Source organism: Pseudophryne corroboree, chromosome 2 (genome assembly GCF_028390025.1).
Source record: "Pseudophryne corroboree isolate aPseCor3 chromosome 2, aPseCor3.hap2, whole genome shotgun sequence".
In the NCBI taxonomy this organism is placed as follows: domain Eukaryota; kingdom Metazoa; phylum Chordata; class Amphibia; order Anura; family Myobatrachidae; genus Pseudophryne; species Pseudophryne corroboree.
The window spans coordinates 237333561-237477739 of record NC_086445.1 but is presented as its reverse complement, the minus strand read 5'-3'; the positions used below and the strand labels follow the sequence as shown (position 1 = coordinate 237477739).

Sequence of the window (144179 nt, the reverse complement as noted above, 5' to 3'; positions counted from 1 at the left end):
AGAAATAGCAAAAGACGGAATAGTTTGAAAGATGATGTCGGAAACTTCCAAGCTTCACACCAACCTATGTAGGCACGCCAAATGCTGTGATAATGAGCTGCTGTAACCGGCTTCCTAGCACGTAACATGGTTGGTATAACAGATTCTGGAATGCCCTCTCGTCTTAAGAGGGCGGTTTGAACATCCACCCCGTCGCCGCGCTAAACCGGGGTAAAGGAACAGACTCTGTTGTAGCAGGTCCGGACGGCCAAGAATCGTCTGCAAGTAGCCCGCGGAGATCCGAGAACAACGCTCTCCGAGGCCAATGAGGCGCCACTAGTATGACTGTCGTGGACTCTCTTTTGAACCGCTTTAGTAACCGAGGAAGCAGCGGAAACGGTGGAAACAGATACACAAGGCTGTACGGCCACGCGATCGTGAGAGCATACACTGCCACTGCCTTTAGATCTCTTGTTCTGGACATATACTAGGATGTTTGATGATTTTGGCGAGATGCCATTAGATCCACCTGTGGGTAATCCCACCGCTGGACCAACATCTGGAACTTAATGTCCATTCTCCTGGATGAAAATCCTGACGCCTGAGATAATCTGCCTCCCAGTTGTCCACTCCTGGAATGAACACTGCCGACAATATCACCTGGTGATGCTCGGCCCAATTGAGGATTTGTGCAACTTCCCGCATGGCCATGCGACTACGAGTTCCTCTTTCTTTCTTGATGTATGCGACTGGTGTTGCATTGTCTGACTGAACCTGGACAGTCTGAGACCGGAGCATGTGCACTGCTTGTCGCAGCGCGTTGTAAATTACCCTGAGTTCCAGGCCATTTATTGACAGTAATCTTTCTTTGTCTGACTAGAGACTCTGAAGCTGACCATTTTTGACCACTGCTCCCCAACCTCTGAGACTCGTGTCCGTCGTTAGAATTATCCAATTCCAGACGCCGAACCTTTCCCCTGTTGTGAGATTGTGTACTTGGAGCCACCAGAGTAGTGATACTCTGGTCCTTGGAGACAACCGCACTACCTGATGAATTTGTAGATGCGAGACTAACTACTGTGCGAGAACATCCCATTGAAAAGGACGTGAGCGAAATCTTCCGAACTGGATTGCTTCGAAAGATGCCACCATCTTTCCAAACAGTCGAATGCATAAATGCATCGAGACTGTCCGTGGATTGCACCCTAACTGTACCCGATGACGAATACTTTGTGTGTTGTGTTCTGGCAGCTAAATCCGTTTATCCACGGAATCATTCCTAGGACTTGAAGCCTTTGCGATGGAATCAGGCTTGATTTGTTGAGGTTGACAATCCAACCGTGCTGAACTAGTACATTGTACGTTAGTAAGGCATGTTGCAGGAATATGTGTTGAGACGGAGCTTTGATGAGCAGATCGTCTAAGTACGGAACTATTATCACTCCCAGGGATCTGAGATGAGCTATCATGACAGACATCACTTTGTGAATACCCGAGGCGCTGACAAGAAGCCAAACGGTAGCGCTTGAAATTGATAATGGTTTAGTTGTACTGCAAATCATAAGTAGGCCTGATGCGTATAAGTACGCATTCTTGAGATCCATCGAAATTCTGAATTACTGTGGATCTAAACCTGCAGTCACTGACTGCAGGGATTCCATCTTGAATCTGTAGTAAGCGACGTACTGATTGAGCTCCTTTAGGGTCAATATCGGACTGACAGAGTCATCCGGCTTTGGAACAACAACAAAAAAACTGGAATAATAACCGTGACCCTGTTGGTGACTGGAACCGGAATCAAACTGCTGAATCTACTAGAGACTGTATTGCGGTCTGCAGAACCGCCGTCGCAGAACGACCTGTCTTGCAAAATCGCAATGGTGGAAGACAATCAAACTCTATTTTGTAAACTTTGAACACAAAATTGCGGATCCACCCATCTGTGGATGCCAACAACTGATGATCCGAGATGGGCTGGAAGCCCATTATGCCACTGGCTTGTCGGTGGTCTTAGCATCCTGACGATAGTTAGTGGTTCGTTGAAACCACGTCCTCTACCACGTCTACTGTGGTTGTTCCTGTAGCACGGCCTCAAAAGGACTGAGGTCTAAAGGATATGAATGCTGTCCTGTTTATTTCCGTTTAAGAATTTGTGTAGGCAATGGTAGGAAACCAGATTTTCTCCCCCGTGGCCTGCGAAATGCATTTGTTCAATTGAGGATCAAACCTCCAGACAGCGTAAGGTAACGCTTCTATTCCTCGTTTAGACTCTGACTCCGCCTGTTAAGAACGTAGCCAAAGTGCACGTCGTGCCGTAACTAGTGAAGCTGAAAGGCGAGACCTAACCTGGCCGACGTCCACAGAAGCCGTACCTAGATATTGAGCAGATTCACAAATGTGTTCAGCGAAAAGTACAAGGTGGTCTTCTTGTAGGCCAAACTTGAACTGTATTGCCCATGCAACTACAGCCTTGTTAACCCAAACCCCCATGAAAGCAGGTCTGAGCAACACCCCTACTGCTGTATACACTGACTTTAGCATAGCTTCTAAGGTACGCTCCGACGGGTATTTAAACGTCATAGCAGCTGGAGTCTTGACATGTATCAGGTGCTTTTTAAGAGATGCTGAATAAGGAAAACACACCAGAGTTCCCTGTTTAGCAACAATACTTCATCATTGGACAAATGTTCTTCAGTTCCCGTAAACTTTAGAACCTGACGGACTGCCCTGATGAGATTATCAATGGCCGGGCTATCAGTAACCTCACTATCTGACTCCTGGCCCAATGCCCTCTCCTCATGTTCCTCTTGCAATACGAGGTCTGGCATTGAATCGGCAGAAAGCAACATAGCTGAAACTGTCAAGTTATAAGACAAATAATAACGATTTTCCGGAATTGAGCTAGACCTGGACCTTACTTCTGTCTTCGGAGGAATTCTAGCCTCAGATCTAGCTGCCTGACGCTCTACAGTGGCCAATTCCGATTTTAAATCAGTAATTACATGCGCCAGCCTCCCTCAAAGAGGATCAGGGTAAGGGTCCGTATTTGTAGTCTTATTTGCAAGACATACCGTGCATGTGGTAGTCTGACAGACATTGCAGCAAAGCTGCTTGTTTGATTTCGTAAGTAAAATGTGTATAAATCTGCAGTGCAGTGCACGTGGGATAAACTACAATAGTGAAACCTATGCTGTACCAAAATTCCTAAAAACACCCCTGCTCCTCCAGTGGCCGAGTGTTGTAGGGCAGCAAACTTCCTGGACAAAGAACCAGGAAGTAAGGTTAAAATGGCGTCCAGCCATGTGCTTGCTATTGCAAGATAAGACTTTACCACTTTAGCTGATACATGAATATATATTATATACAGATATACATACATTCATATATCTTACACATATATTGTATATATGTATATATATATATACACACATACATACATACTGTAACATAGGCTTAAGAGCCTTATAGTGCCCAGCAGTCATTAAAATAACTTGGCCCCCCTTCCACAGGCTTAATAGCCTGAGCTGCTTGCTGCATTAAAATGCAGCTTAGTTATGGGGCCTCCCTGCAGGCATTCCTCCCCCCACTCCCCGCGATCTCCCTGCTCTCAGTGTTAGACCGTGGCAGCCCTGCAAGACATATATGAGAGCTGTCCGCGGTCAGCCTCCCACCTCTCCCCTTTCTGAAGACAGAGCCGTTCGTGTAGCAGTTAGCAGAAGCTAACCGCAGGAGGGAGGGGGAGAGCAGCGGCGGCAGGGAGCCGGAAAGCGGTGCAGAGTACCCAGCGGTGGCTGCTAGGTGGGCTGCAGGCTGGCAGGGGTTAGGCAGTATAGAGCCAGAGACTGGGGAGCGCGGCTAGGGAGCGGCGGTGGCTTGATGACCAGCGGCGGCTGCTGTGCAGTCCGCGGCTGGGAAAGGCAGCGGGGAAACACATCATTAAACATACAGTCCCCACATAGCAGGCTGACTGCCCCTCACCCCAGCAATACAAAGCAAGGGAGCAGCGGCAGTGTGATCTGCCTCACCACTCATTACCTGTTCCCAGTGGAGACTATGACGGGGCTTCTCTCCTAAGCTCTGTCCAGCTCCTTTATGCAGCTTTAGGCTGCAATCAGCTCTGCTGATTGTGGTCTATGGCGGGGCCCATCTCATGAGCACTGACAAGACATCTGCTGCACCAACAATACTGGACCCACGCTTCTTTATAAGCTGGAAAGGGATTGAGGAGAAAAAATAAAAAATAAAATCTATAGAAGAATCTGTGGAACCTCGTCCACTTGTACCTTCCCGACTGAGGCACAGAAAAATACTGGAGTCTCTATGGGAGCATGGAGGGGTTGGAGAGTTACTAATTTAAATATTTAAATGTGCCTATCCATATCCCAAGAGTACTCCAGTGACCCCTAGTGGATGAAAAAGAATTAAGAACTATGACCTAGGGATCCTGGCATGATGTTGTCCAGATGTGATTGAAATTCTTTAGTCGGGCTCCCACCTGCCAGTCTTCCATTTAGTACGCTAATATCGCTACCCCCCTGCTATGACGCCCTGGTACCGCTGAGATAATCTGGAGTCACACCAGAGGAGCTGCGCGTCCCTGTCAGTCTGCGTCTGTGTCCACTACAGAGGGAAAATGGCGCTTGTGAGCTGCTGGATCCTCTCATAGTGAAGCCCCACCCCTTCAATGGCACACGGTCTTCCCGCTTTTTTGATACTGGCTGAGGAAATTTTTGTGCTTAAAATGGAGCAGAACCGTTTTTAAGGCTGTGTTTGCCAGTTTGGGTACTGTATCTAGAGACGCAATCCGCCCCAGTTAAAAGCCGTGCGTCTCTGTAAGCTTGTGCCGCCATAATGGCTGGCAACCCGCTAGCCGGGACATCGGCTTAGTACTCACCACTCGTCTGGCTGTTAGGGGTGGCGGAGTGCTGCAGGAATGTACACTCACCATGGTGGGGCTTGCGAATAGTTCCCTCAGGAGCTAGTGTCCTGTCAGCGGGGAACGGGACTATTAACCCTTTGAGAGGTTGGGCTGCCTGGGCTGCCCCCCCCCACCCCCTCTTCCTAAGTTCCACAAAGCATGCAGGCTGGTGCCAACTAGTCCTGCCTGAAAATAACAAACAGAAAATAGGATTTTAATTGCCTACCGGTAAATCCTTTTCTTGTAGTGCGTAGAGGATGCTGGGGTCCACATTAGTACCATGGGGTATAGACGGGTCCACCAGGAGCCATTGGCACTTTAAGAGTTTGAGAGTGTGGGCTGGCTCCTCCCTCTATGCCCCTCCTATCAGACTCAGTCTAGAAACTGTGCCCAAGCAGACGGACATCTTCGAGAGGATTATACACAGATAGTGGTGAGATTTACACCAGCTCACACATACAAGGCAAACCAAGCTAACTAGCTTGAAACATCAGCAACGGCTGAACAAGATCACTTACCAAGTAACAAAACAGTACTTAACCTAGAACTAAGCAGTACTGAACTAGGTAACCACTGCAGGATCACGAAGCACTGGGCGGGCGCCCATCATCCTCTACGGACTACGAGAAAAGGATTTACCAGTAGGTAATAAAAGTCCTATTTTCTCTTACGTCCTAGAGGATACTGGGGTCCACATTAGTACCATGGGGATGTACCAAAGCTCCCAGAACGGGAGGGAGAGCGCGGAGGCTCCTGCAGAACCAATTGACCAAACTTAAGGACCTCAGAGGCCAAAGTATCGAACTTAGAGTACTTTGCGAACGTGTTCGACCCCGACCAAGTAGCTGCTCGGCAGAGTTGTAATGCCGAGACACCCCGGGCAGCCGCCCAGGAAGAACCCACCTTACGAGTAGAGTGGGCCTTAACAGACGTAGGACATGGCAAACCTGCCATAGAATACGCATGCTGGATAGTGAACCTGATCCAGTGACAGATCATCTGCTTAGAAGCAGGACACCCCATTTTCTTTGGATCATACAGGACAAACAGAGTCCAATTTCCTGTGACGAGCAGTCGTCCTCACGTAGATCTTTAGATCCCTTACAACATCCAAGGACTTTGATGAAATTGAGGAGTCAGTCGCAACTGGCACCACAATAGGTTGGTTGATATGAAATGCCGACACAACCTTCGGAAGAAACTGCTGTGTCCAAAGCTCAGCTCTATCTTCATGGAAGATCAAGTATGGGCTTTTACATGACAAAGCCCCCAACTCCGACACACATCTAGCAGAAGCTAAGGCCAACAAAGTGACAGCCTTCCACGTAAAAAACTTGACCTCAACCTCCTGTAGAGGTTCAAACCAGTCCGACTGGAGAAACTGCAACACCACATTAAAATCCCAAGGCGCCGTCGGCGGTACAAAAGGGAGGTTGGATGTGCAGAACTCCCTTCAAAAAAGTCTGAACCTCAGGGAGGGCAGCCAACCGTTTCTGGAAGAAAATGGATAGGGCCGATATTTGGACCTTTATGGATCCTAACCTCAGGCCCATATCCACACCTGCTTGCAGGAAGAAGAGAAAACGTCCCAGTTGAAACTCCACTGCAGGAAACTCCTTGGACTCACACCAAGATACATATTTTTTCCAAATACGATGGTAATGTTTTGACGTTACTCCTTTCCTAGCCTGTATCAGGGTAGGGATAACCTTGTTCGGAATGCCCTTCCGAGCTAGTATCTGGCGTTCAACCACCATGCCGTCAAACGTAACCGTGGTAAGTCTTGATAGGCGAACGGCCACTGCTGCAGCAGGTCCTCCCGTAGAGGAAGAGGCCTCGGCTCTTCTAGCAGTAGATCCAGAAGATCCACGTACAAAGCCATTCTTGGGCAGTCCGGAGCAATGAGGATCGCCTGAACTCTTATGAGTTTGAAAACTCTTGGAATGAGTGGAAGTGGAGGAAACACGTACACTGACTGGAACACCCACGGAGTCACTAGGGCATCCACCGCCACTGCTTACAGGTCCCTCAACCTGGAACAATATCACCGAAGCTTCTTGTTGAGACGAGAGGCCACCATGTCGATCTGGGGTATGTCCCAACAATCTGTTACCTCCTTGAACACCTCCGGATGGAGATTGCTGACAGCGCCAACGCGTGTTTTTCTGCCCAGAGGATGATTCTTGTTACCTCTGACATTACAGCTCTGCTCTTCGTTCCGCCTTGTCAGTTTATGTAAGCCACTGTTGTTACATTGTCCGACTGTACCTGAATGGCCTGATTTCTCAGAAGATGGGCAGCTTGGAGAAGACCGTTGTAGACAGCTCTAAGTTCCAGAATGTTTATCGGCAGGCCGGCTTCCAGGCTTGACCACCTTCCTTGGAAGGTTTCCCCTTGAGTGACTGCACCCCAGCCCCGGAGACTTGCATTCCTGGTTAGAAGTTTCCAGTCCTGAATCCCGAACCTGCGGCCCTCCAGCAGGTGAGGTAATTGCAGCCACCAGAGGAGTGAAATCCTGGCCTTTGGCGACAGAAACATTCTCTGGTGCATGTGGAGATGAGATCCTTACCACTTGTCCAGGAGATCCAGTTGGAAGGACCGAGCGTGAAACCACCCGTACTGCAGAGCCTCGTAAGAGGCCACCATATTCCCCAGAAGGCGAATGCACTGATGAACCGACACCCGGGTTGGCTTCAGGACATCCCAGACCATTGTTTGTATCACCAACGCTTTTTCATCTGGAAGAAGCACCCTCTGCACTTCCGTGTCAAGGATCATTCCCAAAAAGGACAACCTCCTGGTTGGTTCCAAATGTGATTTTGGAAGATTCAGGATCCAACCATGTTCCCTGAGAGCTATGGAACGCAACAGCTTCTCTTTGGACGATGCCTTTATCAGCAGATCGTCCAGATATGGAATTATGTTCACCCCCTGTCTGCGGAGAACCATGATTTCCGCCATCACCTTGGTGAATACCCTCGGTGCTGTGGAGAGGCCGAATGGCAGGGCCTGGAACTGAAAATGACAGTCCAACAGTGTGAATCGGGACATAAGCTTGATGCGGCAGCCAAATCGGAATGTAGAAGTATGCATCCTTGATATCCAGGGATACCAGGAATTCCCCCTCCTCCAGACCTGATATCACCGCCCTTAGAGACTCCATTTTGAACTTTAACTCCCTCAGAAAGGGGTTTAGTGATTTTAAGTTCAGAATGGGCCTGACTGAACCATCCGGTTTCGGTACCATGAAAAGGTTCAAATAGTAACCTTTGTTTTGCATCTGGGGAGGAACTAGTACGATAACCTGTGCCTCCACCAGCTTCTGGATGGCTCCCTGTAGGGTAGCCCTGTCTGCTGGCAAGCCTGATTTGAAGAACCGGTGAGGAGGGAGATCTTGAAATTCCAGCTGGTACCCCTGGGACACAATATCTAGTACCCAGGGATCCAGGCCGGACGACACCCAGATGTGACTGAAATGTCTGAGTCTCGCCCCCACCGGCTCTACCTCCAGGCCGCGCTGTCCACCATCATGCTGAGGACTTTGGTGTACCAGAAGCAGGTTTCTGTTCCTGGGAACCTGCAGCAGCAGGTTTTTTGGATTTTGGCCGACCTCCTCTAAAGAAGGTGTTGGACGGTTTGGCCTTTCTTCACTTAGTAACACGAAAGGACTGTGATGTCGCTGATGGAAAAGGTTTCTTCACAGCAGGTGCAGCTGAGGGAAGAAAAGGTGACTTACCTGCTGTAGCCGTGGAGATCTACGCATCCAACACTTGCCCAAAGAGAGCCTGACCGGTGTAGGGTAGGGTCTCTACACCTCCCCTGGATTCCGCGTCAGCAGACCACTGGCGCAGCCACAGTCCTCGACGAGCTGAGACAGACATAGAAGAAATTCCTGCAGCCATTGAACCCAGGTCTTTCATGGATTCCACCATAAATCCTGCAGAATCCTGAATGTTACGTAAAAACAATTCTACGTCACTTTTATCCATAGTATCCAAATCCTCAAGTAACGTGCCTGACCACTTTACTATAGCTTTGGAAATCCATGCACAGGCAATAGTAGGCCGTAGTATCGACCCTGAAGCCGTGTATATGGATTTGAGCGTAGTATCAATTTTGCGATCAGCCGGCTCCTTTAAGTCGGTAGATCCTGGAACAGGTAAAACCACCTTTTTTGAGAGTCTGGATACAGACACGTCCATTATGGGTGGTTTTTCCCATTTTTTCCTATCCTCAGGGAAGGGAAAAGCAACCAGAACTTTTCTAGGGATCTGAAATTTTTTCTTCGGGTTTTCCCATGATTTCTCAAATATATCATTTAATTCTTTGGACGCAGGGAAGGTTAGCGAGGCTTTCTTACTGTCAGTGAAGTAAGCCTCCTCAACCTGCTCAGGTGTTGTATCTGCAAAATTCAACACATCCCTTATAGCCTCTATCTTCCACTGCACCCCTTTAGCAGGAGATGCGGCCCCCCTGAGCACATCCCCATCACCGTCTGCAGCGTCCGAGTTGGTATTTGTGTCATCCTGCATAATCTGTGCAAGAACACGTTTATGGGAACCTCCAGAGGGGGGCCCTGAGGTAACAGAACCGTACTAAACTGCCATAGAGTTCTGTAAAACCTGAGTTGCAAATTCATTCTGTGCAACCCTAGTAGAAATCTGAGAAATCATAGATTTTATAGAGGATAACCATTCAGGCTCCCTTGCTAGTATCTGTGCTAAAACAGTGCAATCCTGATTACATGGAATGGGATCATCCTGAGAGGACATATCCTCTGCAGCATATGACAACGTCCCTGGACATAGCTTAATGGGGACCACAGACACTCCACACACACACACACACACACACACACACACACACACACACACACACACACACACACACGGGAGGACAGAGTTTCACTCCCAAGAATGGCGAGAGATTGGAGCCAAACCACGCACAGCGCTTTCCAGATATAGGGTACCCTAAACCAGCGCTGACTGTGTACCTTAATAGGTTACACAGTCTTTACACAGCCTCCCCCCCCCTTCCACAACCCCCTGGTACCATGAGAGATAGCTGGAGTTGCTCTGGAGGGACTGCACATCACTGACAGCGTTTCTGCCGGCAGGGAAATGGCGCTGAACGCTGCTGGGTCCGCGCTGAGAAGCTCCGCCCCCTTAATGGCGCTCTTCATAGGATTATACTGGCCTGAGGATTTATGCTGGCAGAGATCCCGGGACCCTGACAGGCTTGAGAGGTCAGTGTAGGGTGTAGGCGCTTGCTCAGGGCGCCCCTCACTGCGCCGCACTATGTACCGCTGAGCCCCGGAGTGCAGTTAGTACTGCGCTCCATACCCTGTTGCCACCATCTTCACACTGGCTCCCCACTTGCTAGGGGGGCCGGTGACTAACTCGCCACCGATCTTCTGGCTCTGTAAGAGGGTGGCAGCATGCTGCCGGGGTGAGTGATCCTCTGTGGCAGGGAACGTTCGATCCCCTCAGGAACTCAGTGTCTTGTCAGCGGAGATAGTGGCTCAGACCCCGCAGGGTGGACACTACTCCCCCCTTAGTTCCACGAAGCAGGAAGGCTGTTGCTTGCAGCCTCCCTGTAAAGTAAAAAAAAAATCTAAAAATAGGATTTTAGTACCTATCCGTAGAGGATGCTGGGGACTCCAAAAGGACCATGGGATATAGACGGATCCGCAGGAGCTTGGGCACACTATAAAGACTTAAACTGGGTGTGAACTGGCTCCTCCCTCTATGCCCCTCCTCCAGACCTCAGTTAGAAACTGTGCCCAGGAGAGATGGACATTTCGAGAAAAGAATTTATAATGTAAACACAGTGGGCAATATTTACTAATATTCGTGTTTGAGTCGGTTTGTGTAGTGTTTAAACTCGTTTTGTATCGGGTGCATTTTCATGCAACTTTTTGAATCCATATACGCAAAGTTACGAAGCAGTCGACTTTATGGTTGTCGTGTTTTCCGATGTCGATGCCATTCGTTTTTTTGTGTGGCACATTTACGGCCGTCATTGTTGTTTGCGTACGTGTTTTTGTTGTATTTTCTGTTTTTTTTCCTAAGTTAAACGCGGCAGGGTTTATTTTTTCCTGCGGCCGCATTTTCACTTTCAGTTTCGATTTTCATCCCCGTTCGTGATTGGTTGTGTTTCAGATGGTAGGAGTGTCTGTGCGCAACCATATAAATACGCCCCAAACCGTCCGCACCTCGTGGGTTTAGTTAGTGGTGAGGAGGAGGGAGGTTGTGCTGTGGAGGTAGGTGAATTTGTGGTTTGGTGAGGAGTGTTGGTAGCGATTTCTGAGTGTGGTATTGTGTTTGAAAGTCGTCTTGTCATTCTTGTTGTCTTGCATTTTGTGGTTTTGTCTCATTTTTAGTCCTAGTTATTTTTCTTTATAGTCCCTTGTCAGTGTTTGTGTGTGTGTGTGTGTGTGTGTGTGTGTGTGTGTGTGTGTGTGTGTGTGTGTGTGAGTTGTGTAGTGGTAGTGGAGGAGTGTGTTGTTGTTGGTTTTTTTTTCTGTGTTACCTGTTTAGACACACAATTATGTGTGACTCAGAGGTGGGTGAGGTGGAGGGTGTGAGTGAGGGGGAGGAGGTTGGTCAGGTGGAGGAGGTGAGTGTTAGTGAGGTGGAGGAGGTGGGTGAGGTTGCTGCAGCAGCCTCAAGTGATAGTGACAGTCAGACAGCTCCGCAGCCACACACCACTACTAAGACTGGGCGGAATCTAAAGTTTAGTTTTGATGAAAATGTGGCATTGGTGCGTGAGCTGATGAAGTATCAGAGGCAGCTATTTGGCCCTGAGTCCGCCAAGGTGCCAACACGGAGGAAGACGGTGTTGTGGGCGAAAGTTGTTGCTGCTGTCAATAGTGAGGGGGTGGTCAAGCGGACGGAGGACACGTGCCGCAAACGGTACTATGACATAAAGCGACGTGTCAAGTCCAAAATGGCCAAGGAGGCCAAGTCGGCTCGGAAAACCGGTGGTGGGCAGCCCTATATTGCAAGATATCTGGAGCATGAGGAGCCCATGCGGAGTGTAATACCTCCTGAAGTTGTCTCTGCAATCCATGTCCGGGATTCAGATCGGCCCAGGAAGAATGGTGAGCATGTGTATTTGCATTTACATTCTATGTTTTTTTTTTTTTTTAAATGTGTGTCATGTGACGTTGCATATTACTCCCATCTTCAAGTGTGTGTCAGCCAATACATTGTTTTGGTATTTGTTTTATACAAAAGCCAATGTAACATCTTACTTTATTGTATGTCATGTGTTTTTCTGAAATATATTTTGCATATGTAGTTTGGACTTGGTGTGTCTCTGAATTGTCCTGCAATAATGTTTTCCTTTGGCCGTTTTTTATTTTAAAATTGTGACTATGTTTTATATTTAAGTGATCCATGTGCAATGTTTAAAAAACAGTGGTTGTCATGTTAGAGGCTGGAGTAGTGGAAAGTGGTTTGGAAACCACTTACATATGTAATGTCATTATTAGATAATGTAAAATTTTTAATCAAAATAACACTATTTTTTTATAATTTTTTACTTGTATTTGTAGCGTGACACCACACTGCAGTGTAATTTTTAAAAATAAGAATTTACTTACCGATAATTCTATTTCTCGTAGTCCGTAGTGGATGCTGGGAACTCCGTAAGGACCATGGGGAACAGCGGCTCCGCAGGAGACTGGGCACAAAAGTAAAGCTTTAGGACTACCTGGTGTGCACTGGCTCCTCCCCCTATGACCCTCCTCCAAGCCTCAGTTAGGATACTGTGCCCGGAAGAGCTGACACAATAAGGAAGGATTTTGAATCCCGGGTAAGACTCATACCAGCCACACCAATCACACCGTACAACCTGTGATCTGAACCCAGTTAACAGCATGATAACAGAGGAGCCTCTGAAAAGATGGCTCACAACAATAATAACCCGATTTTTGTAACAATAACTATGTACAAGTATTGCAGACAATCCGCACTTGGGATGGGCGCCCAGCATCCACTACGGACTACGAGAAATAGAATTATCGGTAAGTAAATTCTTATTTTCTCTGACTTCCTAGTGGATTTGGGAACTCCGTAAGGACCATGGGGATTATACCAAAGCTCCCAAACGGGCGGGAGAGTGCGGATGACTCTGCAGCACCGAATGAGAGAACTCCAGGTCCTCCTCAGCCAGGGTATCAAATTTGTAGAATTTAGCAAACGTGTTTGCCCCTGACCAAGTAGCTGCTCGGCAAAGTTGGAAAGCCGAGACCCCTCGGGCAGCCGCCCAAGATGAGCCCACCTTCCTTGTGGAATGGGCTTTTACAGATTTTGGCTGTGGCAGGCCTGCCACAGAATGTGCAAGCTGAATTGTACTACAAATCCAACGAGCAATAGTCTGCTTAGAAGCAGGAGCACCCAGCTTGTTGGGTGCATACAGGATAAACAGCGAGTCAGATTTTCTGACTCCAGCCGTCCTGGAAACATATATTTTCAGGGCCCTGACTACGTCCAGCAACTTGGAGTCCTCCAAGTCCCTAGTAGCCGCAGGTACCACAATAGGCTGGTTCAAGTGAAACGCTGAAACCACCTTAGGGAGAAATTGAGGACGAGTCCTCAATTCTGCCCTGTCCGTATGAAAAATTAGGTAAGGGCTTTTATAGGATAAAGCCGCCAATTCTGAGACACGCCTGGCTGAAGCCAGGGCCAACAGCATTACCACTTTCCATGTGAGATATTTTAAGTCCACAGTGGTGAGTGGTTCAAACCAATGTGATTTTAGGAACCCCAAAACTACATTGAGATCCCAAGGTGCCACTGGAGGCACAAAAGGAGGCTGTATATGCAGTACCCCCTTGACAAACGTCTGAACTTCAGGAACTGAAGCCAGTTCTTTCTGGAAGAAAATCGACAGGGCCGAAATTTGAACCTTAATGGACCCTAATTTTAGGCCCATAGACAGTCCTGTTTGCAGGAAATGCAGGAAACGACCCAGTTGAAATTCCTCTGTAGGGGCCTTCCTGGCCTCGCACCACGCAACATATTTACGCCAAATACGGTGATAATGCTGTACGGTTACATCCTTCCTGGCTTTGATCAGGGTAGGGATGACTTCATCCGGAATGCCTTTTTCCTTCAGGATCCGGCGTTCAACCGCCATGCCGTCAAACGCAGCCGCGGTAAGTCTTGGAACAGACAGGGTCCCTGCTGGAGCAGGTCCCTTCTTAGAGGTAGAGGCCACGGGTCCTCTGTGAGCATCTCTTGAAGTTCCGGGTACCAAGTCCTTCTTGGCCAATCCGGAGCCACGAGTATAGTCCTTACTCCTCTCCTTCTTATGATTCTCAGTACCTTGGGTATGAGAGGCAGAGGAGGGAACACATACACTGACTGGTACACCCACGGTGTTACCAGAGCGTCCACAGCTATTGCCTGAGGGTCCCTTGACCTGGCGCAATACTTGTCAAGTTTTTTGTTGAGGCGGGACGCCATCATGTCCACCTTTGGTTTTTCCCAACGGTTCACAATCATGTGGAAGACTTCTGGGTGAAGTCCCCACTCTCCCGGGTGGAGGTCGTGTCTGCTGAGGAAGTCTGCTTCCCAGTTGTCCACTCCCGGAATGAACACTGCTGACAGTGCTATCACATGATTTTCCGCCCAGCGAAGAATTCTTGCAACTTCTGCCATTGCCCTCCTGCTTCTTGTGCCGCCCTGTCTGTTTACGTGGGCGACTGCCGTGATGTTGTCTGACTGGATCAGCACCGGCTGACCTTGAAGCAGAGGTCTTGCTAGGCTTAGAGCATTGTAGATGGCCCTTAGCTCCAGGATATTTATGTGAAGTGATGTCTCCAGGCTTGACCACAAGCCCTGGAAATTTCTTCCCTGTGTGACTGCTCCCCAGCCTCTCAGGCTGGCATCCGTGGTCACCAGGACCCAGTCCTGAATGCCGAATCTGCGGCCCTCTAGAAGATGAGCACTCTGCAACCACCACAGGAGAGACACCCTTGTCCTTGGTGACAAGATTATCCGCTGATGCATCTGAAGATGCGACCCGGACCATTTGTCTAGCAGATCCCACTGGAAGGTTCTTGCGTGGAATCTGCCGAATGGGATTGCTTCGTAAGAAGCCACCATCTTTCCCAGGACCCTTGTGCATTGATGCACTGAGACTTGGCCTGGTTTTAAGAGATTTCTGACTAGTTCGGATAACTCCCTGGCTTTCTCCTCCGGGAGAAACACCTTTTTCTGGACTGTGTCCAGGATCATCCCTAGGAATAGAAGTCGTGTCGTCGGGATCAGCTGCGATTTTGGAATATTGAGAATCCAACCGTGCTGGCGCAGCACTATCTGAGATAGTGCTACTCCGACTTCCAACTGTTCCCTGGATCTTGCCCTTATCAGGAGATCGTCCAAGTAAGGGATAACTAAAACTCCCTTCCTTCGAAGGAGTATCATCATTTCGGCCATTACCTTGGTAAAGACCCGGGGTGCCGTGGACAATCCAAACGGCAGCGTCTGAAACTGATAGTGACAGTTCTGTACCACAAACCTGAGGTACCCTTGGTGAGAAGGGTAAATTGGGACATGTAGGTAAGCATCTTTGATGTCCAGAGACACCATATAGTCCCCTTCTTCCAGGTTTGCAATCACTGCTCTGAGTGACTCCATCTTGAATTTGAACCTTTGTATGTAAGTGTTCAAGGATTTTAGGTTTAAAATTGGTCTCACCGAGCCGTCCGGCTTCGGTACCACAAATAGTGTGGAATAGTACCCCTTTCCCTGTTGTAGGAGGGGTACCTTGATTATCACCTGCTGGGAATATAGCTTGTGAATGGCTTCCAATACTGCCTCCCTGTCTGAGGGAGACGTCGGTAAAGCAGACTTTAGAAAACGGCGAGGGGGAGACGTCTCGAATTCCAATTTGTACCCCTGAAATACCACCTGAAGGATCCAGGGGTCCACTTGCGAGTGGGCCCACTGCGCACTGAACTTCTTGAGACGGGCCCCCACCGTGCCTGAGTCCGCTTGTAAAGCCCCAGCGTCATGCTGAGGACTTTGCGGAGGCGGGAGAGGGCTTTTGTTCCTGGGAACTGGCTGTTTGTTGCAGCCTTTTTCCTCTCCCTCTGCCACGGGGCAGAAATGAGGCGCCTTTTGCCCGCTTGCCCTTATGGGGCCGAAAGGACTGCGCCTGATAATACGGCGTCTTCTTAGGTTGAGAAGCTACCTGGGGTAAAAATGTGGATTTTCCAGCAGTTGCCGTGGCTACCAGGTCTGATAGACCTACCCCAAATAACTCCTCCCCCTTATAAGGCAATACTTCCATGTGCCTTTTAGAATCCGCATCACCTGACCACTGCCGCGTCCATAAACCTCTTCTTGCAGAAATGGACAGCGCGCTAACTCTTGATGCCAGTCGGCAAATATCCCTCTGTGCATCACGCATATATAGAAATGCATCCTTCAAATGCTCTATAGTCAGTAATATACTGTCCCTATCTAGGGTATCAATATTTTCAGTCAGGGAATCCGACCACGCCAGGCCCGCACTGCACATCCAGGCTGAGGCGATTGCTGGTCGCAGTATAACACCCGTGTGAGTGTATATACATTTTAGGATATTCTCCAGCTTTCTATCGGCAGGTTCCTTTAGGGCGGCCGTATCAGGAGAGGGTAGTGCTACCTGTTTAGACAAGCGTGTGAGCGCTTTATCCACCCTAGGGGGTGTTTCCCAACGTGCCCTATCCTCTGGCGGGAAAGGGTACGATGCCAATAACCTTTTAGGAATTATCAGTTTTTTATCGGGGGAAACCCACGCCTCATCACACACTTCATTTAATTCCTCGGATACAGGAAAAACTACAGGCAGTTTTTTCTCACCAAACATAATACCCTTTTTAGTGGTACTTGTATTATCAGAGATATGCAATACATTTTTCATTGCTTCAATCATGTAACGTGTGGCCCTAGTGGAAGTCACGTTTGTCTCCTCATCATCAACACTGGAGTCAGTATCCGTGTCTGTGTCTGCCATTTGAGGTAACGGGCGTTTTAAAGCCCCTGATGGCGTTTGAGACCCCTGGACAGGCACAAGCTGAGTAGCCGGCTGTCTCATGTCGTCAACTGTCTGTCGTAAAGAGCTGACACTGTCACGCAATTCCTTCCATAAGCTCATCCACTCAGGTGTCGACTCCCTAGGGGGTGACAACTCTATAATAGGCAATTGCTCCGCCTCCATCTCATTTTCCTCCTCAAACATGTCGACACAATCGTACCGACACACCGCAAACACACAGGGAATGCTCTGATAGAGGACAGGACCCCACTAGCCCTTTGGGGAGACAGAGGGAGAGTATGCCAGCACACACCAGAGCGCTATATATAGACAGGAATACCACTATAAAATGTGCTTTTCCCTTTATAGCTGCTGTTAGTATCAAAACTGCGCCAAATTAGTGCCCCCCTCTCTTTTTTACCCTTTTCTGTAGTGCAGGACTGCAGGGGAGAGTCAGGGAGACGTCCTTCCAGCGGAGCTGTGATGGAAAATGGCGCCCGTGTGCTGAGGAGATAGGCTCCGCCCCCTTCTCGGCGGCCTTTTCTCCCGCTTTTTGGTGAGTTCTGGCAGGGGTTAAAATACATCCATATAGCCCTGGGGGTTATATGTGGTGTATTTATGCCAGCCAAGGTGTTTACATTGCTGCTCAGGGCGCCCCCCCCTAGCGCCCTGCACCCTCAGTGACCGAAGTGTGCCTGAGTAACAATGGCGCACAGCTGCAGTGCTGTGCGCTACCTTGTTGAAGACTGATGTCTTCTGCCGCCGATTTTTCCGGACCTCTTCTTGCTTCTGGCTCTGTAAGGGGGCCGGCGGCGCGGCTCTGGGACCGAGCTCCGAGGCTGGGCCTGTGTTCGGTCCCTCTGGAGCTAATGGTGTCCAGTAGCCTAAGAAGCCCAAGCTGGCTGCAAGCAGGCAGGTTCGCTTCTTCTCCCCTTAGTCCCTCGATGCAGTGAGCCTGTTGCCAGCAGGTCTCACTGAAAATAAAAAACCTAAAACTAAACTTTCACTAAGAAGCTCAGGAGAGCCCCTAGTGTGCACCCTTCTTGGCCGGGCACAAAAATCTAACTGAGGCTTGGAGGAGGGTCATGGGGGGAGGAGCCAGTGCACACCAGGTAGTCCTAAAGCTTTACTTTTGTGCCCAGTCTCCTGCGGAGCCGCTGTTCCCCATGGTCCTTACGGAGTTCCCAGCATCCACTAGGACGTCAGAGAAATATTGCTACATTTTGTTTTGGCTCATATAGTGGTAATGTGTGTTTGGAGTGCCACATCACAGAGCAATTTATATATTGCATCTGTAATATTTATCCTTTCAATACAAAATGAAGATGTGTGTTGTTGTTTTTTTTTTACTTGTGGCCTATGTCAGTGTCCTGTACATGTTTTCCTGTGTTGATTTTGCCATAGAGCATATGTCTATTGGACAATGTTTATTGTTTTATGTTTTTTAATTTTGATTTTCCGGTCCTTATGTTTTTTTATAAAAAAAAACAAGCATTTCTAAAAGAATAAATGTTTATAAGCATAATGGGTGGATGTATACACAATAGCATGAAAAATTTTATATTTTTTATTTTATACAGTGTTAGAAAAAAGCAGTACTACTCGTCGGCCAGTAACTCCTATCACATCTGATGATGATGACGCTGCGGAAGCAGGTAAAGTGTCCATTGTATGTAGTATAGGGTATGCTTGTAAAGGAATGGCCATAACAAAATTGCCCTTTCATTAAAAGGTCCATCAAAAGAAGTATGGAGCAGCAGAAGTGGCACTTCTGTAAGACATCACCACAAAAAACCTGTGGCCGTAAAGAAAGCAAGGTCGTATGTCCCCGCCACGAAGATTATCGTCCGTATGTTCTGTCCCCCCACTCCAAATTTTGGACACACCTCCAAGACGTCATCCACACTCCCCTCCTCTTGATTGTGAGTATCAAACTGAAATAAATGTGAAAAATTTCAGAACGTAATCAAAATATTTCATAACCGCATTAAGTCAAAACACATAAAAAACTTAAATACTTATCGCAGTAAGTAAAAGCTGAAATGGAATCCAAGCTAAATGGCCTTGTCCACATCCAGTAAAGATATGTATGTCCACTTGAGCCATACAGTATGACATTGTGTGTAAGATGCTGCAACAAAAAAACATGTTTTTTTTATTGCAAAAAGTAAGGTGGTTTTTCTAAATTTCACATGTGTGTTTGAGGTAACATTGCAAAATACATATAAAAACATTACTATGTTTGTTTGATCAAAGCTATAAGGTAACACATTATGTATTCCAATGTGTTTTTATGGTGGAGTATGTGTGAGCTACAATAAAACTAAAGTGTTTGCTTTCACAATTAAGTAACCAGACACATTTGCCACAAACAGGCATATGTATGTATTTAAGCTATGAGTGATGATGTAGCTAGGCAGAATAGTTGAAAGCAACAGTGAATGACATGTGTTCCATGTGTAGTGATTTGTTTACATTTCTCAAACATATGGATAGCTAACGGATATTTTTGTAACATTTCAGCTTTTAGTCCTGGGAACAGCATCCCTCCGCAACAACAGCAACACAGTGACATGGAGGAGACAAACATCTTAGAAATGCAGCCATTAAGGCACGGAATGAGCCCCCCAGCCCCCCAACACCACCACAGCAAAGCACACCACCACCACAACACAGCCCAACAACACCAGGAACACAAGGCCCTGATCAGGTGTTTTGGTCCATTTGGGCTAGACAGCAGGCCACTAATGAAGATTGCCTGCGTAGGCAGACACAAATGTTTGCAAGCCTACCATCTCAACTCAGAAGAATATCAAGAAATCTGAGTAGACAAAATGAACAAACAACCAGAATAGGCAATACCATGGAACTCATGCGTACAGACATTACACAGGTCATGGGCAACTTACAGCACATAATGGAAGAACAGCACAGACCAATGGAAGAACAGCACAGACAACAGCAAAGTTATATGAACATTTTTCAAAACAATCAAAAGATTAATGAAACTTTATTCCGAATAGTAGACAATCAAAATGCTGCTACACATGAACTCAATGCCACCCTCACTAACCTGAATGAAACACTCAGATGCATGCACCAACAGCAAACAAGCAGCAGTTCTGGTACGACTACTCCAAATATCACGCCAGTCTCATCACCACCAAGACGCTCCACCAGAGCACGACAACATGACAGTGCTAAAGGCAAAGGGCAGGACAAGCAGCCACCAAAAAAAACGTTAAAAAAAATACAAGTTAGACATTTGTGATAAGTAACTCAAAATAGTTAGTAAGTGTATGTTTGGCAAAAAAAATATAACACTTAGCTCCTTGACAATTTTTACAACATCATTAATTATAAGTGGTACAAACAACATAAAATTTGTAGGCACATTTATTCTTTAACAATTTTTTTTGGTATTGGAGGAGGGAAATGTTGATGGAGCCGCACATACATGTTAGCAGGAAGTAAACTGACCACTTGATTTTTTTCTAATCATTACTCTTTCTAGATTCCAAACATTCTCTTTTCCTGCAGACACAATAATTGGCAGCCAGGCAGAATGTCTTTAGCAGGAAGTAAACTGACCACTTGATTTTTTTCTAATCATTACTCTTTCTAGATTCCAATCATTCACTTTTCCTGCAGACAATCCAAATTACAATGTTATTGATACATATTTTACCTTTCTTCTCTATATAACATTACAAGAAGAACACAATTGAGTTGCGTAAAAAGCTTTTAATATGTTGGCTTTGAAATTTTTTATAAAACATTGACAAAATTAATGTCAGTATTGTTGGGACATGTTTGTGTGTGTTAAAAATTATTAAGAATGTTATTACACATGATGCTGAAACAAACAAATATGTACTTTTTAAACAAAAAACAAAGAATGTGTATAATAATGTATATATGTGGCAAACTTTGTATTTACTTACACATCATCAAGTTTACTGCATCAAACATTAGGAAATAAATTATTCCTGATTACAGTAAGTTTGTGTGTCTTAAATATGATGGTGCATCACACATAGGGACACATGTATTCCTCAAGGCTAACATATTATATGTTGAGGAGTGTATTTTGGGAACACAGGTTCTCAGCCCTCAGGAACCCACACAGTGCATGTTTTGCAGGTCTCCTCACAGAATCACAAGTGACATAATTAGCTCCACCTGTGAACCTTTTAACATATGTGTGTAATTCATACACCTGTGCTTCTACTGGGTTACGTGAAAAACATGCACTGTGTGTGGTCCTGAGGGCCGAGTTTGTGAACCTGTGCATTAGGACGTTACACACAATGATAAAGTGAAATACTACATGGATTATGTGGGCTTGTAAGAAATTAGCACTGCAAGTTTACGATCACTTATCCAGACTTAATGCATGCCACTCATAATCTGTTGTTTTGAGTTCAAAAATACACACAATACACATGCGACATTTGTTTTTCATAAAGCGAGGGTATGTTTGTATGTGTCAAGGAGACAGACACATTCTGAGTAATGGTTTTGGCAATAAAAATGGCAAAACATCTATTTATGATTACACAACGAATTAAATAAGCAAACCAAACTTACCTTAGAAATATCGAGTGATGATCTCTTGCCTAACCTGCCTCCCTACATCTGTACTCCAAGTATCACTAGATGTCTCTAATTCCTCTGCTTGCTGGCTGCTTTCTTCCTCCTCCTCCTCCTCCTCAACATGTGGCAGATGTTGTTGCAAACACATGTTATGAAGAAAGCAGCAGCAGAACACAATTTGAGTCACCTTGGAGGGACTATACAACAAAAGGCCACCAGACTTATCCAGACACCGAAACCTAGATTTCAGCACACCAAAACATCTTTCTATCACATTCCGCGTGGACTTATGTGCATGATTGTAATTGTGTTCAGCAGGGGTATCAGGTCGGGACAATGGAGTTAGAAGCCAAGAGAAACAGCCATATCCTCCATCACCTAAAAGACAGATATAGTAACGTGATTCATGTTAAGATACAGCAACACATAAGTAACACACTGTGGGGCAGACGTATTAACCTGTAGAAGGCATAAGGAAGTGAAAAACCAGTGATATGTGCAAGGTAATAAAGGCAGCAGACAATCTGTTCCTAAATGTTCATTTACATATTGGAGCTGATTGGCTGGTGCCTTTATCGCCTTGCACAGATCACTGGTTTCTCACTTCCTTATGCCTTCTACAGGTTAATACATCTGCCCCTGTATTTGGACAAAGTATACGCAGGCCTACACATATCAAATTACATACCCAGCAGCCATCCATCTGGCATTTGTCCGTCCTCAAACTTATCAAAGAGGGATGACTGACTGAGGATGATGGAGTCATGGCAGCCCCCAGGGTAACCAGCAACAACACTCATTATTTTGAGATTTGCATCACAAACCACCTGCACATTTATGGAGTGTTCGAAATGGCGATTCATATATATGTGCTGCCTGCCCCTAGGTGGTCTCAGCTGAATGTGTGTGCAATCTATGGCTCCAAGCACATTGGGCATGCCAGCCAGCTCATAGAAATCTACCCTGACGGCATGCCACTGAGACTCCTGGGTAGGGAAGCAGATTGAGGCCTCGATGTGGGGCTGCAAAACAGCCAACACCTGTGTGTATATTTTAAAGAACAATAAACATGAGATTTTAGGACAGAACTGGCCACCGAGAAATTAAAACAAACACAAAACAGAAGAGGTAGTTAGGTATACATCACCTGTGTTAAGATTCTGGAAAATGAGGGCTGTGAGATTCCTATGACATCCCCAGACACAGCCTGAAAGCTGCCAGTAGCCAGAAAGTGCAACACAGCCAGGAGTTTGTGCAGGCCTGAGACAGAGCGAGAGCGTGCTGTCTCAGGGTCTAGGACCAGTTTGACAAGGTCATACAGACGGAAAATGTTGTTACGATTTAGACGGAACATCTGTATGACCTTATCATCGTACAATGCGTTCAAGTTTAAACGCCCCCTAAAAAAACGAGGCCTGCGCAGCCTCCGCGGAACCTGTACAACCTGCTGACCATGTTCCGTTTCTTGGCCCTGGGTACTTACAGGCTGATGTCTGAGTCTGAGGAATCCCACAGCACACAAAAGATCACTGGCCCACAGTCCTGCTGCCATTTCTGAGTGTAGGTGTATTGAAATGGGCCTAACATCCTTTTATAGGCATCCTAATTCAGGTGTGATTGATTTTTGAGTTGCAACACATGTAAACACGATTGAAAAAGCAGGTCTATTTTTTTGCAGCTTTTTTTACCGATTCGCAAAAAAATACGACCGCAATTGAACACTCAGAAACTAACACCCAAATACGAATGAATAGTGAATTCCCGTATTGTATGAAATAACAGCCGCGTTTGACCGATGGTCTATTCATTCGTATTTCGGAACTTTGCAAATCAAACCATTACGAATAGTCCAAACACTGCCGAGATTGGTGCTTAGTGGATTCCCGGATTGGGACTTAGAAAAAAAAACACAAAAAACGGACAAACTCGAATTCTTAGTAAATATTGGCCAGTGAGTGTTATACCAGCTCACACCACAAACATACCGCAAGACATGGCCTTCAACAGAATACCAGCCCACGGTATGAAAAATATACAGCCATATGCTGAGAGAATATGCAACACAACCTGTGTGTCAACACAACCAATAATAAGAAACCACATGCAACGGCATGAACAACGTCAGCGACAACCTGACAGAAAGGAAACACCACAAAGTGCAACCATAACCAATAACTGCAGACACAGTACGCACTGGGACGGGCGCCCAGCATCCTCTACGGACTAGGAGAAAAGGATTTACCGGTAGGTACTAAAATCCTATTTTCTCTTACGTCCTAGAGGATGCTGGGGACTCCAAAAGGACCATGGGGTTTATACCAAAGCTCCAGACCGGGCGGGAGAGTGCGGACGACTCTGCAGCACCGATTGAGCAAACATGAGGTCCTCATCAGCCAGGGTATCAAACTTGTAGAACTTAGCAAAGTGTTTGAACCCGACCAAGTAGCTGCTCGGCAAAGTTGAACCGCCAAGACTCCTCGGGCATCTGCCCAAAAAGAGTCCACCTTCCTGGTAGAATGGGCCTTCACCGACTTCGGTAACGGCAATTCAGCCGTAGAATGAACATGCCGAATCCTATCACAGATCTAGCTTGTAACAGTCTGCTTAGAAGCAGGGGCCCCAATTTTGTTGGGAGCATACAGGATAAACAGAGCCTCTGTTTCCCCAATCCGAGCCATTCTGGCAACACAAATATTCAAAGCTCTGACTAAATCGAGAGACTTCGAGTCAGCCAAGGCTTAAGTAGCCCCAGGCACCACAATAGGCTGGTTCCTGTGAAACGCAGAAACCACTTTTGGCAGAAATTGTTGCCGAGTTCTCAATTCCGCTCTATCCACATGGAAGATCAAATAGGGGCTCCTGTGAGACAAAGCCGCCAATTCCTACACCCGCCTTGCGGACGCCAAGGCCAATAGCATGACCACTTTCCAAGTGAGAAATTTTAACTCAACCTCTCGTAAAGGTTCCAACCAGTGTGACATAAGAAACTGCAACACCACGTTAGGGTCCCATGGTGCCACTGGGGCACAAATGGAGGTTGGATGTGCAGCACTCCTTTCACGAAACTCTGAACTTCTGGAAAGGTGGCCAAATCTTTTTGAAAGAAAATTGATAAGTGAAATTCTTCCGTAGGAGCCTTCTTGGATTTACACCAAGACACATACTTCCTCCAAATATGGTGGTAAAGCTTCACCGTTACTCCTTTCCTAGCCTGAAGCAATGTGGGAATGACGTCACCGGAAATACCCTTACGGGCTAGGATATGGCGTTCAACCATCATGCCGTCAAACGCAGCCGCGGTAAGTCTTGATACACGCCCGGTCCTTGCTGTAACAGGTCCCCTCGTAGATGAAGAGGCCAGGGATCTTCTATGAGTAAGTCTTGAAGATCTGGATACCAAGCCCTCCTTGGCTAGACCGGAACAATGAGGATCGCCTGAACCTTTGTTCTTCTTATGTTTATCACCTTTGGAAAGAGTGAAAGTGGAGGGATCACATAGTCCGACTGAAATACCCAAGGTGTCACGAGGGCGTCCACTACTATAGCTTGAGTGTTCCTTGACCTGGAACAATATCCCTGAAGTTTCTTGTTGAGGCAAGGTGCCATCATGTCTTATTGAGGAATTCCCCAAAGACTTGTCACTTCTGTGAAAACTTCGTGATGTAGACCCCACTCTCCTGGATGGAGATCGTGTCTGCTGAGGAAGTCTATTTCTCCGTTGTCTACACCCGGAATGAAGACCGCTAATAGAGCGTTTACATGCCTTTCCACCAAGCGGAAAACTTTTGCGGCTTCTGCCATTGTCGCTTTGCTCCTTGTTCCGCCCTAGCGTCTTACTTACGCCACTGCTGTTAAGTCGTCCTACAGAATTAAGACGGGCAGATCACGAAGAAGATGTTCGTTGTAAATAGCCCTTAATTCAAGAATGCTTATTGCAGACAAGCTTCCCGGCTTGACCTTTTCCCCTAGAAATTCTTCCCTTGGAAAGACTGCTCCCCAGCCTCGGAGACCTGCGTCCATGGACACCAGGATCTAATCCTGGATCCCGAACCTTCGTCCCTCTAGGAGGTGAGAACTATGCAGCCACCCCAGGAGAGATATCCTGGTCCTGGACAATAGGATTATTTTCCAGTGCATGTGCAGGTGAGACCTGGACCACATGTCCAACTGGTCCCACCAAAACCACTCTGACATTTGACCTGCTCACCGAATGGCCTCGTAGGCCGCAACCATCTTCTTCATTAACGGAACGTATTGATGGGTTTACACTGTTGCAAATCTGATCCGACTCTGGATCCTCAGATCTCTTTCCACAGGAAAAAACACGGAACCTCAACCGGTCAGCATCCACTCTGACACCCACCTCCGAACTCTGCATCGTTGGGAACAACAGTCATTCCCACTGTTGAATGAACAGTCAGAGAGAAACAACGATTTGCACCACTTGTTTCTTGATCTCGCCTTAATCTGGAGAGCGTCCCAGAACAGAATAAGAATGGCTCTTACTGTTGAAAGAGAACCATCATACCGCCATTACTCCTATGAAATGGCAAAGACAATCCTGGATATCCACCCAGGTAATCCAAATGCGGAGAACCCCGCATTGAAACCTCTTAGTCTTTTTTTTTTTTTGGAACAGCAGAACAATTCCCTGAACTTGACGCACATCTGTACGGCGTCACGTACTACCTCCCCTTCCAGAAGGGAAACGGCAAGATTTAATAGAAAACAGTGAGGGGTAACATTTGTAACTCAGAATGTCCCCCCTCGGATTATATAATCAAGTCACAGGTCCTAGTCAATTCTCGGACTAACGGAAAATTAGTAGACGAGTCCCCACCAGAGTGGGATCCAGCCAGATAGACTCAGCGACCTGTGGCGGACGTGTTAAAAAACAGAAACCGAGATCCGCTTCTGCGGACCAAACAGGGCTGCAGAACTCTTACCTTTTCAGCTTCCACTGTCTGTACAGAAAAGGAAAAAAGAACGGTATCGAATGATTAAAACAACTGCATCCCACCAAAGAATGCGTCCCCAACCGTTGCGAAGGAGTCTAACTCACAAGCTAGACTTACCAGTGGTATCCGCCGAGATTGACTGAACTGAGGCATCCCAGTATCTCTCGGAAACAACCTCAGCAGTTTTCCCCGGCCACACCTCCTGCCGTCACGCGGCAACCTGCTGCAATGTTATAGAATATAATCAACATAAGCAACCTTACCCACACTCTGTAGGGTAATTCTATCGGATGCCTGTCCGAACAGAACACTCCCCCATGTACATGCAGTGCAAATAAGTATAGAAATAAAAATAGGATTTTGGTACTTACCAGGTAAATCCTTTTCTTTGAATCCATAGGGGGCACTGGAGTACTCTTGGGATATGGACGGTGTTAGCATGGACAGGCACTGAATATTTAAATTCAGTAACTCTCCTCCCCTCCATACTCCCAGAATACCTCAGTGTTTTTTCCTGAGGCGAACAGGAGCGATAGAGAGGATGAACAATGGAGAATTACATATAACATTATAACATAACGGACAACAATAAAGTTGACGCATAACGTAACTGACAACTAAACAGTTGACACCATAACCGATAGAACTTGTAAATTTGAACCAGTCGGTGAGAATGTGTTACCATAAGATCCTCTGAACTTACCACAAACCAAGTGGGGTGGGCGTCCAGTGCCCCCTATGGATTCAAAGAAAAGGATTTACCTGGTAAGTACCAAAATCCTATTTTCTTTTTCATCCACTAGGGGTCACTGGAGTACTCTTGGGACGTACCAAAGCTTCCCCTGTGGGTGGGAGAGCTGTTTGGCACCTGTAACACTAGGCGGCCAAAGCTAGATGCTGATGCCGCAAACGTATCAAAATTGTAAAAGCGCACAAACGTGTGCACTGATGACCAAGTAGCCGGACGGCAAAGCTGCGTCGTAGAAGCCCCACGACCAGCTGCCCATGACGTTCCCACAGAACGTGTGGAATGAGCTGTTACTGATGTAGGCGGCTGTAACCTAGCATGAAGGTAAGCCTGACGTATGGTCAGTTTTATCCATCTGGATAAGGTCTGCTTAGAAGCTGGCCAACCCATCTTGGCAGCATCATAGCGAACAAACAACGTATCCGTCTTACGAACTGGATACATAAACGCGTAGTGCGCGTACCACATCCAAAGTTCCAGAATCGTCTGTTAACACAGGAACTACTATTGGTTGATTGATGTGAAAAGAGGACACTACCTTTAGTAAGAAAGCGGGATTCGTCCGAAGTTCCGCTCTGTCATCATGAAACACCAAATACGGTGGTTTGCATGACAAGGCACCCAAATCTGAAACACGCCTTGCCGAAGCTAAGGCTAGAAGAAAAATTGTTTTCCAAGTGAAAAACTTAATATCCACTTGTTGTAAGGGTTCAAAATATGAAGACTGTAAGAAATCTAAAACCAGATTCAAGTCCCATGGCGCTGTAGGTGGAATGAATGGAGGCTGTTCTCTGAGGACACCTTGCAGAAAGGTGTGTACAGACGGCAACAGTGGCAATCGTCTTTGAAAGTAAATTGACAAAGCAGAGACCTGCACCTTTAGTGTGGATAAACGCAGTCCTCCATCTAACCCCGTCTGTAGAAATAACAAAAGACGAGATAACTTGAAAGATGACATTGGAAACATCCGAGCTTCACACCAACCTATATAGGCACGCCAAATCCTGTAATAATGAGCTGCCGTAACTGGCTTACTAGCACATAACATGGTTGATATAACTGATTCTGGAATGCCCTCTCTTCTTAAGAGAGCGGTCTCAACTGCCACCCTGTCAAACGCAGCTGCGCTAAATCGGGGTAAAGGAACGGACCCTGTTGTAACAGGTACGGACGTAGCGGGAGCGGCCAAGGATTGTCTGCGAGTAGCCCGTGAAGACCAACCAAGCTCTCCGAGGCCAATGAGGCGCCACTAGTATGACTGTGGCAGACTCTCGTTTGATCTGTTTTAGCAACAGAGGGAGCAGCGGAAACAGTGGAAACAGATACACGAGGTGGTGAGAGCATCCACCGCCACTGCCTTTGGATCTCGCGTTCTGGACACATACTGGGGCATTTGGTGATTGTGGTGAGATGCCATCAGGTCCACTTGAAGGTAACCCCACCTCTGGACCAACATGTGAAACACTTCTGGATTTAATGCCAATTCTCCTGGATGAAAATCCGGACGGCTGAGATAATCCGCCTCCCAGTTGTCCACTCCCGGAATGAACACTGCCGACAATATCACTTGGTGATGCACGGCCCAATTGAGGATTCAAGCTACTTCCCGCATGGCCATGCGGCTTCTCGTTCCTGCTTGTTTGTTGATGTACGCGACCGCCGTCGCGTTGTCTGACTGCACTTGGACAGTCTGAGACCGAAGCATGTGCACTGCTTGCCATAGCGCATTGTAAATTGCCCGGAGTTCTAGGACACTTATAGACAGCAATCTTTCGTGATCCGCCCAGAGACCCTGGAGCTGACAATTTTGAACTACAGCTCCCCAACCTCTGAGACTTGCGTCCGTCTTTAGAATTATCCAATTCCAGACGCCAAACCGTCTCCCTGCTGTTAGATTGTGTACTTTGAGCCACCAGAGTAGAGAGACTCTGGCTCGTGGAGACAACCTCACCCTCTGGTGAATCTGCAGATGCGAGCCCGACCACTGTGCGAGCACCTCTAGTTGAAAAGGACGCGAGTGAAATCTTCCGAACTGAAGCTCTTCGAAAGCCGCACCCTTGTGCCGAACAGGCGAATGCACAAATGTACCGTGACTGTGCGTGACTTGAGCACTAATTGCACCAGATGACGAATACTCTGTACTTTCTGTTCTGGTAGGTAAATTCTTTGATTTATCGTATCGAGAATCATCCCTAGGAATTGAAGTCGTTGAGACGGAATCAGATGTGATTTCTTGAAGTTAACAATCCAACCGTGCCGAACTAGTACATTGTACATTAGCAACGCATGTTGGAGGAGCATCTGTTGAGACGGAGCTTTGATGAGCAGAACGTCCAAGTACGGATCTATTATCACTCCCAGGGATCTGAGATGAGCTATCATCAGAGACATCCCTTTGGTGAATACCCGAGGCGCTGACGAGAGGCCAAACGGTAGAACCTGAAACTGATAAGGGCTCTGCCGTATCGCAAAACGCAAGAACCTCTGATGAGGTGGCCAAATGTAAATACGCATCCTTGAGATCCAGCGCAATCATGAATTCCTGTGGCTCTAAACCTGCAATTCCTGACCGCAGAGATTCCATCTTGAATCTGTAGTAAGTGACGTACTGATTGAGGCCCTTTAAGTTCAATATTGGCCTGACCGAGCCATCCGGCTTTGGTACCACAAACAGACTGGAATAATAACCCTAACCTTGTTGTTGTACAGGGACCTGAATCGAAACTGCTGGATCCAGCAGAGACTGAATGGCAATTTGCAGAACCGCCCTCTTGTCGTCTGACACAGGCAGTCCTGTCTTGAAAAACCGCAGAGGCGGGAGACAGTAGAACTCTATACTGTAACCTTTTAACACTAAATTGCGTATCCAGCCATCTGTGGATGTATGGAACCACGCCAAATGGAACATCTGAAGGCGTGCTCCCACAACTGGAGATCCGAGATGGGCTGGGACCCCATCATGCCACTGGCTTGTCGGTGACCTTAGCGTCCTGACGACTGGTGTTGGTTTGTTGACAACCACGTCCTCGACCTCGTCTACCAGGCGTTCCTCTACTACGGCCTCGAAAGGGCTGAGGTCTAAAGCATTTGAACGCCGGGCCAGAGTATTTCCGTCTTGGTACCGTTGGAGGCAATGGTAGGAAAACAGACTTTCCTCCCGTGGCCTCTCCATTTGTCCAATTCAGGACCAAACAACTTCTCGCCACCGTAAGGTAACGCCTCTATACATCTCTTAACCTCTGCCTCCGCTTGCCAAGACCGCAGCCAGAGTGCTCGTCGTGCCGTAACTAGCGACGATGAAATGCGAGAATTGAGCTGACAGACGTCAGTAGAAGCTGTACATAGATACTCAGCAGCGTCACAGATTTGATCTGCGAGAAGTACAAGGTTATCGTCACGTAGACCAGACTTGAGTTCTGTTATCCATACCATGAGCGCCTTAGTTACCCAAATGCCAATCAAAACAGGTCTAAGCAGCACTCCTGCTGCTATATCCATGGACTTTAGCATAGCTTCTAGTTTACGCTCTGAAGGGTCTTTAAGCGTAGTAGCAGTTGGTACTGGAATGGTTAATTTTTTAGTAAGTTTTGACACAGACGAATCCACCATTGGTGGATTCTCCCATGTAGATGTCACAGACTCTGGAAATGGGTAACTAGACTTAAATCTGCGAGGTATAGAAAACCGTTTATCTGGATTTTTTCGTGTTTCTACTAACATCTTATTAAGAGATTCCGAAACAGGAAAACACACCGGAGCTCTGTTTCGTGTAGTAAATACTACCCCATCAGTCGTTAGAGTTTCTTCAGTCTCTGTAAACTTCAGAGACTGACGCACCGCCCTGGTGAAATTAACACTGCCCGTTGTTAATATCCTCACTATCTTGCGCAGTGAGGTCTGGCATAGATTCGTCAAGATTGCAACCTAGCGGACCAAATGATAACTATGTGTATATGGCTGAAGAGCAGTGCAAGTGGCCAGACGTATAGAAACGTGAGTGAAAATTCCTACTAACACCCCTGAGCCATCTGGTGGAGCAGTGTTGTAGGACAGGAAAGTTCTAGAAAAGAAACAGGAAGCATTGGTTAAAAATGGCCATGTGCGTATAGTCAAAGTTACATAGAGCATACTACATATAGCATTTCCATGTTATAAAACGTGCCCTTATGCATATATAACACAATACAGCCTTCTTTAGCAAAAGCTGTCTATTGCTGCTGCTGTGGGCACAAACTCTCCCCCCCCCCCTGCAGCTGCACTGCATGGAATAGGGGCAGTGAAACTCCTGTCTGCCCAGCATGAGCCCAGTAACTACGAGAGGACTGTTTATAGGGACAGACCGCGGCAGCAGTGAGCGCTGTCCGCGGTCTGAGTGAGCAGAGCCGCCGGCAACTTCCCCCCCAGCGTGAGTGACTGAGCTGGCGCCGTTACAGGCACATACCGCGGCAGCAGTGAACGCTGTCCGCGGTCTGTGCAGAGCAGGACAGGCAGGGAGCGCTGACAACGGCGCTTGGAGCGGCCATCCAGCGCGTCCCTCTGAGCGGCGGACGGAAGTATCGGCGGCGGGGAGCGGATATCAGCGGTGGCGGGGAGCGGACATCAGCGGTGGCAGGGAGCGAAGAGCGGTAGTTTTGGTGGGTTGGCGACGTGTCTAACAGTCCCCCACACGGCGGGGCGGCAGCGTGACTGACCGCCCCGTTCATAAATACCTTTTTCTTGCTTCTCCAGCAAGATCCTGCAGCACTGCTGAAGTTAGCTGACCTGTGCTCTTGGGCTCTGACGGGGCTTCTCCAGCAAGCTCCGTCCAGTCCTTTCTGCAGCCTCAGCTGTTGTTAGCTGAGCTGCTTGTGGCTGTGAGGGGGCTCCTATTGTGAGGCCCGACACGCCAAGAGCTGCACGCAGCAGCTTCTGTAATCCCGGACCCATAGCTTTTGTGTAAGCTGGGAAGGGATTGTAAGTAGAAAAAAGTATAAAAAATAAAATATGTCAATGAGAGCACCGAAAAAACACTGGGGTATTCTGGGAGTATGGAGGGGAGGAGAGTTACTGAATTTAAATATTCAGTGCCTGTCCATGCTAACACTGTCCATATCCCAAGAGTACTCCAGTGACCCCTAGTGGATGAAAAAGAAATATCACTTAGCTTCCTGTGTATGATCCTTTGCGACCGGCTCTGCGTCGACCAGGAGTTGACTGCCACAATGTTCTCTCCGTGTCGGAAAGAAAATAATATTCGGACTCCTTGAGAGGATCGAAAACCAACTCATCACGGCCAATCTAGAGCTTAATCAACAGAGCGACCAGCACATGAGAAGAATACCATTATTTCAGTATTCATGGATATACATAATGTAATACACAATAAAACACACATATCCCAACCATGCATATATAAACATATATATATACATATATATATATAACCTATACGCAAGTGGATTGTCCAGACCTGTCAGGTCCCTAGTGACAGTAATGTGTTCTGCATGTGTATGACCATGTACTGACATGCCCCAGAAGTGGATCTACCAGGAACGTTATGGTCGACAGAAACTTAGTATATGTCAACAGCAGGGAATAGTAAACGGGCAAAAAATAACAATCTTGGAACCCCGAGGGGTCTGAGGGAAGCATACATATACAATTTCCATAAGACTCCCCTCACATATATCTATATATATATATATATCTATATATATATATATAGGTACAAGGCAATAACAGCCTGTTAATTTTTTTACCCAGTAAATACCGTTGATGCCGACAGGGCACCTACAAACAACTGTGTCTCCCCTAGCGTGTTTACTTTTTTAAGCACACACACACCAACCTGCTAATAATTAATCTTCCGAATCAAGTAGTCAGGCGCCGGCGAAGCCGACAGCTATCCCCACAGCAGCTTGTGACAAAGCCCTCACATATGTCGACTAACAGTGGGTAAACAAACAGGGAAACACTGAATTTACGTATGACTCCATATAGCATTAAAACACTGTGCCCCCCCTCCTTCTTACTATACAGCAAGCCTTGGCGGGGACCTGAGGAAAATGGCGCTGACTCCGCTGTGAGGGCTAAGCACCGCCCCTTCTCGGCGTGCTTAAGCCCGCTCAAAAAACATATATAAAACTACATATATTGAGCTGGGGGAACCTATATACAGGGTATAACCCCCTGTATATACACATAAATAGAATCGCTGTCCAGGGCGCCCCCCCTGCACCCTGCACCCTCGAAAGCCGGTGGTGTGTGGGAGCAAAGGCGCGCAGCGCGATCGCTGCAGCACCCTGACGGGGTGACATACCCGGTGTCCGGCCAACGAAATATGTCCCCCTGCCAGCGATTTAAGTCAGTATATGCCGCCCAGGGCGCTCCTCCCCAGCGCCCTGCAAGAGCCGATGGTGTGCAGGAGCAGGGAGCGCAGCGCTACCGCTGCTGCTCCCTCCGTTTCACGGCACACTGGCGGGGTGAACATACCCGGTGTCCGGACACCTAAATATGTCCCCCCGCCAGAGATACAAACCTCAGCAACATGCCGCCCAGGGCGCTCCCCCCCAGCACCCTGCACGAGACGTTGGTGTGTGGGAGCATGGAGCGCAGCGTTACCGCTGCTGTTACCTCCGTTACTGAAGTCTTCTGCCGTCACTGAAGTCTTCTGTTCTTCACATACTCACCCGGCTTCTTTCTTCTGTGAGGGGGATGACGGCGCGGCTCCGCGCACCAAGTGATCGAATCCTCTGGAGCTAATGGTGTCCAGTAGCCGAGAAGCAGAGCCCTTAAACTAAGAAGTAGGTCCTGCTTCTCTCCCCTCGCTCCCACGCTGCAGGGAGCCTGTAGCCAGCTGGTCTGCCTGAAAATAAAAAACCTAAACATAAAGTCTTTTAGAGAAACTCAGGAGAGCTCCCCTAGTGTGTGTCCCATCACTCCTGGGCACAAAGTGTAACTGAGGTCTGGAGGAGGGGCATAGAGGGAGGAGCCAGTTCACACCCAGTTTAAGTCTTTATAGTGTGCCCAAGCTCCTGCGGATCCGTCTATACCCCATGGTCCTTTTGGAGTCCCCAGCATCCTCTAGGACGTAAGAGAAAAAACTTTTACTAAAGAAGCTCTGTAGAGCTCCCCTAGCTGTGACCGGCTGCTCCGGGCATTTTCTGAGTCTGGTAGGAGGGGCATAGAGGGAGGAGCCAGCCCACACGCTCAAACTCTTAAAGTGCCAATGGCTCTTGGTGGAGCCGTCTATACCCCATGGTACTAATGTGGACCCCAGCAACCTCTAGGACGTAAGAGAAAAATAAATGCAGAAAACTCTTCTGGAGCTTCCATAAGCGTGACCAGCTCCTCCAGGCACATTTGCCTGGTAGGAGGGGCATAGAGGGAGGAGCCAGCCCGCACTATCATATTCCTAAAGTGCCCATGGCTCCTAATGGACCCGTCTAGATCCCATGGTACTAAATGGATTCCCAGTATCCTCTAAGACATAAGAGAAATAGGATTATCGTGCATAGCTGTGTTGTATTTCATAGGTGCATTGAACTATCATTACCACCATCGGATGCAAATGAAATAGGATTATTTTGCATAGCTGTGTTGTATTGCATAGGTACATCGAAAGAGTTTTTTCTTTTCTTTGTAAAGATTCAGTTGTCTGCCTTGTTGGTATGTAATGGTTGTTTGTCTAAGCTAATTTATTGCCTTAGCTATGGGATTGTACTGGGAGGAGTTTGCAATCATTGCATTCACATGGCAAATTTTACTATTTAAGGTTCAGTATAAGGCTGGTAGTTTTCGGCTGGTAGTGCTTCCATAGAAGTGCTGACATAAAAGTGTTATTATAATATTAGCGTTATACCTGCATTAAACCGAAGGTTAACAGAAGGAAAACATTAACACACAAAAATATGACATATGGACTGCCTTACGGCTTCAAAAGTATGTAATCCATCTTATGCATATTATCTGTCTTTTTAACCTAAGACATCCCCATTCTGTTCACTACAGTTCTCTCTTATGCAAACTCGCGTATGTTTTTTGGTGTAATGATTTGCTTGTACTTGCCATTGCATGTGTGGTGAAGTTGCTCAGTGAAACAGTTTATTATTGCATGCTGTCTGACATTTACCTCTTTTGATCATTTGGCCATTGTGGTCAGGTGTACTATATCTTTACATTTAGTGAGGTGTAGTCGTGGTGTAAAGGACAGTGTGATATTCCTGATTAGTAAAAAAACAAACAAAAAACAAATACCTAACACTGAGCAACATCACCAAACAGGTAAATTAAACTTGTCATTTATTTTGTACTGTCTGGACATGGCTACTAATAACAGATACACAAACAAAATTCTTAAAGCTATGTGTACAAATGCTAGGAGCTTAGGAGACAAAATTCCAGAGCTAATTGCAATAATGATAAGGGATAACCTGGATATTGTGCCAATTACAGAGTAATGGTGCAATGAAATCATGACTGGGACATAGCTATACCAGGATACAATTTATTTAGGAAGGATAGAATGGGAAGAATAGGAGGGGTAGCAATGTATGTGGAAAAAAAGCATAAATGCTACTTTAATACAAAATATTGAAGACAAAACTGAGGCCCTTTGGATCACCACAGAAACCGGGGAGAAGGACCTTATTCGCATTGGGGTGTTCTGTAGACCACCAGGACAGGGGCAGGATTTGGACAGGAACCTATTGATGGACATCACTAAAATGGCTTTAAAGGGAGAAGTCATAATCATGGGAGACTTTAATTTATCCGATGTAAATTGGAAGGGGTCTTCTGCAAATTCTGCTACAAGTGGCAAATTTCTAAATTTCCTTACAGGGAGCATCTCTCAAGCAATTGATGAGGGAGCCCACTCGCAAAGACTCAATATTAGATTGAATTCTTACAAGTGGTGACAGGATATCAGACATATGTGGGTGAGCACTTGGGATTCAGTGATCATCAAGCAGTATGGTTTAGTATAAAGACAGGATCCAACTCCTGTCACACAAAAACAAAGGTGTTGTATTTTAGATATGCCGACTTTGCAAAAATGGGGAGATGTTTAAGTGATTCATTGGTGGACTGGAGGAACTTGGAAGGAGTGCAGGAGAGGTGGGAAAAACTAAAAAGTGCAATACTACGGGCAACATACCTTTGTATCAAATGGGTTAGGAAAAGCACCAGGAAAAGGAAGCCAGTGTGGTTCACAAAAGTATCAACTAGTGTTAAAGCAAAAAAGGCGGCTTTTAGGAAATACAGACTCAAAATAATAACGACAAGGAGGTGTATCTTGACAGACGGAAGGGTGCTAAGAAAGTGATCAGACGTGCAAAGGCAGAAGCTGAGGAGAAAACGTCAGTCAGTAGAAAAAGGGGGCAAAACCTATTTTAAGTATACAAATGAAAGGAGAAAATCAAATGGAGGAATAGTAAGATTTAAGACAGAGTGAGAATTTGGTGGAGGGGGACAAAGCAATAGCAGATCACCTAAATAATTATTTCTGGTCAGTATTTACTACAGAAGGGAAGGGGCCACTGCTAAGTTGCAAGGACATTCATAAAAATAAGGTAGATGAAAGTACATTTACAGAGAAGATCCTAACAGAACTTTCAAAACTAAAAGTGGATAAATCAATTGGGCCAGATGGGATACACCCAAGAATACTAAAAGATGTGCTGGTGGCACCATTAACAGAATTATTTAACTTGTACAAAAGTAGAAGCAAGGAAGAAGCAAGTAACTACAGACCAGTAAGCCTTACATCAGTAGTAGGGAAAGTAATGGAAAAACTATTAAAATAAAGAGTTGTGAAATATCTTAAATCAAACTATTTACAGGTTCCAAAACAGCATGGATTTACTGGCGGGGGAGATCATGTCAAACAAATCTTATGGACTTTTTTGACTCTGATGAAAATAATAGATCAAGGGGGTGCTGTAGATGTAGCATATCTAGACTTTAGTAAGGCATTTGACACTGTCCCACATCGCAGACTGCTAAATAAACTTGAAAGCGTGGGGGTGGATTATAAAACTGTTAAATGGATAAGAACCTGGTTTGCAGGATACGAAACAATTGTAGTAAACGGAGTGCAATCTATGGAGGGAAATGTTACCAGTGGAGTACCCCAGGGATCTGTACTTGGACCAATTCTCTTTAATATCTTTGTGGGTGACATTGCAAATGGTATTGAAAGGAAAGTATGCCTTTTTGCAGATTATACAAAGATATGCAACAGGGTAGACACACCGAGAGGGGTAAAACAAATGATTGATGACCTAGCTAGGCTTGAGAAATTGTCAAGAACGTGCCAACTACAGTTTAAATGCTAAAAAATGCAAAATCATGCACTTGGGTCTCAAAAACCCAAAGGCTTAATATAGTATTCAAGGGTACTATAATGGAAACTACTGACGAGGAAAGGGATTTAGGAGTCACTATTTCAAGTGACCTAAAGGCAGGGAAGCAATGAGAAAGGCAAGTCAGATGCTTGGTTGCAAAGGGAGAGGAATCAGTAGCTGAAAAAAAGAATTAATAATGCCACTGTAAAGGTCATTGGCACGGCCTCATTTGGAATACTGTGTCCCGTTCTGGAGACCATATCTCCAGAAGGATATAAATACATTAGAGTGTACAAAGAAGGGCAACTAAAATGGTGCATGGCCTACATCACAAAACTTACCCAGAAAGGCTAAAAGATCTTAACATGTATAGTTTGGAGGAGAGAAAGGAAAGGGGGAGGGACATGATAGAAAGGAAGAGAAGTATTAGAACTTGAGGGCATACACTGAAACTGGAGGGAGGCAGGTTCGGGGGAAATTTAATGGGAAAAAAACAGGATTTTGATACCTACCGGTAAATCCTTTTCTCCTAGTCCGTAGAGGATGCTGGGGTCCACTTCATGACCATGGGGTATAGACGGTTCCGCAGGAGCCATGGGCACTCTTAAGACTTTTCATTGGGTGTGAACTGGCTCCTCCCTCTATGCCCCACCTCCAGACCTCAGTTATAGGAACTGTGCCCAGGGAGACGGATATTTCGAGGAAAGGATTTACTTTAACTAGTGGTGAGACACATACCTCAACCATGCCGCACAACATGGCATTCAACAGAACACACGCCCACAGGCATGAACCAATTACAGCAACATGCTGAAACTAATATAACACAACTTGTGTAACTCTAATAACAAAACTGCAGGTAAAGTACGCACTGGGACGGGCGCCCAGCATCCTCTACGGACTAGGAGAAAAGGGGATGCTGGGGTCCACTTCATGACCATGGGGTTTATACCAAAGCTCCAGTACGGGCGGGAGAGTGCGGATGACCCTGCAGCACTGATTGACCGAACTTGAGGTCTTCATCGGCCAAGGTGTCAAACTTGTAGAATTTAGCAAATGTGTTTGACCCCGACCAAGTAGCTGCTCGGCAAAGTTGCAATGCCGAGACCCCCCGGGCAGCCGCCCAGGATGAGCCCACCTTCCTAGTGGAATGGGCCTTCACCGACGTCGGTAACGGCAATCCAGCCGTAGTATGAGCGTGCTGAATCATACTTCTGATCCAACGCGCAATAGTCTGCTTGGAAGCAGGATACCCAATCTTGTTGAGAGCATACAGGGCAAACAAAGACTCTGTTTTCCGTATTCGAGCTGTTCTAGCGACACAAATCTTCAAAGCCCTAACCACATCTAGAGACTTTGACTCAGTAAACGTGTCAGTAACTACTGGCACCAGAATAGGTTGGTTTATGTGGAAAGATGAAACCACCTTCGGAAGAAAATGTTGATGAGTCCTCAACTCTGCCCTATCTTCATGGAAGATCAGGTAAGGGCTCTTGGGAGGCAAGGCCCCCAATTCAGACACCCGCCGCGCGGATGCCAATGCCAAAAGCATCACCACTTTCCAAGTGAGAAACTTCAACTCTATCTCTTGTAGAGGCTCAAACCAATCTGATTGAAGGAACTGCAACACCATGTTAAGGTCCCATAGTGCCACTGGAGGCACAAATGGAGGCTGGATGTGCAGAACCCCTTTCACGAAGGTTTGAACCTCTGGAAGAGAGGCCAATTGTTTTTGGAAGAACACTGATAAGGCCGAAATCTGGACCTTGATTGATCCCAATCGTAGGCCCGCCTCCACACCAGCCTGCAGAAAATGGAGAAAACGTGCCAACTCAAACTCTTCCGTAGGAGCCTTCTTGGATTCACACCAAGACACATATTTTCTCCAAATACGGTGGTAATGGTTCGACGTTACTCCTTTCCTGGCCTGAATAAGGGTGGGGAAAACTTCCTTGGGAACACCCTTTTGGGCTAGGATCCGGCGCTCAACAGCCATGCCGTCAAACATAGCCTCGGTAAGTCTTGATACACGCACGGTCCCTGCTGCAGCAGGTCCTCGCGAAGAGGAAGAGGCCGAGGATCTTCTATGAGCAACTCCTGAAGATCTGGGTACCAAGCCCTCCTTGGCCAGTCTGGGGCAATGAAGATTGCTCGAACTCTTGTTCTTCTTATGATCCTGAGCACTTTTGGGATCAGCGGAAGTGGAGGGAAGACATACACCGTCCGGAACTCCCATTGGGCCACCAGCGCATCCACTGCTATTGCTTGAGGGTCTCTCGACCTGGAACAATATTTCTGAAGCTTCTTGTTGAGACGAGATGCCATCATGTCTACTTGAGGAACTCCCCAAAGACTTGTCACCCCTCTGAAGACTTCTTGTTGTAGGCCCCACTCTCCTGGATGGAGATCGTGTCTGCTGAGGAAGTCTGCTTCCCAGTTGTCTACTCCCGGAATGAAAATTGCCGACAGAGCCTTTACATGTCTTTCTGCCAAGAGGAGGATCTTCGTCACCTCTGCCATTGCCGCTCTGCTTTTCGTTCCCCCCTGCCTGTTTATGTACGCGACTGCTGTTACATTGTCCGACTGGATCTGCACGGGATGATCTTGAAGATGTACCGCTTGTTGAAGGCCGTTGTAAATGGCTCTCAATTCCAGCACGTTTATGTGAAGGCAGGCTTCCTGACTTGACCATTTTCCCTGGAAGCTTTCTCCCTGAGTGACAGCTCCCCAGCCTCGGAGACTTGCATCCGTGGTTACCAGGAGCCAGTCCAGAATCCCGAACCTGCGTCCCTCTAGTAGGTGAGAACTGTGTAGCCACCACAGGAGCGAAATCCTGGCTTTTGATGACAGGATTATCTTCCGGTGTATGTGTAGGTGGGATCCCGACCACTTGTCCAACAGGTCCCACTGGAATACCCTGGCATGGAACCTGCCAAACTGTATGGCCTCGTAGGCCGCCACCATCTTCCCCAACAACCGAATGCACGGATGGATCGAAACACTCAATGGTTTCAATATCTGTTTTACCATTTTCTGGATTTCCAGAGACTTTTCCACCGGAAGAAATACTCTCTGAACTTCTGTGTCCAGAATCATCCAGAGAAAAGACAATCTTGTCATCGGTTCCAACTGTGACTTTGGATAATTTATGATCCAACCGTGTTGTTGGAGTATTGACAGGGAGAGTATGAGGTTTTGTGACAACTGCTCCCTGGATCTCGCCTTTATCAGGAGATCGTCTAGATAAGGAATTATATTGACTCCTTTTTGACGCAGGAGAACCATCATCTCCGCCACAACCTTGGTGAATACCCTCGGCGCCGTGGAGAGACCGAAAAGTAATGTCTGGAATTGGTAATGGCAATCCTGAACCGCGAATCTCAGATAAGCCTGGTGAGGAGGATAAATGGGAACATGCAGGTAAGCATCTTTTATGTCTACAGACACCATGTAGTCCCCCTCCTCCAGACTGGAAATCACTGCCCTCAGTGATTCCATTTTGAACTTGAATCGTTTCAAGTAGAGATTCAGATTTTTCAGGTTTAGGATCGATCTGACCGAGCCGTCTGGCTTTGGAACTACAAAAAGGCTTGAATAAAACCCCTCCCCTTGTTGTGACAAAGGTACCAGGACTACGACCTGATCCTGACATCATTTTTGGATTGTCGCTGTTACTGCTTCCCTTTCTGGAAGAGAAACTGGCAAGGTCGATTTGAAAAATTGGCATGGGGAACGTCTTAAAACTCCAGCCTGTATCCCTGGGACACTATTTGCAACACCCAGGGATCCAGGCCAGACAGAATCCAACCTTGGCTGAACAGTTTGAGACGTGCCCCCACCCGAGTGGCCTCCCGCAAAGGAGCCCCAGTGTCATGCTGAAGATTTGGCAGAAGTAGGGGTAGACCTGCTCCTGGGAACCTGATGCTGCTGTCGACTTCTTTCCCTTTCCCCTACCTGCAAAGAAGGGGGAACCTCTCGCTTTTTTGTATTTATTGAGCCGAAAGGACTGCATGTGCGGGTGATATGTCTTTTTTGCTGGTGTAAGCGCAGAGGGGAAAAAATGTTGACTTACCTGCGGTAGCCGCCGAGACAAAACGCATCCAGTCCATCGCCAAATAAGGCTTTATCTTTATGTGGGAGATCCTCCATATTTCTTTTGGAATCCAAAACGCCCGCCGAGCCGATACTGCCATGGTAGCGGCTTGTGGACTCAAGAGTCCAATATCTTTCAACGCTTCTAGCATGTATGCGGCAGCGTCTTTGATATTCCCTAACTTAAGGAGTATCTCATCTTTATCAATCGTGTCAATTTCTGATGACACGCTTTCTGACCATTTTTCAATAGCGCGACTCACCCACGCGCAAGCAATTGTGGGCCTGAGCAGCGTACCATTGGCAACATAAATGGATTTCAATGTAGTTTCCATCTTTCGGTCTGCCGGCTCTTTTAGTGAAGCCGTGCCAGGTGCAGGGAGGGGTGTAGTACGGTATGCCGGCGGCCGGCTACCAGCACACCGGCGCCGGGAGCCCGACCGCCGGCATACCGACAGCGTGGCGAACGCAAATGAGCCCCTTGCGGGTTCACCACGCTGCGGGCACGGTGGCGCGCTACGTGCGCCACGCTATTTATTCTCCCTCCAGGGGGGTCGTGGACCCCCAGGAGGGAGAATGTGTCGGTATGCCGGGTGTCGGGATCCCGACATTCGGCATACTGAAGACCACCCGCAGGCAGAATTATCTTCTTTGTCAACCTGGACAGTGCACTGTCTAACACAGGGGGTAACTCCCATTTTTTCCTGTCCTCCACCGGGAAAGGATAAGCTATCTGAATTCTCTTGGGAATACGAAATTTCTTTTCGGGATTCACCCACATCCCTTCAAAGAGTGTATTAAGCTCGTGGGAAGGAGGGAAAGTGACCTTAGATTTCTTTTCTTTATAGAAATAAGCCTTCTCCTGAGGTACAGGAGTGGCTTCCGTGACTTCCAGAACTTCCCTTATAGCCACAATCATATATTGTATAGTTTTTGCCAATTTATGTTCTATTTCTTTGGAGTCACTATCGTCGACACAAGAATTAGTGTCCGTATCAGTATTCACAATATTCGCAAATTGTCTCTTATGTGCCCCAGAGGGGTCGCCTGCGGATGGAACAGAGCCCTGAAAAATCACATCCTCCACAGATATTCTCCAGCACTCAGCATGAGATTCAGACTTCACTAATCTCCTATTGATATGATGCAAACTATTACGTATTTCTTTCACCCATGCAGGCTCTTGGTGTGCCGGCAGCGCCACCACATTACACTTCGGTGTCCCTAAAATGGTTTCCTCCGGGTAGGAACTCCCTGCCTCTGACATGTCTTACACACGTGTACAACACACACACAGACACACTGGGACTTATAGGGGACAGACTCACAGTAAAATCTGTCAGAGGGACAGTTTAGGAGCAGCCAGTTCACAACCCCAGCGCCACTATCTAATGCCTGTGAACACAGAATGCCCACTGACATGAAGCGCTTTTTACACAGTAAAAAAAACACTTGTAAAGCACCAAATTCGCTTGTGCGCCCTGATACTTGTAGTCAGAAGTGGAGGACCAGCGATGTCTCTGCAGCCTGAGAGAGAACATGGCACTGAGCAGTGTGCTGGCTGCCTGAGGAAGAAGCTCCACCCTTTTTACTTCAGAAACTTTTCATAATATTTATACTGGCGGGGGTAGGGCTGTGCCTGGGCATCTTATGCCCCCTGTTTGCCAGTTTATAGAGGTGTTTTTGCTGCCCAGGGTGCCCCCCCCACAGTGCCTGTGTGTGTGGGCAGCAATGGCGCGCTGCGCTCCCGCCAGCCACGCTGTACCTCAGCAGTCACTTTTCTTGATAGAAGATCGGCCTTCTGGCTCTGTGAGGGGGGGGGGGGGGGGGGGGGGTGACAGCGTGCTGTGGGAGTGAGCATCTAGGCACGTCTAGCGTTCAGTTCACTTCAGGAGCTAATGGTATCCTGTCAGCCAGAAGCAGAGCCATGAAACTCTTCAGGAAGTTGGTTCCTACTTCTGCCGCCTCAGTCCCATGAAGCAGGTAATCTGTTGCCAGTTCTCCCTGAAAATAAAAACCCAAGTCTTTTCAGAGAAACTCAGTAGAGCTCCTCAGAGTGCATCCAGTCTGCCTGGGCACATTTCTAAAACTGAGGTCTGGAGGAGGGGTATAGACGGAGGAGCCAGTTCACACCCAATAAAAAGTCTTAAGAGTGCCCATAGCTCCTGCGGAACCGTCTATACCCCATGGTCATGAAGTGGACCCCAGCATCCTCTAGGACGTATGAAAAATTACTTCACAGAAAGGTTAGTGGATAAGTGGAATAGCCATATAAATATCCTTACAAAGAATTAAGGTTAAAAAAGGGCTGAGATTACCTTATGGATAAAAAAAAAAAAAAAAAAAGGGGCAGAGTAGATGGGCAAAAATAAGAATTTACTCACCGGTAATTCTATTTCTCGTAGTCCGTAGTGGATGCTGGGTACTCCGTAAGGACCATGGGGAATAGACGGGATCCGCAGGAGACTGGGCACTCTTTAAAGAAAGATTAGGTACTATACCTGGTGTGCACTGGCTCATCCATCTATGCCCCTCCTCCAGACCTCAGTTAGGGAAACTGTGCCCGGAAGAGCTGACACTACAAGGAAAGGATTTTGGAATCCAGGGTAAGACTCATACCAGCCACACCAATCACACTGTACAACTCGTGATAACTCTACCCAGTTAACAGTATGAACAACAAATGAGCCTCATTAACAGATGGCTCATAACAAAGCCCTTAGTTAAGCAATAACTATATACACGTATTGCAGAGAGTCCGCACTTGGGACGGGCTCCCAGCATCCACTACGGACTACGAGAAATAGAATTACCGGTGAGTAAATTCTTATTTTCTCTGACGTCCTAGTGGATGCTGGGTACTCCGTAAGGACCATGGGGATTATACCAAAGCTCCCAAACGGGCGGGAGAGTGCGGATGACTCTGCAGCACCGCATGAGCAAACTCAAGGTCCTCCTCAGCCAGGGTATCAAATGTGTAGAATTTTGCAAACGTGTTTGACCCCGACCAGGTAGCAGCTCGGCAAAGTAGTAATGCCGAGACCCCTTGGGCAGCCGCCCAAGAAGAGCCCCCTTCCTCGTGGAATGGGCTTTTACGGATTTAGGATGCGGCAGTCCAGCCGCAGAATGTGCAAGTTGAATCGTGCTACAGATCCAGCAAGCAATAGTCTGCTTAGAAGCAGGAGCACCCAGCTTGTTGGGTGCATGCAGGATAACAGCGAGTCAGTATTGTTGACTCTAGCCGTCCTGGAAACATAGATTTTCAGGGCCCGGACTACATCCAGCAACTTGGAGGCCTCCAAGTCCCGAGTAGCCGCAGGCACCACAAAAGGTTGGTTCAAATGAAACGCTGATACCACCTTAGGGAGAAATTGGGGACGAATCCTCAATTCTGCCCTGTCCCTATGGAAGATCAGATAAGGGCTTTCACATGACAAAGCCGCCAATTCTGACACACGCCTAGCCGAAGCCAAATATATATGACCACTTTCCACGTGAGATACTTCAACTCCACGTTCTGAAGTGGCTCAAAACAATGTGATTTTAGGAAACCAACACTACGTTGAGATCCCAAAGGTGCCACTGGAGGCACAAAAGGGGGCTGAATATGCAGCACTCCCTTAACAACGTCTGAACTTCAGGCAGCGTCTTTCCAAGCCTTTAACAGCGTAGGAATCACTTCATCTGGAACGCCCTTTTCCGTTAGGATCCGGCGTTCAACCGCCAAGCCTTCAAACGCAGCCGCGGTAAGTCTTGGAACAGACAGGGCTCCTGCAGTAACAGGTCCTGTCTGAGAGACAGAGGCCATGGGTCCTCCGAGATCATTTCTTGTAGTTCTGGGTACCAAGTTCTTCTTGGCCAATCCGGAACTACGAGCATAGTTCTTACTCCTCTCTTACTTACTATCCTCAGTACCTTGGGTATGAGAGGAAGAGGAGGGAACACAAACCTACTGGTACACCCACGGTGTCACTAGTGCGTCCACAGCTATCGCCTGAGGGTCTCTTGACCTGGCGCAATACTTCTTTAGCTTTTTGTTGAGGCGGGACGCCATCATGTCCACCTGTGGCCGTTCCCAATCTGCGTGAAGACTTCTGGAAGAAGTCCCCACTCTCCCGGGTGGAGGTCGTGCCTGCTGAGGAAGTCTGCTTCCTAGTTTTCCACACCCGGAATGAACACTGCTGACAGTGTTAGCACGTGATACTCCGCCCATCGGAGAATCCTTGTGGCTTCTGCCAACGCCATAATGCTTCTTGTGTCGCCTTGTCGGTTTACATGGGCGACAGCCGTGGTGTTGTCCGACTGAATCAGCACCGGCTGGTTTTGAAGCAGGGGTTCTGCTTGCCTTAGGGCATTGTAAATGGCCCTTAGGTCCAGAATATTTATGTGTAGGGAAGTCTCCTGACTCGACCATCGTCCTTGGAAATTTCTTCCCTGAGTGACTGCACCCCAACCTCGGAGGCTTGCATCCGCGGTCACCAGGACCCAGTCCTGAATGCCGAATCTGCGGCCCTCGAGAAGATGAGCACTCTGCAGCCACCACAGCAGAGACACCCTGGCCCTCGGGGACAGGGTGATCATCTGAAGATGCGATCCGGACCACTTGTCTAACAGATCCCACTGAAAGATCCTTGCATGGAACCTGCCGAATGGAATTGCTTCGTAAGAAGCTACCATCTTTTCCAGGACTCGCGTGCAATGATGCACCGACACCTGTTTTGGTTTCAGGAGGTCTCTGACCAGAGATGACAACTCCTTGGCCTTCTCCTCCGGGAGAAATACCTTCTTCTGTTCTGTGTCCAGAAACATGCCCAATATCAGCAGGCGCATCCTAGGAATTAGCTGCGACTTTGGGATATTCAGAATCCAGCCGTGCTGTTGTAGCACTTACTGAGATAGTGCTACTCCGATCAACGACTGCTCCTTGGACCTCGCCTTTATAAGGCGATCGTCCAAGTACGGGATAATTATAACTCCCTTCTTTCGAAGGAGTATCATCATTTTGGCCATTACCTTGGAACACCCCCTCGGTGCCGTGGACAGACCAAACTGCAACGTCTGGAATTGGTAATGGCAGTTCTGTACCACACAATAACCGCCCTGAGCGATTCCATTTTGAACTCGAACTTCCTTATATAAGTGTTCAAGGATTTCAAATTTAGAATGGGTCTCACCGAACCGTCTGGTTTCGGTACCACAAACATTGTGGAATAGTAACCCCGTCCCTGTTGAAGGAGGGGAACTTTTATTATCACCTGCTGGAGGTACAGCTTGTGAATTGCCGCCAGTACTACCTCCCTGTCCTGGGGAGTAGTTGGCAAGGCTGATTTGAGGTAACGGCGAGGGGGAGACGCCTCGAATTCCAGCTTGTATCCCTGAGATACCACTTGTAGAACCCAGAGATCCACCTGTGAGCAAACCCACTGGTCGCTGAAGTTCCGGAGACGCGCCCCCACCGCACCTGGTTCCGTCTGTGGAGCCCCAGCGTCATGCGGTGGACTCAGTAGAAGCAGGGGAGGATTTTTGGTCCTGGGAACTGGCTGTCTGGTGCAGCTTTTTCCCTCTCCCCCTACCTCTGGGCAGAAAGGAAGCACCTTTGATCCGCTTGCCTTTCTGAGGCCGAAAGGACTGTACCTGATAGTACGGTGCTTTCTTAGGTTGTGAGGGAGCCTGAGGTAAAAATGTCGATTTCCCAGCTGTTGCTGTGGATACGAGGTCCGAGAGAGCCAGCCGGCAAATATCCCTCTGTGCATCCCTCATATATAAGACAACGTCTTTAATATGCTCTATGGTTAGCAAAATAGTATCCCTGTCGAGGGTATCAATATTATCTGACAGGGTATCAGACCACGCTGCAGCAGCACTACACATCCATGCTGAAGCAATTGCAGGTCTCAGTATAGTACCCGAGTGTGTATATACAGACTTCAGGATAGCCTCCTGCTTTCTATCAGCAGGCTCCTTCAAGGCGGCCGTCCCTGAGACGGCAGTGCCACCTTTTTTGACAAGCATGTGAGCGCCTTATCGACCCTAGGAGATATCTCCCAACGTGACCTATCCTCTGGCGGGAAAGGGTACGCCATCAGTATTTTTTTTTAGAAATTACCAGTTTCTTATCGGGGGAACCCCACGCTTCTTCACACACTTCATTCAACTCATCTGATGGGGGGAAAAACACTGGCTGCTTTTTCTCCCCAAACATAATACCCTTTTTAGTAGTACCTGGGTTAATGTCAGAAATGTGTAACACATTTTTCATTACCGTAATCATGCAACGGATGCCCCTTGTGGATTGTGTATGTCTCATCCTCGTCGACACTGGAGTCAGACTCCGTGTCGACATCTGTGTCTGCCATCTGAGGTAGCGGGCGTTTGTGAGCCACTGATGGTCTTTGAGACGCCTGGGCAGGCACGGGCTGAGAAGCCGGCTGTCCCACGGCTGTTACGTCATCCAGCCTTTTATGTAAGGAGTTGACACTGTCTGTTAATACCTTCCACATATCCATCCACTCTGGTGTCGACCCCGCAGGGGGTGACATCACATTTATCGGCACCTGCTCCGCCTCCACATAAGCCTCATCAAACATGTCGACACAGCCGTACCGACACACCGCACACACACAGGGAATGCTCTGACTCAGGACAGGACCCCACTAAGTCCTTTGGGGAGACAGAGAGAGAGTATGCCAGCACACACCACAGCGCTATATAATCAGGGATTTACACTAACACAAAGTGATTTTTCCCTATAGCTGCTTTACAATACAGTTTTGCGCCTAAATTTAGTGCCCCCCCTCTCTTTTTACCCTTTGAGCCTGGAAACTGCAGGGGAGAGCCTGGGGAGCTGTCTTCCAGCGGAGCTGTGAAGAGGAAATGGCGCCAATGTGCTGAGGGAGATAGCCACGTCCCCTTCTCAGCGGACTTCTCCCGCTCTTATATTTCTATTATGGCGGGGGATTTTTGCACATATATAGTTTATTAGACTATATTATGTGCTGTTCGCCAAGTAAGGTACTCTAATTGCTGCCCAGGGCGCCCCCCCAGCACCCATCAGTGACCGGAGTATGTGGTGTGCATAGGGAGCAATGGCGCACAGCTGCAGTGCTGTGCGCTACCTTAATGAAGACCGGAGTCTTCAGCCACCGATTTCCAGGATGTTCTTCTTGCTTCTGGCTCTGCAAGGGGGACGGCGGCGCGGCTCCGGACGACCGAGGCTGGGCCTGTGTTCGATCCCTCTGGAGCTAATGGTGTCCAGTAGCCTAGAAGCCCAAGCTAGCTGCAAGCAGGTAGGTTTGCTTCTCTCCCCTAAGTCCCTCGTAGCAGTGAGTCTGTTGCCAGATCTCACTGAAAATAAAAAACCTAACAAATACTTTCTTTACTAGAAGCTCAGGAGAGCCCCTAGTGTGCAACCAGCTCGAGCCGGGCACAGATTCTAACTGAGGTCTGGAGGAGGGGCATAGAGGGAGGAGCCAGTACACACCAGATATAGTACCTAATCTTTCTTTAAAGAGTGCACAGTCTCCTGCGGAGCCCATCTATTCCCCATTGTTCTTACGGAGTACCCAGCATCCACTAGGACGTCAGAGAAATGGTTCTTATCTGCCGTCAAATTCTATGCTGTAAGCTCTAACAGAGTGACCATCGGGTTCTTGGTCACCTCCTTAACTAGGGTCCTTCTCTCCCGATTAGTATAGACGGCCAGCCAGCTCCAGGAAGAGTCCTGGTGGTTCCGAACTTCTTCCATTTACAGATGGAGGCCACTGTGCTCATTGGGACCTTCAAAGCAGCAGATATTTTTCTGTACCCTTCCCCAGATTTGTTCCTCGAGACAATCCTGTCTCGGAGGTCTACATACAATTCCTTTGACTTCATGCTTTGTTTACGCTCAGACATGCACTGTCAAGAGTGGGACCTTATACAGACAGGTGTGTGCCTTTCCAAATCATGTCCAATCAACTGAATTTACCACATGTGGACACCAATTAAGCTGTAGGAACATCTCAAGAATGAACAGTGGAAATAGGATGCACCCACGCTCAATTTTGAGTTTCATGGCAAAGGCTGTGAATACTTATGTACATGTGATTTCATAGTTTATTTTTAATACATTTGCAAAAATCTCAAAAGAACTTTTTTCACGTCGTGATTACAGGGAATTGTGTGTAGAATTCTAAGGGAAAAAATAAGATTTTACTTACCGGTAAATCTATTTCTCGTAGTCCGTAGTGGATGCTGGGGACTCCGTAAAGACCATGGGGAATAGACGGGCTCCGCAGGAGACAGGGCACTCTAAGAAAGAATTAGGACTACTGGTGTGCACTGGCTCCTCCCTCTATGTCCCTCCTCCAGACCTCAGTTAAGGAAACTGTGCCTGGAAGAGCTGACAGTACAAGGAAAGGATTTTGGAATCCAGGGTAAGACTCATACCAGCCACACCGTATAACTTGTGATAACTTACCCAGTTAACAGTATGAACAACAACAGAGCATCAGACAACCTGACGCAAACATAACATAACCCTTAGTTAAGCAATAACTATATAGAAGTATTGCAGAAGAAGTCCGCACTTGGGACGGGCGCCCAGCATCCACTACGGACTACGAGAAATAGATTTACCGGTAAGTAAAATCTTATTTTCTCTAACGTCCTAGTGGATGCTGGGGACTCCGTAAGGACCATGGGGATTATACCAAAGCTCCCAAACGGGCGGGAGAGTGCGGATGACTCTGCAGCACCGAATGAGCAAACACAAGGTCCTCCTCAGCCAGGGTATCAAACTTGTAGAGTTTTGCAAACGTGTTTGCACCCGACCAAGTAGCTGCTCGGCAAAGCTGTAATGCCGAGAACCCTCGGGCAGCCGCCCAAGAAGAGCCTACCTTCCTTGTGGAATGGGCTTTTACAGATTTTGGATGCGGCAATCCAGCCGCAGAATGAGCCTGCTGAATCGTGTTACAGATCCAGCGAGCAATAGTTTGCTTTGAAGCAGGAGCACCCAGCTTGTTGGATGCATACAGGATAAACAGCAAGTCAGTTTTCCTGACTCCAGCCGTTCTGGCTACATAAATCTTCAAAGCCCTGACTACATCTAGTAACTTGGAATCCTCCAAGTCACGAGTAGCCGCAGGCACCACAATAATTTGGTTCAAATGAAAGTATGACACCACCTTCGGCAGAAATTGCGGACGAGTCCGTAACTCTGCCCTGTCCATATGGAAAACCAGATAGGGGCTTTTACATGACAAAGCCGCCAATTCTGACACACGCCTAGCCGAAGCTAAGGCCAATAGCATGATCACTTTCCACGTGAGATACTTTAACTCCACGGTCTTAAGTGGCTCAAACCAGTGAGACTTCAGGAAACTCAACACCACGTTAAGATCCCAAGGTGCCACTGGTGGCACAAAAGGGGGCTGAATATGCAGCACTCCCTTTACAAACGTCTGAACCTCAGGAAGAGAAGCCAGTTCCTTTTGAAAAAAAATGGATAGGGCCGAAATCTGGACCTTTATGGACCCTAATTTTAAGCCCATGGTCACTCCCGACTGTAGGAAGTGAAGGAACCTGCCCAGCTGGAATTCCTCTGTAGGGGCCTTCCTGGCCTCACACAAAGCAACATATTTTCGACATATACGGTGATAATGTTTTGCCGTCACGTCCTTCCTAGCCTTTATCAGCGTAGGAATAACTTCCTCCGGAATGCCTTTTCCCGCTAGGATCCGGCGTTCAACCGCCATGCCGTCAAACGCAGCCGCGGTAAGTCTTGGAACAGACAGGGCCCCTGTTGCAACAGATCCTGTCTGAGAGGCAGAGGCCATGGGTCCTCTGTGAGCATTTCTTGCAGTTCCGGGTACCAAGTCCTTCTTGGCCAATCCGGAACAATGAGTATTGTTCTCACTCCTCTCTTTCTTACGATTCTCAGCACCTTGGGTATGAGAGGAAGAGGAGGAGGAGGAGGAGGAAACACATAGACCGACTGGAACACCCACGGTGTTACTAGTGCGTCCACAGCTATCGCCTGAGGGTCTCTTGACCTTGTGCAATAATTTAGTAGCTTTTTGTTGAGGCGGGATGCCATCATGTCCACCTGTGGCAGTTCCCATCGATTTGCAATCTGTGTGAAGACTTCTTGATGGAGGTCGTGCCTGCTGAGGAAGTCTGTTTCCCAGTTGTCCACTCCCGGAATGAACACTGCTGACAGTGCTTGCACGTGATTCTCCGCCCAACGAAGAATCCTGGTGGCTTCTGCCATCGCCACCCTGCTTCTTGTGCCGCCCTGGCGGTTTACATGAGCCACTGCGGTGATGTTGTCTGATTGAATCAGCACCGGTTGGTTGCGAAGCAGATGCTTCGCTTGACTCAGGGCGTTGTATATGGCCCTTAGTTCCAGGATATTGATGTGCAGACAAGCCTCCTGACTTGACCACAGCCCTTGGAAGTTTCTTCCCTGAGTGACTGCCCCCCACCCTCAGAGGCTCGCATCCGTGGTCACCAGGACCCAGTCCTGTATGCCGAACCTGCGGCCCTCGAGAAGGTGAGCACTCTGCAGCCACCACAGAAGAGACACCCTGGCCCTGGGGGATAGGGTGATCAGCCGATGCATCTGAAGATGCGATCCGGACCACTTGTCCAACAGATCCCACTGAAAGTTCCTCGCATGGAACCTGCCGAAGGGAATGGCTTCGTATGACGCCACCATCTTTCCCAGAACTCGCGTGCATTGATGCACCGACACCTGTTTTGGTTTTAAGAGGTCTCTGACCAGAGTCACGAGCTCCTGGGCCTTCTCCTCCGGGAGAAACACCTTCTTCTGGTCTGTGTCCAGAATCATGCCCAGGAAGGGCAGTCTCGTCGTAGGAATCAGCTGCGACTTTGGAATATTCAGAATCCAGCCGTGCTGTTGTAACACCTCCCGAGAGTGTGCTACGCTGATCAGCAACTGCTCTCTGGACCTCGCCTTTATGAGGAGATCGTCCAAGTATGGGATAATTGTAACTCCTTGCTGTCGCAGGAGCATCATCATTTCCGCCATTACCTTGGTAAATATTCTCGGTGCCGTGGACAGACCAAACGGCAACGTCTGGAATTGGTAATGACAGTCCTGTACCACAAATCTGAGGTACTCCTGATGAGGTGGATAAATAGGGACATGCAGGTAAGCATCCTTTATGTCCAGAGACACCATAAAAACACCCCCTTCCAGGCTTGCGATGACCGCTCTCAGCGATTCCATCTTGAACTTGAATCTTTTCAGGTAAATGTTCAGGGATTTGAAATTCAATATGGGTCTGACCGAACCGTCCGGTTTCGGAACCACAAACATTGTGGAATAGTAACCCCTTCCCAGTTGAGGGAGGGGAACCTGTACCACCACCTGCTGGAGATATAATTTGTGAATTGCCGCTAACACTACTTCCCTTTCTATGGGGGAAGCTGGCAGGGCCGATTTGAGGTAACTGTGAGGGGGCATCACTTCGAATTCTAGCTTGTATCCCTGAGACACAATCTGTATAGCCCAGGGATCCACCTGTGAGCGAACCCACTGGTGGCTGAAATTTCGGAGACGCGCCCCCACCGCTCCTGGCTCCACCTGTGGAGCCCCAGCGTCATGCGGTGGATTTTGTGGAAGCCGGGGAGGACTTCTGTTCCTGGGAACTAGCTGTATTGTGCAGCTTCTTTCCTCTACCCCTGCCTCTGGCAAGAAAAGACGCACCTCGGACTTTCTTGCCTCTGTGCGATCGAAAGGACTGCATTTGGTAATACGGTGCTTTCTTAGGTTGTGAGGTAATATATGGCAAAAAATTTGACTTCCCAGCCGTAGCCGTGGAAACTAGGTCCGAGAGACCGTCCCCAAACAATTCCTCACCCTTATAAGGTAAAACCTCCATGTGCTTTTTTGAGTCGGCATCACCTGTCCATTGCCGAGTCCACAGGACCCTTCTGGCAGAAATTGACATTGCATTTATTCTAAAGCCCAGTAGGCAAATGTCTCTCTGGGCATCCCTCATATATAGGACAGCGTCTTTTATATGCCCCAGGGTCAGTAATATAGTATCCTTGTCCAAGGTATCAAGTTCCTCCGACAGAGTATCTGTCCATGCTGCTACAGCACTACACATCCAGGCCGACGCAATTGCCAGCCTCAGTAGGGTACCTGAATGTGTATAAACGGACTTCAGGATACCTTCCTGCTTCCTATCCGCAGGATCTTTTAGGGTAGCCGTATCCTGTGACGGCAGGGCCACCTTCTTAGATAAGCGTGTTAAAGCTTTGTCTACCCTAGGGGAGGATTCCCAGCGTAACATGTCCGTTGGCGGGAAAGGATACGCCATAAGTAACCGTTTGAAAATCTGCACTTTCCTATCAGGAGAATCCCAAGCTTTTTCACATAACTCATTTAACTCATGTGAAGGGGGAAAAGTCACTTCTTGCCTTTTTTCCCCCAAACATATAAACCCTCTTGTCAGAGACCGGGTTTACCTCTGAAATGTGCAATACATCCTTCATTGCTATAATCATGTAGCGGATGGCTTTAGCCATTTTAGGCTGCAACTTTGCATCATCGCCATCGACACTGGAGTCAGAATCCGTGTCGATATCTGTGTCAACAATCTGGGATAGTGGGCGCTTCTGAGACCCTGACGGCCTCTGCGCTGTAGGATCAGGCATGGGTTGAGACCCTGACTGTCCCAAGGCTTCAGCTTTATCCAACCTTTTATGCAAGGAGTTTACATTATCATTTAACATCTTCCACATATCCATCCAATCAGGTGTCGGTGCCGTCCCCACATTCATTTGCACCTGCTCTGCTTCCACATAGCCTTCCTCGTCAAACATGTCGATACAATCGTACCGACACCACACACACAGGGGATGCTCTATTTGAGGACAGAACCCCCACAAGGCCTTTTGGAGAGAGAGAGTATGCCAGCACACACCCCAGCGCTATATAACCCAGGAATTACACAGTAACTTAGTGTTTACCCAGTAGCTGCTGTATTAGTGATTTTGCGCTAAATTTATGTGCCCCCCCCCTCTCTTTTTACCCTCTTTATACCGTGATTCTGCAGGGGAGAGCCTGGGGAGCTTCCTCTCAGCGGAGCTGTGGACAGAAAATGGCACTGGTGAGTGCTGAGGAAGAAGCCCCGCCCCCTCAGCGGCGGGCTTCTGTCCCGCGATTTTGGGTAAAATAATGGCGGGGGCTCATGCATATATACAGTGCCCAGCTGTATATATGCTCTATTATGCTAGGAGGTACTCAATTGCTGCCAAGGGCGCCCCCCCCCTGCGTCCTGCACCCTACAGTGACCGGAGTGTGTGGGAGCAATGGCGCACAGCTGCAGTGATGTGCGCTACCTCATATGAAGGCAGGAGTCTTCTGCCGCCGATTTTGACGTCTTCTTGCTTCAACCCGCCGGCTTCTGTCTTCTGGCTCTGCGAGGGGGACGGCGACGCGGCTCCGGGATCGGACGACCAAGGGTGAGTTCCTGTGTTTGATCCCTCTGGAGCTAATGGTGTCCAGTAGCCTAAGAAGCACGACCTATCCGCAGTTAGTAGGTTTGCTTCTCTCCCCTCAGTCCCACATAGCAGAGAGTCTATTGCCAGCAGATCTCTCTGAAAATAAAAAAAAAATCCTAATAAAATACTTTCTTATTAGCAAGCTCAGAAGAGCTCACTAAAGTGCACCCAGCTCTGACCGGGCACAGATTCTAACTGAGGTCTGGAGGAGGGACATAGAGGGAGGAGCCAGTGCACACCAGTAGTCCTAATACTTTCTTAGAGTGCCCTGTCTCCTGCGGAGCCCATCTATTCCCCATGGTCCTTACGGAGTCTCCAGCATCCACTAGGACGTTAGAGAAATTTTTTTTATTCCATTTTGTAATAAGGCTGTAACATAACAAAATGTGGAAAAAGTGAAGCGCTGTGAATACTTTCCATATGCACTGTATGTTTATTTCTCTCTCTATGGTGTTGTATAAGTAAGAAACAATCGATGTTATGGCGTGTACAGACATTGAAAGTGGGCTTCTCTGTCCTTGCACGTCCAGACGCACAGATGTACACAAAGGAAGGGGTTTGTAGCACCATTTGCACATTAAATTCTGCGTCCATCTACCATGTGCGTAGCCAAAGTTCCCGTCTAGCTGCTATGGCTGATACCATAACTCTGGCAAACAATACACCAGAACCAAAGGCCACTCTCATATGCACCTAGCCACTAGCCTAATGTTCTCTAGAAGAGGCAACAGCTCTCAACAGGAAATACTTTTACGAAGAACGTCCTCCAAGGATTCTGCCCAACATTCTACTGCTTTGTTGACTCAGACTGAAGGAACGGTAGGCCTGAAATACACTAACTATAATAGTAACAATAGACTTTAGGAAACCATCAGATTTTCTATTAGTAACATTCTTAAAGGAAGCCGCATTTGGCAGAGGAATGGTCATAGCCTTAGCTAAGGGGGTCATTCAGAGTTGTTTGCTCGCTAGCTGCTTTTAGCAGCCATGCAAACGCTAAGCCACCGCCCTCTGGGAATGTATTTTAGCTTAGCAGAAGTGCGAACGAAAGGATCGCAGCGCAGCAACAAAAAGATTGTGCAGTTTCTGAGCAGCTCCAGACCTACTCCGCGCTTGCGATCACTTCAGACTATTTAGTTCCTGTTTTGACGTCACAAACACGCCCTGCGTTCGGCCAGCCATGCCTGCGTTCCCCCCCCCCCCCGCATGCCTGCGTTTGTATAGGACACGCCTGCGTTTTTCCACACACTCCCCGATAACGGTCAGTTGCCTCCAGAAACGCCCACTCATGTCAATCACTCTGCGGCCAGCAGTGCGACTGAAATGCGTCGCTAGACCTTGTGTGAAACTACTTCGGCTGTCGTGAAAGTACGTCGCGCATGCGCAGAAGTGCCGCTTTTTTGCCTAAACGCTGCGTACGAAAACAGCTAGCGAACTCGGAATGACCCCCTAAATGCACAACAGGTGACTGGTCTACAGAGCATTTAACACTTGTCCAAATTCATCTTAGCAAGACAGAATTTTCTGGTCCAATATATATATAACAGGCACATTTTATTCATCACATCTACAGATTTTAATTATGTATTTAGTAGGACCCTTTCACATATTATTGGTAATCAGATCTTCAAATTGTTTTAAGAAATATAGGGGTATGTTCCTTTGCCTATATTGCCTTACTGGCCCTCTATCAGTTGCTTCTCCAGTTGGACTTTCCCAGTGATATTAGCCCACTCAGCCAAATCCCTGTTATGAAAATCACAGATTTTAAGCAATGCTTGCCCTACACTTAAGAGCCCCTGGAATAAATCTTGCATAAAACATTAGTGAGGCCTAAGGTATAATTTCTGACACAACTGCCTCACATGTAAAGATTGTTGTGCCATAACCAACTGTATATAAGGAAAGAATAAAACAATGTTTAGCATCCAACTTGTTTCATGGTGTTATCTCCTTTATTGCAGTTTTTGTTATTTAGATGTGTCAGAATGTGAAGAAACAGAGGTGGCAGCTCCCTCCACCCTTACCGGAACCTGGATAACTCCTCTCAAAGCTTCTGTTCAGATAGGGAGACTTTAGATCTCAATCAACAAGATCTGCAGTATAAGTCTGCTCTCTATTTCATTTTACCACTTCCAATTTGATATACATTGGCAAAGACTTCTCTTACAATAGAGAAGTGCTATAGTATTTACAACAATAAATGCACTCTGTAGTTACCAACTGTCTTGTACATAGTTACATCACTGATGGACTTAAAGTGGACTCATATCTGCTCAATATGATTGTCATATCCTGCCATAATCCCAGATCTGGAAAGGACAACTAAAGATCTAACAAGGTCACCACAAACCATTACGTTTAGTTACTGTAAACAGCAGTACTGCTCTCAAAACAATGACATTGATGTAAAGGTCAATGCTAAAAGTGTTGAAAATTCGATAGAGAGAATCACTGATTTCATCCATGCCACCTGTGCTCCTTTTCTTCCATCCAGGTCCATTTGGCGACTAATGCTGCATGCTCGCCCCCTTACCTTGAGTACAGACTCATCGAGCACTGAATTGCCTCCCCTCCATGCAGCTTATTCTACAAGATGGCAAGTTTCCCTATATTCAGCCCGTATTCCCAACCTACCTAGTCATTTCATTGCTAGATATGTCAATTTACACTGCAAATATTAAATCAAGTTATACTGATCTATATAGTACTTGTACAACACTGCAGAAACGTTGTGGCACTTTAATGTATTAATGTTTCTTCAAAAGTCCTTGCATAAACAGCCCCCCAAAAAAAACACAATTTCAAGAAGTAAATCACCAACAATAAGCCACAACTTTATTAAATCAATAGAAATAGTATAAATCTCAACTCGAGCTGCACTGATCCAAGAGCATGACCAAAGCAGATCACTCTGAGGGGAACTCACATCGTCAACTCCTATGAAGGAAAGATGAGAGAAAAAAAAAGTGTTAAGAGGATGTATTAGCCAATGAGTCTGAATCAAATGCATATCACTCCAACAGAATCTGGTAAATGTATACTATTCTATAGCATCTTAACCAAGTGCATTTTATTAATGAAGACAGGCAAAATAGCTCAGACATATAATGGCAAATTAGGTGAAAACTATTGCCGGGAACTAGTAGACAGATCATATGCAGTCATAAGGGGTTTGACAATCTGTCTAATTTGCTAAGATATTTATACAATATTGAATTAATACCAGATACAGGTTGAGTATCCCTTATCCAAAATGCTTGGGACCAGAGGTATTTTGGATATTGGATTTTTCCGTATTTTGGAATAATTGCATACCATAATGAGATATCATGGCGATGGGACCCGAGTCTAAGCACAGAATGCATTTGTTACATATACACACACACACACACAACCTGAAGTTAATTTTAGCCAATATTTTTAATAACTTTGTGCATTAAACAAAGTGTGTGTACATTCACACAATTCATTTATGTTTCATATACACCTTATACACAGCCTGAAGGTCACTTAATACACAAAGTTATAAAAAATATTGTATTAAACAAAGTTTGTGTACATTGAGCCATCAAAAAACAAAGGTTTCACTATCTCACTCAAAAAAAGTCTGTATTTCGGAATATTTGGATATGGGATACTCAACCTGTACTCCATACATATACACCCATAAATATACTGAGGACATGCCCCCAATAACAAATATTTTGATCTAAGTCATCTTTACCTTAGCTCTCACCCCACCCCCATATATTTGTTCAGGACATGGAGACTTGCAATTTGTTGGGGTTTTCACAAAGACTTCAATACTAAGGAACCATGGTGCTTTGCTCAACAGGAAACAGAGCAGTGATTAAGTGCAGCAACAGCACTGGACAGTTGCTGCAGATAGGTAGTAAAGCTAAGAACTAATTGGATTGGCCATGGCCACTGACCAATCAAGTCAAATTATGCCACACATACTATCCTCGCACACTAAATACCTCTTAAAAAAACACTTGAAAGATTTTCAATTAAAAGTTTGTTGCACACCTGCTATCCGTGTCAAACGCACTCCATAGCTAGAAAGGTATGAGGCTGCTTCTGAGATTAAGAATGTTTCCAGTACAGTCAGCACTTACCATGATGGCATTTACTATGTCGTTGCTGTTGTTCTTAAGAGCGCGCACAGCCTTCGCCCTGGACACATTAGCTTGTGACATTACAAGTTCAATGTCCTTAACTTCCACTCCAGTCTCATCAACCTGAAAGTCAAAAATATGATAAAAAGGATTCTATACTTGTAAAGAGATCAGAAATGTTATCTGCATAGAACTAGAGGACAGCATTCACAACCTGGTAACGTCTTATCTCAGCGTGCACAAACCATGCTAAGTGCAGTCATGACTACTCAATATGATGTTTTTAGCCTCAATGAGACACCACATATGGTACATTAAAATCATGATGTCCACCACTCTTATGGGTAGGGATACATGATATCCAGATCGACCTGAGAGACTCTTTTCGAGAAGGATAAACCTAGGGGTCCGGACAGAAATTTAAATGGTGTCAGATTTATTATTTGAAGAACTGCACAGCTACTCCAGGTGTCATTCCAGATTGTGTAACCAAAGTCACCAATACCAGATATCACTGGCTTCTGACTTTCCATGTCCTATCGGAGGATGTGTATTATAAGAAGGGCTGATTAGTCACCACACACCTCACTGCAGGAAATAAGACTATGCAAGGGGTCCATTCTCAATTCTAAACTGTACTACATAGACAACAGACATTGATTAGATGCTATGGAATAACGCCTTTTCTACACTCCAACTGTATATTTTCTATTCACAAAGATAGTTTTCATCTGGCAACACATGCATACCTGGGCACAATAAGTAACTATAAAAATACAAAAAAAATCATTTTATATAGATAGAGATCCCAGGGTGCACTTACTAAGCTACAGCAAAATACAGCCTTCTCAGTGTTTCTGGACACACAGGGCAGAGGTGGGCACAGTGAAACTATATGCAACATGGGCATGGTTTAGGCATTTTAGTGTTTAATTCCCCTCCGGCAATATGCAGCACTAGTTATAGGGGACGCTCCAGCTGTCGTAACAGATTCCAGAAGATCTCACCTCTTCCTCTTCGCTCTCTTCCTGTACCGTGGGAGTCTGCGTGTTTTCCTGTATGTTCGATACGGCTTCTCCCTGTACCTTGAATTTTTCGGCTGCTGCCAGCTGGGCTTGTTGTGAGAGATCTTCAATCTATTAAGAGCAGGAAGACAGGATAGTAAACAAGATCTTACAATTTAGCGTGAAAAAGTTTTTGAATAATATAAGAAACAAAAATATAGCCTCAATACTAATTCATGGTGAAAATACACTAAGCACTAAATAAAAAGGTCTCGTGGCACGTCACACACCTTGGCCTCTCCAAACACAATGTACGTATCAGATGCCGGGCTCTTATACACATCTGGCTTTGTGATGACAAACAGTATATTTTTGGATTTTCGGATTGTGACTCTTGTGACTCCAGTGACCTGGCGAAGCCCCAGCTTGGACATAGCCTAAAACAAATGGAGAAAGGTATTTATTATTCCATGCGTTAAATGCAAAAAGATGAAATGTTGTCTACGAGTTTTGTATTTTCACTAATACATTCCAAAAAGCAAAGAGATGCCATCATTTAACAGGACCGAAGCCGATTATCTTCTGTATTTTGAAAACCACTGCATTATGCACTCTGAGTACACACACTGTTGGCAATTGGAATAGGAGTACTCACACATGAGTGCGTTTAACTACAGACACTTGTCTCAATGCCCTCTTAAAAGCTATTACACACACAAAACATAAGCCTTAGTCCCCTCAGCTGAATAAATAGAACCACAGTTGACCCAACACTTGGTTGGAAACTTCCAATAATAAATGAACACTTCTAAATGCAGAAAGGCATGTGCTGATCTTCATGTACATTTAGTACAACCTTTAGTTGTAAAATAAATAGAATGTAAAACAATTCTAGGGTCTCACCTGTATTTTTGTCATACAAAGTGAATATTGTAAATACATAAAAAGTGTTCTATTACTTCATTCATAAGAACGGTTAACTGCTTTCTAACAACTTAAAACAGCAGCAGAAAGACTTTAATGAAGTCTGATGCTCTGTTTTAGTACTGAACATAATGGAACAACTTTCCCATAGCCCTAAGACTGGCCTGTCCATGATCAATATAAAAACTATGTAACCCGTGGAAATTAGATTCCTGCATTGGCTTTGACACAGAAACCTAGCGATATCATCAGGACTTCCTTCTGGCCACCCCACAGATGCGTCCTCATACACCCATCCTTTAGCGTTGCATTTGTAAGATACCATGCACGATTCCCACACTGCATATTTTTTTATCTTTATTTACTACTTTTTCCATAAGTTTGCATTTCAGTACGCACATAGGGGGAAATCAAATGTTTCAAAAGTCGGTTGGGTGTCCGTTTTTTCCTGTGTATTAGGTAGGAAAAAACAGACACCCAACCGACTTTTCAAAGACTTGAAATTCCCCCGTAGCGTACTAAGTACTTGACAATGGCAGCAAAGGAATTGGTATAAAATCACATGATATGAGGATCACTTGTTAAGGCCTGTTCAACAATGGCCCCAACTGTGTGTATATTTTCCCTGTGCTTGCGTGGGTTTCCTCTGGGTACTCCAAATATATACTGGTAAGTTAATTGGCTTCCAACAAAAATTAACCCCAGTGTGTACATACATGGGCAGACTAGATGCACCAGGTGGTTCTTATCTGTCCTCAAAACTCAAACTTTCTTTCTATTAACCAAGATTGAGCACCACTACATTGGGGCGGGTTAACCTACTTACCCTTCCAGGTGTCAGTATGCTGCGTGTTGGGCGCAATCTGGGTATAGATGTGATCGTTCCTTCTCTGTCTCCTCTCATGATGCTACCTCCCCTTCACTTCCACTAACTGTTGGTGTCCCCGAAAGCGCTGTTCTTGGTCCTCTCCTTTTCTCTCTCTATACGTCTTCTTTAGGTGAACTCATTAGTTCTTTTAACTTCCAATACCACCTCTATGCTGATGACACTCAAATCTACCTCTCCTCCCCTGATCTCTCCACGGCTCTCCTCACTCGTACCTCCAACTGTCTTTCTGCTATCTCTTGCTGGATGTCCCATCGCTTTCTTAAACTCAACATGTCTAAGACTGAGCTGATCATCTTCCCACCCTCCCGCACAACCTCACCTCCTTCAATCTCATTATCCATTGATGGCTCGACTATCTCCTCTAGCCCCAAAGTATGCTGTCTTGCCGTAATCCTTGACTCCTCCCTCTCCTTCAAACCACACATTCAGCACCTCTCACAAACCTGTCATTTTCATCTCAAAAACATTTCCAGGATCAAACTTTTTTCACTCAGGATGCCACTAAGATAATTATTCACTCACTGATTTCCAGACTGGACTACTGTAATCTCCTTCTAACTAACTGGCTTCCCTGACAATTACCTCTCTCCACTCCAATCTATCCTCAATGCTGCTGCCCGGCTCATCTTCTTCCCCAAACGCACTATATCCACCTCCCCCTCTCCTACAAGCCCTTCACTGGCTTCCCTTCCCTTTCAGAATCCAATTCAAACTTCTCACACTCACTTACAAAGCACTCACCCACTCCTCTCCCATTTACATCTCTGACCTTCTCTCCCTTTACTCTCCCACCCGTCCTCTTCGCTCTGCTAATGCACGCCGGCTCTCCTGTCTTCTGATTACTTCCTCCCAGTCCTATCTCCAAGATTTTTCACGTGCTGCTCCCTTTCTCTGGAATTCTTTACCTCTCCCCCTCACTCTCTCCACCTCTCTACAAAACTTCAAACGGGCTCTTAAGACCATTTTTACCAAACCCAGCCAAATCTTATCCTAATCCTCTGTTACACGCTCTCTATGTACCCCATCTGTGTCACACCTGTCTGTCTACCCCTCCCCTTAGAATGTAAGCTCTCACGAGTAGGGCCCTCTTCCCTCACGTGCTTATCCTTTTCTTACTTTAATAATCCTCAACTGCCCAAATCCTGCAGTTTTTTGGCCACCTTGGAACTTATCTCTATGTCATTTACTGGTGTAGTTATGCTTAGTTACCCTGTACTTTTCCTATATTGTCTTCAACTGTAAGTCACAGTTTTCCTGTTTTGATTATGTCCATATGTACTCTGTAATTGGGCGCTACGGAACCCTTGTGGCACCATATAAAGGATAATAAATATGGATACATCTGTACAAGAGCAGGGGAGAGCAGATCTAGCTAAAATGAAGACTTGCATTATTATATATAATAGTGTTTTACTGCTAGTTTGCATTACATCTCCTTAAATTATGGCACCCATCCTCTGCAACAGAAAGCACTCATACAGACATATGACGGTCAATAAAAAACAAATACAGAATAGGATCCTAAAAAAAATAAGAATTTACTTACCGATAATTCTATTTCTCGGAGTCCGTAGTGGATGCTGGGGTTCCTGAAAGGACCATGGGGAATAGCGGCTCCGCAGGAGACAGGGCACAAAAAGTAAAGCTTTTCCAGATCAGGTGGTGTGCACTGGCTCCTCCCCCTATGACCCTCCTCCAGACTCCAGTTAGGTACTGTGCCCGGACGAGCGTACACAATAAGGGAGGATTTTGAATCCCGGGTAAGACTCATACCAGCCACACCAATCACACCGTACAACTTGTGATCTAAACCCAGTTAACAGTATGATAACAGAGGAGCCTCTGAAAGATGGCTCCCTAAACAATAACTCGAATTAGTTAACAATAACTATGTACAAGTATTGCAGATAATCCGCACTTGGGATGGGCGCCCAGCATCCACTACGGACTCCGAGAAATAGAATTATCGGTAAGTAAATTCTTATTTTCTCTATCGTCCTAGTGGATGCTGGGGTTCCTGAAAGGACCATGGGGATTATACCAAAGCTCCCAAACGGGCGGGAGAGTGCGGATGACTCTGCAGCACCGAATGAGAGAACTCCAGGTCCTCTTTTGCCAGGGTATCAAATTTGTAGAATTTTACAAACGTGTTCTCCCCTGACCACGTAGCTGCTCAGCAGAGTTGTAATGCCGAGACCCCTCGGGCAGCCGCCCAAGATGAGCCCACCTTCCTTGTGGAATGGGCCTTAACAGATTTAGGCTGTGGCAGGCCTGCCACAGAATGTGCAAGTTGAATTGTGTTACAAATCCAACGAGCAATCGACTGCTTAGAAGCAGGCGCACCCAACTTGTTGGGTGCATACAGTATAAACAGCGAGTCAGATTTTCTGACTCCAGCCGTCCTTGAAATGTATATTTTTAAAGCTCTGACAACGTCCAACAACTTGGAGTCCTCCAAGTCGCTTGTAGCCGCAGGCACTACAATAGGCTGGTTCAGGTGAAACGCTGATACCACCTTAGGGAGAAAATGCGGACGCGTCCGCAGCTCTGCCCTATCCGAATGGAAAATTAAATAAGGGCTTTTATAAGATAAAGCCGCCATTTCAGATACTCTCCTGGCGGAAGCCAGGGCCAGTAACATAGTCACTTTCCATGTGAGATATTTCAAATCCACATTTTTTAGTGGTTCAAACCAATGGGATTTGAGGAAATCTAAAACTACATTTAGATCCCACGGTGCCACCGGAGGCACCACAGGAGGCTGTATATGCAGTACTCCTTTGACAAAAGTCTGGACCTCAGGGACTGAGGCCAATTCTTTTTGGAAGAATATTGACAGGGCCGAAATTTGAACCTTAATAGATCCCAATTTGAGACCCATAGACAATCCTGATTGCAGGAAATGTAGGAAACGACCCAGTTGAAATTCCTCCGTCGGAGCACTCCGATCCTCGCACCACGCAACATATTTCCGCCAAATGCGGTGATAATGCTTCGCGGTGACTTCCTTTCTTGCCTTAATCAAGGTAGGAATGACTTCTTCTGGAATGCCTTTTCCTTTTAGGATCTGGCGTTCAACCGCCATGCCGTCAAACGCAGCCGCGGTAAGTCTTGAAAGAGGCAGGGACCCTGTTGAAGCAGGTCCCTTCTCAGAGGTAGAGGCCACGGATCGTCCGTGACCATCTCTTGAAGTTCCGGGTACCAAGACCTTCTTGGCCAATCCGGAGCCACTAGTATCGTTCTTACTCCGCTTTGCCGTATGATTCTCAATACCTTTGGTATGAGAGGCAGAGGAGGAAACACATACACCGACTGGTACACCCAAGGTGTTACCAGCGCGTCCACAGCTATTGCCTGCGGATCTCTTGACCTGGCGCAATGTCTGCTGAGGAAGTCTGCTTCCCAGTTGTCCACGCCCGGGATGAACACTGCTGACAGTGCTATCACGTGATTCTCCGCCCAGCGAAGGATCCTGGCAGCTTCTGCCATTGCACTCCTGCTTCTTGTGCCGCCCTGTCTGTTTACATGGGCGACTGCCGTGATGTTGTCCGACTGGATCAACACCGGTCTTCCTTGAAGCAGAGGTTCCGCCTGGCTTAGAGCATTGTAGATTGCTCTTAGTTCCAGAATGTTTATGTGAAGAGACTTTTCCAGGCTCGACCACACTCCCTGGAAGTTTCTTCCTTGTGTGACTGCTCCCCAGCCTCTCAGGCTGGCGTCCGTGGTCACCAGGATCCAATCCTGTATGCCGAATCTGCGGCCCTCCAATAGATGAGCCCTCTGCAACCACCACAGAAGAGATACCCTTGTCCTTGGAGACAGGGTTATCCGCAGGTGCATCTGAAGATGCGACCCTGACCATTTGTCCAACAGATCCCTTTGGAAAATTCTTGCATGGAATCTGCCGAATGGAATTGCTTCGTAAGAAGCCACCATATTTCCCAGGACTCTTGTGCATTGATGTACAGACACCTTTCCTGGTTTTAGGAGGTTCCTGACCAGGTCGGATAACTCCTTGGCTTTTTCCTCGGGAAGAAAAACCTTTTTCTGAACCGTGTCCAGAATCATCCCTAGGAACAGCAGACGAGTTGTCGGCATTAATTGGGATTTTGGAATATTCAGAATCCATCCGTGCTGCTTTAGCACCTCTTGAGATAGTGCTAATCCCATCTCTAGCTGTTCTCTGGACCTTGCCCTTATTAGGAGATCGTCCAAGTATGTGATAATTAATACGCCTTTTCTTCGAAGAAGAATCATCATCTCGGCCATTACCTTTGTAAAGACCCGAGGTGCCGTGGACAAACCAAACGGCAGCGTCTGAAACTGATAGTGACAGTTTTGTACAAGGAACCTGAGGTACCCCTGGTGTGAGGGGTAAATTGGAACGTGGAGATACGCATCCTTGATGTCCAAGGATACCATAAAGTCCCCTTCTTCCAGGTTCGCTATCACTGCTCTGAGTGACTCCATCTTGAACTTGAACTTCTTTATGTACAGGTTCAAGGACTTCAGATTTAGAATAGGCCTTACCGAGCCATCCGGCTTCGGTACCACAAATAGAGTGGAATAATACCCCTTCCCTTGTTGTAGAAGAGGTACCTTGACTATCACCTGCTGAGAGTACAGCTTGTGAATGGCTTCCAAAACCGTCTCCCCTTCGGAGGGGGACGTTGGTAAAGCAGACTTCAGGAAACGGCGAGGTGGATCTGTCTCTAATTCCAACCTGTACCCCTGAGATATTATCTGCAGGATCCAGGGATCTACCTGCGAGTGAGCCCACTGCGCGCTGTAATTTTTGAGACGACCGCCCACCGTCCCCGAGTCCGCTTGAGAAGCCCCAGCGTCATGCTGAGGCTTTTGTAGAAGCCGGGGAGGGCTTCTGTTCCTGGGAAGGAGCTGCCTGTTGCTGTCTCTTCCCTCGACCTCTGCCTCGTGGCAGATATGAATAGCCCTTTGCTCTCTTATTTTTAAAGGAACGAAAAGGCTGCGGTTGAAAAGTCGGTGCCTTTTTCTGTTGGGGAGTGACTTGAGGTAGAAAGGTGGATTTCCCGGCTGTAGCCGTGGCCACCAAATCTGATAGACCGACTCCAAATAACTCCTCCCCTTTATACGGCAAAACTTCCATATGCCGTCTTGAATCCGCATCGCCTGTCCACTGTCGCGTCCATAAAGCTCTTCTGGCCGAAATGGACATAGCACTTACCCGTGATGCCAGTGTGCAGATATCCCTCTGTGCATCACGCATATAAAGAAATGCATCCTTTATTTGTTCTAACGACAGTAAAATATTGTCCCTGTCCAGGGTATCAATATTTTCAATCAGGGACTCTGACCAAACTACCCCAGCACTGCACATCCAGGCAGTCGCTATAGCTGGTCGTAGTATAACACCTGCATGTGTGTATATACTTTTTTGGATATTTTCCATCCTCCTATCTGATGGATCTTTAAGTGCGGCCGTCTCAGGAGAGGGTAACGCCACTTGTTTAGATAAGCGTGTTAGCGCCTTGTCCACCCTAGGAGGTGTTTCCCAGCGCTCCCTAACCTCTGGCGGGAAAGGGTATAATGCCAATAATTTCTTTGAAATTATCAGCTTTTTATCAGGGGCAATCCACGCTTCATCACACACGTCATTTAATTCTTCTGATTCAGGAAAAACTATAGGTAGTTTTTTCACACCCCACATAATACCCTGTTTAGTGGTACCTGTAGTATCAGCTAAATGTAACGCCTCCTTCATTGCCAAAATCATATAACGTGTGGCCCTACTGGAAAATACGGTTGATTCGTCACCGTCACCACTGGAATCAGTGCCTGTGTCTGGGTCTGTGTCGACCGACTGAGGCAAAGGGCGTTTCACAGCCCCTGACGGTGTTTGAGGCGCCTGGACAGGCACTAATTGATTGTCCGGCCGCCTCATGTCGTCAAACGACTGCTTAAGCGAGTTGACGCTATCCCGTAATTCCACAAATAAAGGCATCCATTCTGGTGTCGACCCCCTAGGAGGTGACATCCCCATATTTGGCAATTGCTCCGCCTCCACACCAATATCGTCCTCATACATGTCGACACACACGTACCGACACACAGCAGACACACAGGGAATGCTCTACACGAAGACAGGACCCACTAGCCCTTTGGGGAGACAGAGGGAGAGTCTGCCAGCACACACCAAAAAAGCGCTATATATGACAGGGATAGCCTTATAATAAGTGCTCCCTTATAGCTGCTTTATATATATCAAAATATTGCCATTAAATTTGCCCCCCCTCTCTGTTTTACCCTGTTTCTGTAGTGCAGTGCAGGGGAGAGACCTGGGAGCCGTCCTGACCAGCGGAGCTGTGAGAGGAAATGGCGCCGTGTGCTGAGGAGATAGGCCCCGCCCCTTTTCCGGCGGGCTCGTCTCCCGCTATTTTGTGAATCCAGGCAGGGGTTAAATATCTCCATATAGCCTCTGGGGGCTATATGTGAGGTATTTTTAGCCTTTTAATAGGTTTTCATTTGCCTCCCAGGGCGCCCCCCCCCAGCGCCCTGCACCCTCAGTGACTGCGTGTGAAGTGTGCTGAGAGGAAAATGGCGCACAGCTGCAGTGCTGTGCGCTACCTTTTGAAGACTGCAGGAGTCTTCAGCCGCCGATTCTGGACCTCTTCTTACTTCAGCATCTGCAAGGGGGCCGGCGGCGCGGCTCCGGTGACCATCCAGGCTGTACCTGTGATCGTCCCTCTGGAGCTGATGTCCAGTAGCCAAGAAGCCAATCCATCCTGCACGCAGGTGAGTTCACTTCTTCTCCCCTCTGTCCCTCGTTGCAGTGATCCTGTTGCCAGCAGGAATCACTGTAAAATAAAAAACCTAAGCTAAACTTTCTCTAAGCAGCTCTTTATGAGAGCCACCTAGAATTGCACCCTTCTCGGCCGGGCACAAAAATCTAACTGGAGTCTGGAGGAGGGTCATAGGGGGAGGAGCCAGTGCACACCACCTGATCTGGAAAAGCTTTACTTTTTGTGCCCTGTCTCCTGCGGAGCCGCTATTCCCCATGGTCCTTTCAGGAACCCCAGCATCCACTAGGACGATAGAGAAAAAATAATATACAAAATCATGTTTAGAACATATTTTATCTTCTCCAGATCCCACTTTGGTCATTGCCCTGTATGGACGTCGGCATCAGTGACCGATTAGGATATAATCGCAATACAAAAATGAAGATTTTGTCTCTAGGCCTTTGTACAATTAGAAAGGTTGTGGTAAATTAGTGGGGTAATACTAATTATTTTAAAAGTTAAAACTAATAAATATACAGCCAGCAAACAAATATGTATTTCTACAAATACATTGAAAAAGAAAGTGAAACAGGCCTGTCACCAGTAAGCATTACAATGGGCTTGCGGATGAGCGGGTCCTCACTTGCCACATCTACAGACCACACACAATATAGTCCAAATGTTTTGTAGCCCAAAACGTATCCAGCGTTTGGACAGACATATCGTGCACATGGTCTAATATGTATGCACTACCACGCGCTCCTGACAACATTGAAGTTGTCACATCTGCTGTGCTACAGAGGCCACGGGACGACCCGGCTCCTGACATCATACAGCTGAATGCGGCCATGAACGTTCTATCGCGCGCTCTCTTGTTCAGTGTGCTCGGCTGACTGACATCTCATACCGTCGGCCGAGATACACATCATCGTGGTGTGTACCCGGCCTAAGCTGCAAATCTGAAAACAACGCAGATCACTAGTCTGATAACAGGAGACCACTGCAGGATAACTTAGCAAGCTAGGCTTTCAGCAGCAGTACGTTATGTAATTGTCATCGTTATATTAAACACACATTACCTTTCTTGCTTTCTTTTCACTCCTGCTTTGTTTTGCTTTGCTGACCGGTTCCTCGTCTATTTCTGCTGCTGCTGCAAGCTGTCAAACACATGAAATATAATTATGTGACCACTGTGCATACATTTGTGCAGAATATATCAGACCATTAAATGTAAATTATTTCAGAAGCTGAGATACAAATGAGGAACGCGCTCTTACCTGCGCTTGCTGTGTGGAAGTTTGTGTGGAGTCCTGTTCCAGTTCTGGAGGAGAATCATCACTGTCAGATTCTGTTCCTGACCCTGACAAATAAAGTATAAACAGATTAATCTTATGGCATCACCAGGGCTCTGGTCCATGGAAGCCAGATTCTACTGCTACAACCTACAAGGCAAAGAGGGGGAAGACCATGACTTAACACTGCAACAGAACCTACGCAAATTGAGAGAGGTCAGAATAATATAAACAACAAAAGGTGACAGCGTTTTCGTACATCAAAAGTACAAAATCATTCACATGACGTTTTAACATACAAATCCACAACAAACGCTCCACATTTATATCAAATCACAACCAGAATCAGACTCGCGACGGCCGCGCGGCAGCACTTTTGTCGGGTTTCTTTTCTCATCCCCCGGAGATGAGAGAAGAATTCCCGACAATTGAGGGTCACTCGTCGCTGTACTGAATAGCGCCGGGAGGAAACTCCTGGCGCTATTCAACTGTCGGAGAATAGAATTGACCCCTTTGTGCATTAAATAAAGTTTGTGTACATTAAACCATCAGAAAACAAAGGTTTCACTATCTCACTCTAAAAAAAATTCCGTATTTTGGAAAATCCGGATATGGGATACTCAACCTGTATTTCCAAAACAGAGTTAATTATATTTCCACTGGCCAACAGAAATATCAGGTTGGTAACTGCTATCACTGTTGAGAACTCTACAATCAGCCTTACACGACAAGCTCGCTGCCTAGATGTCATACTTTACTCAGAATTGTCCTTAGATCCACACATTCAATCTGTCTCAAAATCATGTTCCATGCATCTAAGAAATATATCCAAAATATGATCATATCTTACACAAGACACTGCTAAAACGCTAATCCATGCTCTCATTATCTCCCGCATTGATTATTGTAATAGTCTTCTTACTGGTCTTACTAAGAAGAGACTCTCACCATTACAATCCATAATGAATGCAGCTGCGAGGCTATTACTCCTCGTTAGACGTTCATCGTCTGCAGACCCACTTTGTCAGTCCCTCCATTGGCTACCTGTATTCTACCGTATTCAATATAAAAATAAGATTTTAAACCTAACGGTAAATCTTTTTCTCCTAGTCCGTAGAGGATGCTGGGGACTCCGTAAGGACCATGGGGTATAGACGGGCTCCGCAGGAGACATGGACACTATAAAGAACTTTAGATGGGTGTGCACTGGCTCCTCCCTCTATGCTCCTCCTCCAGATCTCAGTTAGAGAACTGTGCCCAGAGGAGACAGACCGTACGAGGAAAGGATTTTTGTTAATCTAAGGGCAAAATCCATACCACACCATCCACACCGTATAACCTGGAATATACGCAACCAGTCAACAGTATGAACAAAAACAGCATCAGCCAAAGACTGATCTCAACTGTAACATAACCCTTATTGTAAGCAATAACTATATACAAGCCTTGCAGAAATATGTCCGCACTGGGACGGGCGCCCAGCATCCTCTACGGACTATTTACCGGTAGGTTTAAAATCTTATTTTCTCTTACGTCCTAGAGGATGCTGGGGACTCCGTAAGGACCATGGGGATTATACCAAAGCGACAGACCGGGCGGGAGAGTGCGGATGACTCTGCAGCACCGATTGAGCAAACATGAGGTCCTCATCAGCCAGGGTATCAAACTTGTAGACTTTTGCAAACGTGTTTCAACCCGACCAAGTCGCCGCTCGGCAAAGCTGTAATGCCGAGACGCCTCGTGCAGCCGCCAAAGAAGAGCCCACCTTCCTAGTGGAATGGGCCTTTACCGAATTTGGTAACGGCAATCCAGCCATAGAATGAGCCTGCTGAATCGTGAAACAGATCCAGCGAGCAATAGTCTGCTTAGAAGCAGGAGCGCCAACCTTGTTGGCTGCATACAGGATAAACAGTGCCTCTGTTTTCCTAACCTGAGCCGTCCTGGCTACATAAATTTTTAAGGCTCTGACTACATCAAGGAACTTGGAATCCTCCAAATCATCTGTAGTCACAGGTACCACAATAGGTTGGTTCATATGAAACGATGAAACCACTTTAGGCAAAAATTGAAGACGAGCCCTTAATTCCGCTCTATCCACATGGAAAATCAGATAGGGGCTTTTGTGAGACAAAGCCGCCAATTCGGACACCCGCCTTGCAGATGCCAAGGCCAACAACATGACCACCTTCCAAGTGAGAACTTTTAATTCAACCGTTTGAAGAGGTTCAAACCAGTGAGATTTTAGGAACTGTAACACCACGATAAGGTCCAATGGTGCCACTGGAGGCACAAAAGGAGGCTGTATGTGTAGCACTCCCTTTACAAAAATCTGGACTTCCGGGAGAGAAGCCAATTCCTTCTGAAAGAAAATTGATAGGGCCGAAATCTGTACCTTAATGGAGCCTAATTTTAGGCCCAAATCCAATCCTGTCTGTAGAAAGTGGAGAAAATGGCCCACATGGAATTCCTCAGTAGGAGAATTCTTGGCTTGACACCAAGATGCATACTTTCTCCAGATACGGTGATAAAGGCAAGGAAGGAGGTGACGGCGAAACATTATCAGAGTAGGGATGACTTCTTCTGGAATGCCTTTCCCAGCTAGGATTCCGTGTTCAACCGTCATGCCGTCAAACGTAACCGCGGTAAGTCTTGGAACACGCAGGGCCCCTGTTGCAACAGGTCCTCTCTGAGAGGAAGAGGCCACGGATCTTCTGTGAGCATTTCCTGAAGATCTGAATACCAGGCCCTTCGAGGTCAATCTGGAACAATGAGTATTGTCCGCACGCTTTTTCATCTTATGATTCTCAATCTCTTTGAGAGGAGTGGAAGAGGAATGAACACAGACCGACTGAAACACCCACGGTGTCACCAGGGCGTCTGCTACTGCCTGAGGGTCCCTTGACCTGGCGCAACACCTCCGATGCTTCTTGTTGAGGCGTGACGCCATCATGTCTATTTGAGGAAGTCCCCAATTACTTATCTCTGCAAAAACTTCTTGATGAAGTCCCCACTCTCCTGGATGGAGATCGTGTCTGCTGAGGAAGTCTGCTTCCCAGTTGTCCACTCCCGGAATGAAGACTGCTGCCAAAGCGCTTATGTGATTTTCCGCCCAGCGAAGAATCCTGGTGGCTTCCGCCATTGCCGCTCTGCTCCTTGTACCGCCTTGGCGGTTTACATGAGCCACGGCTGTGACGTTGTCTGATTGAATCAGAACCGGTAGGTCGTGAAGAAGATTCTCCGCTTGACGTAGGCCGTTGTATATGCCCCTCAATTCCAGTACGTTGATCTGTAGACAAGCCTCCTGCCTTGACCATAGTCCCTGAAAGTTTCTTCCTTGTGTGACTGCTCCCCATCCTCGGAGGCTCGCGTCCGTGGTCACCAGAACCCAGTCCTGAATGCCGAACCTGCGACCCTCTAGAAGGTGAGCACTCCGTAGCCACCACAGGAGAGACACCCTGGCCCTGGGGGACCGGCTTATTTTCCGCTGAATTTGAAGATGGGACTCGGACCACTTGTCCAGAAGGTCCCACTGAAACGTCCTCGCATGAAACCTGCCGAAGGGGATGGCCTCGTAGGTCGCCACCATTTTCCCCCAGTACTCGTGTGCATTGATGGACTGACACTCTTTCCGGTTTTAACAGGTCTCTGACCATGTTCTGGAGTTCCTGGGCTTTTTCCCTTGGGAGAAAAACCCTCTTTTGTTCAGTGTCCAGAATCATGCCTAAGAAAGATAGCCGAGTTGTTGGAACCAACTGTGACTTTGGTAGATTCAGAATCCAGCCATGTTGCTGCAGCACTCTCAGGGAGAGCGCCACGCTTTTCAGCAAATGATCTCTCGATCTCGCTTTTATCAGGAGATCGTCCAAGTACGGGATAATTGTGACTCCCTGCCAGCGCAGGAGCACCATCATTTCCGCCATTACCTTGGTGAAAATCCTCGGGGCCGTGGAAAGCCCAAACGGCAACATCTGAAATTGGTAATGACAGTCCTGTACAGCGAATCTCAGGTACGCCTGATGAGGGGGATATATGGGGGACATGAAGGTATGCGTCCTTTATGTCCAGTGACACCATAAAATCCCCCCCTTCCAGGCTGGAGATAACTGGCCGCAGCGATTCCATCTTGAATTTGAACTTTTTCAAGTACAGGTTTAGGGATTTTAAATTTAGAATGGGTCTGACCGAGCCATCCGGTTTCGGGACCACAAATAGGGTTGAATAGTACCCCTTTCCCTGTTGAACTAGGGGAACCTCGACAACCACTTGTTGACACAGTTTTTGAATTGCAGCTAAAACTATCTCCCTTTCTGGGGAAGAAGCTGGTAAAGCAGATTTGAAAAACCAGCGAGGAGGCACGTCTTCGAATTCCAGCTTGTAACCTTGGGATACAATTTCCATTGCCCAAGGATCCACGTCTGACTGAACCCAGACGTGGCTGAAGAGTCGAAGACGTGCCCCCACCAGCGCGGACTCCCTCAGTGGAGCCCCAGTGTCATGCAGTGGATTTAGTAGAAGCCGGGGAGGACTTCTGCTCCTGGGAACTAGCCGTAGCAGGCAGTCTTTTCCCTCTACCCTTACCTCTGGCGAGGAAGGAAGAGCCCCGACCTCTTCTGGACTTATGCGATCGAAAAGACTGCATCTGATATTGCTGCATTTTCTTTTGCTGTGGGGAAACATAAGGTAAAAAAGTAGATTTACCCGCGGTAGCTGTGGAAACCAGGTCCGCGAGACCTTCCCCAAATAAATCCTCACCTTTGTAAGGCAAAACTTCCATATGCCTCTTTGAGTCGGTATCACCCGTCCATTGGCGGGTCCACAGGGCTCGCCTAGCAGAAATCGCGATGGCGTTGGCTCTCGAACCTAGTAGACCAACGTCTCTCTTATATAAGACTGAGTCTTTAACGTGACCCAAGGTCAATAAAATGGTATCCCTATCCAGGGTATCAATGTCAGCCGACAAAGTATCCGTCCAAGCCGCTACAGCGCTACAAACCCAAGCCGACGCTATTGCCGGTCTGAGCAAGGCACCCGTATGTGTATAAATTGATTTTAAGGTAGTTTCCTGTCTGCGATCAGCAGGATCCTTGAGGGCTGCCGTGTCTGGAGACGGTAGCGACACCCTTTTGTACAAGCGCGTTAACGACTTATCCACCCTGCTTGAGGATTCCCACCGTAACCTGTCCTGCGCAGGGAAAGGATACTCCATAAGAATTCTCTTGGGAATCTGCAGTTTGTCTGGAGTTTCCCAAGCCTTTTCAAATAACGCATTCAGCTCATGAGATGGGGAAAAGGTTACCTCAGGTTTCTTTTCCTTAAACATGTGTACCCTCTTGTCAGGGACAGAAGGGTCATCTGTGATATGTAAAACATCCTTTATTGCAATAATCATATAATGAATACTTTTGGCCACCCTTGGGTGTTACCTCGCATCATCGTAGTCGACACTGAAGTCAGAATACGTGTCGGTATCAGTGTCTGCTACTCGGGACAGGGGACGTTTCTGAGACCCTGAAGGGCCCTGTGACACAGTCAAAACCATGGATTGACTCCCTGTTCTATCCCTGGACTCTGCTTTGTCCAATATCTGATGTAATAAAGACACATTTGCATTTAAAACATTCAACATATCCAACCAATCAGGTGTCGGCGTTGCCGACGGAGACACCAAATTCATTTGCTCCACCTCCTCCTTAGATGAGCCTTCCGCTTCAGACATGCCGACACACGCGTAACGACACCCCCACACACACAGGGATATATTTATATGGAGACAGTTCTCCAATAAGGCCCTTTGGAGAGAGAGAGTATGCCAGCAAAGACCCAGCGCCACCTGACACTGGAAACAAAATTCCCAGTTAAAAAAGCACATACATACATACACATATATATATATATATATATACACACATACATACATACATACATACATACACATATATACACACATATACATACACATATACATACACATATACATACACACACACATATACACACATGCAACAATAGAAGAACTGGCGCCAAGGGGTCGTATCAACTCCCACTTTTAAACCTTAACTTGTTAAAACCTATTTTAAAGCACAGTAATAACATGTTCCATCATAAAACATTTATTAAAAACACATTCAAAACTAATACAGAAGAGACGTATTATTCCACAGTGAAAGATGTATAATTCTCAGTGTTGAATACAAATGCAAGTGGATCACAACAGTCTTCTCCTTCTCCTTAAAGTTGGTTCGGAGATAACGCCACAACAGACAACCCAACGCGTTTCGTCTTATACAAAAGACTTCTTCAGGGGTACATCCATAATTGTAGAAGATCTTATCAGAACTTAATACAATATTCTTAATAACATATAAGGAACACATCATTACAAAAAACTTCCAATATGACAGAGCAGACAGAGAAAGGTAAAAAAAGGAGAAAAAAAAAGGAATTACATCTCGGGTCATACCTCGAGTAACTGGAACATAGCATAATACGAGAAAACTCGTTCATACGTGCAAGATGGAAATTCCAATATATCACCAAGGCTTTCTGATAAGCAACCAGTGTTGCCTAATTGAGAAATATTAACCTCGTCACAATTTATTCAATAACATTATGTATAAAGTGGACAAAAAATAAGATTTACTTACCGGTAAATCTATTTCTCGTAGTCCGTAGTGGATGCTGGGGACTCCGTAAGGACCATGGGGAATAGACGGGCTCCGCAGGAGACAGGGCACTTTAAGAAAGAATTTGGATACTGGTGTGCTCTGGCTCCTCCCTCTATGTCCCTCCTCCAGACCTCAGTTAAAGAAACTGTGCCCGGAAGAGCTGACAGTACAAGGAAAGGATTTTGGAATCCAGGGCAAGACTCATACCAGTCACACCAATCACACTGTATAACTTGTGATAAACTTAACAGTATGAACAACAGAGCATCAGATCAACCCTGAGGCAACCAACATAACCCTTATTTAAGCAATAACTATATACAAGCATTGCAGAAAAAAGTCCGCACTTGGGACGGGCGCCCAGCATCCACTACGGACTACGAGAAAAAGATAATACCGGTAAGTAAAATCTTATTTTCTCTAACGTCCTAGTGGATGCTGGGGACTCCGTAAGGACCATGGGGATTATACCAAAGCTCCCAAACGGGCAGGAGAGTGCGGATGACTCTGCAGCACCGAATGAGCAAACACAAGGTCCTCCTCAGCCAGGGTATCAAACTTGTAGAACTTTGCAAAAGTGTTTGAACCCGACCAAGTAGCTGCTCGGCAAAGCTGTAATGCCGAGACCCCTCGGGCAGCCGCCCAAGAAGAGCCCACCTTCCTTGTGAAATGGGCTTTTACCGATTTCGGCAGCGGCAATCCCGCCGCAGAATGAGCCTGCTGAATCGTGTTACAGATCCAGTGAGCAATAGTTTGCTTTGAAGCAGGAGCACCCAGCTTGTTGGGTGCATACAAGATAAACAGTGACTCAGTTTTCCTGACTCTAGCCGTTCTGGCTACATAAACCTTCAAAGCCCTGACCACATCTAGTAACTCGGAATCCTCCAAGTCACGAGTAGCCACAGGCACCACAATAGGTTGGTTCATATGAAAAGATGACACCACTTTTGCCAGAAATTGCGGACGGGTCCGCAATTCCGCCCTGTCCATATGGAAAACCAGATAGGGGCTTTTATGTGACAAAGCCGCTAATTCTGACACACGCCTAGCCGAAGCCAAGGCTAATAGCATGACCACCTTCCACGTGAGAAATTTTAACTCCACGGTTTTAAGTAGCTCACACCAGTGTGACTTCAGGAAACTCAACACCACGTTAAGATCCCAAGGTGCCACTGGAGGCACAAAAGGGGGCTGAATATGCAGCACTCCCTTCACAAACGTCTGAACTTCAGGAAGAGAAGCCAGTTCTTTTTGAAAGAAAATGGATAGGGCCGAAATCTGGACCTTAATGGAACCCAATTTTAGGCCCAAAGTCTCTCCCGACTGTAGGAAGTGAAGGAAACGGCCCAGCTGGAATTCCTCCGTAGGGGCATTCCTGGCCTCACACCAAGCAACATATTTTCACCATATACGGTGATAATGTTTAGCCGTCACGTCCTTCCTAGCCTTTATCAGCGTAGGAATAACCTCCTCCGGAATGCCTTTTTCTGCTAGGATCCGGTGTTCAACCGCCATGCCGTCAAACGCAGGCGCTGTAAGTCTTGGAACAGACAGGGCCCCTGTTGCAACAAGTCCTGTCTTAGAGGCAGAGGCCATGGGTCCTCTGTGAGCATTTCTTGCAGCTCTGGATACCAAGTCCTTCTTGGCCAATCCGGAACAATGAGTATTGTTCTCACTCCTCTTCTTCTTATGATTCTCAGCACCTTGGGTATGAGAGGAAGAGGAGGAAACACATAGACCGACTGGAACACCCACGGTGTCACTAGAGCGTCTACAGCTATCGCCTGAGGGTCTCTTGACCTGGCGCAATACCTCTGTAGCTTTTTGTTGAGGCGGGATGCCATCATGTCTACTTGTGGCAGTTCCCACCGACTTGCAATCTGCGTGAAGACTTCTTGATGAAGTCCCCACTCTCCCGGGTGGAGGTCATGCCTGCTGAGGAAGTCTGCTTCCCAGTTGTCCACTCCCGGAATGAACACTGCTGACAGTGCAGTTACGTGATTCTCCGCCCAGCGCAGAATTCTGGTGGCTTCCGCCATCGCCACCCTGCTCCTTGTGCCGCCTTGGCGGTTTACACGAGCCACTGCGGTGATGTTGTCTGACTGAATCAGCACCGGTCGGTCGCAAAGCAGGGTCTCCGCTTGTCGTAGGGCGTTGTATATTGCCCTCAGTTCCAGGATGTTTATGTGAAGACAAGTCTCCTGACTTGACCACAGACCTTGGAAATTTCTTCCCTGTGTGACTGCTCCCCACCCTCCTGAATGCCGAATCTGCGGCCTTCGAGAAGGTGAGCACTCTGCAGCCACCACAGGAGAGACACCCTGGCCCTGGGGGACAGGGTGATCAGCCGATGCATCAGTAGATGTGATCCGGACCACTTGTCCAACAGATCCCACTGAAAGGTCCTCGCATGGAACCTGCCGAAGGGAATGGCCTCGTATGATGCCCCCATCTTTCCCAGGACTCGCGTGCAGTGATGCACCGACACCTGTTTTGGTTTTAATAGGTCTCTGACCAGTGTCATGAGCTCCTGAGCCTTCTCCATCGGGAGATAAACCCTCTTCTGGTCTGTGTCCAGAATCATGCCCAGGAATGGCAGACGAGTCGTAGGAATCAACTGCGACTTTGGAATATTTAGAATCCAGCCGTGCTGCTGTAACACTTCCCGAGAGCGTGCTACGCTGATCAGCAACTGCTCTCTGGACCTCACCTTTATGAGGAGATCGTCCAAGTATGGGATAATTGTGACCCCTTGCTTCCGCAGGAGCACCATCATCTCCGCCATTACCTTGGTAAAAATTCTCAGTGCCGTGGAGAGACCAAACGGCAACGTCTGGAATTGGTAATGACAATCCTGTACCACAAATCTGAGGTACGCCTGATGAGGTGGATAAATGGGGACATGAAGGTAAGCATCCTTTATGTCCAGAGACACCATAAAATCCCCCCCTTCCAGGCTTGCGATGACCGCTCTGAGCAATTCCATCTTGAACTTGAACCTTTTCAGGTATATGTTCAGGGATTTTAAATTCAATATGGGTCTGACCGAACCGTCCGGTTTCGGTACCACAAACATGGTTGAATAGTAACCCCTTCCCTGTTGAAGGAGGGGAACCTTTACCACCACCTGCAGAAGATACAATTTGTGAATTGCAGCTAACACTATTTCCCTCTCTAAGGGGGAAGCTGGCAGGGCCGCTTTGAGGTAACGGTGAGGGGGCATCTCTTCTAATTCCAGCTTGTATCCCTGAGACACAATCTCTATAGCCCAGGGATCCACCTGGGAGTGAACCCACTTGTGGCTGAAAATTCGGAGACGCGCCCCCACCGGGCCTAGCTCCGCCTGTGGAGCCCCAGCGTCATGCGGTGGATTTAGTGGAAGCCGGGGACGACTTCTGTTCCTGGGAACTAGCTGTATTGTGCAGCTTCTTTCCTCTACCCCTGCCTCTGGCAAGAAAGGACGCACCTCGTACTTTCTTGCCTCTTTGTGATCGAAAGGACTGCATTTGGTAATACGGTGCTTTCTTAGGTTGAGGGAATATATGGCAAAAAATTTGACTTTACAGCCGTAGCTGTGGAGACCAAGTCTGAGAGACCGTCCCCAAACAATTCCTCACCCTTGTAAGGTAAAACCTCCATGTGCCTTTTTGAGTCAGCATCGCCTGTCCATTGCCGAGTCCACAGGACCCTTCTGGCAGAAATCGACATTGCATTTATTCTAGAGCCCAGTAGGCTAATGTCTCTTTGGGCATCTCTCATATATAGGACAGCGTCTTTTATATGCCCCAGGGTCAGTACTATAGTATCCTTGTCCAAGGTATCAAGTTCCTCAGATAAGGTATCTGTCCATGCTGCTACCGCACTACACATCCAGGCCGATGCAATCGCCGGCCTTAGTAGGGTACCTGAATGTGTATAAATAGACTTCAGGATACCCTCCTGCTTTCTATACGCAGCATCTTTTAGGGTGGCCGTATCCTGTGACGGTAGGGCTACCCTCTTGGGTAAGAGTGTTAAAGCTTTGTCTACCCTAGGGGAAGATTACCAGCGTAACCTGTCCGTTGGCGGGAAAGGATACGCCATAAGCATCCGTTTGGAAATCTGCAGTTTTCTATCTGGAGATTCCCAAGCCTTTTCACATAACTCATTTAACTCATGTGAAGGGGGAAAGGTCACCTCTTGCCTTTTTTCCCCATACATATAAACCCTCTTGTCAGGGACTGGGGTTTCCTGTGTGATGTGCAACACATCCTTCATTGCTATAATCATGTAACGGATGGCTTTAGCCATTTTAGGCTGTAACTTTGCATCATCGCCATCGACACTGGAGTCAGAATCCGTGTCGACATCTGTGTCAACAATTTGGGATAGGGGGCGCTTCTGAGACCCTGACGGCCTCTGCGACATAGGATCAGGCATGGGCTGAGACCCCGGCTGTCCCAAGGCTTCTACTTTATCCAACCTTTTATGCAAGGAAGTAACATTATCATTTAAAACCTTCCACATATCCATCCAATCGGGTGTCGGCGGCGACCCCACATTCATTTGCTCCCGCTCTGCTTCCACATAGCCTTCCTCGTCAAACATGCCGACACAAGCGTACCGACACACCACACACACAGGGGATGCTCTTTTTGAAGACAGTTCCCCCACAAGGCCCTTTGGAGAGACAGAGAGAGAGTATGCCAGCACACACCCCAGCGCTATATGTCCCAGGAGTCACACAGTAACTTAGTGTTAACCCAGTAGCTGATGTATATATTGTTTTTGCGCCAAATTTATGTGCCCCCCCCTCTCTTTTTACCCTCTTCTACCGTGATTCTGAGGGGGAGAGCCTGGGGAGCTTCCTCTCAGCAGAACTGTGGAGAGAAAATGGCGCTGGTGAGTGCTGAGGAAGAAGCCCCGCCCCCTCAGCGGCAGGCTTCTGTCCCGCGTTTATGTGTAAAAATATGGCGCCCCCCCCTGCACCCTACAGTGACCGGAGTGTGTGGGTTAGTGTGGGAGCAATGGCGCACAGCTGCAGTGCTGTGCGCTACCTCATATGAAGACTGGAGTCTTCTGCCGCCGAGTTTGACGTCTTCTTGCTTCAGACACCGGCTTCTGACTTCTGGCTCTGCGAGGGGGGCGGCGGCGTGGCTCCGGGATCGGATGACCAAGGGTGCGATCCTGTGTACGATCCCTCTGGAGCTAATGGTGTCCAGTAGCCTAAGAAGCAGGACCTATCTTCTGTGAGTAGGGCTGCTTCTCTCCCCTCAGTCCCACATAGCAGAGTCTGTTGCCAGCAGATTTCTCTGTAAATAAAAAAACCTAACAAAATACTTTCTTTCTAGCAAGCTCAGGAGAGCTCACTAAGTAGCACCCAGCTCGTCCGGGCACAGATTCAAACTGAGGTCTGGAGGAGGGACATAGAGGGAGGAGCCAGAGCACACCAGTATCCAAATTCTTTCTTTAAGTGCCCTGTCTCCTGCGGAGCCCGTCTATTCCCCATGGTCCTTACTGAGTCCCCAGCATCCACTAGGACGTTAGAGAAATAAGATTATGAAACGTGTCACCTCACATACCTCGTGGTAAGACAACTTGAATAAAAGAAATTCGGAAACTCAGGTACTGAAAGGTCACTTAGATAGGAGACCTAATAAATTCATATCAGGGCGAATTAGTAAATGCATATTAATAAATAATTAATCAATAATATTAGCACTAATCAGAATGATTAATGTGTCTTACATGAGGCCTTATTAAACTTAAAAAAATTGAAAAGAAGGGGGGGGGGAGAGAGGAGGAGGCCTCTCCTATTAAACAAAACACATATCCAGGGTATTTGGACCAAATAGAGTTATTAGTTAAAATTGCCCTTTTTCAGGCTATCAAATCTTTGATAAATCAGACTACATCATGCACTAGAATATAATGAAGCAATAATTGTAAGTGCCGGTCTATAAAACCAGACCCTAAAAGCACTAAAAAGAATGTCCTCAGATATTCGTATATGTGTACTCCACATTACAATTTGAACAAATAAGTGTAAGTTAGTGTGTCCAAACATTGAAAACACTATGATACACGGTTACATATAACAAGGATTAAATATGCATAGTAACATTTGTATCTTTTATGCAGAACTTTGTTCAGAGTAGTATCACATTCTCTTACCTCCCATGGATCTGTAGTAGAAGCTCAGCACCTGTGTAATGAAGCACTAAACTGGGTGTTGACCCTTATAAAGGGAAAGGGTAATGATGTCAAATACGCTGATCTAATTGGTGCCAAAAATAAAGGACTTTTAGCCCCTTATTTACTAATAGTACGCACTTCCCCACCTATGGACTTTACTAAACCTATTATAAGAGTTAATTTACTCCAAAAATAACCACTCATAAATTGATCTGATATCAGAAAAACCTTTATTAATATATAACCCATATTGCTTTGCGGTAACTACCTCAGCTTGAGACTGCCTTAGTTGTAATTGACAGTCTGTTTATCCAATTCTGCAGTGAATGGGGTGGATACTTTAACTTGTGCTGCTAAAAAGGGACATATGCACACATCCACACCTAGTTTGAATTCGTATTAAGGGGAATATGCCTTCCCCCAGTCACATCCATAAGCTCCGATCATTAAGCTGAGCGTGCTTACTGTCTACTTGCGCCCGCTGCAGCCGGACCTTATGCGTTCCGGCGCCATCTTAATTTTGCGTTCCACCCGGCGCTTCCCGACACCTGACCAAGTCACGTGTCTTGCTGCGCCTAATGGTACGGCTCTCCTCTGACTGAGAAAGCCGCAGGTCAGGAGAACTAAATACCTAGTAACTATTTACATACATTTTGTTACACCCTCGGATTAGACACAAGCGGCATGATGCCTGATCTACCTAATCAAACGTGAACCTTAATCACTCCTTATCCTCATAAAATTGAAGAAAAAAATATTCTTAATAAGTAAATAATACCTATGTGAAGTAGAGATGTCTATGACCCTAATTATAACCTGGACTGGGACATTTAATAGGTTATATGCTAATAAGTGCCAGTGTTAAAGGAGACATACACCCTACACATAACTCCCATATGATAATTTATAATATATAATAATTAATAATCAAGTTTCGTTTTTATACTCCTAAGAACAAAATAAAATGCAGTGCCCATATAAAATTTGTAGAATATTAGACGTGTCAAGGGTTTAAGCTCACCACAATAAGTGATTAGTGATAACTTATTAAATCTATTAGTTATTACAGCTAATTTATTTCAATACACCTCCTTCATTATACTATAACTATAATAATACTCACCATTGTGGGTGAGTATGAAGGAAATTAAATAAATGAATACCTCTGATAACTATAAGGATAATCCCTTACCATATGTGATATATTATGAATGAAGGGCCCATAATGAACTTTTTAGACTACCTTTACTTCATCCAATTACTGTGAATCTACTCGTGAATATACAATTTATTAACATACCTACCTTTAGACACTGAAGGAGGTGTATTGAAATAAATTAGCTGTAATAACTAATAGATTTAATAAGTTATCACTAATCACTTATTGTGGTGAGCTTAAACCCTTGACACGTCTAATATTCTACAAATTTTATATGGGCACTGCATTTTATTTTGTTCTTAGGAGTATAAAAACGAAACTTGATTATTAATTATTATATATTATAAATTATCATATGGGAGTTATGTGTAGGGTGTAGGTCTCCTTTAACACTGGCACTTATTAGCATATAACCTATTAAATGTCCCAGTCCAGGTTATAATTAGGGTCATAGACATCTCTACTTCACATAGGTATTTACTTATTAAGAATATTTTTTTCTTCAATTTTGTGAGGATAAGGAGTGATTAAGGTTCACGTTTGATTAGGTAGATCAGGCATCATGCCGCTCGTGTCTAATCCGAGGGTGTAACAAGATGTATGTAAATAGTTACTAGGTATTTAGTTCTCCTGACCTGCGGCTTTCTCAGTCAGAGGAGAGCCGTACCATTAGGCGCAGCAAGACATGCGACTTGGTCAGGTGTCGCGAAGCGCCGGGTGGAAGGCAAAATTAAGATGGCGCCGGAACGCATAAGGTCCGGCTACAGCGGGCGCAAGTAGACAGTAAGCACGCTCAGCTTAATGATCGGAGCTTATGGATGTGACTGGGGGAAGGCATATTCCCCTTAATACGAATTCAAACTAGGTGTGGATGTGTGCATATGTCCCTTTTTAGCAGCACAAGTTAAAGTATCCACCCCATTCACTGCAGGATTGGATAAACAGACTGTCAATTACAACTAAGGCAGTCTCAAGCTGAGAGTTTGTTACCGCAAAGCAATATGGGTTATATATTAATAAAGGTTTTTCTGATATCAGATCAATTTATGAGTGGTTATTTTTGGAGTAAATTAACTCTTATAATAGGTTTAGTAAAGTCCATAGGTGGGGAAGTGCGTACTATTAGTAAATAAGGGGCTAAAAGTCCTTTATTTTTGGCACCAATTAGATCAGGGTATTTGATGACATCATTACCCTTTACCTTTATAAGGGTAAACACCCATTTTAGTGCTTCATTACACAGGTGCTGAGCTTCTACTACAGATCCATGGGAGGTAAGAGAATGTGATACTACTCTGAACAAAGTTCTGCCTAAAAGATACAAATGTTACTATGTATATTTAATCCTTGTTATATGTAACAGTGTATCATAGTGTTTTCAATGTTTGGACACACTAACTTACACTTATTTGTTCAAATTGTAATGTGGAGTACACATATACGAATATCTGAGGACATTCTTTTTAGTGCTTTTCGGGTCTGGTTTAAATAGACCGGCACTTACAATTATTGCTTCATTATATTCTAGTGCATGATGTAGTCTGATTTATCAAAGATTTGATAGCCTGAAAAAGGGCAATTTTAACTAATAACTATTTGGTCCAAATACCCTGGATATGTGTTTTGTTTAATAGGAGAGGCCTCCCCCCCCCCCCCCCCCCCCTCTTCAAACTTTTTAAGTTTAATAAAGCCTCATGTAAGACGCATTAATCATTCATAATTAGTGCTAATATTATTGATTGATTAATTATTTAATAATATGTATTTACTAATTCGCCCTGATATGAATTTATTAGGTCTCCTATCTAAGTGACCTTTCAGTACCTGAGTTTCCGAATTTCTTTTGTTCAAGTTGTCTTACCACGGGGTATGTGAGGTGACACGTTTTATGTTCTTATTTTTGTCCATTTTATACATAATAATGTTATTGAATAAATTGTGACGAGGTTAATATTTCTCAATTAGGCCACATTGGTTGCTTATCAGAAAGCCTTGGTGATATATTGGAATTTCCATCTTGCACGTATGAACGAGTTCTCTCGTATAATGCTATATGTTCCAGTTACTCGAGGTATGACCCGAGATGTAATTCCTTTTTTTCTCCTTTTTTTGACCTTTCTCTGTCATATTGGAAGTTTTTTGTAATGATGTGTTCCTTATACGTTATTAAGAATATTGTATTAAGTTCTGATAAGATCTTCTACAATTATTGATGTACCCCTGAAGAAGTCTATTGTATAAGACGAAACGCATTGGGTTATCTATGTTGTGGCGTTATCTCCGAACCAACTTTAAGGAGAAGGAGAAGACGGTTGTGATCCACTTGCATTTGTATTCAACACTGAGAATTATACATCTTTCACTGTGGAATAATACGTCTCTTCTGTATTAGTTTTTAATGTGTTTTTAATAAATGTTTTATGATGGAACATGTTATTACTGTGCTTTAAAATAGGTTTTAACTAGTTAAGGTTTAAAAGTGGGAGTTGATACGACCCCTTGGCGACAGTTCTTCTATTGTTGCATATTTCTATTCCTAGTCCCTTCTAACAGGGGATTTAGTTGAACCAGGCAGCCTATATCCAATATCTTGTGCTTTATCCAAAGATATAGTTACATCCAATTAGCGCAGAGGGAGAGTATTTGTTTGATTATATACACATATACATACACACACTGCGCCAATTTTAATGTGCCCCCCCCCCCCTCTTTTTTGCCCTCTGTCACCGTGTTCAGCAGGAGAGAGTCCGGGGAGCCAGCTTCTCTGCAGTGTGCTGTGGAGAAAATGGCGCTGGTTAGTGCTGAGGATCAAGCTCCGCCCCCTCAGCGGCGGGCTTCGGTCCCGCTCAAATTTCTAATACTGGCGGGGGATTTATATAACTACTGCCTCCGCAGCCAATGATACTCATATGCCAGCCTTAGAGGTTTATATTGCTGCCCAGGGCACCCCACCTCTGTGAGGATGGCGGCGCGGCTCCGGGACGAATGGCGAGGGTGAGACCTGCGTTCCGACCCTCCGGAGCTAATGGTGTCCAGTAGCCTAAGAAGCAGAGCCTATCATTTAAGTAGGTCTGCTTCTCTCCCCTCAGTCCCACGATGCAGGGAGCCTGTTGCCAGCAGTGCTCCCTGAAAATAAAAAACCTAACAAAAGTCTTTTTCAGAGAAACTCAGGAGAGCTCCCCTATAGTGCACCCAGTCTCCTCTGGGCATAGGATCTAACTGAGGTCTGGAGAAGGGGCATAGAGGGAGAAGCCAGTGCACACCAATCTAAAGTTCTTTATAGTGCCCATGTCTCCTGCGGATCCCGTCTATACCCCATGGTCCTTACGGAGTCCCCAGCATCCTCTAGGACGTAAGAGAAATATACGGTTACTTACACACAAGGTTATTTACCATACTACACCAACATACATCTCTTCACTGCTCAAAATATCTCCCAACTCGGCCCCTTCGCTCTTCACAAGATCTACGTCTCTCATCCACACTCATTACTCGCTCACATGCACAATTACAGGACTTTCTTCGGGCTGTACCCACTCTGTGGAATGCCCTACCACGTACAATAAGACTCTGCTCTAGTCTTCAAACCTTCAAGCGTTCCCTGTAAACGCACCTATTCACACAAGCTTATCAAATTCCAGAACCGCTCACATTACCTTCATAGCTCTCCTATCCAATTATATCCTCACAGTATAGTCCACACATCCCCCACATTTTCTTTCTTCACACTCCTTTCCCCTGGACCTGGTTCATCACTGCTGTGATGTGATATCATGCAGCCCACCAAGAACCTTTACAATCTGGTGAACTATGCAATAGATAGGCATTGATACACAAGGATAGGTGCTATTTCCCCATAGATTGTAAACTTGCGAGCAGGGCCCTCCTCCCTCTATGACGGTTTGTTTTTACCCAGTTTTGTCTTCTAATTGTGTCCAGTTGTAAAGCGCAACGGAATTTGCTGCGCTATATAAGAAACTGTTAATAAACAAATAATAAATAAATGCAAGAAAGAAGCCTTTTTTTTTACTTGAAAAATGCTACATTTAAAACATATGAAACCACGACGACACTCAACATGGACAATGCGGACACGTGGAGCAGTGACACTAAAGAATGACATGACCACGCTTTACAGGTCATTTCTAGGATTTAACCACAAGGGAAAAATAAAGCAAAAATAAAATCTAAAATGACTACCTAATGAGAATATAAAGCTACTACAAAAACAAAAAACGTACAACATATTTGTGCCTGCAGACACAACAGACACATCTAATTACACTAGAATATTTGTTAGTAATAGAATGATCAGTTGGATTGTTTTCCTTCCAGTACAGACAAGTAACGCAATGTTTCCCAAACCTTCCTGAATCACAAAATTTTATTCACAGCACCCATAGGCCAAAAAGGTTTTTAAGGATTAATCTTTTTTGCTGAATTTAATCAAGTAAATTGTGCTTACCAGTCATCCTTCGGTCCACTTGCAATAGTACTGGCTTTGCCCATCACATTCACCATATATAATTTGGTCAAGACCATAAACACATGGCACTAGACCATCAACACCACTGCAAGTGCCCCATGGCACCTTAGGGTTCCCAGCACCCAGTTTGGGAACCACTGCAGTAAAGTAAACTTACAAAGGAAAAGGGTGGTTAGCATTTCTTTATTTTAAAGGTGCGGACTATAAAACTATTGTTAAATAAAATGTATACAAATTGGATTACAACTATGCAGACCCAGACAATTTTAGTTTATGTGCAGAGGACACATTAAGTGCTTATATCAGTAACAAATTAAATATTTACTGTATTTAAGTTACTGTAGGCTGCCATTAAACATGCAAAAATAATGAACGTAAAGAGAAAGTTTACTAAAAACCTTTTCATATCAGCAGGTAAATGAAGCAAAAAACATATCCAAAGCAATTAGAGTACAGTACATGAGTACAAACCAAAATAAATAATTGCAATGTGCTTGGCTGATTAAATGGAAAGAAAACTACCCATATTTTGAATTAAAAAATAAAAATCATAAGAAAAACTATTTAGGTTAGTTGGACTATAAATGGCATTAGAAGGTGGTAACCTTAAGCCTCCACACCATGCACTGCAACAAAGTAAAGGGAAAAAAAACAAATAAAATACCCTTGTCGTTCTTCAGCACAGACTCCTTCACAGGAGCAGCTACAGGTGGTTTGGGAGATCGCTGGTCCACCTCAACAGGCTGGAAAACGGTCTCCTCAACAGAAAGCTCAGAAGGAATTAAAGGCGGCATTTCCTCCTCTTCATCAGCAACAGGCAGAGGTGCAGGTGGTGAAGGAGAGGTGGTTGTTTTGGAGGCATGGGGTGGGGAAACAGACGCAAGCAGAACAGAAGGGATAGTTTCCAGGGTAAGCAAAGCAGGAGGAGGGGTTAGCTCTTTAGCAGGAATTGGAGAATCTAGCGCTGGTGTAGGCTGCGGAGCAGAGATCTGAGGAGAGATGCTCTCAGCTTTATTAGCTAGAAGAGGAGAAGAAGACAAGTTAGGAGCTGCAGAAAATGAAAGGTCTGTAGACAGGATTAAGTCACTGCTTGTCACTGGGGCAGAAGAAGCAGGCATAAGTAGTGAAGTGGCACAAATCATCATTAGGGAGTTGGACTGCACAGATTCTTCTTTACAAGTAGGAGAGTGACGTGACACATCAGCAGGCAATGAAACAGAGGAGTCAACATGCTCTGGCTCAGTATAAAACATACTGTCAATAGGTGCTTCATGCTCACACAGGCGGTTAACCATAAATGGGGATTGCAGGTCTGGATTAGTTTCATAGGTGTGTGCAAATTGCTTTTGCATAGTAGGAAGAGAAACAGACTCGTTGGTTAAACCCTCACAAATAAAATGCAGAGTATCCTTAGGAACAGTTAAGATGTTATCAGTTTTAGATCCTTCAGATGTTTCTTTAGTTTTCCAAGCGGCTACACTTCTGGCTTCTACAGTTTGCAGGTCATTTTTCAGTGAAGTTTCAATAAACGGAGATTTGTGAACCTCCAATGTTTCACCAATGGAAAGCGACACGGCATCATAATCATCAAGAGATTGAGCAAAAGTGTCTGATGCCTGTTCAGTGGGAGCCACCTCAGAAGTAGAAATCGACTGTGAAGCATGTTCCCTGAAGGACTCGGATAGCACTACCTCAGAGCTGATTACAGGTATCGTCTCATCAGTTACCTCTTCAAGTGCATTTTCAAAGGATGTAGCCTCTGATTGCACAAGAAGTGCCTTTGTTTCCAACAGAATCTCAGGAATGCTTTTAATCACTACCTCATAAGAGCCCTCCAGAGGTGGTTCGGAGGTGGCTGCAAAAACACCCTCCAAAGTCAGCTCATCCGAGCCATCTACAACTGTATGTTCCACAGATGGCAACTGTATGCTAGTTACAAGTAATTTTGCTTCTACCTGGGCATCTGTGACGCTCTCCTCTATATCAAGCTTCTTACAGTCGTCCCTATCTACATCTCCAGCAAGGGACTCTAAATCAGCTGCTACTAAATAATCTATATGCAGGGCATCTGAGCTGCTTACAAGTGTTTTAGTTTCAAACTGGGAATCCAAAGCACCGCTCAAATCATCCACCGGCCGATCCTCAGAGCCATTCCCTACCACATCCTCCACAAGTGGTGACGCCAAGCCATCCCCCATCCTATCCTCTGCAGGTGTTGAGTTAGCTGCAACCACATACTCCACAGGTGGCACCTTCAAGCTGACTACAACTACATCCTCAACAGGTGGCAAATCCAAGTCAAGTGGTTTAGATCCCAGTAGAGTCTCAGAACCGCATGTAGTCACTAACTCACGAGACCTCACTGTACATGTCACCTCATTACTGTCAATTACAACATCCTCCGCAGGCTTTGGCTCTGTGCAGTTCCCTACCACATGCTCTACCTGCTGCACCTCTGAGTTATTCACTGCTATATTCTCAATAGGCAGCACCTCAGCCTCCAGTGGAGTCTCAGAAACACTTGTAATCCCAATCTCCTGAGACACCTCTGCAAGCTTTGCGTCTGAGTCGCCCCCAACCACATTCTCCAAGTTGATCACTACCAAATCCTCCACAGACACTGCCTGTAAGTCAGCTGTAACTACATCTTCCACAAGCAGCACCTCTGAGCTATCTGCAACCTCCATACATGGTACTTCCAAGTTGGTCAGTGCCTCAGTTTCTAGCAGAGTCTCAGAAACACTTGTAAACACCATCTTAGACTCCTCTGCAGACATGGTCATCGAGGTGCCACCTGCCACACTAGCCACAGGAAACGACTCAGAGCTGCCTGCCAATATATCCTCCAAACCAACCACAAGAGCTTTAGTGTCTAATGGAATCGCGACCTCCTGAGATAGCACTGCAGAAAGCTCCCCCAATCCATCACAAACAATATCCTTTAGTGACTTGGTGATGTCTTTATCCTCTGCAAGCTGTGCTACCTTTTCAGTCAGTACCTTAGAGCTGCCTGTAAATGCTGCAGCAGGCACAAAATCTAAGGCAGTACCAAGACCTTCCTTCAGGGAAGCGTCATGCAGGCCAGTAACCAATGGCTCGCCAGCAGAAACAGACCATAACTTTGTCTCCTTCATGGAACCTGCAGCCAAGATAGGAACAAAGGCTTTGTCATCAGTTGTTGAGTACAGGACATTTTCTGGATGAGGTTCCTCAGCAGATAGAGCCTGGGCAGAAACCAGCACTGGTTGTCCTATATTAGAAGCATTCTCCAGGAAAACCAAAGCATTTTTCTCCTTGGAAAGCAGATATTTCTCAGGTACAGAAATGGGCGTATCAATGACATCAGGTTCTCTATCAGGAAGAGTATTAGAGATACCAACACACAATTCATCCATAAGAACTTCACAAGTGCCTAAAAGTGACTTTTCTGCTTCATCATGGTACTTGTTAAATGTAGGTACCTTTTTATTGTGCCCTGGTAGATCTACAGAACTTTCAAGAAAATCTACTTGGAAATGATCAAAGGAAGGACAGAGTTGAAAGCCAGCAATAGCATTAGACTCTGAGTTCTGTAGAACATCCAAAAAACCTTTTCCAACTGGTCCTGGGAGAATATTTTCATTGAATGTTGCCTCAATAGATACTACATCAGTAACATTAGATTGCCTGCATTGATCAATTAGGTCACTTGATGAAGACTTTACGGTGTCAGATGCTGCAATTTCAATATCTTCAGCAACAGAGAGAAATGGTGTAGGATCCTCACTCTCTATTTTAAAATTGTCTCTTTCAACAATCAGACTATCAGCTAACTCAGCAAGTTTAATCTGCTCAATGGTATTTGATGCAAAGGTCATATCTGATGGTTTCAAATCTGACTGGGAGGCTTGCTGAGGAACAGCTGAATTCCCTTCAGAATCACCTGCAAGTGTGGCACCTGCCACATACACATCTTCCCACAATGGATCGGTCAGGTTAGAAGCAAGCAGTTCAGAAGGACTTTCCTCCTCAGGCTGGCATATAGCACTATGAACTACAGCATCAGCTATTAAAGCCAGTGAAACAGAAAAGCAAGCTAAATAGGAAGAATGGAGTCAAACCCACAGGCAAGAAAAATGGGGAAGGAAGAGTTAATCATATCCATGCTACACAACAAAAAAAAGATACATTGACATTTTCATGCATAATTCAAATTTAGTTTTTCTCTGCAGCAAAATATTAAAAATAAAAAAGTGAGTTGGCAGAGCTTGCTCAACTACTGAAGGGACCACATGACATGGCAACTGTAGATAATTTAAATAAACTTTAAAAGCATACCTCCATGGAGGAGAGAAAAAAAAAAAAAAAAGTATAGTCCAGAGGTTCTCAAACGCGGTCCTCAAGGCTCCCCAACAGTCCAGGTTTTAAATGTATCCATGCTTGGCCACAGGTGACTTATACCCCTTTTCCACTAGCTCAAAAAACACGGGTAAATGCACGGGGGCGCGCATTTACCCGTGTTTTTGGCAAGTGGAAAAGGGTCAACCCGGATCAAGTGACCCGTGAATCCTACCCGGCTATTTACCTGGGTAGGACACGGGAATGATCCGGGTAGGGTGTAGTGTAAACGGGAGCCGTGTCGATGCGACACGGCTCCCGTTTACACTGTATGGATGGGCGGCGCTGGGAGATCATGTGATCTCCCTGCGCCGCCCCTGCCGTGTAGCTAGAAGCGTCACCAACCCGGCATATGCCGGGTTGTGACTGCTGATGGGAAAGGGACCGAGCACGGGTCGCAGCAGGGGGCAGCTCCCGTGTCAGGCTCCCGGCTGCGACCCGTGCTCGTAGGTGTAAAAGGGGTATTAATTAGCACCTCGGTCAATTTGATATAACCATCTGTGCTGAGCCATGGAGATACCTAAAACCTGGACTGTTGGTACTGTTAGTACTATCAAAACTTTTATTTTGAAAAATTGTAGCCCATGCAAGAATATATTTGAAGCATATTCCACATGACTTTTTAAAAAATTTTTTACTTAAATTGAAATTAAACCACACAGTAACTAACTAAAAGGTAAATAGATAGAGAATAAATAAACTTGATGAAATTCGACATTTTACAAAGAATAGGTGAAGAAGGCATCTCTCATAGGTCAAACCAGTGTGCCATTCTGTGAAAGTCTCTGGACTGGGTAGTAAGCGGACCAAAGCCCATTAGTAACTTACTAAACCTACAACATGCAACACACTAAAAGCTGAAAACGTGTCACCGCTTTGAAGTTAAATACATGGTGCAATAAACCACAAAGCAAGGAAGCGTCTAAAACCAAACAGTGCACAAAACACACTTTATTAGTAAAAAAACACGTGCAAACGTAAACCATTTTACACTAACTGTAGGATACCTGAAGTCTGCACATCAGAAACAGGAACCTCAGGTGCTGCAAGAGCAGCAGAAGAAATAGCAACTGGAGCTGAGAAAAGAGCAAGAACTGTTACTCAATTCTCTTAAGCGAACTTTAAGCAAATCTGACTGACAGAGAAGACTGTCTGCCTGACAGAGGCAGATATGTTGCATCTTAAACCAAGGCAAAAAAAAAACACAACACATACCCAACACCTTTTAAACTTTGTATAGTAAAACAGCATATCATTCTAATAGACAAGAACAAAACCCATAAACAAAAAAAAACAAAAAACAAAAAATGGTCTCCCTAACTACTGCATGCAGAGAACTTAAAGCGAGTAGAAGGATGAATGTGCATATCATGCATCAGGGCAATAGATCGGCATTAGTGAGAGGAAATGTATTTGAAGTTGAAGATTACTATGCATTATGGAGTCATACATAATTGGTAGCTACACACTGCAAACCTTTGCACGCAGATCACCTCCTGCCAGATTACTAGAATCAAGCAGGGCCAAGACACCAGAAGGTGAAGGTGTAGTCTTGAGTCAAATTCAAAACAGGTAAGAGCGAAATATAAATCTGCCCCATTCCAATTGTACAACATATGATGCACTTTTATTTTTGTTAACAATTTAGGAATAAAGCCAGTACCTAGCATTTTAGGATTTGCAACAGGGAAGCACAGAAAAAGAAAAAGTGCACTTTATTTTTACAAATACACACTAGCCATCACAGGACTCAGTGGTCAAAAGTCTCAGTGTGAGGGGCTGGATGAGGACAGCAGTTTAAATGTGTGCGCACGTCACTGACTAACCACACTAGTTGTGGCCTAGATGATGCAGGCTGACATATAATCAACAGAGCAATTCAATTGGTGATCCATTAGGGCTCCCACTGGCTGCGGAAGACCCATTTCTGCTTGCAGCCACCTGAGGTGGCAAGCAGAAATATGCCAAGTGCCCCATTTCGGAGCAAAAAAATAAATAAAATGTGTCCTGCTGAGGACCAAATATCTGCCTATCACCCTGTCCAAAGTGAAATACAAGCACCCAAAAACATTAGAATTGCCCCCAGAAAATGACCTTAAAAGGGTAAATAAATTGGAATGCTTTATATTGCACTGTGCCATAATTTGCATACAATACTTGAAACAGGCATTTATTTCCGTGTCTACAGACTGGGTAAAATGCAGCTGAAAGCTCATTAGTACTTTACTGAAACTACAAGTGGTACAATCCTTGAATAAGATCCCAGTAATGGATATTGCCAGCCAACTCATGCAGTCATAATACCTGGGGCTTTGGAGGCAACAGCAACTTTTGGGGCATCAGTGGTTGGAGACTTTTTCTTTTGTGCTAAAATAAGTAAATAAGCTCAGCGTGTTGGTACTGACGCACAGGTTCAGACATACACCTGCTACAGTACCAGTCATCACTAATTACATATATCACCAGCATGTTCTCAGTACCTGGAGTTTTAGAGTCAGCAGCAGGAACTTTAGGGACATCGGCAGGAGGCGGCTTTGTCTTTGGGGCTAAACCAGATATATAAATAGGTTCATCAAGTTCCACACATGGTTTCTGTAGTTAACACTAATTTAGGAATATATAGTAATTCTAGTACCTGGAGCTTCAGAAACTGCACCAGGGACATCAGTGGGTGGTGGAGTGTCTGTCTTTGGAGCTAAAGATAAGTAAATAGGCTCATTGTATTGCACCAGACAACTTCTGCTTCTATTGTAATATATTGTGGGTAGGTGCTAATGCCTTGTTGCACTAGCTCAGTTTAAACTTTGTGTAATGGAGATCATAACTATATCCATACAAGAAATACCTGGATGTATAGAAGCAGCAGTAGGGCTTGCAGGGATCACAGGGGGAGGGATCTCTGTCTTTGCAACTACAAAAGAGACCATATACTAAGTGTACTTTAAAAGATGAAAATAAATGTTAACTAAAACTCGAATCTGAACCTGTACAGGAAACAGTTGAGCACTTTCTGGAAATAGATTAGAGATGAATGGTAACCAGACACTTAAAGTGGATGAAGGGGTTGGGTTGGACTGGTGAAATAAAGCAGCTGTACAATGACAGCATTGTGAGTGTGGAATCACTGTGACTGGTAAATTGCAAAATTAAAGGTGTGTACACAGGGTGAGATCCTTGCTATGCCAGATGTTGACTATGCGATTTCCCTTGAACTCCCCCATAGCCCAGACAGCACAGATTTTGACTATCTGTGCTTAAGATTTTGTCTATGATACTGACCCCACGTGAGCAAATCTGAATCGCAAGATGCCTAAAAGGTGTGTACACACAGTGAGATAAATCTAAGATTTTGACTATATAGTCAAAATCTTATGAAAAGTTAGTGCATATCTCAAGGTGTTAGGCAGCTTGCGATACAGATTTGATCCCGATGCACGCTCCCGTGGGGTTTGTATTGTAAGGCTAAATATACTGTGCAGGCAAGTCAATCTTGACTATCTAGTACAAAGTATAGTCAAAACTGGCACTTGGTCAAAATCGTACATAGACAAAATCTCAGGCACACATTGTACAGATATGGACTATCTGGGCTCTGGGGAAGTTCAAGGGAAATCGAATAGTCAAAATCAGACATAGCAAGGATCTCACTGTGTACAGACCTTAACACCTTGAGATATGCACTAACTTTCCTTAAGATTTTGACTATATAGTCAAAAATCTTACAGATTTATCTCACCCTGTGTACACACCATTAGTTACTTGGTCTGGGGGCTGCTACTGTCTGATTTGACTACACACCTGTCAAAAATCCTGGCTGGCACCCTTACATCAGGTTGTTTGCTCTGACTGACCTGTTTCCATTTTGGTCACATTCGAACACTTGCTGCAACCTGGCAGTTTACAGTTATAAAGAATAGCAGCACAAATACAAAACAGGACTTTGGTTGGAGGGGTGTATGGAAAAATTTGCTTATGAGTGCAAACACTGGGCGTAGTATGGTATGCCGGCTGTCGGGCTCCCGGCGACCAGCATAGCGGCGCCAGCATACCGACAGTGTGGCAAGCACAAATGAGCACCTTGCGGGCGCGCTACGCTATTTTATTCTCCCTCCAGGGGGGTCGTGGACCCCCACGAGGGAGAATAAGTGTCTGTATGCCGGCTGTCGGGATTCCGGCACTGGTATACTGTGCGCCGGGATCCCGACTGCCGGCATACTGAAGACCACCCCAAACACTATAGTAGTGCCTGCATAATGTATCAGAACCAGTGAGCGCTAAAATCCTTGATTATATCCCAATACTGGAGATAACCAATCATCTCATGCAAGCACAATACCTGAGGCTTTGGAATCAGCAACAGGAGCTTTTGGGACATCAGTGGGAGGAGACTTTTTCTTTTGCGCTGAAAAAGTAAATAAGCTCAGTGTGCTGGTTTCATGCATGGACTCGCTCATGTATACAGTAACATATTGAAGTACCTAATTACATATATGACCAGGATGTTCTCAGATCTGTATCCAATTTGGTAACACCCATTGATTGTCAAATTGGACAGATCCTATTTTTTGCTGAAAGTTAGCTTCTGGACACAAAGGTTAGTAGCAAGAATAAAACACAAGGATTGTGACAAGAGCCTGTTTGGACAGATCACTAAGATATCAAAAGCTATTGTAAATTCGGGATCCGGTCTCTAGGTCGACAGGTCAAACAGTCGACCGGTCAGTCGACATGAGTTTTTCACAATTTTTTTTTTCTTTACTTTTTCATACTTAACTATCCACGTGGACTACGATTGGAATGGAAATCTGTGCCGAGCGAAGGGAGGCACCTTGCCCGAAGTTCGCTCGGACACGGTGCACTAATTGGGGTTCCCGTAAACTCTACGAAGAAAACAACACCAAACCCGCCCATAAAAAACTCATGTCGACCTACACCATGTCGACCTAGAGACCCTGTCGACCAATAGTGGTCAACCTAGACACTGTGGACCTAGTTACCATCTACCTTCCATACCACACCCTGTAAATTCTGTATGGTTGCAGAAGCCAAATCCATATAATGCACATAAGCATGTGATCACTGGTAAAATCCTTGATTAGACATCGGTAATGGAGATTACAATCAGCTCATGCAGCTAGAATACCTGATGCTTTGGAATCGGCAACAGGAGCTTTTGGGGCATCAGTGGGTGGAGACTTTTTCTTTTGTGCTAAAATAAGTAAATACGCTCAGTGTGTTGGTACGGATGCATGGGCTCACTCATACACCTACAGTAACCCATTTTAGTCCTTAATAAATAAATAGATAGATATATATATATATATATATATATATATATCTATCTATCTATCTATCTCTCATCAGCATGTCCTCAGTACCTGGAGCTTTGGAGTCAGCAGCAGGAACTTTAGGGACATCAGCTGAAAGCTTTGTCTTTGGAGCTAAGTCAAACATATAAATAGGTTCATCATCAAGCTGCTCACATTGTTCCTGTATTTTACTGATTTGGGAATAAATAGCTAACATAGTACCTGGAGCTTCTGAAGCAGCAGCAGGGACATTAGTGGGTGGGGTCTGTGCCTTAGGAGCTGAAGAAAAGTACAAACCTTATTGTATATTGCACAAGACAACTACTCACTACAATACTGTGGGTTAGGTGCTAATGCCATGTTGCACAGACAAGTATTAATCTTCTGTAACGAAGATCACAAGTACATCCATATAGGCAATACCTGGAGTTAAGGAAGCAGCAGTAGGGCTTGCGGGGACCTCAGAGGGAGGACACTCTGTCTTTAGAGCTAAACAAAGAAACAACTGTGTAGTTTAGGACAAAATAAAAATAGATAATTTATTTTCTACATTGGTCTATGGATCTATACAGGAAACACTCAAAGTCTGAGGTTAATTGTGCAGGTCGGGTGACATTAAAACTTTTGCAGATATTGCCCACTTGCTGGCAGAACACAGATATAACACTGGCAGCAATACACTGAGACACAGTGCACATTTACACTCAGTCTACACTTTCTACAATGTTCCTGCCATGCAAATAGTAACCTGCCTCTTAAAGATGCGGGAGGAATCTCTGTTGGAAGGGGGAAAGCCTGTCACATTAACATCAGCAAAGTGGGATTCTGTTCTGATCTGCTTCCCCAGAAGAGATTCATCTTAGTCTCTAATAGGCAGGCCCCTTCAAATAGGTCCACCAAAGCTAGCTATCAAATGTACGCAACCAACGCTGCAGTTGTGTGAACGACAAAAAGTTCAGGCTAAAGTGCCCCACTGCCAGACTAGCAATGGGGGGCTAATGGCTGAGCTCTGTATCAGTCACATGACCAATAGTGGTTACACTCTGTAGATCGCTATCTTATTGGTGCCATCAAAGTGCCGGGTGGCATGTAAAAAGAGCCCAGTGAAACTGAACCTGGGGAGAATATAAACACTGAATATCTGGTCTAGATTATTTACCTGTCAAACAGAAGTGATAAACTTTTAGATCAGGGATGGGGAACCTTCGGACCTCCAGCTGTTGTTGAACTACACATCCCAGCATGCTTTGCAACAGTTTTAGCATGGCCAAATAGCAAAACTGTAGCAAGGCATGCTGGTATTTGTAGTTCAACAACAGCTGGAGGGCCGAAGGTTCCCCATCCCTGTTTTAGATCATAGTTCATCATTGTAGTTTCGTATACTGAACATTTTCAGCTATATTGTTTGTTTTTCATGTACAGTATTTAATAAAGACATATAAGAAACTATCATAACAAAGATGTTTCAGCTGTCAAGATTGCTCACATGACAAACAAGCATCATGCCACATTCACCATAGCGTTTTGTCACCTGGTACCTTTCCTTTGCAAACTGTAAAACAGGGTATTCAGGAACAATCTTATGCTGGAAGTTCCCATCAGACACAAAGTAATTAACTGCTATGACAATGCCAACAGGGAGAGGCCAGAGCTAGTGTTTAGTAATAAGTGTCCAGACCTAGTAGCAGATCAAAGCTCCATCCGTGGCTAGTAGCTGCACAGTCTGTCTGCTGACAACTCCCAGCTTGTTATATAGACATCAGGCACCTTTCATTTCACTAGTCCCCACACAACCATGAAGTGTAATGTTTATACAAACAAAATGCCTCCATTACATGTAATTGACTGGACCACCTTAACGCTCCTGAATAAATAAATAATAAGAATTTACTTACCGATAATTCTATTTCTCGGAGTCCGTAGTGGATGCTGGGGTTCCTGAAAGGACCATGGGGAATAGCGGCTCCGCAGGAGACAGGGCACAAAAAGTAAAGCTTTAGGATCAGGTGGTGTGCACTGGCTCCTCCCCCTATGACCCTCCTCCAAGCCTCAGTTAGGTACTGTGCCCGGACGAGCGTACACAATAAGGAAGGATTTATGAATCCCGGGTAAGACTCATACCAGCCACACCAATCACACTGTACAACCTGTGATCTGAACCCAGTTAACAGTATGATAACAGCGGAGCCTCTGAAAAGATGGCTCACAACAATAATAACCCGATTTTTGTAACTATGTACAAGTAATGCAGATAATCCGCACTTGGGATGGGCGCCCAGCATCCACTACGGACTCCGAGAAATAGAATTATCGGTAAGTAAATTCTTATTTTCTCTATCGTCCTAGTGGATGCTGGGGTTCCTGAAAGGACCATGGGGATTATACCAAAGCTCCCAAACGGGCGGGAGAGTGCGGATGACTCTGCAGCACCGAATGAGAGAACTCCAGGTCCTCCTTAGCCAGGGTATCAAATTTGTAGGATTTTACAAACGTGTTTGCCCCTGACTAAATAACCGCTCGGCAAAGTTGTAAAGCCGAGACCCCTCGGGCAGCCGCCCAAGATGAGCCCACCTTCCTTGTGGAATGGGCATTTACATATTTTGGCTGTGGCAGGCCTGCCACAGAATGTGCAAGCTGAATTGTATTACACATCCAATTAGCAAAAGTCTGCTTAAAAGCAAGAGCACCCAGTTTGTTGGGTGCATACAGGATAACAGCAAGTCAGTTTTCCTGACTCCAGCCGTCCTGGAACCTATATTTTCAGGGCCCTGACCACATCTAGCAACTTGGAGTCCTCCAAGTCCCTAGTAGGCGCAAGACACCACAATAAGCTGGTTCAGGTGAAACACTGACACCACCTTAGGGAGAGAACTGGGGACGAGTCCGCAGCTCTGCCCTGTCCTAATGGACAAACAGATATGGGCTTTTTTGAGAAAAAAACCACCAATTTGACACTCACCTGGTCCAGGCCAGGTCCAAGAGCATGTTCACTTTTCATGTGAGATGCTTCAAATCCACAGATTTGACTGGTTTTAAACCAATGTGTTTTGAGGAATCCCAGAACTACGTTGAGATTCCACAGTGCCACTGGAGGCACAAAAGGGGGTTGTATATGCAATACTCCCTTGACAAACTTCTGGACTTCAGGAACTGAAGCCACTTCTTTCTGGAAGAAAAAATCGACAGGGCCGAAATTTGAACCTTAATGGACCCCAATTTGAGGCTCATAGACACTCCTGTTTGCAAGAAATGCAGGAATCGACCGAGTTGAAATTTCTTCGTGGGGCCTTCCTGGCCTCACACCACGCAACATATTTTCGCCACATGTGGTGATAATGTTGTGCGGTCACCTCCTTTCTGGCTTTGACCAGGGTAGGAATGACCTCTTCCTGAATGCCTTTTCCCTTAGGATCCGGCGTTCCACCGCCATGCCGTCAAACGCAGCTGCGGTAAGTCTTGGAACAGACATGGTACTTGCTGAAACAAGTCCCTTCTTAGCGGCAGAGGCCATAGGTCCTCTGTGAGCATCTCTTGAAGTTCCGGGTACCAAGTCCTTCTTGGCCAATCCGGAGCCATGAGTATAGTTCTTACTCCTCTACGTCTTATAATTCTCAGTACCTTAGGTATGAAAAGCAGAGGATGGAACACATACACCGACTGGTACACCCACGGTGTTACCAGAACGTCCACAGCTATTGCCTGAGGGTCTCTTAACCTGGCGCAATACCTGTCCCGTTTTTTGTTCAGACGGGACGCCATCATGTCCACCTTTGGTAATTCCCAACGGTTTACAATTATGTGGAAAACTTCCCCATGAAGTTCCCACTCTGCCGGGTGGAGGTCGTGCCTACTGAGGAAGTCTGCTTCCCAGTTTCCATTCCCGGAATGAAACACTGCTGACAGTGCTATCACATGATTTTCCGCCCAGCGAAAAGTCCTTGCAGTTTTTGCCACTGTCCTCCTGCTTCTTGTGCCGCCCTGTCTATTTACGTGGGCGACTGCCGTGATGTTTTATCCCACTGGATCAATACCGGCTGACCTTGAAGCAGAGGTCTTGCTAAGCTTAGAGCATTATAAATTTACCCTTAGCTATATTTATGTGGAGAAAAATCTCCAGACTTGATCACACTCCCTGGAAATTTTTTCCTTGTGTGACTGCTCCCCAGCCTCTCGGGCTGGCCTCCGTGGTCACCAACATCCAAAACTGAATGCCGAATCTGCGGCCCTCTAGAAGATGAGCACTCTGTAACCACCACAGGAGAGACACCCTTGTCCTTGGATATAGGGTTATCCGCTGATGCATCTGAAGATGCGATCCGGACCATTTGTCCAGCAGATCCCACTGAAAAGTTCTTGCATGAAATCTGCCGACTGGAATTGCTTCGAAGGAAGTCACCATTTTTTTACCATGGCCCTTGTGCAATGATGCACTGATTTTAGGAGGTTCCTGACTAGCTCGGATAACTCCCTGGCTTTCTCTTCCGGGAGAAACACCTTTTTCTGGACTGTGTCCAGAATCATCCCTAAGCACAGGAGACTTGTTGTCGGGATCAGCTGCGATTTTGGAATCTTTAGAATCCACCCCTGCTGTTGTAACAGTATCCGAGATAGTGCTACTCCGACCTCCAACTGTTCCCTGGACTTTGCCCTTATCAGGAGATCGTCCAAGTAAGGGATAATTAAGACGCCTTTTCTTCGAAGAAGAACCATCATTTCGGCCATTACCTTGGTAAAGACCCGGGGTGCCGTAGACAATCCAAACGGCAGCGTCTGAAACGGATAGTGACAGTTCTGTACCACGAACCTGAGGTACCCTTAGTGATAAGGGCAAATTTGGGACATGGAGGTAAGCATCCCTGATGTCTCGGGACACCAGATAGTCCCCTTCTTCCCGGTTCGTTATCACTGCTCTGAGTGACTCCATCTTGATTTGAACCTTTGTAAGTGTTCAAAATTTTTTTAGATTTAGAATAGGTCTCACCTAGCCTTCTGGCTTCAGTACCACAATATAGTGTGGAATAATACCCCTTTTCTTGTTGTAGGAGGGGTAATTTAATTATCACCTGCTGGGAATACAGCTCGTGAATTTTTTCCCATACTGCCTCCTTGTCGGAGGGAGACCTTGGTAAAGCAGCCTTCAGGAGCCTGCGCAGGGGAAACGTCTCGACATTCCAAACTGTACCCCTGGGATACTACTTGTAGGATCCAGGGGTCCTGTACGGTCTCAGCGTCATGCTGAGAGCTTGTCAGAAGGGTTGGAACGCTTCTGTTCCTGGGAATGGGCTGCCTGCTGCAGTCTTCTTCCCTTTCCTCTATCCCTGGGCAGATATGACTCTTATAGGGACGAAAGGACTGAAGCTGAAAAGACGGTGTCTTTTTCTGCAGAGATGTGACTTAGGGTAAAAACGGTGGATTTTCCAGCAGTTGCCGTGGCCACCAGGTCCGATGGACCGACCCCAAATAACTCCTCTTCCTTTATACGGCAATACACCTTTGTGCCGTTTGGAATCTGCATCACCTGACCACTGTCGTGTCCATAAACATCTTCTGGCAGATATGGACATCGCACTTACTCTTGATGCCAGAGTGCAAATATCCCTCTGTGCATCTCGCATATATAGAAATACATCCTTTAAATGCTCTATAGTCAATAAAATACGGTCCCTGTCAAGGGTATCAATATTTTTAGTCAGGGAATCCGACCAAGCCACCCCAGCTCTGCACATCCAGGCTGAGGCGATCGCTGGTCGCAGTATAACACCAGTATGTGTGTATATACTTTTTATGATATTTTTCCAGCCTCCTGTCAGCTGGCTCCTTGAGGACGGCCCTATCTATAGACGGTACCGCCACTTGTTCTGATAAGCGTGTGAGCGCCTTATCCACCCTAAGGGGTGTTTCCCAACGCGCCCTAACTTCTGGCGGGAAAGGGTATACCGCCTATATTTTCTATCGGGGGGAACCCACGCATCATCACACACTTCATTTAATTTATCTGATTCAGGAAAAACTACGGTAGTTTTTTCACATCCCACATAATACCCTCTTTTGTGGTACTTGTAGTATCAGAAATATGTAACACCTCCTTCATTGCCCTTAACGTGTGGCCCTAATAAGGAATACGTTTTTTTTTTTTTTAAAACCCCTGACGGTGTTTTTGAGACGTCTGGACCGGTACTAATTGTTTGTCGGCCGTCTCATGTCGTCAACCGACCTTGGCGCGTGTTGACATTATCACGTAATTCCCTAAATAAGCCATCCATTCCGGTGTCGACTCCCTAGAGAGTGACATCACCATTACAGGCAATTGCTCCGCCTCCTCACCAACATCGTCCTCATACATGTCGACACACACGTACCGACACACAGCACACACACAGGGAATGCTCTGATAGAGGACAGGACCTACTAGCCCTTTGGAGAGACAGAGGGAGAGTTTGCCAGCACACACCAAAAACGCTATAATTATATAGGGACAACCTTATATAAGTGTTTTCCCTTATAGCATCTTTTTTATATATTTCTAACGCCAAATTAGTGCCCCCCCTCTCTGTTTTAACCCTGTTTCTGTAGTGCAGTGCAGGGGAGAGCCTGGGAGCCTTCCCTCCAGCCTTTCTGTGAGGGAAAATGGCGCTGTGTGCTGAGGAGATAGGCCCCGCCCCTTTTTCGGCGGCCTCGTCTCCCGCTCTTAACGGATTCTGGCAGGGGTTAAATATCTCCATATAGCCCCCGGAGGCTATATGTGAGGTATTTTTAGCCAAAAAAGGTTTTCATTTGCCTCCCAGGGCGCCCCCCTCCCAGCGCCCTGCACCCTCAGTGACTGCCGTGTGAAGTGTGCTGAGAGGAAAATGGCGCACAGCTGCAGTGCTGTGCGCTACCTTAAGACTGAGGAGTCTTCTGCCGCCGATTCTGGACCTCTTCTCGTTTCAGCATCTGCAAGGGGGCCGGCGGCGAGGCTCCGGTGACCATCCAGGCTGTACCTGTGATCGTCCCTCTGGAGCTAATGTCCAGTAGCCAAGAAGCCAATCCATCCTGCACGCAGGTGAGTTCACTTCTTCTCCCCTAAGTCCCTCGTTGCAGTGATCCTGTTGCCAGCAGGACTCACTGTAAAATAAAAAACCTAAGCTAAACTTTTCTAAGCAGCTCTTTAGGAGAGCCACCTAGATTGCACCCTTCTCGGCCGGGCACAAAAATCTAACTGAGGCTTGGAGGAGGGTCATAGGGGGAGGAGCCAGTGCACACCACCTGATCCTAAAGCTTTACTTTTTGTGCCCTGTCTCCTGCGGAGCCGCTATTCCCCATGGTCCTTTCAGGAACCCCAGCATCCACTAGGACGATAGAGAAAACATATTTAAAAGAGATATGGGGGTATATTCAATTGAAGTCGGATCCATTTCGACATTAATTTGTCGGAATGGATTTGTCGAATTGAGATGCGGGAGGGGAGACGGGGGATAGCCGCGCTACAGCTGCGGCTATATAGCCGCTGTAGCGCTGCTCTCCCTCGTCTGCCCGCGGCTTCCCCCCCCCCCAGTCTCTCTGCATCACAGCCGCCGCTCACAGCAGCGTCCACCCGGCTCCAGCAAGCGAGGTCTCGCTTGCTGGAGCCGGGTGGACGCGGCTGTGACATCCTCCAGCGCTGCTCACCCCGCCTCGGCTCTCCCCATCTCATTCAACTTTTTTTTAAAGTCGAACTGAGACGGTTGAAAAAGGGACCAAAACCTGTCGGTTTTAGCCCCGTTTTCGACAAGCATGTGGATCGGCAGCTATTCCGCCGATCCACGTGCTTTTCGACAAGTCGAATTCGACTTGTCAAAAAATTTGGGGTTATACTGAATAGCTCGGAATCCCTTCCGACCTACAAAAGTCGAAAATTGCCGTCTTTTCGACAGACGGCAGCTTTCACCTTCAATTGAATATACCCCATGAAATAAACTACCTAGAACAGGCTACAGAAAAATCAGTTATTTTCTTCACATAAACATGTACATTGCAAGTCAAATAAGAATTACTGCAATACTACGAGTCTATAGGATTATCTGAAGTTACATAATAACAGGGCTGCTGCTCAATGAAGCAGACTGTTGCTATTCCAATACATGCATTCGAGAAATCAACAGAAGGGAAATTAAAGGCAAGATTGTCCTCGGAGTAAAACCAAGGACAAAGATGCTCAATGTGAGTTCACACACTACTGCAGAACTTGGACAAGTGTAGAAGCCAAATCCACATAAATGCACATGAAACAATGGTAACTAGTAAAATCCTTGATTATATCCCAGTAATGGAGATTACCAAACCGCTCATGCAGCCACAATACCTGAGGCTTTGGAATCAGCAACAGGAGCTTTTGGGACATCAGTGGGTGGAGACTTTTTCTTTTGTGCTAAAATAAGTAAATTCGCTCAGTGTTGGTTTTCATGCATGGGCTCACGCCTGCTACAGCAACATTTTAGTTCCTACATATATCACCAGCATGTTTTCAGTACCTGGAGCTTTGGATTCAGCGGCAGGAACTTTAGGGACATCAGCAGGTGGAGGCTTTGTCTTTGGTGCTAAATCAAATATATATTTATTATCTTAACACTAAATTGGGAATACTGGAAGTTGGTCAGTAACTCCCAATAAGGGCACGGAGTCCTCTGGGGACCAACCCGTTAATGCTTTATGGATTAAGAAAACATGTTCTCTGTAACTGGTACAATAACATGCAAGCACTCAAGTTCAACTTTACTAATAAAACCATGCAGCCATTATACCTGGAGCCTTGGAATCAGCAGCAGGTAATACAGGGATATCTGTAAGCAGAAGATGCGTCTTTGGAGTTACAGCTATATCATTCTTATTTGGCAAAGGATTCATGTCTAAATCTTTGTCTCAGACAAGTGAAAAAGTGGAACACGAGGTTTTGCATAAGCAGAAATATGTACCAAAACATTAGTTCATGCTTTGGAATTGGCAATCTCTATGGGAGACTGGTTATAGCAGGATATTGCACCATGGCACAGAAACTCTAATGGGTTTACCAAGGCAGCCAATATGCCAGGAATCTGGTAGTGTGCTACTCAGACATGCAAGCAATACCTGCATTTTCAGCAACAGGGACATCAGTGGGTAGGGTCTTTGCCGCTGGAGCTAAACAATAATAAACAAGCTCATTGTGTTGTCAAAGTCATTAAAGCATTCTGTATTATATTATTTAGGAAATGGATGGTAACCAGACACTGCAAACTGGTACATGAGATTTAGGGCCATGCAGTCAATACCTTGAGCTTTGGATTCCATAACCGGCACTGCAGGTTTATCAGGAGGAGGCTGGGCCTTTGGAGCTAAAGCAAAAATAAATATGCTATTGACAATACATAGGTTTAGCACTATATTTAGAGATGCTCACTGCCGTTTACAATTATGCAGCCAAAACTGTAAGCATGTGGGAAACATGCGGTAAACGCGGTTGCACGACAACTGTCTGCAGAGTGTGGAATAGTGGGATGACCACACTAACAGTGTCACATAGGAACAGGATGTTTGGTCTGTACGCCACACTGACACATCAGTCTGAGATGGCTACACGACTGAATAGCCTGATCTGCCTTTGTATTAGATGTTACATCAGTTGTTTTGGCCTGACTGACTTACTAGATCTGTATCCAATAGGGCCACACACAGATATCATATTGGATACCATGTGGCATTTGCTTCAAGGTAGCATCTTTATATGAAGAAGGTCATCATCTCTAGAATGATGCAGGAAGAGTCTGGGGGCTGCACAGACAGATGCATTTTTGAGTTCAAACACTATTGCAGAGCTTGGAGCGAGTGCAGAAGCCAAATTCATAAAATCTGTAATAACCAATATAATCCTTAATTATATCCCAGTAATGGAGATTGCCAATAAACTCATGCAACAATTCTACCTGAAGCTTTGGCGTCACCAGCAACTTTTGGGACATCAGAGAGTGAAGACTTTTTCTTTTGTGCTAAAATAAGTAAATAAGCTCAGTGTGTTGGTATTGACGCACGGGCTCACTCATACACCTGCTACAGCCATCCTGTGGCTCTCCAGCTGTTGTGAAACTACAAGTCCCAGCATGCCCTGCCAGTTTTACTTTAATAAATGCAAGAACTATGGCAGGGCATGCTGGGATGTGTCGTTTTACAACATCTGGAGAGCCACAGGTTGGCCAGGCCTGTGCTACAGTAACAAATGTTAGTCCTTAATTACACATATCACCAGCATGCTCTCAGTACCTGGGGCTTTGGACTCAGCAGCAGACCGTTTAGTTACATCAGCGAGAGGAGCCTTGGTCTCTAGGACTAAATTAAACAAACTTATTGTTCCACACATTTTCTGTATTTAAAACTTACTCCTGGCTGAGCTCAAGTACTTACAGTAATCGCCAAACACACAGATTTTCAATCGCAGCCCTGTAGGGCTGCATACAAAAATTCACAAGTCCAGGGCGAGACCAGGCGATGATATGCCATCATGTTGACAGCATTTCCACACCTTTACGACAGCGGCTAACCCCCCACATGTCTAACTGAATAACCCCTTTATTGGGAGTAAGTAGTAGGATGTTTAAACAGTGACTCCCTATTAGGGCTTGTAATCATAGTACCTGGTGCTTCGGAAACAGCACCAGAGACATCAGTGGGTGGGAGCTGTATTCAGGGGCATACAAAAGTGGCTCATTTTACTGTACCACACAACTGTTTTCACTACAATCTTATGGGTAGGTGCTAATGCCATGTTGTACTGGTACAGAGATCATAAGTACATCCATACAGGTAGTACCTAGAGCAGGCAATCCCAACCTTGGTCCTCAAGGCACACTAACAGCCTAGGTTTTAGTTTTAACAATCTGTGCTGAAGCCTGGATATATCAATAACTGAGGTACTAATTAAGTCACTTATGCTAAAGCATGGCTATCACTAAAACCTGGACTGTTAGTGTGCCTTAAAGGGCTGTAACACACTGGCCGGTTTCTCCCGGATGGCAAAAAGCCGGACAAACTTTGTCCGGCTTTTTGCCATCCGGGAGAAACCGGCAGAGTCGCTCACACAGGACTGCTTTGAGCCGTGTGTGATGCTGTGCACATGTGCAGCATCAGACACGGCTTCAGAAAAAACCGTTGTGTGTGAAAGCTCCCCTTCACACACACACGGTTCACTGGCTGCAAAGAGGGCCCGGCGGCCGCCCGGCCGCCGGACCTTCCAGTGGTGAGACGCGGCTGCAACCCGGCAGCCGGGCCGGGCAGTGTGAAGGGACCCTAGCCCTCACACTGTTAACTACAATGCCGGCACGGAAAAAAGCCGTCCGGCTTTTTCTCGGCCGGCAAAAGCCGGGTAGTGTGTTTTAGCCCTGAGTGTAGAGGTTGGAAAGCCTGACCTGGAGTAATATGAAGGGCTTGCAGAGACTCTGACTTTGAAGCACAATAGAATATAGACCACACAGCATTACTTTTGAAAATAAAACTAATTGTAAAGAGCAACAGAATATGCTGTGCTACATAAGAAACTTAATATAATATAAAAATAATTGTAAAGTGCAATGGAATACGCTGTGCTATATAAGGAACTGTTAATAAATAAAATATAAAAATAAATGGTTCTCTAGAATTTTATTCTGGACCTATACAGAAAACCAGTTGAGCACTTTTGTATTAGAATAGATTAGAAATGGGCGCAACCAGACACTGGCAAAACAGATTTAGGGCCATACAGTCAATACCTGAACCTTTGGGATCCTCCACTGGCACTGCAGGATCATCAACAGGAGGTTCTGTCTTTGGAGCTAAAGCAAAAAATAAAGCTCACCATGGGTCCAAGAGTGGACGATCAGTTTAAGTATTTTTATGGATATAGGATAGCCTCTTTATAGCTAAAGAGAGTTCATAAACCTCATAGTGGGACAAGTGAAACAATGTGGTTGTAACAATGACTGCCCTCTGAGTGCAGAATCACTGACTTTTCACACCAAATTGCTGCTAGTCTGATAAGGCTACACAACTGTCAAGCAGCCTGGTCTGCCTATAGGGGGTACACACTAAAGAGATGTGTGCTGAGCGATCTAGCAGACCGCTCAGTATACATCTCTTCCCCTGCTCAGCACAGCGCGGGGTGCTGAGTGAGGTACAGGGGACCGCTCACTTCACATAGCGACCTGCTAGATTGAACCTGCATGCAGGCTCAATCTAGCACCAGCGATAGCATCGATATCACTGGCGGGCACACACAACAGATCCGCTCTTAAATTCTAAGCAATCTAGTCAGATTGCTTAGATTTTAAGCACAAATCTCTCTGTGTGTACCCCCCTTACGTATGGGCACCATTAGGCAGGTTGGCCTAATGGACTTACAGAATGATTTCCAAATTGGCCACACATGGATGATCAAATTGGACAGATCCTAACATTTGCTGAAAGTTAGCTTACAAATATAAAGATTAGCAGCAAGAATGAAAAGCGGGGCTTGTGACTGGGAGCTGTATGGCAGATTCATTAATGACTTCAAACACTATTGTAAAATGTAGAAGCCAGTTCCACATAAATGCAGATGAAACAGTGGTAACTGGTAAAAGTGAATATATCCCTGTAATGGAGATTACCAATCAGCTCATGCAGACAATACCTGAGGATTTGGAATCGGCAACAGGAGCTTTTGGAGACTTTTTCTTTTGTGCTAAAATAAGTAAATCAGATCAGTGCATTGGTTTTCATTAATGGGTTCACTCCTACAACTGCTACAGTAACATCTTTAGTCCCCAGTTACATATATCACCAGCGTGTTCTCAGTACCTGGAACTTTGGGTTCAGTTGCAGAAACTTTAGGGACATCAGCAGATGCAAGCTTTGTCTTTATGGCTAAATAAATTTATAAACAGGTTTATCATAAAGCGCCACACATGGTTTCTGTATCCAACACTGATTTAGGAATAAATAGTAATCACATTACCTGGAGCTTCAGAAACAGCACCAGGGACATCAGTGGGTGGGGGCTGTGCCTTAGGAGCTAAAGAAAAGCAGAAGCTCATTGTATACTGCACCACACAACTACTGTTTCCACTACAATATTGTGGCTATAGGTGCTAATGCCACGTACATCCATACAGGTAATACCTGGAGCTTTAGAAGAAGCAGTAGTAGGACTTGTGGGGACCTCAGAGGAGGGGCTCCCTGTCATTGGGGCTAAATAAAGACAGCATATACTCCGTGTATACAGACCACACAAAGCTGTACTTTAATAGATGACAAATGGTTATCTAAAAACGGGAGGCGCTCGATATCCCGGCTGTCGGGATGCTGGCACTCTACATATTCTGATCGCCGGGATACCGACAACTATTCTCCCTCTTGGGGGTATCCACGACACCCCTGGAGGGAGAATAAATAGTGCAGCGAACCCGCAAGGAGCTCTTTTGCGCTCGCCCCGCAGCCAGCATTCCGGCGGTCAGGATCCCAGTGCCGGTATGCTGGGCGCTGAGATCTCGAGCGCCGGTCTATCGTAGTAGACCCCCTAAAAACTGAATCTGGATTAATATAGGAAACAGTTAAGCACTGTTTTATTGAAATAAAATAATGAAACAATGAATGGTATCTTGACACTGCAAACTGGCACATTAGATTCAGGACCACGCATTCCACAACTAGCACTGCAGGTTTGTCAGTCGACGGATGAGTCTTTGGTGCTAAACAAAACAAGCTCACTCTGTGGACAAAACCCAGGTTTAACATGTTTTTTATGGATGCACACCAGACACTTTAGAACAAAGTGACCATAAATATCAGCATAAGGCACTGGTGATCCAGTGTAGTTAGATGAGACTGTCACCTTAGCATGGAAGCAATTACTGACCACACTAGTTGTGTTCCATGGGTTTAGGTTCTGTGGTCCAAGTGCCAAATGGCTGCATCTACTGGCTATAGCTACACCACTGTATAGGAGCCCGATATGCCCATGTATGGCGATTGCTAGATTGGATCGTCTGGCCTGAACTACAGCTGGGAACACACTACAGCAACATGTCGGCGGACCCACCGTCGCACCAACAAAGTGGCCGATCCAGTCAAGCATATACTCTTACTGATCTCCCGCTTAATATGTCCATCCTCGCATAACAGCGGAGTGGACATTTGAATTTGGCCATACAGCCGTGAAGCTAGTCCCTGAAGCAAGCGTACAGGCAATCGGCAGACCACCAGTACACACAGCCAGATGTGGTAATATATAGAGCATCGACTGCAGTGGCTGACATTACATGTCTGTCAATGACGTCGTTCACAGACATATAGGTTGTACACACCTGCCGAACCGCGATATAAAGGCCGTTTGATTCAATGGCCGATATACCGCTCAGTGTGTACCCACCTAAGGTAAAGGTATAAAGCACTGCACTCAATGGGATTGGACTTGGTGTGCTGCCGTACCTGGTGGGGCCTAGCCACCCTATGTTGAATAGATCAGGGGGGAGATACAGCACTGCAGGGTGGCAGAATTCTGGGAATGTAATGTCACCTCCATCCAACCATTACCTTTCCACAATTCTGCTCCCCCACCCATTCTACCCCTGCAGTGCTGTATCACCCCTTGATCTGTACCCAGCTTAACTTTTAAGCATACCTGTTTCCAATTTCACACATGGGTCCTCAAATTGTGTACATACTAACATTAGCTGCAAGGTTGCATCTTACCGTTATAAATATTAGCGGCAAGAATGGAAAACAGGATTTGCGGCTGTATGGATTCACTAACAATTCAAACACTATAATAGAGCCGATGTAATATATGTGTAGCAGTAATAACTAGTAAAATCCCTAATTATATCCCAGTAATGGAGATTACAATCAGCTCATGCAGATACAATACCTGAGGCTTTGGAATCCGCAACAGGAGCTTTTGGGACATCAGTGGGTGGAGACTTTTGCTTGTGTGCTAAAATAAGCAAATACGCTCAGTGCATTGGTTTTCATGCACAGGCTCACTCATACATCTGCTACAGTAACATTACTATCCCTAATTACATATATCACAATCATGTTCACTGTACCTGGAGCTTTGGAGTCAGCAGAAGGAACTTTAGGGACATGAGTATCTGAAAGCTTTGTCTTTGGGGCTAAATCAAATATATAAATAAGTTCATCATGAAGCTTCACACATGGTTTCTGTATTTAACACCGATTTAGGAATAAATAATAATCGCATTTACCCGGAGCTTCAGAAACAGCACCAGGGACATCAGTGGGTGGGAGTTGTGTCTTAGGAGCTAAAGAAAAGTACAGAGGCTCATTGTATACTGCCCCACACAACTCTCAAATTGGGCACATACATACTGACATTTGCTGTAAACTGGCAGTTTACAGTTATGAAAATTAGCTGCAAGAATGAAAAACAGGATCTGTACAGACAGAGGGGTAGATTTATTAAGCCTGGTGAAGTGATAAAGTGGAAGGTGATAAAGGAGCAGCCAGCCAATCAGCACCTAACTGCCATGTTACAGGATGGGTTTGAAAAAGGACAGTTAGGAGCTGATTGGCTGGTGCATTATCACCTTCCACTTTACCAGGCTTAATAAATCTGCCCCAGATTCACTAATGAATTAAAAAACTATCATGTAATATACTGTATGTAACCAGTGATAACTGGTAAAATCCCTAACTAGATCCCAGTAATGGAGATTGCCAATCAGATCATGCAGACAATACCTGAGGCTTTGGAATCGGCAACAGGGGGTTTTGGGACATCAGTGGGTGGAGGCTTTTTCTTTTGTGCTAAAATAAGTAAATACGCTCAGTGCATTGGTTTTCATGCACAGGCTCACTCATACACCTGCTACAGTAACATTCCTATCCCTAATTACATATATCACCAACATGTTCTCTGTACCTGGAGCTTTGGAATCAGCAGAAGGAACCTTAGGGACATCAGCAGGTGGAAGCTTTGCCTTTGTGGCTAAATTAAACATATAAATAGGTTTACCATGAAGCGCCACACATGGTTTCTGTATTTAACCGAATTGGAATACATCGCAAACCAATAATAGAGTAAGTCCCAATAAAGAACATGTAATAAGATTACCTGGAGCTTCGGAAACAGCACTAGGGACATCAGTGGGTTGGGGCTGTGTCTTAGCAGCTAAAGGAAATTAAATAGGCTCATTGTTCGGCATCATACAACTTTGACTTCTGCAGCAACACAATATGTGGGTGCTAATGCCATATATTGCAGTGTCACAGATTGATTACAAAACTTAATGTCATGAGTACATCCACACAGGCAATACCTGGAGTTACTGCAGCAGCAGGTGGGTTTGCAAGGACGTCAGCGGGAGGGATCTCTGTCTTTGCAGCTAAACAAATAAATACTATACTTAACATATGTAGAACACCCTACTATACCTAGTGCCTAATGCTAAAACTAACCCTAACCGCCGAGATCAGTCAGCATTGTGACAATCGGGATTCCGCTGTCAGGATCCAGACTACATCCCGTAAAATTAACATTGAAACTATATGGGAATCACTTTCCATTACATTTCTGGACGAACTCAAGACAGAATAATTCCAGCACCTAAGGACATCACCATAGTTACAGTTGTTAAATTTCCTATAAAACTTCTTGTGTATGGATTAAACATGCTCAAGCCATCAATACACAGATCTAAATGTAATAATAGGCTCTACTGGTGTCATTAGATGAAGCTTTGTCATTTCAGCTATACAAGGCACCACCATTACATGAACTTCTCAACTCCTATTACTACAGAGGAGAATGTTGTTCTAATCTGGAACAACATGCTAGCACGCAGTTGCAGCCATGATACCTGGAGCCTTGGAATCAGCAACAGGTAATACAGGGACATCGGTTTGTAAAGGCTGTGTCTTTGGAGCTACATTTAAATCAATAATCTCATTAGGAAAAAACAGAATCGGACGTGCCAGTGTCTCGTATACAACAATATATAAATATGCCAGTTTTCCCATAAAGCAGACAGAAGTTATACCAAATCATCAAATTATGCATTGGAATCAGCAACATCTTTGCCATGCCTATGACACTATACTGGGAGATTGTTGTATCAGAACATTATCATGACACAGTAACCCGTATGATAGCGCCTACCAAAAGGTCTATTCTGTCAGATCACTTGGAGATTTTTACTGTGAGAAGAAATGATGCACTGAAACGTGCGTCTAGGCTCTGACTCTAGACTGGGTATAAACTGCACCACAATGGTAGTGTGCTATTCAATACAGACATGCAAGCAATACCTGCACTGTCAGGAACAGGGACATCAGTGGGTAGGGTCTTTGCCTCTGGAGCTAAATAATAATAAACAGGCTCACGGTGTTGACAAAATCATTGAAGAATTCTGCATTATAATATATTGAACATGAATGGCAGACACTGCAAACTGGTTAGGGCCATGCAGTAAATACCTGGAGCTTTGGAATCCATAACGGGCACTGCAGGATTATCAGTAAGGGGCCGTTTCTTTGCAGCTAAAGCAAAAATGAATAAACTCACTTTGTGGACACCGTGCGGGACAATAAACCAGGTTAGGCCCTGTATTTATTAATGCATCATGGACTTTTTACAGGTAAGCAGCTACAAATGTCAGCATGTGGGAAAGTGGTGTTAACACTACGAGTATGGGATCGCTGTCTGACCATACTTGTTAAACCAGAGGGTATTAGGTTGGTAGTCTGAGTGCTAAACTGCTGCATTGGTCTGATTTGACAGCACTACTGTTGAGCACCCTCATATATAGACAGGCACCTTTTTAGATCAGGTTGTTTAGCCAGGCTCGCTTACCAGAATCATTGTCCAATTTGGCCACATGAACAAATCCAAACACTGATTGAGCTTCCCATTATAAAGAGTAGCAGCAAAAAATAAGAATTTACTCACCGGTAATTCTATTTCTCGTAGTCCGTAGTGGATGCTGGGAACTCCGTAAGGACCATGGGGAATAGACGGGCTCCGCAGGAGACTGGGCACTCTAAAAGAAAGATTAGGTACTATCTGGTGTGCAATGGCTCCTCCCTCTATGCCCCTCCTCCAGACCTCAGTTAGGGAAACTGTGCCCGGAAGAGCTGACATTACAAGGAAAGGATTTTTGGAATCCAGGGTTAGACTCATACCAGCCACACCAATCACACCGTACAACTTGTGATAACCTTACCCAGTTAACAGTATGAACAACAACTGAGCCTCACTCAACGGATGGCTCATAACAATAACCCTTATTTAAGCAATAACTATATACACGTATTGCAGAAAGTCCGCACTTGGGACGGGCGCCCAGCATCCACTACGGACTACGAGAAATAGAATTACCGGTGAGTAAATTCTTATTTTCTCGGACGTCCTAGTGGATGCTGGGAACTCCGTAAGGACCATGGGGATTATACCAAAGCTCCCAAACGGGCGGGAGAGTGCGGATGACTCTGCAGCACCGAATGAGCAAACACAAGGTCCTCCTCAGCCAGGGTATCAAACTTGTAGAACTTTGCAAAGGTGTTTGAACCCGACCAAGTAGCCGCTCGGCAAAGCTGTAAAGCCGAGACCCCTCGGGCAGCCGCCCAAGAAGAGCCCACCTTCCTTGTAGAATGGGCTTTTACTGATTTTGGACGCAGCAATCCAGCCGCAGAATGAGCCAGCTGAATCGTGTTACAGATCCAGCAAACAATAGTTTGCTTTGAAGCAGGGGCACCCAGCTTGTTGGGTGCATGCAGGATAAACAGCGAGTCAGTCTTCCTGACTCCAGCCGTTCTGGAAACATATATTTTCAAAGCCCTGACTACGTCCAGCAACTTGGAGTCCTCCAAGTCCCGAGTAGCCGCAGGCACCACAATAGGTTGGTTCAAATGAAACGATGATACCACCTTTGGGAGAAATTGGGGACGAGTCGTCAATTCTGCCCTGTCTATATGGAAGATCAGATATGGGCTTTTACATGACAAAGCCGCCAATTCCGACACACGCCTAGCCGATGCTAAGGCCAACAGCATGACCACTTTCCACGTGAGATACTTTAGTTCCACGGTCTTAAGTGGCTCAAACCAGTGGGATTTCAGGAAATCCAACACAACGTTAAGATCCCAGGGTGCCACAAAAGGGGGCTGAATATGCAGCACTCCCTTAACAAACGTCTGAAACTCAGGCAGTGAAGCCAGTGCTTTTTGAAAGAAAATGGATAGGGCCGAAATCTGGACCTTTATGGACCCCAATTTTAGGCCCATAGTCACCCCTGACTGTAGGAAGTGCAGGAATCGACCCAGCTGGAATTCCTCTGTAGGGGCCGTCCTGGCCTCACACCAAGCAACATATTTTCGCCATATACGGTGATAATGCTTTGCTGTCACGTCCTTCCTAGCCTTTATCAGCGTAGGAATAACTTCATCCGGAATGCCTTTTTCCGCTAGGATCCGGCGTTCAACCGCCATGCCGTCAAACGCAGCCGCGGTAAGTCTTGGAACAGACAGGGCCCTTGTTGCAGCAGGTCCTGTCTGAGAGGCAGAGGCCATGGGTCCTCTGTGCCCATTTCTTGCAGTTCCGGGTACCAAGTCCTTCTTGGCCAATCCGGAACAATGAGTATTGTTCTTATTCCTCTCTTTCTTACTATTCTCAGTACCTTGGGTATGAGAGGAAGAGGAGGAAACACATACCGACTGGTACACCCACGGTGTCACTAGGGCGTCCACAGCTATCGCCTTAGGGTCCCTTGACCTGGCGCAATATCTTTTTAGCTTTTTGTTGAGGCGGGACGCCATCATGTCCACCTGTGGCAGTTCCCATCGCTTTGCAATCTGTGTGAAGACTTCTTGATGAAGTCCCCACTCTCCCGGGTGGAGGTCGTGTCTGCTGAGGAAGTCTGCTTCCCAGTTGTCCACTCCCGGAATGAACACTGCTGACAGTGCTTGCACGTGATTCTCCGCACACCGAAGAATCTTTGTGGCTTCCGCCATTGCCATCCTGCTTCTTGTGCCGCCCTGGCGGTTTACATGGACGACCGCCGTAATGTTGTCTGACTGAATCAGCACTGGCCGGTTTCGAAGCAGGGGCTCTGCTTGACTCAGGGCGTTGTAAATGGCCCTGAGTTCCAGCATATTTATGTGTAGAGAAGTCTCCAGACTTGACCACAGCCCTTGGAAGTTTCTTCCCTGAGTGACTGCCACCCATCCTCGGAGGCTTGCATCCGTGGTCACCAGGACCCAGTCCTGTATGCCGAACCTGCGGCCCTCGAGAAGGTGAGCACTCTGCAGCCACCACAGAAGAGACACCCTGGCCCTTGGGGACAGGGTGATCAGCCGATGCATCTGAAGATGCGATCCGGACCACTTGTCCAACAGATCGCACTGAAAGATCCTTGCATGGAACCTGCCGAAGGGAATGGCTTCGTATGAAGCCACCATCTTTCCCAGGACTCGCGTGCAGTGATGCACCGATACCTGTTTTGGTTTCAGGAAGTCCCTGACCAGAGATGCTAATTCCTGGGCCTTCTCCACCGGGAGAAACACCTTCTTCTGTTCTGTGTCCAGAATCATGCCCAGGAAAAGCAGACGCGTCGTAGGAATCAGCTGCGACTTTGGAACATTCAGAATCCAGCCGTGCTGTTGCAACACTTCCTGAGAGAGTGCTACGCTGATCAACAACTGCTCTCTGGACCTCGCCTTTATGAGGAGATCGTCCAAGTAGGGGATAACTATAACTCCCTTCTTCCGAAGGAGTATCATCATTTCGGCCATTACCTTGGTAAATATCCTCGGTGCCGTGGACAGGCCAAACGGCAACGTCTGGAACTGGTAATGACGACAGTCCTGTACCACAAACCTGAGGTACTCCTGGTGAAGTGGGTAAATGGGGACATGCAAGTAAGCATCCTTGATGTCCAGCGGCACCATAAAATCCCCCTCTTCCAGGCTTGCAATAACCGCTCTGAGCGATTCCATTTTGAACTTGAATTTCTTTATATAAGTGTTCAAGGATTTTAAATTCAGAATGGGTCTCACCGAACCGTCCGGTTTCGGTACCACAAACATTGTGGAATAGTAACCCCTTCCCTGTTGAAGGAGGGGGACCCTGATAATCACTTGCTGGAGGTACAGCTTGTGAATTGCCGCCAGTACTACCTCCCTTTCCATGGGGGAAGCTGGCAAGGCTGATTTGAGGTAACGGCGGGGGGGATTCGCTTCAAATTCCAGCTTGTATCCCTGAGATACAATTTGTACAGCCCAGAGATCCACCTGTCAGCGAACCCACTGGTTGCTGAAGTTTCGGAGACGCGCCCCCACCGCACCTGGCTCCGCCTGTGGAGCCCCAACGTCATGCGGTGGACTTAGTGGAAGCAGGGGAGGACTTTTGTTCCTGGGAACTGGCTGCATGGTGCAGCTTCTTACCTCTACCCCTGCCTCTGGCAAGAAAGGATGCGCCCCTGACCCTCTTGCCTTTCTGAGAACGAAAGGACTGCATTTGATAATACGGTGCTTTCTTAGGCTGTGAGGAAACCTGAGGCAAGAAAGTCGACTTTCCAGCTGTCGCTGTGGACACGAGGTCCGATAGACCGTCCCCAAACAATTCCTCACCCTTATAAGGCAAAACCTCCATGTGTTTTTTAGAATCAGCATCTCCTGTCCATTGCAGAGTCCATAAGACCCTCCTGGCAGAAATGGACATAGCATTAATTCTAGAGCCCAGCAGGCAAATGTCCCTCTGAGCATCCCGCATATATAAGACGACGTCTTTTATATGGCCCAGGGTTAGCAAAACAGTATCCCTGTCGAGGGAATCTATGTCGTCTGACAGAGTATCTGTCCATGCTGCTACGGCACTACACATCCAGGCTGAAGCAATAGCAGGTCTCAGTAGAGTACCAGAGTGTGTATACACTGACTTCAGGATAGCTTCCTGCTTTCTATCCGCAGGCTCCTTTAGGGCGGCCGTATCCTGAGACGGCAGGGCCACCTTTTTAGATAAACGTGTCAGCGCCTTGTCCACCCTAGGGGATGTTTCCCAACTTAACCTGTCTGTTGGCGGGAAAGGGTACGCCATCAGTAACCTCTTAGAAATCACTAGTTTCTAATCAGGGGAACTCCACGCTTCTTCACATAATTCATTTAATTCATCAGATGGGGGAAAAGTCACTGGCTGCTTTTTCTCCCCAAACATATAAACACTCTTGGTATTAACAGGGTTAATCTCAGAAATGTGTAATACATCTTTCATTGCAATAATCATGTATCGGATGGCCTTGGTCATTTTAGACTGTAAATGTGCCTCATCATCGTCGACACTGGAGTCGGACTCCGTGTCGACATCGGTGTCAACCATCTGAGATAGAGGGCGTTTATGAGCCCCTGACGGTTTCTTAGTCACCTGGGCAGGCGCGGGCTGAGACCCCGGCTGTCCCAAGGCTGCAGCGTCATCAAACCTTTTATGTAAGGAGCTTACATTGTCATTTAAGACCTTCCACATATCCATCCAATCAGGTGTCGGCCCCGACGGGGGCGACACCACACTTATCTGCCCTTGCTCCGCCTCCACGTAATCCTCCTCATCAAACATGTCGACACAGCCGTACCGACACACCGCACACACACAGGAAATGCTCAGACTGAGGACAGGACCCCACAAAGTCCTTTGGGGAGACAGAGAGAGAGTATGCCAGCACACACCACAGCGCTATATAACACAGGGATTTTCACTTATAATAAGTGATTACCCAATAGCTGCCTTATATGTTTTATTTGCGCCTAAATTTATGTGCCCCCCCTCTCTTTTTTACCCTTCTTGTACCTGGATACTGCAGGGGAGAGCCTGGGGAGCTGCTTCCAGCGGAGCGGTGAAGAGAAAATGGCGCTGGTGTGCTGAGGAAGAAGGCCCCGCCCCCTCAGTGGCGGGCTTCTGTCCCGCTTTCTGTGTAAAAAAATGGCGGGTGGGTGTGTGTGTGTGTGTGTGTGTGTGTGTGTGTGTGTGTGTGTGTGTGTGTGTGTGTGTGTATAATATATATATATATATATATATATATATATATATATATACATACACACACACACATACATATATACACACATACATATATACACACATACATATATACACACATATACACATATACAGTGCCAGACTCTATATAAGTATTTTTATTGCCAAAAGGTACTTCAATTGCTGCCCAGGGCGCCCCCCCCCCAGCGCCCTGCACCCTACAGTGACCGGAGTGTGTAAGTGTGCTGGGAGCAATGGCGCACAGCTGCGGTGCTGTGCGCTACCTTAAATGAAGACAGGAGTCTTCTGCCGCCGATTTCGTCGTCTTCAAGCTTCTGTTCTTCTGGCTCTGCGAGGGGGACGGCGGCGCGGCTCCGGCAACGGACGATCGAGGACAGGTGCCAGTGTTCGAACCCTCTGGAGCTAATGGTGTCCAGTAGCCTAAGAAGCACAAGCTAGCTGCAAGCAGGTAGGTTTGCTTCTCTCCCCTTAGTCCCACGTAGCAGTGAGTCTGTTGCCAGCAGAAGCTCACTGAAAATAAAAAACCTAATAAATACTTTCTTTACTAGTAAGCTCAGGAGAGCCCACTAGGAGTACCCAGCTCTGGCCGGGCACAGATTCTAACCGAGGTCTGGAGGAGGGGCATAGAGGGAGGAACCAGTGCACACCAGATAGTACCTAATCTTTTCTTTAGAGTGCCCAGTCTCCTGCGGAGCCCGTCTATTCCCCATGGTCCTTACGGAGTTCCCAGCATCCACTAGGACGTCAGAGAAAATGAAAAGCAGAGAGTTTGTGGTTCTGATATCCATGGACAGGTTTATATGGAAGTTGAAACACTATAGTACTGTTCAGACATGTGCAGAAGCAAACTCTCGTTAATTATTGCAAATCAAAGATAATCTCAGTAATGGAGATTACCAAACCGCTCATGCAGCCACAATACCTGAGGCTTTGGAATCAGCAACAGGAGCTTTTGGGACATCAGTGGGTGGAGACTTTTTCTTTTGTGCTAAAATAAGTAAATATGCTCAGTGCATTGGTTTTCATGCACAGGCTCACTCATACACCTGCTACAGAAACATTCCTATCCCTAATTACATATATCACCAGCATGTTCTCTTTACCTGGAGCTTTGGAGTCAGCAGCAGGAACTTTAGGGACATCAGCAGGTGGAAGCTTTGCCTTTGTGGCTAAATTAAACATATAAATAGGTTTACCATGATGCACCACACATGGTTTCCGTATTTACCTGAATTCGAAATACATAACCAATAGAGTAAGTCCCAATAAAGAACATGTAATAAGATTACCTGGAGCTTTGGAAACAGCACCAGGGACATCAGTGGGTTGGGGCTGTGTCTTAGGAGCAAAAGGGGCAGTACGGATGGTGTAATGGTTAGCATTACTGCCTCACAGCACTGAGGTCATGGGTTCAGTTCCCACCATGGCCCCTAACTGTGCGGAGTTTGTATATTCTCCCCGTACTTGCGTGGGTTTCCTACGGGTGCTCCAGTTTCCTCCCACAACCCAAAAATATACTGGTAGGTCAACTGGCTCCCAACAAAAATTTAACCCTAGTGTGTGTGTACATGTGGTAGGTAAAATATAGATAGTAAGCTCCACTGGGGCAGGGACTGATGTGATGGCCAAATATTCTCTGTAAAGCACTATGGAATGTGTGCGCAATATAAAAAAACTGGTAATACAGGAAATTAAATAGGTTCATAGTTTGGCATCATACAACTTTGGATTCTATAGCAATATAATGTGTGGGTGCTAATGCCATGTGGCAGTGTCACAGATTAAGTTTTGTAACCAAGATCATGAGTACATCCACACAGGCAATACCTGGAGTTACTGCAGCAGCAGGTGGGTTTGTAAGGACGTCAGCGGGAGGGATCTCTATCTTTGCTGCTAAACAAAGAAATACTATACTTGGCTTATGTAGAGCAAACTACTATACTCCAACAAAATTAGAATAAATGGTTATGTAAAATCAGAGTTGGACACAAAATGCTGGCGGTCAGGAACCAGACAGAACCCCGACTGTCACAGCGCTAAAGGATCCCGGTGAGTATTCTAAACCTAACCCACTCCTCCTGCAGCCTAACCTTAACCACTCCCTTTGCCCAGCTAACCCTTGTCCTAGTGCCTAACTCCAAATCTAACCCTCACTGTCGGGATCCATTGGGAATCAGCAAGATCTTTGCCATGCCTATGACACTATACTGGGAGATAGTTGTATCACAACACTATCATGACACAGTAACCCGTATGATAGCGCCTACCAAAAGGTCTATTCTGTCAGATCACTTGGAGCTTTTTACTGTGAGAAGAAATGATGCACTGAAACGTGTGTCTAGGCTCTGACTCTAGACTGGGTATAAACTGCACCACAATGGTAGTGTGCCATTCACAACAGACATGCAAGCAATACCTGCACTGTCAGGAACAGGGACATCAGTGGGTAGGGTCTTTGCCTCTGGAGCTAAATAATAATAAACAGGCTCACGGTGTTGACAACATCATTGAAGCATTCTGCATTATAATATATTGAACATGAATGGCAGACACTGCAAACTGGTCAGGGCCATGCAGTAAATACCTGGAGCTTTGGAATCCATAACGGGCACTGCAGGATTATCAGTAAGGGGCCGTTTCTTTGCAGCTAAAGTAAAAATGAATAAACTCACTTTGTGGACACCATGCGGGACAATAAACCAGGTTTGGCCCTGTATTTATTGATGTATGATGGACTTTTTACAGGTAAGTAGCTACAAATGTCAGCATGTGGGAAAGTGGTGTTAACACCATGAGGGGCAAATTTATTAAGCCTGGTGAAGTGATAAAGTGGAAGGACCAGCCAGTCAACTCCTAACTGTCATTTTTCAAACTCAGACTGTGACGTGAAAATTAGGATCTGATTGGCTGATGCTTATCACCTTCCACTTTATCACTTCACCAGGCTTACTAAATCTGCCCCTGAGTATGGGATCGCTGTCTGACCATACTGGTTACGCCAGAGGGTATTAGGTTGGTAGTCTGAGTGCTAAACTGCTGCATCGGTCTTATTTGACAGCGCAACTGTTGAGCACCCTCATATATAGACAGGCACCTTTTTAGATCAGGTTGTTTAGCCAGGCTCGCTTACCAGAATCATTGTCCAATTTGGCCACATGAACAAATCCAAACACAGATGATTGAGCTTCCCATTATAAAGAGTAGCAGCAAAAATGAAAAAGCAGAGTTTGTGGTTCTGATATCCATGGACAGGTTTATATGGAAGTTGAAACACTATAGTACAGTTCAGACATGTGCAGAAGCAAACTCTCGTTAATTAATGCAAATCAAAGATAATCTCAGTAATGGAGATTACCAAACCGCTCATGCAGCCACAATACCTGAGGCTTTGGAATCCGCTACAGGAGCTTTAGGGACATCAGTGGGTGGAGACTTTTTCTTTTGAGCTAAAATAAGTACATAAACTCAGTGTGTGGATTGTCATGCATGGGCTCACTCATACATCTGCTACAGTAATATAATCTTATCCCTAATTACATATATCACCAGTATGCTCTCAGTACCTGCAGCTTTGGAGTCTGCAGCAGGAACTTTAGGGACATCAGCAACTGAAAGCTTTGGGGCTAAATCAAATATAAGTTATCATGAAGCTCTATACATTGTTTCTGTATCTATCATTGATTTAGGAATAAAAGTAATCACATTACCTGGAGCTTCAGAAACAGCACCAGGGACATCAGTGGGTGGGAGTTGTGTCTTAGGAGCTAAAGAAAAGTAAAGATGCTCATTGTTTATTGCACCACACAACCACTGTTTCCACTACAATATTGCGGATAGGTGCCAATGCCACAAGTAGATCCATACAGGCAATACCTGAAGCTATAGAAGCAGTAGTAGGGCTTGTGGAGACCTCAGAGGGAGGGCTTTCTGTCTTTGGGGCTAAATAAAAAGAGCATTTACTCCGTGTATATAGACCACACACTCACAAATGTACTCTAGTAGATGAATATAAGTGGTTACTTAAAAATGTCATATGTATTAGTATAGGAAACAGGGCTTTTTTAAATCAAAATAGTAAACAAAAATGTATGGTAAGCAGACACTGCAAACTGGCACATTAGATTTAGGGCCATGCAGTCAATACCTGGAGCTTTGGAATCCATAACTAGCACTGCAGGTTCATCAGTAGACGGCTGCACCTTTGGAGCTAAATAAAAATAAATAAGCTCACTCTGCACAAAACCAAGTTTAACATTTTTTTGTATGGATGTATGACAGACTCTTTAGAAGAAAGTGGCCATAAATCTCCACATAAGTGGACTGGTGATCTCATGTAGTCAGAAGAGACTGTCACCTGAGCGTGGAAGCACTGACTGACCACACTATGGGGTATATTGACTAAAGTGCAGGTAGGAGATCTTGGCCACAGCCACCAGATGCTAGGCATTATCTTTTAGAACAGTGGATTCCAAACTTCAAGGACCCCAACCGTATACATTTTCCAGGTCACCTAGAATTCATTACTCACCAACACATTTTAAAAGACCCACAGGTGGAGGAGATTATTTCACGTGTGATTCTGTGAGGAGACCTGGAAAACATGAACTGTTGGGGGTTCTTGAGGACTGAGTTTGGGAACACTGCTCTACAAGGTGCTAGATAACTAAGTAGAATCTGATTGGTTGTTATGGGCAACATCTCCATTTCTAAAAACCTGCACTTTAGTAAATATACCCCCAGTTGCGTTCCATGGGTTTAGGTTGTTTGGTCTGAGTGCCAAACGACTGCATTTAACCAATATAGCTGCACAACTGTAAATGAGCCCGATTGCCCATGTATGGGCATTGTTAGATCAGGTTGTTTGGCCTGATTAACCTACAAGAAGAACGGTTTCCAATTCTGTCACACACACACATACTCAAATTGGGCACATCGCAGACATGCCCTCCTGGCGGGACTAGGCGATCCGACGCCTAGCCCCGCTACGTGAGTGCACAGAGACGCTCCCATTCTAGTGAAAGGGGCGCATCACAGAGACACGCGTGGCCCAGACGCTGAGGTGGGTGCGCCCAGGCACAGACGGAGCCACAATTAGCGTGCCTCTAGCTGTACTAACATTTGCTGCAAGCGGTCATCTTACAGTTATGAAAATTAGCTGCAAGAATGGAAAACAGGATCTGTGTCAATACCTGAGGCTTTGAAATCGTCAACAGGGGATTTTGGGACATCAGTGGGTGAAGACTTTTTCTTTTGAGCTAAAATAAGTAAATACGCTCAGTGCATTGGTTTTCATGCACAGGCTCACTCATACACCTGCTACAGTAACATTCCTATCCCTAATTACATATATCACCAACATGTTCTCTGTACCTGGAGCTTTGGAGTCAGCAGAAGGAACTTTAGGGACATCAGCAGGTGGAAGCTTTGCCTTTGTGGCTAAATTAAACATATAAATAGGTTTACCATGATGCACCACACATGGTTTCCGTATTTAACTGAATTGGGAATACATAACCAATAGAGTAAGTTCCAATAAAGAACATGTAATAAGATTACCTGGAGCTTTGGAAACAGCACCAGGGACATCAGTGGGTTGGGGCGGTGTCTTAGCAGCTAAAGGAAATTAAATAGGTTCATAGTTTGGCATCATACTACTTTGGCTTCTATAGCAATATAATGTGTGGGTGCTAATGCCATGTGGCAGTGACACAGATTAAGTTTTGTAACCAAGATCATGAATACATCCACACAGGCAATACCTGGAGTTACTGCAGCAGCAGGTGGGTTTGTAAGGACGTCAGCGGGAGGGATCTCTATCTTTGCTGCTAAACAAAGAAATACTATACTTGGCTTATGCAGAGCAAACTACTATATTTCAACAAAATGAGAATAAATGGTTATGTAAAATCAGAGTTGGGCACAAAATGCCGGCAGTCAGGAACCAGACAGAATCCTGACGATCACATCGCTAAAGGATCCCGGTGAGTATTCAAAACCTAACCCACTCCTCCTGCAGTCTAACCTTAACCACTCCCTTTGCCCAGCTAACCCTTACCCTTGCCCTAGTGCCTAACTCCAAATCTAACCCTAACCCTCACTGCCGGGATCCATTGGGATTCTGCTGTCGGGACCCTGACTACATCCCATAAAATCTAACAATGAAACTATATGGGAAACATGTTTGTTACATTTCCGGATGAATTCCAGCACCTAAGGACATTACCTCTAGTTACAGGTGTTAGCAGCTCCCATCATGTGTTTATGAATTAAGCATGCTCAAGCAGTCAACACAGAGGTCTAAGCTTAATAATAGCCACCTCCATTATATGATCCCCTCAGCTTCTATTACAGAATATATGTTCTCTAAACTGGTACAACATGCTAGCACGCAGTTTAAGAATTCCCTATTAAAACCATGCAGGTATGATACCTGGAGCCTTGGAATCAGCAACAGGTAATACAGGGACATCAGTTTGTAAAGGCTGTGTCTTTGGAGCTACGGTTAAATAAATAATCTCATTAGGAAAAAACAGAATCAGACGTGCCAGTGTCTCATATACAACAATAAATAAATATGCCAGTTTTCCCATAAAGCAATAGAATTATACCAAATCATCAAATTATGCATTGGAATCAGCAACATCTTTGCCATGCCTATGACACTATACTGGGAGATTGTTGTATCAGAACATTATCATGACACAGTAACCCGTATGATAGCGCCTACCAAAAGGTCTATTCTGTCAGATCACTTGGAGATTTTTACTGTGAGAAGAAATGATGCACTGAAACGTGTGTCTAGGCTCTGACTCTAGACTGGGTATAAACTGCACCACAATGGTAGTGTGCTATTCACAACAGACATGCAAGCAATACCTGCACTGTCAGGAACAGGGACATCAGTGGGTAGGGTCTTTGCCTCTGGAGCTAAATAATAATAAACAGGCTTACGGTGTTGACAACATCATTGAAGCATTCTGCATTATAATATATTGAACATGAATGGCAGACACTGCAAACTGGTTAGGGCCATGCAGTAAATACCTGGAGCTTTAGAATCCATAACGGGCACTGCAGGATTATCAGTAAGGGGCCGTTTCTTTGCAGCTAAAGCAAAAATGAATAAACTCACTTTGTGGATACCATGCAGGACATGACACTGTATTTATTGAAGCATGATGGAATCTTTACAAGTAAGCACTACAAATGTCAGCATATGGAAAACTTGTTAAATGACACGAGTATATGATCGCTGGTGGCACCAGTTGGTAGTCTGAGTGCCAAACTGCTGCACTGGCCTGATTTGACTGCACAACTGTTCTGCAACCTCATATACAGGCACCTTTACACATCAGGTTGTTTAGCCAGGATAGCTTACCAGAATCATTGTCCAATTTGGCCACATGAATGTGTTCAAATTGGACAGATCCAAACATTTGTTGAGGCTGCAGAATACCACACTGATGATTGAGCTTCCCATTATGAAGAGTAGCAGCAAGAATTAACAAAAAAAAAAGTTTTATGGTTCAAGGCTCTATGGACAGGTTCAGTTGGAAGTTCAAATACTGTAGTACAGTTCAGACATGTGCAGAAGCCAACTCTAATTAATATATGCAAACCAAAGATAACGGATGATCTAAGTAATGAAGATTACCAAACCGCTCATGCAGCCACAATACCTGAGGCTTTGGAATCAGCAACAGGAGCTTTTGGGACATCAGTGGGTGGAGGCTTTTTCTTATGTGCTACAATAAGTAAATAAGCTCAGTGTGTTGGTTTTCATGCACAGGCTCACTCATACGGGTGGCACTTGATATGTCGGCTTTCGTGGATACCGGTGCTCAGCATACTGGCGCTGGAATCCCGACAGCCAGCATAGCGACAACTATTTTCTCTCTTGGGGTGTCCACGACACCCCTGGAGGAGCGCGCCACAGAGCCGGCTGCGTGGCGAGCCCGCAAGGGGCTCTTTTGCACTCGTCCTGCTGCCGGTATAATGGCGCCGGCATGCTGGGCAACGGGATCCCGAGCGCCGGCATACCGTAGTAGACCCCACTCATACACCTGCTACAGTAATATAATCTTATCCCTAATTATATATAACACATAGCATGTTCTCCGTACCAGGAGCTTTGGAGTCAGCTACAGGAAGTTTACGGGCATCAGCAGGCGGAGGCGGCTTTGTCTCTGGGGCTAAATTAAATACATGAATATTTATACCAACACATTCCACGCATGGATTCTGTGTTTATCACTAATTTGAGAACAAAAGATAGGGAACCGGACAGGTATCTCAGTACCTGGAGCTTCAGTAGGTGGGGACTTTGTCTTAGGAACTTAAATGAAAAAAATAAATTAATAGAAGTAGAGAGACTCATTGTATTGAAACATATATATATATATAGTCTATTTCCAGAAACATCTTTTTGGATTAGATGAAATATTTTAGATGGCAACTAGATACGACTAGTTTACTCTGGGCCATGTGGTCAATACCTTGAGCATTAGAAAGAATAGGCTCTGCTGGAGTCACAGTGGCTGGGAGCTCTGTCTGAAGAGCTTAAAAAGAAACATGCTAAATAGTGGCCTTAGTGCTTGAAAGGTAACACCAATGTAAACAGATTATTACCACACTTCACCTATGGTTATGTACACAAGGACGTTTTGGATAACTGACCCTGTTTATTCAGCGTACTGCTCTGTATCTAGAAACACAAGATATTACATGTTCTACATTAGGTGCTTTTTAACTCCTATACGTGCACAGTATAAAGACACTATGAGGCATATTCAATTACTCGCCGTGTTTACCTTGGTAAATCAGGCAACGAGTTTAGTGCCCAAAGCTATTCAGTTTATTCTGCATGGTATCCCATAGATTCAGCATAAAGTGCTGGAAACTGTAGGTTTTCACGTGCCTTAAAAACACCAGAGGGTGCATTTACTATGGATTTTTCCTCATCACACCTGAGGCTGTCAGGAAAAGTCTGTGTTAAGTGCAACCCTGTGGCTAATTGAATCTGAACCCGTCTTAATAGAGCAGACTTTAAATTCAACATCATTCCATCCACCCATGTCCAGAAGTATTTATGCAACTGTTGATTACCTTACAAAACAGGCATAACGCTGTAAAATAGCTCTAGTACATGTTGAGAAAAAGATAGTTTGGAGCTTGATGTACATCGTGTACTCTGTTAAGTAAACCCTTAGTTGTTCTGAAGAATATAACCAAAGCAACTGCAGTTTTCATTAGTAACTAAAAAGTGGAGAAACAGGGTGGCTGTTTTAAAACAAATTATTATTATATTTATTCAACTCTTTATATGCTATGACTACAGGGACGGCGCAGAGTGCTAAAAAAAAAAAAAAAAAACTAGTGTTTTTATTCAAAGTGTCTAATACCAGTGCTAATGCCTAACTGTGCTTTTGCATTTTCCATTTTTAATTACTACTATTTAGATTTCATTGTAAGTAATAAGTAGGACTAATGCTTAACATTAACTTGTTATTCTAATTTTCAATTTAATCTGAGAGTACAAAAAAAATAAAAGAAGACAAAAAAATAACTGGTTTAAGCAAACCTTAGGGCAGGCATGTCCAAACTGCGGCCCTCCAGCAGTTGTGAAACTACATATCCTAGCATGCCCTGACACAGTTTTGCTGTCAGAGTGCTAAAGCTGTGCAGGGCATGCTGGGATGTATAGTTTCTCAACAGCTGGAGGGCCGCAGTTTGGACATGCCTGCCCTAGGGGGAATTCAGTTGTTTTAGTGTATTGGGCACCTTTCGGAACAATGCAATTGTTGTTTCGATCAGCCATGCATTACTCTTCACAAGCCCAAATGCATTGGGTTTAACTGCGAAACACGGCTAAACAGGTCTAAAATTCTGGTTAGGGCTCCCAAACTACCATTTTGGCGCCCAAAACACACATTTTACTCTACATCACAGGGGTCTGCAAGAAGAAATATGTCTCCCACTGCTAATGGGCGCCTGATCGGAGAAATGACCAAATTGCTCCATTGGTTAACCATTAAAACCACTGAATTCCCCCCCAAAATGTGTTGACTGTGCGCTATGTCTGTCCTTTACCGATTAGGAGGTAGGTGCTTCTAACTAACACAGACACTGAAAGCATGGTAGAAATGCTGAAATAAAGGAAAATGTTTTACTAATGGCACTCAAATGTAGAGCAAATCGAGACAATCCACTGTGGTCTTGACAGCCAGACATTAATTTGAAGGTTGCTACTGAGTAGAACAGATTAACCAGCTCCAATCTATATACAGGATAATGGAGACGAAGCACCAGCATACTAAATTTTCAAAGCAAAATAAATAAATAAAAATCTTTATGTAGACACTATACAACTAAAAAGCCAAGCTCCTCCCTACAACATGTTAGAGCCTTACTAGACACAGCACACCATTAGTGGGGGATGCAGAACACTGCAGTTGGCATACCTGGAGGTTGTGGTTCAGAGAGTGCAGGAGGACCGGTAGCTGGGGGTATAACGTCTAAAGTCGAACAGAGTGACAAATATAGTACATAATGTAAAACTATGCTTACATTCCAACGTAAAGTAAAAAGACGTGGTTTACATGTGTTTCTTGTACTCCATGAATATGACTGGCAGGCATTATTTCTTTCTACAGACTTGTCATTAGATCAGTTAATGTAAATCAGTGTGACTGAAAACAAGTTATAGCGAGAAATTTGACGCTATACATTATAGGTATCAAAAGTCTTAAGGAAAAAAAAAAAAGCAACGGATTGTATAAATATATGATTTCAACTTAAAAAAAACCAAGACTTAATATGTCTTTTTTTAGGATGCGTAAGGAAAAAAAAAAAGCAACGGATTGTATAAATATATGATTTCAACTTAAAAAAAACCAAGACTTAATATGTCTTTTTTTAGGATGCGAGTTCAACAGTATTTTAAGTGTGGAAAAGATAAATCTGTAAAGCAAATATAACAGTAGGACGTGAAATGAAAAAAGCAGACTTCCACTGAACTAGACTGCAAGCACTGTGACGTTTCCTGAATCTGCCTGCTAAGATTATTGGTAACCTATAGACCGATATCATTTAAAAACAGGAAAAAGCCAAAGCTTAAAACCAGTCACAAAAGATTGTGATCAGTAGACCGTGCAGTACAGGAAAAACTTCAATTGATGTCCTAACTCAGCACTTTCCCATAAGCAGATTAACAGACACGGGTGGAGTCAACCTCACAATGCTTAGAGAAGAAGGCAGTCAGAATTACATTTTGCCTTATGAATAAAGATACAAAAAGATGGAAGATACAGGTCAATTCAGTAAGAGCAATATGCGAGTGCTAGCCTCATACAGAGATCTGTGGAATATCACACAGAAACCTATAACAGCTCTGCGTGTAACACTTGTTTTCCATGCACCAGGACTAAAACATAGTAGTGACCATCTTCCAGCTAATTTCCTAATAAACAGGGAACCAAACTACTGACCTGGCAACTACTATTTATGCAAGGTTGACGGATGCAGTGTTTTTTTTTATTTTTTTTTATTTTTAAGACCGAAAAAAACACTATGGGCTCGATTCAATACAATGGTGAGTTGAATGGCGCTGGGAATTAGCTCCCGGGGCTATTCAATACAGCGCACTGGTAAGTCGGAGAACGCCTTTCTCCCGGCCTAAACAGGGGTGTTTCGTCGGGAGAACCTGCATTCTCTGACTTGCGCCGGTGCGATGCTGTGTCCATCACACTAAGGGCAGAGCAGAAATCTGGGAGTGTGAGAAGAAATCCCATCATCGGGTGTCACAGCGCACTGTACTGAATAGTCCCGGGAGATAATTCCCAATGCTATTCAACTCACATTGAATCGAGCCCTATTACGTTTACTTGGATATTAGCACAAGTTGGTTATTAAACTTTGAAATCCATGGGACACCATCCCTGCCTTGACTGAAGAGAATTCCGAGGTAGGACCATTGCAAGTAAATTGATTTGGTCACTGAAAGCTGGTGAGAACTGACCAGCTTATTTCCATGGGGAAGAGAGATCATTATTTTATAGCCACATGAAAATGAACATAACAAGGGCTTTAAGTATTTGTAGTGCAATATCTAGGTTTATTGCAGTCAAAAGCGTTAGATTCATACCGACCAGCGACTAAGTCAGTTTTTTTTTCCTGATTGTGTGAGGTTGACAAATTACACGCAAATCATATAAACTTTAATCATTTCATTCTTTAAAACGGGCCTACTTATTCTGTGCTGTGCATGGTTAGAGACCTACCTGAGGGCTCCAGAGAGGCTCCAGTGTGTGCCGCCTCCGTCTGAGAAGCCTCACTAGCCACTTCTAGGTTCTGAGTGACAGTCGCCGTAGCTGCCGCTGCCAATTCAGTGGGTGCAGCAGCCTCCTCCCCAGAGCTCGAGGGAGAAGTTGCTGTAATAGCAGCAGCAGATGAATAATTGTGACTTACAAACACTGCTTATTACTCCCACAACCACATGCTTCTAAACATACTCAAGCCTTTACAGTTAATAAAACGGTGAAACGTAAAGTGCAAGCTTTGCAAAGTGCGAGCTGGAAGGAAAAGAAAAAACCCAAAACATTCTCATTAACTTCTGTCCTGTATCAGGTTTATCACAGAAAGCCCCTATTATATAGCACATTAAGTCTATTATACTGCCAGATCGCAGCAATATTTGCAAGTTTCAGTTTTCAACCTATATAAAAATGTGTTGCCTAGGACAAATGGGTCCCATCCAGTATCCAGTCAGCAGCACAAAGTGGAATACAAATGCTGGCAAAAGCAACAGTCCGTTTATATTGATAAAAAATAAAGATGATTAAGGACAATCTGTAAACGACAGCTAAGATAAAATGTTGTAGTATGCTAAGGCACTTTTTTTTTTTTTTTTTTAAGACAATGGGGTCGATTCAATTCAGCGACTGTTGAATAGCGCCGGGAGTTAGCTCCCGTTGCTATTCAATTCAGCTCAAGTTAAGTCGGCGAAGGCCCGTTCTCGCGGACTTAACAGGCTGAATTGTCGGGAGAACGGGCATTCTCCGACTTAAACTTCCCGCCGCGATGCCGATTCCCGACAGAATCAGTCTTGCGCCGCCCGCGCTGCAGCACTTTTGTCAGATTTCCCCTCTCATCCCCCGGGGGGTGAGAGAAGAATTCCCGACAATTGGTGTCACTTGTCGCTGTATTGAATAGCACCGGGAGCTAACTCCTGGCGCTATTAAACTGTCGCTGAATTGAATCGACCCCAATGTGATTTTGTACAAGCACAACTTGCGAATTATTGCCACAGACAAGTTCCACAAATAGACTACCCCCCAGTACACACCAATTGTGCATATACTGCTTCAACAGAACTCCACCAAAAGTGGAAACAAGCAGCAGGCAAAGTGCAGTGAGTTACAAGCCACCAAAACAAGGGAAAAAAGGTTAAAAAAAAGAAAGAAAAAAATTGCCCTAAACAAAGCCATGTGGATGTGAAACGTAAGCTCACAATACAGACAGCATTACTGTGTTATTGTGTCACAGCACCAACGTGTACTCATCACACATCTGCAGTTTTCCCACATTCATCACAGCCACTTCATTATCAAATGTACAGTAATTGCCATGTATAAAAAGACAGCGAACACCATATCTGGCATTCCTACTGAATGGAAACAGCTTTCAGATGGTTATAGGAGTGGATGCTCGATGAATGATTTGAGGAAAAGGAGCTAGAACATGCCGTAGACTCAAGCACATACCCGTCTCAACTTGAGGGTGGTGGAGTTCTTGTTCCGCAACTGGGACGGTCTCTGTGGCTTCACCAGGCATTTCTAAGAAGAAGAAATAAATAATGCACTTAACTTAATCACATTTCAGCTATAAACACAATACATTGCAGTACATGTAAAGTAGTTTTATGTTTGCTTTTAACAAAATGAGGGGAATTCAATTATAGGTGAAGGGTGCGAATTGCCTGAATCTCTTTTTCGCCTGCGATGTGTGAACACTTGTGTGAGATCTAACTGCTGTAAAGCGAATCAGCCAGGGCATGTCTTTGCGTGGAATTGAATTCCCAATGTATTATCATACCAAAATGTGTGGACAGTGGCGTACACTACATATAAAGTTACTGCTTTAGGATCAGCTTACATGCAGGTTCCAAGCTCATACCCTACAGTATACAATGAACTTAACAGTTCAGTTATAAATACCAGTCAACAAGGAAATTTGGCACATATCAATCTATTCCATTATCATGCATGTTTAAGTACATTAAGGCAAAAGTAAGCAATATACAGTTATGGAATTGTTTTAAGCAAGGAGTAGGACTACAATGTAAACCCAGTTTAGACATTTTACATTTTTGAAGACTAATGCTGGGTACACACCAGCGATTATCGAATCAATGTGCACACGTACACAGAGTCATTTTTAGCTCAGTGGGAAGAATTCAATTGTTATCACTGGCAGCTTTATCATCCTGACGCAGCTATTCAATTGTTGCTCCTGTTGGGCACGACCAGCATTTCAACTCGCCCCCCCGCCCTGAGGGTGGAGAGCTGAAATGTGCGAAAAGTGACCAGTTTGGAAGCCCAAACGACACTGTGATCGTGTCCATTAGTTTAGTCGCTTTACAAGGCTAAACCAGACACTAATGGGCACGATAAACAGCATCAATTGAATATCTCCCCCGCAATCTCCTGTCACTTTAGATGGGAGATTAGGTGGTAGTAACAATTTAATTCCCCCCAGTGTGTGCCGTTTTCAGATGTCTCCATTGGATTAGGAGGTCAAGAGCGAGAGTGTGCACAGCACATCAGATCCCGGCCTCATCGTTATATGAACCATTTTAACGCCCCTGCATATACACTATACAATTATCAGGCCAAACATACAATTATAGTCTATACCCTACTTAACTTGCAAGGAGGAAAGTAACATCATAAACAAAATACTACTCAGTCACATCAGTATTATCTCCCTCACTCAAGTCACTATGGGGTCAATTCTATTCAGTGACAGTTGAACAGCGCCGGGAGTTAGCTCCCGTCGCTATTCTATTCAGCTCATGTTAAGTCGGCGAAGGCCCGTTCTCGCTGACTTAACAGGTTGAATTGTCGGGAGAACGGGCATTCTCCGACTTAACTCGCCACCGCGATGCTGATTCCTGACAGAATAAGCCTCGTGCTGCAGCACTTTTGTCGGATTTCCTCTCTCATCCCCCGGGGGTGATAGAAGAATTCCCAACAATTGGTGTCACTTGGCGCTGTATTGAATAGTGCCGGGAGTTATTCAACTGTCACTGAATAGAATTGAACAAGGTCCACAACTCAGTTATTAGATCAGGAGACCACATCCCACAGCCATGAGATCTGATCCCGCACAGCTACGAGTTAAGATCCCTCCCTGGATCGGGCACAACTATGAGATCCCATAGAATGGAGCTACAGTATGAGGAGACCGCAGCCAGGTGCTACTATATATACTTATACCGAGAAGAACGAGCTACAGGGGCACTACGCTGGTCCCGCACTGAGAGGAATGCGGTGGAAAGAGGCGGCACAGCCGGTGCAGACACTGCGGGAGCGCAGGCCACAGGCGGTACCGCTATGCCCCGCATGTGACAGCAACAAGTGCTGCTCCAGCCCTGACCCCTCACTCCCCATACAGCACAGGCTGCCGGCCGCTTCCTTGCCTGCTACACCTCAGCCGGAGCCCGCTGCCCGACCAGACAGTGACCACCCCGCACAGAACCCCTCTCCCTGCCCCCGGCTGCCGTCTGTGCGGTCATTTACTTTACTAATCCTTGGGATGGCGACGGATGCAGAACGGGACACTTACTGCTGGAAGAGTTCAGTTCCAAGATGGCGGAAAAAAGAACGCCCAGGGCCGAGTGCTTCCGGAATGTCGCGGCGTGTTAAGTATGTTCTTCCGGGTAGGAAACCGGCTGGTGCGACACCTGCTGCCTGTCATCACGGTTGTGTCTATGTTTATGTTCCCTTCGTGATCAGGAAGTGACAGCACGAGAGGGCAGTAAAAAAACTTCCGCCCTTACAGCACCTAAATGTTGAATCCATTCTCCATTCGTTTGATGTTATTAAGATTTATCCATGCACCACTGGATCCTCGCCCCGCTTCGCTTTATTCCAAATAAATTGTGACATGGACCCAGGGGCTTATAGGAAAGGTCCTCTCCAGGAAAGGAAACTAGACGCTACCCTGCCATCACCGCACGGGAGGCGGGGGCGAGTCATCCCTGTGTACAGCATGTGGCTGCAGCTGTCCTGCTCCCAGACTCCGCTCCACGCTGCTCCTGGGTGTAGGATGTGTAATATATATATACACTGTATACTGTACTGTGTGTGTGCTGACTGTGCACATGGCAGCGGTGAGAATATATGTTGCCTAGCAATATACAAATATAACCAGAATGATAACAATCGGGGCACCAGGGATCCTGCTGCAGTTCTATTATGTAGTTCTTATATGATATGTGTAATTGATGCATGTGACTAGTGTATAATCCAGGAATATATCACATTACAAATATCCAGAACATTACAGAAATTTAATTTGTATTCTCAAAAAACAATGGTGGGAATCCAATTACATGCGGATTTATATTGTAGCAATGCTGACTCATGGATTTTTAGTTCACAGCTCTAGATGACAGCGGGGAGAAATGCGAGTCCTGCACTGGACAGTGCTGCGAGGGGGTATGATTACAGGTGCCGTTGCCGCCGTTTACACACCGCTCCAAAGGCAACTCTCATCCTTTGCGGGGAATAGGATTGCTCCTAATGTCTGGTGCAAACCAGACAAATGGTGGTCCTATGTGGTAATGTATGCACGTTAGCACATTATAGTGTTGTGTTTCGGCATCCACTCCTGACACACCCAGTGAATCACAGGGACTACGCCCAGACATAGGATGAATGCTTGCATAGAGTACTGTAAACAATTCATTTGTAGATGTCAGACACTTTTAAACCATGAATATTGTTTATGGCTCAATTATCTTTTGATTATCCTTAAAATACTAATTCATACAAAACTAAAGTAATAGAAAATTGTGTAAGCAAATGGGCTCAACAAGGCTAATCATGGAAAATACTATCATTTCATTTATAGCTAATTGTGGCAAAGAATCAGAATTTTTTTTATTTTTTTTATTTATACATATAATAAAACTGCACGAGTTGTGTTTTTTTTGAGCAGTATACTTCTATGGACTGTTTATGAATTATGGAGACAAAAAAATATGTTCTCATTATTTTTGTCTGTTTATTAAGACAGGTTCTCAAATGCGGTCCTCCAGGCACCCCAGCAACGTGACTGCGGTGCTAATTAAGTCACCTGTTGCCAAGCATGGATAAACGTAAATCCTGGAATGTTGAGGTGCCTTAAGGACTGCATTAAAACATCACACAAAAACTACTGGATGAATTTGGATTGTTTTTCACTATTGTATAGCTTAATGACCTAGAAAGAAACGAAAGTAAGTTTGATCTCAATGTGACATCAGGGAGAGGCACAATAAAGGAAAAACCAGACCATTGACACTCTGCACACGGAAAGTTGGTGTTCCGGTCATGCTTCTGCGGAACTTGACTATGCCCAAGTTATGCAATGGAACCCGACTTATAGGCCCTACACACTGGCCGATTTGTTTGAAAGATATGAACGATCTCGTTCATAAATGAACGAGAACTCGTTCATATCTTTCAGTGTGGAGGCTCCAGCGATGAACGATGCGCGGCCCCGCGTTCGTTCATCGCTGGTCCCCCGTCGGCTGTGCATGCAGGCCAATATGGACGATCTCGTCCATATTTACCTGCACTTCAATGGAGCCGCGTGACGGGAGGAGTGAAGAAACTTCGGTCCCCCCGCCGCCGGGTCGCTTGTCGGCCGTATCCGCCGTCGGGCAGCTCGGCGGCGGATCGGCCAGTGTGTAGGGCCCTTTAAAGTGACTGCTCTGCAGAGGAACTTAATTGAGGCAGAGATGCTAACAGTATGTGGAGCAGGTAAGACTGTGTTTATACCGCGTATCCCCCAAATTTTCCTTTTTAATTCAAGCACCTGCAACTTCCTGTAAGCATCTGCTTCACTATGACGATCAACAGGTTGCAGGGGCAAACACTCAGGGCAGCAGGCGTAGATCTCAGGACCAGCTGCTTCTCCCATGGGCGGCTTTATGTGGCTTTCCCACGAGTTAGGGCTGTAAGACACGCGCCGGTTTTTCCAGGATGGCAAAAAGCTGTCCGGCTTTTTGCCATCCGGGAGGGTCTTTCACACACAACGGCTTTGAGCCGTGTGTAATGCTGTGCGCATGAGCAGCATTATACACGGCTTGAAAAAAAACCGTTGTGTGTGAAAGCTCCCCTTCACACACACGGTCCACTGCCTTCAAAGAAGGCACGACCCGACAGCCGGACCTTCCAGTGGATATTTCCGGCTGTAACCCAGCAGCCGGGCCGTGCAGTGTGAAAGGACCCTACCCTTTGCACTGTTCATCACAATACCGGCACGGGAAAAAGCCATCCGGCTTTTTCCCGGCCAGCAAAAGCCGGCGCGTGTGCTTCAGCCCTTAGTAGACCCCCTGCATCTTTTTGTATTAATCTGTAAAGGAAAAACTGCAAATATTGTTTACAAAGACAAACTATACATCACAATATTAGATGGCACTACTGTCTGTAAAATTAGTTTCACTAAACAATAACAGACATCCACGTGAGTGAAGCTACAGGCAAACACTTGTAGTGAATACGTTTTCCTTCATCCATGAATTTACAAACTAGTATTATGAGCCGTATAATTCATTTTCTTCTAAGCACTCCATGGCATCTCTTATAATTGGTTAAGTCACTTCTAACATATACCCCTTTCACACTGCTGCTTTAACCTGGTTCTTGCTAGGTTAGCCTGGGTCGCAGTTCAGTGTGAAAGGTTCCACTGAAAAATAACCCAGGTTTAGTGACCCGTGAATCCAACCCAGGTTACAGAACTGTGAATGGTCCAGTCCGGGTCCCGTTCACAGCATCGTGAGAGCAGGCAGAAGAGTTCCACTTTACCCGTGTGCATTGTGCATGGGTCCCAGGTGAGTGCTGGAGTGAAAATGGGCTGTTAGGTAGTGACAGGTACATAAAATTCCACCCCTGGATGGTATATAATACAGCACCGTCTCTTCCTGGGTGTTTAAGGAACTTCTTAAGCGGTCTCTGGGAAATATATCATCTAAAATAACGAAAATGGGAAACCTGGGCTGCCACTGAGTACTTCGAGAAAAATAAAATAATTGATCAAGTACGTAAGAATGGTATTTCTTAAGCTGGGTACACACTTGTCCATTCTTTCAGGGATCAAACTCCACATCAGACAATTTATATAATCTTGGAGACCTGTTTGCAGAGTCTACATCCAATCTATTTATACACACCTGTCCAATTTTGCTGCAGATCTCATTCTGCATCTGCTTAAAGAATTGTATCCCTATACACACTCCTCCAATCACAGGGATAAATTGGGAAATGAGTCTCGGGAGCATACACACTTCTAAATAGGTCTGTGATTGGCAATTACGTCTCCTGATTTTTTAGCAAGTTTAAAAATCTTTTAACAAGACCAAGTGACCAAGATTGTATGAAACCAGAAGCCGACCAACTGTCCAATGTCCGACCATCTGGCTGGTCTCATGTTGGATTGAAAACTGGACAAGTGTGTACCCAGCTGTACAGTGGGATGCACCCAAGTAATACAGTAAGGCGAATCATAAAGAAATCAATTATTCCACATATTTAAGTGGCTGTCTATAGAACGTCTCCTAAACTGTGCAACAGCAGAGGATAAAATATCTTTGTGATGACTTCTAGGGAGTTTGGCACTAACTAGTTACAAGAAAACAGCATCCCCTCTAACCCCTTCACTGAATCTTTAGTTTTTAGTTCAGGGTCTCAGGAGTGAGGTACACTTGATATATGCTTAGCTTTTTAGTTATTTTCTTTTTTATTTTACATTTCTCTAACGTCCTAGAGGATGCTGGGGACTCCGTAAGGACCATGGGGATAGACAGGCTCCGCAGGAGATATGGGAACTTTAAGAAAGAATTTAGTTCCTGGTGTGCACTGGCTCCTCCCTCTATGCCCTTACTCCAGACCTCAGTTTGATACGGTGCCCAGAGGAGCTGGGTGCTTTTCAGTGAGCTCTCCTGAGTTTACTGATAGAAAGTATTTTGTTAGGTTTTTTATTTTCAGGGAGCTCTGCTGGCAACAGACTCCCTGCATCGAGGGACTGAGGGGAGAGAAGCAGCCCTACTCTCTGAAGCTAGGTCCTGCTTCTTAGGCTACTGGACACCATTAGCTCCAGAGGGATTGGTACGCAGGATATCACCCTCGCCGTCCGTCCCAGAGCCGCGCCGCAGAGCCGGAAGATAGAAGCCGGGTGAGTATGAGAAGAAAAGAAGACTTCACAGGCGGCGGAAGACTTCATGATCTTCACTAGAGGTAAAGCACAGCACTGCAGCTGTGCACCATTGCTCCACACACCTCACATACTCCGGTCACTGTAAGGGTGCAGGGCGCAGGGGCGCCCTGGGCAGCATTTGGGACCTCATGTTGGCAAAAGTACACATATATACAGCTGGGCACTGTATATATGTATGAGCCCCCGCCAAAGTTACTGTATAAGCGGGACAGAAGCCCGCCATCGAGGGGGCGGGGCTTCTCCCTCAGCACTCACCAGCGCCATTTTTTCTCCACAGCACCGCTGAGAGGAAGCTCCCCGGACTCTCCCCTGCTGATACACGGTAGAAGAGGGTTGAAAAGAGAGGGGAGGGGGCACATAATTAGGCGAAAAAACTATACATACAGCAGCTACTGGGTTAACATTAAGTTACTGTGTTATTCCTGGGATATTATAGCGCTGGGGTGTGTGCTGGCATACTCTCTCTCTCTCCAAAGGGCCTTGTGGGGGAACTGTCTTCAGAAAGGACATTCCCTGTGTGTGTGGTGTGTCGGTACGCTTGTGTCGACATGTCTGATGAAGGCTATGTGGGAGAGGAGCGGGAGCAAATGAATGTGGTGTCTCCGCCGACGGCGCCGACACCTGATTGGATGGATATGTGGACGGTTTTAAATAATAATGTTAATTCCTTGCATAGAAGATTTGACAAGGCTGATGTATTGGGACAGTCAGGGTCTCAACCCGTGCCTGACCCTCTGTCGCAGGGACCGTCAGGGTCTCATAAGCGCCCACTATCCCAAATTGTTGACACAGATACCGACATGGATTCTGACTCCAGTGTCGATTATGATGATGCAAAGTTACAGCCAAAATTGGCTAAATCCCTTCGATATATGATTATAGCAATAAAGGATGTTTTGCACATCACAGAGGAAACCCCTGCCCCTGACACAAGGGTGTATATGTATAAGGGAAGGAAGCCTGCGGTAACTTTTCCCCCCTCACACGAACTGAATGAGTTATGTAAAAAAGCTTGGGAATCTCCAGATAAGAAAATGCAGATTTCCAAACGGATTCTTATGGCGTATCCTTTCCCGCCAACGGATAGGCTACGATGGGAATCCTCCCCTAGGGTGGACAAAGCTTTAACACGCTTATCCAAAAAGGTAGCCCTGCCGTCCCAGGATACGGCTACCCTCAAAGATGCTGCTGACCGCAAACAGGAGGTTACCCTGAAGTCCATTTATACACATTCAGGTACCTTACTAAGACCGGCAATTGCGTCGGCCTGGGTGTGTAGTGCTGTAGCGGCATGGACGAATACCTTATCTGAGGAATTGGATACCCTAGATAAGGATACTGTATTATTGACCCTGGGGCATATAAAAGACGCTGTCCTATATATGAGAGATGCTCAAAGAGACATTAGTCTACTGGGTTCTAGAATAAACGCTATGTCGATTTCTGCCAGAAGGGTCCTGTGGACTCGGCAATGGACAGGTGATGCCGACTCAAAAAGGCATATGGAGGTTTTACCTTAAAGGGGTGAGGAATTGTTCGGGGAAGGTCTCTCGGACCTGGTCTCCACAGCTACAGCTGGAAAGTCACATTTTTTGCCTTAGGTTCCCTCACAGCCTAAGAGAGCACTGCATTATCAAATGCAGTCCTTTCGTTCACAAAGAAACAAGAAAGTCCGAGGTGCGTCCTTTCTTGCCAGAGGTAGGGGCAGAGGAAAGAAGCTGCACAACACAGCTAGTTCCCTGGAACAGAAGTCCTCACCGGCCTCTGCAAAATCCACAGCATGACGCTGGGGCTCCACTGGCGGAGTTGGGCCCGGTGGGGGCACGTCTTCGGAATTTCAGCCACATGTGGGTTCACTCCCAGGTGGATCCTTGGGCAATAGAAATTGTGTCTCAGGGTTACAAGCTGGAATTCGAAGAGGTGCCTCCTCGCCGGTATTTCAAATCGGCCCTACCATCTTCCCCCCAAGAGAGGGAAATAGTGTTAAACGCAATACAAAAATTATATCTTCAGCAGGTGGTGGTCAAGGTTCCCCTCCTTCAACAGGGAAGGGGTTATTATTCGACCATGTTTGTAGTCCCGAAACCGGACGGTTCGGTCAGACCCATATTGAATTTAAAATCTCTGAACCTATACTTGAAAAGGTTCAAGTTCAAGATGGAATCGCTAAGAGCGGTCATTGCAAGCCTGGAAGGGGGGGATTTTATGGTGTCACTGGACATAAAGGATGCGTACCTTCATGTCCCCATTTATCCACCTCATCAGGCGTACCTAAGATTTGCGGTACAGGATTGTCATTACCAATTTCAGACGTTGCCGTTTGGTCTCTCAACGGCCCCGAGGATTTTCACCAAGGTAATGACGGAAA

The 144179-nt window shown here is 45.8% G+C and overlaps 1 protein-coding gene across 50 annotated transcripts; it reads right to left on the bottom strand.

Annotated features, from left to right (window-relative positions):
* Positions 1–57976: 57976 nt before the first annotated feature.
* Positions 57977–137281, bottom strand: NACA (nascent polypeptide associated complex subunit alpha). Of its 50 annotated transcripts, none has more exons than XM_063952488.1 (61): positions 137174–137281; positions 135091–135162; positions 133609–133758; positions 131791–131844; positions 129454–129522; positions 129010–129075; positions 128375–128437; positions 128207–128257; positions 127761–127826; positions 127090–127155; positions 126887–126943; positions 126701–126766; positions 126520–126585; positions 125475–125537; positions 125204–125269; positions 125038–125094; positions 124894–124953; positions 124711–124776; positions 123915–123977; positions 123747–123797; positions 123158–123223; positions 122434–122499; positions 122253–122318; positions 115762–115824; positions 115594–115644; positions 114606–114671; positions 114401–114457; positions 114209–114274; positions 114028–114093; positions 113532–113588; positions 113373–113438; positions 113192–113257; positions 111445–111513; positions 111281–111337; positions 111124–111189; positions 110957–111007; positions 110058–110120; positions 108574–108639; positions 108240–108302; positions 107589–107651; positions 107407–107457; positions 107082–107120; positions 106812–106877; positions 106643–106708; positions 98746–98811; positions 98545–98601; positions 98392–98454; positions 98157–98222; positions 97350–97415; positions 95859–95924; positions 95649–95708; positions 95494–95559; positions 95318–95380; positions 94021–94089; positions 89301–89654; positions 70138–70220; positions 69940–70017; positions 60580–60726; positions 60293–60421; positions 59286–59408; positions 57977–58104 (listed from the first exon to the last, which is right to left on the bottom strand). In XM_063952488.1, exons 2-61 carry the CDS (start codon positions 135158–135160, stop codon positions 58090–58092), a joined length of 4317 nt encoding a protein of 1438 aa, XP_063808558.1. In that variant the 5' UTR covers positions 135161–135162; positions 137174–137281; the 3' UTR covers positions 57977–58089. The 50 variants fall into 50 exon arrangements, with proteins under 50 accessions (XP_063808558.1, XP_063808560.1, XP_063808561.1 ...); XM_063952490.1 differs by having other exon boundaries at positions 123158–123220; XM_063952491.1 differs by having other exon boundaries at positions 127090–127152.
* Between the last annotated feature and the right edge of the window lie 6898 nt (positions 137282–144179).

Excerpts from the sequence above, each read along its gene's own strand:
- NACA (XM_063952488.1), bottom strand. The coding sequence starts at position 135,160 with ATGCCTGGTGAAGCCACAGAGACCGTCCCAGTTGCGGAACAAGAACTC. Across the intron at positions 125,095-125,203 it reads TACTGCTTCTATAGCTTCAG|CTCCTAAGACACAACTCCCA; the intron begins GTATTGCCTGTA and ends ACTTTTCTTTAG. Across the intron at positions 97,416-98,156 it reads TGCCGATTCCAAAGCATCAG|CGCAAAAGAAAAAGTCTCCT; the intron begins GTATTCTAGCTG and ends TTACTTTTTCAG.